General features: G+C 41.6%; 1 protein-coding gene across 12 annotated transcripts; it reads right to left on the minus strand.

The window, feature by feature from the left end:
* Positions 1–3,005: 3,005 nt before the first annotated feature.
* On the minus strand, positions 3,006–118,372 carry IKZF2 (IKAROS family zinc finger 2). 12 transcript variants are annotated; one of them, XM_064158897.1, is made up of 10 exons: positions 117,896–118,003; positions 117,085–117,227; positions 116,641–116,676; positions 115,317–115,365; positions 114,504–114,611; positions 55,196–55,462; positions 42,100–42,267; positions 17,025–17,162; positions 9,754–9,897; positions 3,006–4,407 (listed from the first exon to the last, which is right to left on the minus strand). In XM_064158897.1, the coding sequence occupies exons 4-10, from the start codon at positions 115,348–115,350 to the stop codon at positions 3,683–3,685; spliced, it is 1,584 nt and encodes a 527-aa protein (XP_064014967.1). In that variant the 5' UTR covers positions 115,351–115,365; positions 116,641–116,676; positions 117,085–117,227; positions 117,896–118,003; the 3' UTR covers positions 3,006–3,682. The 12 variants fall into 12 exon arrangements, with proteins under 12 accessions (XP_064014967.1, XP_064014976.1, XP_064015019.1 ...); XM_064158906.1 differs by having other exon boundaries at positions 117,085–117,155; positions 117,584–118,001; XM_064158949.1 differs by lacking the exon at positions 116,641–116,676.
* Positions 118,373–144,179: the final 25,807 nt, after the last annotated feature.

Genomic DNA, 144,179 nt, shown 5'->3' on the forward strand with positions numbered 1-144,179 from the left:
ATGAGGAATGCTCTCAGGAAGCCAATTGTAAATTTACAAATACAGGTTTTTAACTGGAAACTTGATTCCAAGAATTTCCAGAGAGTCCAGTAAAAACCGGCCAGGTTTGATGTCCAACATCAAATACTTAGAACAAATAGATCTGCAGGCCAAGGATTATCTGCTGAAATTCCTAGTATGCTGCGGATGACTAATGAACTTGACAAAACTCAAGAGGCTTTTCTTAGAAACCTGCAGAGACCAAGCAAGAAAAACACCCCTAAAACCTCAGAGGCCCCATTTTGCCCCAACATTTCCATGTTGGGGCAAACTGCTTTACATAAAATCCATTAATAATTTTCAGTAGAAAGTGGATGCTAAATTAAATGCTAGTCCAAATCTTGGATTAGTCTTTAGTCTTTCTGCCTATTCCTAGCTCTAGGGTGAAAAAATCTTTAGCAAGTGTGCAGAAAAGGACATTGCTACTAAAAACTAACGCACCTCCTCAGCTTCTTGCTCTTCAAAACATGCAGCTTTTGCAAGCTAAAGCAACATGTCTCACCGCTGCCTCCCCGGCTCTCTGTGTCTATGACATGGCAGTGCCCACATACAGATCTTGCATTGGAAAAAGTTGGGCTTAACTGAAGTCAGTTACAAATCCACTGAGCCTCCTTCTGTCTGATCCTTTAAACATCTACAGCATATGCACTACGGGAGGTATCAATGAATCATCAAGGACTGAAAGTGCACACTAACAAACTGCAGATAGAATTGCAGTTGGCTTACTCGTAGATACACCAGAGATTCTCTGCCTTTCCGGCATTCTGCTGCTTTCCCAAACAGAGGCAGAATTTTTAAACGCCTTTTCCCTAGTGCTAACTATTCCAATAAACCATAGCCCATAATTTTTCCACTGACCACAGAGGGAAGAACAGAGTGTTGTCCTTCAGAGACTGAAAGGGTTTGCTGGAAACCCTTTTCTCTGGCTAAGGCATTGTCTGTTTCTGGAGGCCCAAGCATGCCTAGTGAACCTCAGACTCAGTTCCTTTCCCTTTGCACACTGTTCTTAAAGACCTTTCCTGCCTCATCAGGAGAAATCACAATCACTTTTTTTTTTTTTTTTCTGGTGGTGGCATGCTGATAAAGGAATCTTTTTTTCCAAATTTCTAAGCACATCCTCATGCAGAACGTGGCACCTCCTAAGCTAACCTTCACAGCTGCAGAGAATCAACCATATGGAGTAAAAGTGATGCTCACCAGCATCTCCCTGCACACTTTTCTCCTGCACAAGCTCCTCTGACTGCATCAAGAACAAGAAAGGGAGAACGGTCTGGAGGACGGCACTGGTTCACTTGCCAGAGTTCCCTCTACATTAGGAGGAAGAAAGAAGGAGGGGGGAGCAGCCCAGTGACTTTAAGAACAATGTTGGGAATAGGTCTTTAAATCTGTCTCTCCAAAGCCTGTATATTTCCAGTCTTGATAGCTCTCACATTACATAAGATGACATTTCTTTCCATATTGTATTATAATTAATAGGCTACTGCAAGTCTTTACCAGCTCCTACTTAATAGCATTTCAGTGCTGGGAAGCAGTCATCAGGTATCCTTTCTAAACACAGGTTCTAGCTGCCAAGAATGTCACCATAAAAAGATTTCAATCAATACCACTCAGCTCCTACTTTCAAATGCTCCAGGTCTAGGAAGAGAAGCAGAATGAAAACCCAGTACCCTCAAAACGAACAGCAAACTGGCATATGCATCAAATATGCAGATTGAAGTGAGCAGATGGAAATTCATTATGGCCTGATCTTGCTCTCTCTCATTTATACTTTAGTAACTTTGTACTTTGGAAAAGGTCTCACCAAGCACATGGAGATCATGTGCAGGAGGGGGTTAAACCCATGCAGATCTTTCCATTCTCAAGCTGTGCTCTTGTTGCCAAACAACAACATTTCAATTGTGATTGGTACAAACAGTTGGGTTTCAATGGCAATCTGTCACAAAGGTTTAAGCTCAGTTTTCACTGATACAACCTGTGACTTGCTGGGTGGTTACTGGCTTTGTTATTTATTGGGAGAGAAAGAAAGGAAGCAAAACGCATTGGTGGGGTTTCTTTCTCATCTAGTCTGTAGTTCAAGGACTTGCCCTGGAGTTTGTTTCTCTCTCTGTTTTGCCTACAGTGAAATGAATAAATCAGGAATAAAAATGAAATCTGCAGATCCAAATCAAACCACAGCACCTATATCTCCGTGTATCACTATTTGAAGAAGTAAGGAAGGTGACACACAACCTGTTCATTTGTAGGACTTCTGTGCTCTCCAAGAGCAAAGGCTATCCAGCAAAACCTGCTAAATTAGAGCAGAATTGATGACTTGAAACCAAAAGGGAAGTCACTGGTTCAGCAAATTTGCAAGTAAGAGGTTAACTAGGGGAAGAATAGTCAAGGCCTGTATCTTGATGCAGCTGAAAGGTTTGGTGTAGTTCCATTAAATTCAGTGGAGCTAAGAGGATTGATGCTGGACAAAGATCTGGCTCCCAGTATTTTCCCAACTGCAAGCCTCAGTTCAGGCTGTTGCCAAGAGGTTAACACTGTGATAATAGAATGAAAAAGTATTTATATAATCATATCTAGATATAACTATATTTAAAGAACACTTTGCTACTAGTACTTTTGTCATTATAAAATCCATAATTTTAAAAACAAGATTATTTCAGAAGAGCAGCAGAACCTCTTGAGTAAACTACAGACTCTCTCATCCGCTCCTAGGTCACTTCCTGTCCTAGAAGCAAGTTTGGATGTTATTTCTAAATGTAATTTTCTTAGAACATAGGGTGCAACTAAATAAGTAAGGCTCCCGAGGGTCTCTAAGAAGCCAGTGAGTCAACATGTAGGCATGCAGTAACAGCAAATCAACAATTCTAAAAAAGGTGCTTCATAAGTTAAGGAAAATAAAAATAAAAAGCCTCAGACTTACCACAGAAGGCCCTCAGACTTATGAAACTAAACTGCTGTAATGTGGTACAGTGTTAAGACATACATTGATTTATTTAATTCAGTTTTTACATTCTAGTGGGGCGATACACACCAAACCCAGGAAAAAAAGCTCACCCAAGGAAAGTAATTCTGAAAGGAATATCAACTTTGATTCGTGACCCTAAATCCCTAGCTGTTTTGCTTTAAAAATAATTGTTCATTCTGCAGAATTAAGTTCCCCCCACTCACCACCAGACACTGAAATCCCTTACCATACCTACATGTCTGAAAAAGGATCTCCTCTGCAAAGTTTCTACCTATTTGTCTGAAACTGCAAATAAGTGGCATCTCATTGGGACTTTTAAGCACCTAGCAGGGTTGAGTGACATCCCAAAACAGGACATGATGTACAGCTGACTGAGACAGAAATGGACTGCCTTTCAACCCCCACAGAAAGTAAGACAGGTCACTCACCAAAAAGTGACAGCAACAACAAACCCCTCTTTTATCCCTTCCCTCCCTTCTTTCCATTCTTAAGCTGGGCAGAGCAAATGAGGTTAGGTCCACAAAAAATAAGGTTAATTATAATAATTAAACAACAGCAACGACAACAACAGCAACAACAACAAAATAGGTGTCTCAATGTCTGAGGAAAAGTGGGATTGTAAGTGCAGTATTTCTTCATGTGCAGTTCTTCTACTTCATACAAGTCCCCTTTGGATGAGAAGGCCTAGTGGAATGTGTGCTCTCCTCGGACTATGTGCGACGAGAACTCATAGCGGTCCTGGCTTCGGTAGCCACAGATGTTGCATTCTAGTGGGTCCCGGTAGCCATGGCAGCCCATATGGATGGTGTACATGACGTGGTCCAGGAAAAGGATGCGACAGTGCTCACATTTGAAAGCCCTAATCTGCTCCCCTTCTCCATTGATGACCTTGTAGATATCCTTTAAAGAGCCCTTAGAAGCTTTTGTGGCATCCAAAGCCTTGGCATCCTCCTTCATATAAGCCGGGCTTGGCTTTCTCTTGGGATTTAAGGCAGAGTTTCCTTGGTAGGACTGGTGGTCTTCGTGGCTGCTCTCTGAGTCAGTAGAATCCAGGCAGCTATTGCTGGGAGAGCCCTCTCTATCCTGGGTTCGACTCTTTGGTCTGATGAGGGAGATTGGGCCATCCATGTTGTTCTCATGACTGTCAGCTGTTTCCCTGCTAATGGGCCTTTCTATCCGGTTGGGATGATAGACCTGAGCATAAGCTGAGCTGATGACCGGGGCCACCTCTGCAATTGTGCTTGGTGTGTGCTGCATCAGGGGGTGAAGTGCCTCAGCTCCAAGGTAGGTGATTGCATTGTTGATGGCTTGGTCCATCATGTGAGACTGCATCAGCTCAGCCTCCTTCTCATAGGTTAGGTTCATATCAAAGGGAATATCTGGATAGCCAAATCTCATGAGCTTTTCACCTAAGGGACAAGAGCAAATTGTAAGACAAATCAATATAAATCAGCTCCAAGGATTCACTGTAAAAGGGCAGAGGAACAACAGAAAATTCCTGATTTGGGGTGAAATTCATTCTGAAGGCCAAAGTTGGCCTCTCTCTACGTGTTTGCTGATCTCCTACAAAGTCTCTGTCCTGAGATGTGTAAACTTGCAACCTCACCAACAGCTTTTTTTTTTCCCAGGAGAAGCACGTGGCTGCAGTGACCTCCAGACTAACTCCAAACCTTCTGCTGGGCCTGACTGTGCCCATGCTTCAAGTTAGGAAATACGTATTAACCGGTAGAAAATGTGATTCAATGAAGCTCTGCTGGTTTCACTTGATAAAAGGCAAAGGCACCTTTCGTTGACAGAGGATAAATAAATCATGATGATGAAGCTGGCTGATTCACTGTATGAATCCAAGTTCATATCCTTACAAATCTGTTCAAATCAATGGCATTGCAGAAAAGTGAAACCAGAACCACATGCTAGTGGATTATGCTAAATACAGGGCATGTTATATATAACAGCCCTCCCCTGAAGCTAACAAATTTACTACCTTGTACTGAGGCTCAGCTCAGTGGTGCTGCTTTTCCAGTCATGGCTTTAGAGTACAAGTATAAAGAAAGTTCATAGAATAACTCTTCTTATTAAATAGGAGAGGTGTATATATGTGTAAAACATGATTTACATGATTTTGTATGTGTTCACACACACAAACATTAGGTAGTTGTTGACAGTTAACTTTTAAAATTGTACAGTCTGACAGAAAGTGTTGGTTGGTTTTCATTGTCTTTCTTACTTCTCACCACCTCACTACATAAATTCAGACTTTTATTCAATAAGCTAATAAATTCATGGAGTCACAAGACACAATTGGTTTGGCTATTCAAGCATTAAAGAACTCAAAAATCTTCTATCACCTTTTGCCAAAATCTCTTGGAACAAAGTGTGTATAGACCACCACAAGAGAGAAACAGAATAGTAATTCCCAAACTCTTCCAAAAGGCGTTAGCACTTCTCAACATAGCTATCACTCAGCATTTTGGTTTTGACTGCAATAATTCATTCCACTTAGTGCAGCTTACCTTAAAGTGACACATAAAGAAAGAAACAATTTGACATTACCCATGGAATGATCAGGTTACCCTTGGAGATGATGCATCTCCTTTGGTTGGGAGCTCAGTCCTGATTTGTAAGGTAATGAAATACAAGTTGAAAATCAAGCATGGGAATGTTCCTGCTCTCTTCAGCAGTACTGCTCCCATGCTTCTGATCAGACACCTTGTTCTTGTACCTCACTACATTTCCCTATGGAACTCACCAAAAGAAAGCACAATAGAGAAAACTGTTCCTTTGTTACACATTAGGGCATTCAGAGAAAAACAGGGAAGGAAGAAGCAAATAGTGCTACAGCAATGGCCTTTCTAATCTCACAAGATTTAAGGGCGATTCTTGCTACTGGACATCCTCTTTTCAGTGTTTCTGGCTGGCAGTCTTTCTGTCTGTGACGGCTGTCCTGCTGCTTGACAGGATGGACAATTCTGTACCAAGACATGGCTCCAGCCTCCCTTGGAACTGAGCAGCTACTTCCCAGGTGGGGCCAAAGTGGGACTGGAGGACAGCTCTAGAAGGCATGTGGTGTCTTTGGCATGGTGGGAAGAAACACGCGACAGTGGAAGAGTCTATTGGTTTCTGTATCCTACTCTGGCCATCTGTAACATTCCTGTTTTTTGAATAAAGAACTGGATCTGGTGAAGAACCCAACTCCCACACACAGGCAGTTGTTTGCAGACTATATGAAGAAAGAAATAATATCTGTCCTTTATGGACTACTTGATTGAATGATGCAAACATTATTTTGATACCTTTTATCTTCAAATGTTTAGTTACTCCATGGACAGTGGAGTACACTAAATTGTCAGTGACTTGAATTATTCATTCCTTTAATTATGAACCAGTTCAAAAGATGCCACAGCCTTAGAAATAGAGCGTGACATAAAAAAGTAAAATAAATAACACAGGGAAGAGAAGGCATAAAACAGAGCTCAGAAGAAACACTAACAAACCAGTCCAACATGGGTTTCAGTTTTAATTCCTCTTTAGCCAACTCTGTACAGAAAAACAACTAGATTCATCATTTGGAATTTTCATACAAAATCATGTTCAAAATTTAATTATTCTTGCCCTGCATTAGGGGAGCAAAGGAAACATTCTCCATTGTGGCCATTTATTGTATGACACTCAAATAAAAACCTCAAAAGGTTTGAAGCTAGATCAAAGCACACAAACACAGTTGTCCTGTAGTCCATCCCATCAAGTATGTAAAGCAACTGCAATGTTGGACACTTGGGAGAAAGCTGCAAGAAATCTTGGAGAAAGCAGCTACAGAATTTACCATTGGGCAAATTTCTTCATGGCCTCCACTAACTAGAAGCTGGCTGTAATTTTAAAGCTGGTTGATCTTCATCTGTGATGAGATGTCTGTGTATTTTTAATTCTTACTGTGGTCTTATGAACCACATACATGATTCCTTTTGTATCCTGGCAGCTCTTAACCTCAGCGGCACTGTGAGAGTAAGCACTACATTCGATCAGAAAATGCGTGAATCTGCTTCATGCAATCAGCATGACCATGGCTACTTTCAACTCAGCTACTGTCTGCTTCTCTGTTTATTAAATGGGAAGCAGAAAGAAGTACTCAGATGCCAGTGCATCAGAGATTATGCTTTTCTGCCCCCACTATTTCAAGAGGTTTGGTAAGACTAGTACCTCAACAGCAGATATGTAACCAAGCTTCCCACTCCAAAATTAACTCTGTTGGCTGTATGCTGCTTCCTTTCCTCCTGAAATTTCAGCCAGAGTACAGACTGTGGTCCGTAACCAGTGTCCCTTGGAGACTGCTGATCAGAAAGAGCAGTAAAGCATCAATAGATGCAGCATGCAAAGATTTTATCTTATGCTTACATGACTTTCTCATAAACACCATTAAGCTGTTTTGGAACAGTGCCACACTTGCAGTACGCACAGGAAATTTTCCTGCAAGCAAGAGAATGATCACAAATTCTTCCTGATAGAGTTGAACAGTATTTCTTTGGGGAGAAAAGGGGAAGAAAAGTAAGGCCATGATGAAACAGAGAGAAATTGCAAAGCACATATCACGGTTCTTTAGTTCAAACACTGTGATGCCATGAAAGATCAGGAAAAGAAAAAATTAATTGGCAGATATTAAAGGAGATACTTGTTCCCTGCAGCTGGTTCTAGGTTAAAAACCTGCATGTCACATGAAACACTGAATTCCTAGCTCCAGAGAACTAGTATACCAAAGTCATCTGTTACACTTATTGACGAAACAGGTTTATCTAGCAACGAATTGGTACACCCTACTGAACAGCTTAACAGTCTGCTACAGCATATCTCAGGCAAGGATTTCCAATTAGTACATTTACCTTTGAAGACAACAACAAGATGGGGTCAATTCCACTTGTGTGGACAAGTAAAGTAACATTCCTGGTACGAAAAAGAGACCATAATCTACAGCTTCCAAAAACTGATTCAATTTATGACACCACAAAACTGGGCTTCCTCTGTTGTGAAGTATACTTATAGTCAGTAAAGCATCTTACTTTGAGAACAGGCATAGGACACCAGAATTTAAGAAAAGGGAGCAAGTTCTCCAGCTTTCTCAGATAAAGCTTCTCTACAAAGATAACTCCTGAAAGATACTGCAAATACAATTCTGTTCAAGTCTGTGATCAACCTGGGAGGTAAAAAAGAAGTGAGAGGTGTGAATTGCCCTTCTTTTTGAAGCTATAATGTTTCTGAGGTCTAGACACACCAGTTCAGGTGTCAGCATGGTTAACTATTTCACTGTTGATCACAACCTGCAAGAACATACAGCACATGCTGAGATGTCACTAGGGAAACCTGCTATGATTGGTCCATGTTTACAATATAATAAAGCTGTATTTGGCTTTTCAGTAGAGTCCTTTCCCATTTCCACTGTCTTCAACCCCAGCTGTTGTCAGAGCAGTAAATTAAATCAGAGCACAAATCCTCCAGTTCTTATCAGCTGTACAGTAATTAGTTTCAGACTAGTTTTAAAGACAGCAGTCTCAGAACGAAGTTTTCATTTCAGAACGGCCATTAACAATATAGGAAATATTGATGCTTTGCAGCGTTCCTCCTGTGGGTTGGGTTGTTCCTGACCTTACCTCGGCTTTGCATGGCTACTTAGGAACGGTCAGACGACAGAGCAGCCAGGTCACTGTGTCAGTGCCCTCCAGGTGAGCTGCTGCATGCTGCTAGCCCCCTACTATTCAAAACCCACATGGGTTAGTTTAACACCACCTTCAGTGGTGATTTAACAAATACATCTGAATCTGCATTTAACTGAGGGTCAATGACTTTTCTAAATGGCTGTGTTAATTGCTTACAGTCCTCTGATCCTCTCTCTGTAAGTGTCCTCAGTGTAAGCAGAATGAGTATGTGGCACTCTTAAATTCTATACAATTGTCCTTCCGTAGAGAGTGAGTGGAAAATGTGTATTATAAGACCTTAGGGTCTAGCAGCATTCCCCGTCCCAGCTCCCCTCCTAAGAAGTTTAGCATTACCTCAGTGGCAGTAAAAAGAGCTTTAAGATACAGCTCAAGCCTAGTAAAATGCCCTATACTGTCTGCTGTTACAAACTGAACAATTTTAAGATGTCAAGACACAAAGCAAAACATGAATTCTGGGCCTGAGATTCCAAATTTGGTAAACAAAAATTATTCACTGCAGTATTATATTGATGTGCTAAATAAGTTTCTTGTGTGCAGAACACTGCACTTGGAGAAAGCATTTCTTCCAACAGAAGTGTGATTTTACTTCCTCATGCTGGTATTATCAGACCAGTTGTTGCCAGCTCTCAAGAATTTAATGCAAGTTACAAGTTTCAAGATGGTGTTTGTTTTCTTAACATGCACACACAAAGACAGATAATTATATGACTGCCTTAGTTATTGTTAGCTGGATGTGGAGAGGAAAGATGACATGTCCCAATCTCAAAAGGGCCAGAGAAAAGCTAAGAAAATCAAACTAGCTTTAAGGCACAGTTAAAAGCTCAAGATTTTGCTAAGCAGTTTCATGATTCTGGGACCTTACTTTTGAATTCTCTGAATAGTCAGCAATTTTCAGGATTTATTGCTGTGATTTGATGATATCCATTGTTGTCCCTCCCATTACAACCAAATTCTGAGAGTGCTACTTCTCTTGTTCTTTTTGCTACTCCAGATAGCAAGTAACCTATACCTATACACTAAAAATAACAAAAAGGCGTATTTCAAGCTTACCCACAAACTTCTGTGGGGTGGAGCTTTTACGCTTTCCCATGTTGCTTGTCAGCTTCTCTATAACAGCAGGTCTCTCAAAAGGCACCAGAGAAATATTGTTGTCCATCACAGGCTCTTGTTCCTTACAATCTTCCATAGGAGGTACTACATAAAACCAAAAAATTGTATCAGACAAGTCTGGTCTACACTTCACAAACAACACAAATCATTTGAGCCCTGGTGACTGCACAAGTGCAACACAAAATAGAGCAAGATGCAAGAACACACTGGGCATCAAGACAGCAATCACCTTTAAGCAGGGCCACATTTATAAAATGCCTGTCTTTGGAACCTTCAAACTTAGCCAAAGCCCAACTTTAAGTATTTAATAAAGGATTTGCTTTGTTCTGAATAGTCAAGATCCCTAATGAGAAAGGGACAGTTGAAAATTCACTCTGTAGACAATATTTTCTGCTATTTTCCATCCAGTATGGTCACCTGTTGCCAAAGTAACTCTAAAGTTACCATTCTTTCTGTATTTCTTAACTTCACATTTACCATTTGTCATATTTATTGTTCTTACTTTATTGTTGTGCTAATTTCAATGACCAAAACACACAAGGCACCGATGACTTGTGTTTCCTGGGTCTGGCTCTTTGTTCCCCGAGACAAAGGCTTCCTGAATGAAGGACCTGTTTGTTAAAGCATATTTCCTCTCTCTATATGTGAGACTACAGAATCCACAAACACTGTCATGAACTTAGAGGAATAACATTGTATGAGCCACAGAAACTATCAATTCTTTTTTATTTTTTTTTATTAATCCCTTACCCTTTCAAACACAGGCCTAACAATCCAGGAATGCAAGTCTTTACATCTGTCTTCTCACTTTTTGGAATCAACAGTGAGCATTCTTGTACTAACTGTGTTAGAGGAATGCTCTATATGTTGTCTTTTGGACAATGACAAGCAATTAATGACCTCTTCTGTCTTTACTCATTTCCTCCTTCATTGCTTGTTGGGTTAAAGGAATAAAGAGATAGAAAAGCAGCAGCACAGGAATTGCCCAGGCTTCTGATCATAGTGACTGATCCAGAACAGGCTTTATGTCACTTGCTGACAGAGCTATTCACTACCCATGAGATACTTTGTTTTTGTTGAACACCTTACAAATACCATGAAGTGTCAGTGGTACGAATTTGCACCAAAGAGTTAGACTCATTTGTAACATACCAAGTGTGACTCCACGTGTAGCTCTCTCTGCTGCTGCAAATGTAATACAAGACCTAGTTGTTCCAGATTCATCTTCATAGGTTTGCAACACAAACTTGAGAAGGATCAGCCAGTACTCCAAGTGCTAATGGGATGCTTGAGATGTATGTAATTATTTGAGAAGAATGGATGGTAGTGAAAGAGAAAGTGGGATGATCCTACACAGAATTCCTACAGTTTATAAATGGTGAGTAACCCTTTGCATCCTCTCTATTGGGTGAGTCACAGTGAAGTCACAGATGGTATAGCAGAGGTATCTTCTGCTAGTCCTCTGGTCTCCCACCACAGCAGCCCTTCTCCCTGATACTGTGCCTTAAATGAACACCATCAGCCTACTTTCCACCCACGTAACTTTATTGCCTGCAGGATCCTAATATGGAATAATCACCTTTTCTGAAACATGCAGCTGTTTGCTAGCACTTATTATATGAAAAATTGGGTGATAAAAGCCTTGTCTTTGCCTTCTTTTAGTAAGGAAGAGCAAATACCAGGCAATTACAAAACAGTATCTGCTCAGGTGAACTTCTCAATTCAGATGTTCATAGTAAGAAAACACGGCAATTTATTAATTTTGTTCCATTTGTGCCTCTGCTGCTATGGAATGCTGAGTACTTAGAGGCTTAGAATCTACTATGTGCTATAAAATTATTTACTCTCTTGCTTTTTTATTTGTACAGGATGCTCCTCCTGAGAAACACAATGGTTTCTCATTTATGAGGCAGTCCTGTTGGCATCAGTGAAAGAGAGGAAGAAAAAAGCACAAATATGAAATGAATCTAATGTTGCAACAAAATGAGATGCAGTGTTTGAGTGGCCTAATTAATGGCTGGTGCATAATGGGAGGTCTGGATTATTTTAAGAGCTAAGGTTAAATTTTTATGGCTGCTTAAATATTGTACTTGGTCAGAAAGTTCTGCATTAGTTCTACTCAAGTATTTATCGAAGAACTTTTGGAAGAAAGGAGATTATGTCTGTTGATTTTCACTGGGAACTGGCACCTGACTGTTTGGTTGGCTTATCAAAATTCACAGACACTCTACAGGAAACTCTGGATCCCTGCTCAGTGGCAACACCCATCCTTATTGTGATGGGCCAGGTTTGCACAGGAGTGTCAGTTCAAGAATTTGCAGCCATCAACGTATAGGACACCCAAGGCTGATAGCAGAGATCTAGGGAAGTGTGGAGAGCTCTAAATCCCTCCTAGGAATATTTCATAAAGATATGCTGGATTTGTAGGACTGCACTTCTCCACAAAATCAGTTCAAAATCTCCCAGTTGCTTTCATAGCCATCTAATTAAGCCCCAAATGTAAGTGACATTTGTGTATCTTGTAACAATGAAGTAATAATTAAATAATTATACTGCTGGGCATATGTGTGTAAAATTTCATAGATGGAATCTGAAACCTTTCTTCCATGAAAAATGAATAGTGCTAAAAAAGACATCTGCTCTTCTCCAAGCCAGGCAAATCGTCTGCTTGGACTCCTTTTAAAAGTAAAATCATCACCTCAAAAGCATTTTCTTTCCTATCTTTCATGTTGCAAGCACTTTCTCCCACCTCAGAACCCAACTCTGTAATCCAGAGCACAGCTCTTTTGCAACATAATCACTGAATCATGCCAATACTTGTGTTATGGTGGGAATAAGTTACTGGAAGGGAGAGATGGAAATAGCCTAGTTTTTGAAACTCTTTACACCACAAAAAAGCTTGCTCTTATAGGTAAAGAAAATGTAAAAAATAATGTTTTAGAAACCTGAGGAGTTAATCTAAAGATTACATGGTCAATTCTAGAAACATTAATTTTCAATTCAAATATAGGTATATAAAGGATAAATAGCCTGGCCTGCATTTTTTTTCTTTTGAGGAAAAACAAAATGAAAAGGGGAAAAGCAAACTGACAACACACAACGAAGAGTTATCACAAGTCAGCTGCTCTGTAGTGGAGGCCCATGTGTACACATCTACTCGGTGGTGAATATAATTTCTTTTTTGTTGTTTTTCACTGCATTTCACTCCCTTGGTAGTGGGAGCTACCAAATAACAGCCAATGTGTTTTAACTAGCTTTGATGCAACAACTCGTTGTTGCTGTGAACCTTTGGTCTCAGCTCAGAAAGACTTTGTAGTTCTGAAAGCTCATGTTTTAGTATGCTTCCATTCAAGGGATGTTCTTAATCAGCTACCAGGATGTGCTCCTGGATTGCCCATGCAAACATTCACCATCTCTGACAGTGTCAATGTCCTCAGTCACAGTTAACACCAAACATTGTTTCCAAGCCCAAACTCTCAATACACAAATATGGATGGTCTTCAGAACAGACCTGAGGTTTTTTTTGGAGACATTGATCTTTCAATCACAATGCTTGAAGTGCTCATCTCTTAGTTTTTGCTTCTTAATTTGTGAGAAATGAGACAGACTATTAAAAACATTTATACCTTTTCAGTGAGGAAAGAACAGGGGGAGAAAAGAAGTGAAAAAAAAAATACCCACTGTGCATTTTGCTGATAAATACTTTTGTGTGCAAACAACAGACACTGGGCTAAGTCTCAGCTGGCATAAATTAGTATTACTCCATCAACCTCAATTTCCTTTCATAAACCCACAATATTGGTATTTAAAAGAAGTGTGTGCACAGAGAAATGACAGGAAATATTCCCATGGACCCTGTTGTGAAGTCTCCTGGGGGACTAGCATTTTAACAATGTTTTAAGCAACTATGTAAGAGGGAAGGACACAAAGCCATTGTGTGTTTTATGCAGAGCTGGCCTTTGAGCCTAGGGCTACATTTCTTTCTCCTCCTAAAAAGAGTATCCCTCTCTACTCAGCTTTAAGAATTTCCCTGAAGTTTTTGCTTTGTGGAGATGAAGCACATCATATAACAGGGTGTAAATCACAGCTAGCCTTCAACATTTGTCCCTGTTTGTTCCAGCAAAGGTCATGTTCTCGGCAGTTAGAGACTGTCACTTTTGCCACCCCCAACACACTGCTAGCTAGAAGACCACAGACTAATTTCTACCTCTGGGGCCAGCATTGCTGAGACAAACTTGCCAACAACAAAGTCATTGGAGCTCTTGCAGCAGCTGTGGGGCTGAGTAGGGCACAGGACCTAGCCACAAGGACTGGCAGCTCAGCAAGCAACTGACACCCTGCAAGGGGATGAAAGAGAGACGGAGACTTGTACATTCCTATCCACATCCCAAAGTAGCCCTCCTATCCCTAATCCCCTCCTCTTGCTTCCTCCTGTGTTTTCAGTCAGGTGATCTAGCCATCAGCAAGATCAAGATAATTGGAGTTAAATGGCACTTTGAAAACACCCAAGTATATGCCTGCACATCTCTATAGCTGATCAACTTGAGCACGATACTTGAAAAGATCCAAACGCTGTTGGTGATGCCTCCAGTTTCCTGGAACAATTCATCTCTGCAGAAATAATTTACACCAATGTTAAGCGCTGGCCACATGGGTTGAGAACCAGCACAGCTACTTGTGTCCTTAAAGCAGGATCTCATCAGGGATAAGAAAAATTACTGCCTCTACCGATTCCGTGCATAATGGTGAAGTGATGACCAAAACACATTCAGAGACTTCAAAACTCATCAAGAACAAAATAAAGTATTTGGAAAGATAGTCAGGAAAATTTAAACCCAGTATGACGCAAAATAAACCAATGACCAAACTGTTCAAAGAAAGCATGCACTCACTCCTGCCCAGGAATGTCCTTTCCATGTGTGACATGGCAAGAGAGAGAAGGATATTAATATATTTTTTCCAGGGTTAGACTAAGACTTAACTTTAAGCTGAGAAAATCACTTGTGCCTTTATAGTCCCAGGAGAAAGGACTTTCCTACAGGTAGAGGTGCTCACGACCCTTCATTCCCACTTCCTGAGTGGGAGTGATGTTGGGATGCAGGGTGAGACTTATGACTGGTCCCATCTGAATTTGGAGCTCTCTGTCACCATGCCTTTTTGCTGTACCCCCCCACCCGAGGTAGCTATATGAAGATAGTAGATCAAATACCTCCTTAAATGTTCGCCAGGGGAGATCTAGACACATTTGCCCAAAGGAGAAAGAGGCACCAGTTGAATTCAAAGTGCTGTTTAAGCTAATTTTGTTGAGAAAGGTGAAGTGGTTGTGTGAACATTTCTATTTTAAGCCCAAGCAAAGCCAGTCAGGCTGTAAATAAAAGAACTATCCGCATGGGGTTTGCACTGGTTTAACTTCAGTTGGTAGAAAAATCAATGCAAGGTCAACAGTTCCAACTTCTTTGGCTAGACAAGGTTAAGGACCTACTCTTCTTGTCATAGTATTAAGCAGCTTACAAAAAGCTATAGATTACCTTGGAAGTAATCTATGAACAAGAGTAAACACAATTTTAAGAATTAACTGAATAATAAAGCCAGAAACTGGGTGCAATTTGAGAGGGTCCTCCACAGCATGACCTCTGCAACATCCTGGATGCCATAACTGTACCAGCTTACTGATATTCCTCCTTAAGGAAAGGCTAACTGAAATCATCAGGTTAATAAGATATGGACACCCTTGCAGGGAAGAGCCTGCATTTTGCTGGGAGCACAGTCAATTGTTTAAGTCCTACCATCACCTAAGTGCTCCAACTAACAGACCAAGCGCACAACAGATACCTTTGAATATCAAACCTTGAAATCAGTCTTACCACTGATTTTCACAAGCACCAAGTCAGGCCTAAACAATAACTAACTTCAGTGCCTTTAAAGCCACTCATTACATTTCAAAGGTTGATTTTAGTCTCCAGGCTGTCTATCAGGATTGTAATTACTTAATAGAGCTGTATGAATACTTGGAAAATACATCTTAAATACATACAGAATGCCTTGTTAGGGTGAAATTGTTCACAGAAAAAACACTCTATCATTTTTTTTGTGATTTGTCTTCTTCAAAAAAATAGCCCAAATTAGAAACGCTGAAAACATTTTATTTCAGTTTGTGTTTTTAGAAATGAAGCCATATGACTCTACTCATCAATAACAAGCAAAATGGAAGGAAAAAAAGAGGAGGAAATGGTATTTCACCATTTCATTTATTCATTTACTTACAATCTAACTTTTGAGTATCTTTAGGTAAGTGATAATTTTTAATCAAAATGGAAAAAGTATAATTTTTATGCTTTCTGATCAGAAAGAAGTATTAAATACTTAAAGTACCAATCATTCGAAGACAATTTTTGAAGTTAAAACACGTTCAGTTTGAAAAGAGTTTCTGAAATACTAATTTTGAATGAAATTAAAGCAGTTTTTGAACAGCTACCATTTAGTATTTAGCGCTATAGATAAGTCTACCACCCTACAGACTGAGACATTATGCTCGTTATCCATACTAATAGCTGCAGAAAGTTTTGAAAACAAATTCAAAGACTTTGACATTTCCTGCTTTTGACAAGCTTTTTGGCAATCTTCAGTCTTTATGTACATTAACACATGCAGTGTTAGTGAACATATTAATACGAACACATGTAAATGCATATAAACATTTATTTTTTTGCTTATAATTACTTTCATTAACACTACTGCATTCCATTCTGCTCTGGAGATATTTTTATCTATTCCTCCCCTTTTTTTGGGGGGGGAATATAAGATAATATTATAGGGAGAAGTAATGATTTTTTAATACCTCCATCATCCTTATCTCTTATAATTATCAGTCACTATCAGAAAGGAAGAGGAAGGGAATTATACATATTTCACATGGCTTAATTTTTAGGGCAACATTGCACAGGTGACTGCTTTATTTTCACATCTGTCTAGTTATACATGCTAAAAAAGAAATACTAAGTGAAATAAAAAGACTAACCAGTGAAACCCATGCTATCAAATTGGACAGAGATAATTTCAGCTCATCTTTCCTCCCCCCACCTCTCTGCGTATAAGTAATCTCTAAGAAGGAAGTGCTGCAAAACTGTAAGAAAAGAAGAGAAATAGATGGAAAAAAACCCCATAAAAGATGCTCCAAGTCTAAGAGACCTCAAAAGGCAATTTCCACCCACCATGGTGACTCATGACCTGCCCGGCAGCCTCCATACTGACATTCTGCAGATAGTTGTGGCAGCGTTCCTTGTGCTCCTCCAGTGAACTGCGCTGCTTGTAGCTCCGGCCACAGTAGTTGCACTTGTGAGGCTTCCCCACTGCAGAAGCAATGAGAACATTAGGTCAAATTCATGGCAATACACTTTTAGGGTCAAAAATCACACCTTTCCAACAAACAACTCTTGTGACAGAAACCATAACCAATAAAGGTTATGTAAGTCCCTGACCTTTTTCCCAGCCCCATTTTTGCACCACACGCACCTCCTCCCACCCACCCAAGACTTTACCCCTTCCGTTTTTCACACAAATATGCGGTATCAGCAGAAGGAAAAAGAGGTGGACTTGTTGGTTGCAAAGCAAATAAACAGATGACAAGAGGGAAAACCAAACTGATCAGCTGAATCATACCCCAGCGCTGCCCGAGTGTCACCAAGTCTCATGGGAAAGAAACTTCTGAGACATTTTGTCCATGGCATGAACAGTTGCCTTCAAAGAGACAAGCTGCCCCAGTGGCCTAATTCTGCTCCCAACCGTGGGGAAACTCATTATGTGGCCCAGAAAAGTCATTCTTTCACTGAGAAAACTTTGCCAAAATTACTAAGGGAAGGTTGGAAAATATTCAACAGAAAGCAAGTTTGGTAGCAGCACTGTTACAGGCCAGAACTGAGCTGCCACCAGTAATTTGCAGAGTTGAAATAATATTAAAAAAAACCCACATACTAAAAGTATGAAAGGCCATGTACAATGAAAATCAAGCCAGAAGAATGCAAGACAACTTCAATTTCTAAATAATTTTTGTTTGTCTCAGTAGCATTACGAACAAATGGCAAATGCCACTTAAAATGTGCAAAACCTGGCACTGGGTTCTCATACAGTATATCCCTTTCAAAGCATGTCATTAAGAAACCACAAGAATGGCCTAACTCAAGGCCAGAAAGCTAGCCAGGAGAATATTTTGCCAAGCCATGTTAATAAAGGCTTTTAATATAATTTAAGCTTGTAGAACATGAACATTGATTCTTTAATAACTAAAGAGCTATTAAGTTGGTATTGCAAGTAAAACACCATCAGCAGTGATTTTCAGAGATGGCTGAGAGATGGTGAAGGTCAAACTTCTTCCAAAGTTTTGAAAGTCTTAGGTAAGAATTTTAATTTCTGACCAAAGAAATTGAGAATATCCTCTGTTGGATAATATACATGTTTCTATTGAGTTTGTTCCAGTATTTGAACTGTTTCACAGTCATTGACTTAATGAAACCCAAGCTGTACTAATTGCAGTCAAAATGCACAGTCACCACTGGGATGGGAAAACGCAGGGAAAACAGTGAGGAGGACACCTGTAGCCAACAAGAAGCTAGGCAGAGGGCTCCCTGCATTTGGGCTGAAGCTCCAGAGTCACAGAAGTTCTTTAGGGTCTCTGCAAGTGTCCCCCACATCACCCATATGATGCGAGATGACAAACTCTGAGCCTCCATTATTGGAGCTGGTCAAAGTTTCAAAAGGTTTTGTCTCAGGAAAAAAAAAATGTTTTGATGAAATGAGAAAGACTGCAGAAAGTTTATCCAAAAGTCTATTTGCATGTGCAGTTCATTGACACCAGCAGGTTGTTGACTACTTGCAGTGACTCCCTGCACTGCAACCATTTCAGAACGTAACAAGGCTGAGCTTTTCCAATGGTATCTAGGATAGTCAGATATCCAAATTCCATCAAATTTCAAGGTTCATAGAGAAGATAAAAGCTAATGACAAAGACACAATTTCTACAGGCAACATGGGACCTGAGGAACATGTCCATAGAAAGACTCCAGCACACACACTCTTTTCTCTGAGAAGAGAATAAGTAAGTGACAAATGTTAGTCATATTGCTTAACATGTAACTGGAAGCTGCTCAGATACAACCATAAAGAACAAACTTTATAGGCTCTAGTTGAGTAGGACTGAAGTCAACTCCCTTGTGTTCATTTCCAAACTCTGTCTGCTCTGCTCTATCAGGCAATCCCATCATAGCCACTCTGTGAAAAATCTGATTTATACTATCAAATCACACAGAATGAATGTGACTTGAGTTGCTGCACAATTGATCAGGTCAGACCACAACGGAGTCAGTTCTGACAGCAGCAGTTTGGTAAGAGATAGCAATTATGGTCTCAATTTTAGAAACTCTGTCATTGTGACAAATGTCACTGCAAATTCCCCCTTTTATTCTCAAATTAAGTAATGGCAAATATATGTATATCTATGAGGAGGTGAATATTTTTCCACTATGAAACATCTGTAGAAGTGTACTAGAGAACTCAGTTCTGGTGATCTCCTCTACAGCATACTTTGTTCCATATAACAAACCACTGTATGAAAACAAATGACTGACAGAGGCTGAAACCTGTGTTGACAAATATAGTACGTAACTATTAGCAGTCAAAATTTGTCACCAAAATATGTGGCTTGCACTACTGGGCATAAGCAGTCTTGGTCTATAGGCCATTGATTTGAAGGCAGAGTTCAACAATGTCTACCAAAACCCTCTCCAAGCCCCCATTAAAGGCAGCTCTGGTGAAGTCGGGGGGTGGGAATGTGTAACACTCAAACCACGACACCACCATGGAACTGTTTCCACTGTGAAGCCACTCACAGTTCAGTTCAGCTTGCTTTGTAGGAAGCTGCTTCTCCGAGGTCCTCGCTGTAGATCATGCTACACAGGTATTTGTGTGTAACAACTGCTGCCAGTGGTAGCAGTGCCTAAGTAAAGTTAGTTTGGAAATCCCTAGTTTGAGGTAATTATTATTTTATCACCTTTTCAGGGTAAGAAATCTGATTACAAAATTACCATCACTCATCCTCAAAGAAATGATGCAATACCGCGAATGCAAAGAAGCGCAAAATCCTGAGAAACCTTCAATCATTTGTTGAACTGGGGAAGACCAAAGCACTGGGCAAAACCCAGTGGCCACACCTATGAAATAGCTAATTTGATGAACGTCAAGAAACACATTATATTTCTTCCTGAAATGTCAGAATTTCCATGCATTTAAGCTCAGATTCGTGCATATGACAATGTGGCACAAAAACCCCACGGTGGAGTCTCAGCCTCAAATGGAAAATATTATGACAGTCACAGTGAAAAAAACACATTTAAATTTGAAGTACAATTTTTACCATGAAACAGGTAAACCACTCATTGAAATTCAGAGTTTGCTTTTGACATTGGAGGAAGGAGGGGGAAGAGGATGCCATAAAAGGCAAGGTGTTTCCGAGTTAGGAATACTTGGAGTCCTGTGGGTGAACTTTGATAGCCAAGAAGTCTGCGTGCAGAGACAATGAGATGGTGTAACTCTAAGGTCAAAATTCAAGACAGAAAGCAGACTTGGGCCTAGGGAAACTTCTTTCAAGTCATAAAAAAAAGGTCAGTGAAAGAGAAAGAGCCTGCAAGGCATTCATGCAGCATTTTGTTCTCAAAAGAGATGGGAGTGCATAGCAGAATATAAAGTAAGTCAAAGGGAAATAAGAAGGCATCCCAGATAATACCTCGCCATAAGCACATAACATAAGACTTGCAGAACAAGTTAAGAGCAATGATATGCTTCTCTGAGCTAAAATCCTCCCTCCATTAGGACCAGTGACAAAGCATACACCAATTTCAGCCAAGATTAATTACTCCCCTACATTTCCCTACTTCGGGTGCCATGTTCTCCCCTGCAGTATCACGGAGCAGACCTTCAACCTCTCCAGCAGCCCATGTCCTAGGTCACTGCGACAGCTCAACCACCAACATGACCAGCTCATACAGGTAAGGGTACTACTATGGCCGTGGGACATACATCAGCCCAAGTCAAGGACTAGAGGCTTGCACTGAGCTCTGTACCAGAACTCTACTACATTATAATTATTGCCCCACCAGGGCCTTGGAAGGGAAGCCAGCCAAAATTTCTGAACTATGCGACCATCTGATGTAGCTACTTTTGGTTCAAGGAAGTCTTCTCTGATAGCAGCATATTGAGAGTGACTTATTTCTGTAAAATCTAAACTCCCACTCAACCCCTTGCACCCCAGAGTTGAAGGAAACTCCACTAACTCTCCTGTTGAAGCTTTTCTGAAGCAGCATCAAAGAAATAATTTTTTGTCTTGCTGACACTTACACCTATCAGTGAGGCTGCAGAATCGTCTCTCATGCTTACAACTAGTATTAATTCGTTATTTCTTCCCCAAAATGGGAAGTTGCCTGGGAGAGGCAGTGACACAATACCCTCCACATAGGAGCCCTTTGCCTTGGACAGAACCTATGATAGTAAGATCAGTTTTAACAGAGAATTAAGAAATACAATTAAGGTGCAGGGTTAGGACTAAGGAGCATAGGGTTCAACTTTTAGTTACGCTACAGATTTTGTGACCACAGGCAACTTATTCTGACTTCATGTGCTTCAATTATTCATATGTATGATTAAGGTAATAATTCCCTTCTTCACAGCATATAAATGAATTTATGCACTTTGTGAGATGCAGAGAGGTTAATTTGGTGAGGCTCACACAAGGAGGTAGGCACAGAAAAATAGGGCCTGTATCTCTACTGAGAAATTAAGGTCTTAATAATACACTGTGATTTTATTAGATATGGGAGCGAACATTAAAGAGCAGGCAAAGATATTTAGGATGGCGCAGTGTAGAGGATCAAACACGAATAAGAAAATCAAACTAGAAAATAATAAAAAAATTAAGTTGCATATGAGGCAATTTGCAGGCATGGTGTCATTTCTGGCTATGAAATGGTCAGCCCAGGGAAATGCAAAATGCCCCTGAGCTTGGTGACATTTAACAGCACACATTTAACAGGACACAGGACAATAAAAGATAGTGGGCCAGAGTTGCTAAAAGGTGGCTAAAATAGCTGCAGTGCTCCTTCCCAGCTCCAACTTCCTTCAGCCAAGGAAGCAATTGTCAGAGCCAGGGAGAGACAAGGAAGCACTGAGGTTTCGGCAGGGGGGCTGACGCTGCAGAGAGGAGATGCACGGTCCCCCCAGGTTGCTGCAGTAATTAAAGAGCACACTTTGGCTTTTCTAGAGCTGCCTAGCTCAAACCTTCACACACAAAAATATTTACATGAATAATAGACCCCTGAATGAATTAATCACACGAAAAAATTAAAGTGAGACCTAAGCCCATGCTGGCTCTAAGCAGCACGTAGCTTTGCAAAAGAAGCTGCCTCCCACTCTGATGCTGTATCTTGCTGCTGTGCTTAATGACTGTAAATGTGTTCATTGAAATTCATGGGGGATCTTTGCTTTGTTGCCTTTTTTTTATTCCTGGGAGATTACACACACACATACACGTCAGTATATATTGGAATTCAGAAATAACAGCAAGTCCCACAGCCAAGCTGAGATTGTCCAAGACAACCTGCATGAAGAAGTCGCAACAAGTAAACATCTAAAATAAGGCTCCAGGCTGCTAGAGCACACAAACACAGGGGCTTGTGACATGCTGTGTGAAGTACCTCCACTGCTGAGTGCCCAACCCGTGACCTTGCAAAGCAGTCTGATTTTCAGAAGGAATAAAATCTCTAATCACATTATGAAAAAATTGTCTTAATCTCCATAGAATGGCTCAGGTTGGAAGGGACCTTAGAGACCATCTATGCCCACACCCCTGGGCAGGGATGCCTCTCGACTATATTCAGCTGCTCAAGGCCTTGTCCAACCTGGCCCTGAATGCCCCCAGGGAGGAGGCATCCCATACCAGAGTCTTACTACCCTCATACTGAAGAACTTCTTCCTAAGATCCAGTCTAAACCTACTCTCCCTCATCTTAAAGCCATTCCCCCTTATCCTATTGCTAGATACTGTTACGAAAAGTCCCCCTCCAGTCTTCCTTTAGGCTCCCTTTAGGTATGGGAAGGCAGCTCTAAGGTCCACCCCCCTAGAGTCTTCTCTAGGCTGAACAACCCCAGCTCCCTCAGTTTATTCTCATTGTGAAGGTGTTCTATCCCTTGGATCATCTTCATGGTCCTCCTCTGGACTCAGTTGAACAGCTCTGTGATGGGAACACCAGAATTGGACACAGTGGTCAAGGTGGGGGTCTCAGAAAAGCAGAATAAAGGACATGGCCACACACTTCTTGATGCAGCCTAGGGTACAATTTGCCTTCTGGCCTGCACAAATGCACTGCCAGCTCATGTTGAGCTTCTCATCAATCAATACACCAAAGTCTCTTCCTTTCAGAGCTCCACTCTGCACACAGCCTATACTGTGCTTGGGAGTGGCCCATTCAATGCAAAACCTTGCACTTTGACTTGTTGAACCTCACACAGTTTGCACTGGCCGACCTCTCAAGCCTCTGACCCATATTTCAAGCCCATAATGGGATGCAGATACATTTCTGGACCTTACAGAACTCCTCTGTCTCCATTCTGTAAGAATTTTTTAGATTATCATAATTTAGGCCCAGTATTACATCATGAGGTGACATGGTAGGGGACAGGTTCACTAGATCACACAGCAGAGACCATACAGCTAGATCTGTGCTTAAAAAGGCTCCTGGACACTCTGGACACAACAAAATGTTCAATATGCAGCATTACAACTGGAGAATGCTACATACATGTCATTGAGCAACCAGGACTGTCTTGATTTGGAGCTGAAACATTGCTTTTGACTTACTTTGTGACCTTCTGGCTCAATGCTTCTTAGTAAAGATTATTATCAGTTGCATATTGATATCTATATATGGCTGCACAACAACTGGTGAGCCTCTCATCAAACAAAAAATGGCTTGTCCTGACCTTTTGCACAACAACAGTCAAAGGTAAGGTATTTCTGCTGCCAATGACCATGTGCCATTAGAGTAGCCTAGCTAGCAGAGAAACACCACTAGGTATTTGAGGTACAACAGCAGCATGCAGTCAAATGACAGAAAGCATTGCACCTACACACCCTTTGTTTTCTAGGCATATCTGCCTTTCCTACAAATATCTCCAGGGCACAATCCAGCAGCTTGACACCTGCATCTGCCTGCCAATTGTTTACGATACTGTAAAATAAGCAGCTAGCAGTGAAATATTGCACTAATGTTTGGTCCTCCCTTGATCTTCTGCAGCAAGTGGTATTAAACAGATTACACCTAAACTCCAGAGTTCACCTCTGCTGCATTTGGGCTAGAACAGATCACAAAAACCATGCACTAGTCAGGACAAACTTTCAAGCATCTGCACCTTCTGTACATATGAAAACACGGGCCACAACCTGGTGTAAACCAGTTAACATAGGTGCTTCTGAGGGCTACAGGTTTGAGGTCTTTATTTGTACCTTCAAGGTGGTTCTGTCTGTAGCCTTTTATGACTGAAGTAGTTTACTACAATTTGTCTTGCAGATACTGGTGGCTCTGCTATTTAATCTGATTCATCAGATTGTGTTTATTTATTAACCAATCTGCTGGATTTTACAGATAAAACAATGTTCCAATCTGCCACAAGGGTTATAAATAAGTAGGTGGCAATTCTGTGCCAGAAGTTTTAACAAACAAACAAATAAACAAACCAACTCCTGTTTCATTGGCACAGTCACAGAATTACTGAAATCTCCCCAACTGTCCAGATACTTGCAGGACTCCTGCCACAGTCTCTCAGCATCCATTAAATAATTAGAAAAACAAGAATCTTGAACCTCATTTTCTTCTTTTGTAGCATAGAAGACAAACAGTTCCCTTTGCAAGTTTGTATGTTGTACCTATATACATGTGAAAAATGTACTGGCAATAAACCATGCAAATAAATCACACAATAAATCAAACAGATAAGGACATTAATGTTGTAATTAGTTCTGCAAATTATTAAATTCATAGTTATCTGTTTCTGTTCCATGTCCCCAGAAACACCCACTACAGAATACAGAAGCTTTCTTCGTATATTTCTCTTGCCTTACCTTTATTTCCTTCAATATAAAAGCTTCCAAGCTGGCAAAAGGCAGCTGACACCGAGTTTTTAGTTTAATAGCAATATTGCTTTCAGATTACCCCTTACACATATCTGAGAATTTCAAGTACAAATGTTCTGCTCCTGCAGTGTGAGGTAGCTGAGTCAGGTACACTGTCCTTGTCCCCTGCTAACATTGCCTAGTCCTCCAGACACTCCTGGAACTGATGGGACTCCCAGGAATTTTATACTGACTCTGAAATGATTAAATACTATTAAAAATAGGACTCTTTAAATAGCACTTTGGTGGTGAGATACATTAACAAAAACCAGGAAGTTCATGAAATAACTGGGTATTTTACCACCTGGCAAGCTTCAAAACTGCTTCAAGACAGCCAGTTTTATGGCAGCTTACCTTTAAAAGGGGAGAGGCCCTGGAATGAACATGAGAGGTGACATTGGAAAGGAGCCTCCTCCCCACAATGCTTCCAGTATATCTGGATGTGGGTGGGAACCGGCTTAAGACAGAGGTTGAACCTTAACTGTGCGTACCTGCTCTGTACTTTCCACTCCCCTTCAGACCTTCAACATTACATTAAAGCTGACTTAATAAGTACAGCATTAGTTGGTTCACATGACAAACTTTCCCAAATGTGCTTGCTGGTTTCACTTCATTTTAACACTGCTCCAGCAACAGAGCGAGTAGGAAAAATGAAAACAATTTAGGTTGGTCTATTATTCTTCTCTGCCCTGTCTTGTCTGCTCCCCATTAGTGCCACCGCTCAGCAGGAATTTAAGGAGGTGACTGGAGATCCACATGTCATTGCAAGCAGAGATCAGGAGCGACCAACTGCCAGCAGAGAGGCACACACACACACACACAGAGCAGTGCAGGGTGTGGGTACCTCGGTGCAGATCAGGAATGCTGCTGGACAAACACTCCCTTGAGAAGTGCTTTACTTTTTTTTGGGGGGAGGGGACAGACGGACGTGGGGGGTGTGTGTTTACTTCCCCTATTTTGTATATAAAAAAAAGAGCAGCAGTTGGGCTAGATTCATAGGTAGTATCAATGGAAGCAACATCCTGAAATCAATCTATATCAGATGCTTGCAGTTTATAACGACTGCAAGCACAGGCTCCTTGCACATCTTGCTGAAGACCTGTAGCATTATGAAGCCAACAGAATCTGTTATTTGTAGCAAGTATAGTCTTACCAGTCAGTTTATACTACATAAGCAAAGGGAGAGAGACAGAATACATGAGGTTTAACTTTCACTACAGTGCTACACAGTTTTATTCTGCATATAACCACTGAATAAACCCTTAAACTGTAGCTCATTTCTTCTCATCCCATGGCAGCAAATTCCACCGTTCCACCTACACACTCCTGCACAAGAAAAAGCATTCTTTTAGCACCTGACACTTATCAATTTTCTGCCTCATATTAGGAGATAAGAAGAACATGCTCCAATTTCCCTCTACGTAAGTTTTCCCTTTTCTTGTCAACCATCAGAAACAAAGTTTTGGAAACAGACTATTAACAGCAAGCTGTTATGAAGATAATAGCAACATGGGAGGAATAATATTGACAGGTCCTCTTCTTTTCCAAACCACTGAAGTTAGGAGTTTTCACTTATTATGATCAAGGCCAGCAGTGAAGGGAACCTTGTTTCCAAAACCAGGTCAGGCTATGAAACTAATGGGCTCCTTCGGGACGTGAGAATTTGTATTCATACTTGCTTTACTGCCCAAGAACCTGCATAGCCCATGCCTTTGTATTACACTCACAGAGACCTGACGTTCAAGCATGTGGTTTTGCCATATCTTGCACAGATGTCAAATGAGGTCAAACAGAAAAAGAGCTGACTGACTCCTTTTACCTACGCAGTTTTCCAATCTCCTGTTCTCTGCCTGACAACATATATATTTACTGCCAATGTTACAGAGGAGCCCAAAAAAAGGGTGGGATTTCTCTGAAGCAAGTAGTGCTAAGATGTGCAGCACACTTCAGAAAACCTCATATGTTAGAGGCTTCTCCAGGATGAGGCTTTTCGGATCAGCCCACTGCTGCTAATTGCTTTTCCCAACATTCAGAGCATATATCATCAAGGCAAATGAATCTTCCAGAGCTGGGCAGACACCTCCTTATCCCACCATGCTCATCACCAACACTTGTGGTCTTCACTGTTCCACATTGAAAGCTAGCCACACTATTTGGCAAGTAGAGTCAGGAATGCATTGAATGAAAACAATTCTTAGCACAATGAAAGTTAATAGTGAAGACATCATTTAAATAGTGACAGCATCCTTTAACTTCCTGAGAAGAATATGGGACATTGGACTGCCTCTGTTCTAGCACAAACCTCTGCACCAAGTGTCTGTGTCTGACACTGAGGCCACCTAAATCTTCTCTGGGTAATAAAATGCAGCAATTCCTGTTAGCTTTAGTGCCTTCCCTAAATGCAAATTTATTTATTTAACACACAAAAACCCAATCAACCAAAAATCACACCACCACCATCCTTCCAAACCAACTAAGAAAACAAATACCAAACAGTTCCAGATTACTTCCTGAAGTCCAGGATTTTTCAGGTTTGCTCAGTGGAGAAAATAAGAAGGGAGAAAAAAGAGATTTTCGGGTTTAAAATATTTCTTTTTTTGGTGCAATTAGTTTTGCACTAAAAGCCCTGAACAGATTCAGAAACTCCTATTGTGGCTGAAAAGGAGGCAGACAAAATGAAACAAAATTAAATATGGGTGTAAAATTAAACCAAAATGAATAAAAAGGAAAGAAGAAAAGAAAAAAGCAACTACTTAAGCTGAAAGTAAAGACAGAAAAGCTGGGGAATACAAAACAGAGCTCTCTAAATGCCCATAAATACTCTGAAAAGATTTCCTGTAAAACCAGGGAATTTAGGAAACTCTGCCTGTTCTTAAGTGCATTCCTTGGTGGATAAAACTCCAAACCAAAGTTCATACTGATTGTTCTGCTAGGCTACTGGAAAGAGGCCTTTTCTCTGAGAGGTCTGAATCAAGATTGAGAGCGTAAAACCTCTCATTTCTGAATACCTGGAGAAGAAAAGTATCTTTTTCTTTTTTTTTCCTTACATCTCAGCCTTGTAACTGAGTCAGCACAGATTTACGACATCTGGGTTCATTCCTACCTGTTACACTGATGGCTTGAATGCCTTTGTCAGGTCCCTTTTGTCTATAATCACGGTTCATCCTCTGCCGTAGGTGGTTGGGCACTAAACCCTGCTGTGTCCTTATCTTAAGCTTGAACAATTGGAGAAGTGACTGTCTCTCCCTATGAGGTATATATTTCATGACACAAAATGGTCCTTTCTTTCTCTCTCTCCACTGATAGCATGTTCCTATCCCAGGGACTGTACATCAACCAAGTCAAACTAGTCCAGGACTTCATGTTGACCAAGGCAGAAACCTCATGGAACCTCAACCAAAACTGTACTTGCAGTCTCCTGAATCTGGCTCATCACACCCCATGGGACAAATTAATTGCTTGTAGAAGACTAATGATATTAAATTAATAAATACGTGTTTCATGACATAGCTAATGTGGATATTTTATCATGGCATGCAAAAGTCAAACAAAGTACTTTTTCTGGTGGATGATCTATTCTTTGAAGCCAAGAAGCTTCATTCCAGCAAAACATGCCAAAAATCAATCCTTTGCTGCCACTCAATGGAAACATAGGTATGAATATATAGACCTGATCCTACAGCATATCCAATGCCTGCAGGTTCACCTTAAGTCAGATATGATACTATAGGCTCTTCTTTGACTCCAGCTCCTGGAGGCAGTTGACCAAAACATTTTCACTCCTTCCTTATTTATTGTATAGGGTTAACACTCCTGGGGGAGTGACCCTGAACCTGACCCTAGGGGTCTTGGCCCCTCCTCAGGGGTGGGCCACACTCCAGGTGATGGTTAGCCCACTCCCCCCACTTCCTGTGGTATAAAAGACAGGAGTTCTCCTGTCTCTTCCTCTTTTCGCCCTCTTTCTCCCTACCTGCGTTCACGAACACACACACACACTGATACTGCATACCAGCCACGAGGCAGAGACACCATCACACTACTCGGGTTGTATCCATCCCTGTTTTGTATTTTGCTGTTTTCCCTTCCATATCCTTTTTAAACTCCCCTACCTCCAATCCCTTTTTCTAAGTTATTGTTAAACTTTTCCTTTTTAACTTCCAAATCGAGTGAGATTGATTTATTGGGGTGTCCCTACCTTTTATCTCTCTCCCTGTCTTTTGGGGAAAGGAGGGGGAGGAGGGGAGGGCACTCTATAAACTCTATAAATTCTATAAATTGTCATTGGGTCTACCAAATTTATAAGAGTCTCTGGGAACTTGCATTTGAACCCAAGACATTTATGAAATAAATATTATAAAGCAAATAAAAAAAGTCAATCAATCATTCTTTACTCTCCCCATTTGGCAGTGTCTATGAACTAAGTAATCCAGATTTATGATTTTTTAATTTCTGGGTTTAGAAACACAGCATCAGCATAAACTCTGAAGGAATCATGTCAGTAGAGTTTCTTCAGATTAGTACAACTGCAATTGATATCAAAAGCTCAGTCATTTTGTTCAAAGCCAGTTTCATGAACTACCTATTTTTCTATCTTTTCACTCTCCTGTTGTTTTAAAATTCAGTGGAGTTAAGATGGCTTTTCTCCCTAAATGTGCTCTTACTTATGCCTTATATCATTTTGCTGTTCCATCCTGGTGTTTTATAAGAAGAAAACTAATATTATATATGAATCACAGAATAAAGTGCCTCCTACAAAAGACATCACTCTATTAGAGGCACAATCACTGTGCATTTAATTTTCATTTACAGTATGTGCTCTATATTCAGTAACGCTGCCTGTATCAGCCTTTGTTTTCATAACCCATTCCTGACACCTAACAAGAACTGGGAGTGCTGCTCCAGGATTTGGCAAGAAGGAACAGGTGTGGATGAGCAGGTTTCTCTGACTCACCTATACGGATCAACAAGGAAAAATAATAGGGAGAGGGTGGAGATTGCAAAGGAGAAAAAAGAGAGAGAGAGAGAGAGAGAGTGTGTGAGAGAGAGAGGAGTGACGTGTTCCTTTGGATGCGGTGTGTAATGCAGCTGGCAGACTGCCTGCTCGCGGTGCCACAGAGTTCCAGACATGCCAGTCCAGCTGACTCAGCTCTCTGGAAGAAGGAAAGGGAAGAGAGAAATTTCACAAGCGTTTCTGATATCTGAAGGATGAGGATCACTAGGCTCTCCCTGGGGATCTTCAAACATCTCTTTCACACCAGGGACTTGAAGGGTATCCCCAGAGAGGTATTAGTGAGAGATGCTCATTCAATAACCTTGTACAGAACTGCTTATGCTTGTATCAAATCATGCCCCTGTGGTTGCTGGAAAATTCAGCAGCACAGCTTCATCCCACAAACTAGAAATGTCAGGCCTTTCCTAGCCAAGGCTAGCTGCTCTCAGACAAGCCACTGTCTCCAAGGAGACGAGCAAAATGCATGCACATGAAGAGTATCCAAGTGAGAGTCTGTGGCCCATGTCGCTTTTCTATACAAAAATCTCACCGTCAGATTCTCAGCCATTTATCCTCTGCATGTGATTTATTTTCTAGGAAGAGCTGAAGCCCCTTGTCTGGGCTCTGCCTACCTCTGAGGCAGGTACTGTGCCACAGGCAGCTCAGAATATTCTCAGTCCTGTTCATCTCGGGGGAGGCTCTCTGCTGACCTAGACTTCCATTCCAAAGTGAAAAGGCTGGAAGAGGGAAGTAACTATTTCCCAGCAGAAGGAACAGAAACACAGGCTAACACTTGGACTGTCAAAGTCTCTCATTCTCACTAAAATCAAGCAGACCTCAGTGCTCCTGAAGATAAAAGTCATGGTGAACTGGCCCCCAAATCAGCATTTCGATTAATTTGTCTTAATTTTCTGTTCAAGATCCTCATCATGAACTCTTGAATACCTTTGAGCACGTGAGAGCATTCATGCCTGTCTCGCTGGAAGGGAGAGAAAGGACATGTGCTTGGGGAGCACACTTCCCCCATCCTGAGCACAGAGTAGCTGGCTCTCCGAGTAGGACGAGTCTCAGGGCAGCAGCAACAGCGTCCTGAGGAATTTACTCTGGAAATCTTTCTGAATTGCACTGCCCCACTGATCCTTCAGCAGCACTTCCCACAGAGGTAACAGCAGCACTTTCATATTTAAGACAAAAAGAAGGAACAACCTTTTAAGCCCAGAATTTTCTGAATGCAAGTGTTTTGCCCCATACAGGCAGCTGTGTGGTCGGGGAGGGTGCCAGCCAGGTGCTCTTTGTTGAAGTTTAAATAGGCAGGGCCTTAACAGCATTTCTCCAGCTTCAGGAATGAAGATAGAGATCTTGTCTCTCTGTTGCAAGGCACAGAGGGAACTTGGGGCACCCTGTCTGAAATCAACACAGCACAGTTATGCAAAACATGTATGCAACTGGCATCTCTTGTGTAATCCTGGCTGTAATCAACCTCTCTAACCACTCCAGAAAGGAAGGAGGGGCAGAGGGTGGAGAAAGTTCACACTTAGATCAAATAAAAAATGGGAAAATATCCAGAGAGCTTTAGTCAGGTAAAAACACAGTTCCCTCTCATGGGAAACCTCCAGGACAAGTTTCCTTGAACTTCACACAGGGTTATAAATAGGAGGAGAGTCACACAGAGTTCAGTACTTGTTCACAGTAAAAAAAGTTTAGACATTCTCATTTTCTTTCTTGAGCGATATCCATCAATATCTTAACTGTAAGCCAATTCATAATTACAGGTTGCTGAGAGCTCAGGAAAATATATCAGTAGCAGTTTTCTGCAGGTCTTCTATGGCACGGTGTTAACTGGATGATTTCCCACCCCTCTTCCACTTCAGTTTCTCTTACCTTCCTTTCCAGATGGCAAATAAACCCTTTCTTACACCTTAAAACACTCATATATTCTAAAAAAAATAAAAAATCAGTGGTGGTTCTCCATTTGTACTGCCCCATAAGCCGTCTCTGAGAAAGCAGTGAAAGATAGCCTCAAAACACCGACTCCAAACTCAAACTTGGTTAAGGTCAAAGGTTTCAAAAACTCCTTCAAGAGCTGACAAAGGCAAGCTCCAAATGTTGGATCTCAGAACTTTTGCAGAGACAATACAGGAAATCTTTTTTTCCCTGGAAAAACCACTTTCATAGGGGGAAAAAATCAACCCACAAACCAAACAACAACAAAAAAAAAAAAAAAAAACCCAAACCCGTACAACATTTTCAACTTTTTTCCTCCTTAGAGCTGCTGTCATATTTTGCTGCTCAGATCATGCACAAGAAGTGGTCTTGGTTTTGCTGAGGCACGGCTTTGTCAAATCAAAACCATGTCCTCATCTCAAGTGTACAAAAAAATTACCACTTGGACCTCTGGTTTTGCAAAAAACATTGCAGCTACCTCAGAAGGCTGATTCTGGAGCAGGAGGAATCCTGATCCACTTTACTATCTCCCTCAGGCTTGATCTAATGCAATGAGACACCGGGCTCCCAGATCCTGGGCATGCAATGCCTGTGTTTACAGCTGCACCTTAAATTCTAGTTTTATATTACCTTTACCAACTTCAGCAAAAAAATGTTGGTTTTGTGAAACAATCTCTGATAACAAAGAAAACAAGCTGAAAGAGGCCTCTACAGCTTGATCTTAAAGAAGCAAAAGACTACGGCTCTTTCAACACCTAAGGTACTGGACTCTCACCCATCAGCCTGTCCACAGCTGTTCTGGTGCAGAACAAGAAGCAAAACTACCTTAGCGCTCAGGTACCCGAATTTGCAAATTGGGTCTCACAGGGCTTTTTGCTATTTCATTTTCTCATCACTAAAAAATGGGTAACAATGAGGCAACAACACATACCCACTTCACACAGGCTTTGGGCTGATGAAACAGATAGGGCTCATAAAAGAAACAAAACATAAAAATTGCAGGCTAAGTAGGAAGTCCTTTAGCATTATTAATAATCACCTTACTATTGTGTCTAAGATAATCATGCTGCTATCAGGATAGAGTATCTCAGTGGTTATGGTAACAATACAAAGTTATTATTCCTTCCACTTTTTAATTATCTCATTTCACTATTACACAAAGGCAAAGTAAATCTAAGGAGATAATATGCAGTGCTATACAGCAGGGGCACCAGTAGCACGGGAATACTCTGCTATGTACTGACACGACCTTCACTGCAGCAGTATGTCTGCACCTTGCAACCATTTGTGCCTGCTGCCCTCTCACCATCTTGACAAAGTTGAGAAGTGTTCTTTATTTTGATTTCACTGACAGGTAACTGAGGCAGAGATAAGGTTAAGTGGTCCGCATCTGTACTGACCTGTGTTTCCAAAGCCTAAAATGACTTAGCAATTTAGGTCCCTCATAAATGAGTGAATTACAGTAGCAAAAAAATCAAAATTAGCAATGGGGGGAAAAAAAAAGAAGCAAGAGGACTGGAAGATAAAGACAGACTAGAACAGAATCAATGGCAGACATCTGACTAGAGACTATCACAGACTAAACTGGGCACAGGAATTACAGTTACAGAAGACAGTGTTAGGAAGAGCAATAATCTGCAGCAAAAGAATGGATAGTTCATGTTAAATATCAGGATGAGAGGCACAGCTATAAAAAGCAGATGTGAAGTGGAACTGTCTCCCTAGGGAGGAGACAGAAACAGTCTCTCTGGATGTTTAAAACACAGGTTAGGCCTGCTGCTCTATATGCAGAAGTCTTACATTAGTCTGCTTTCTTGATACCAGTGCCTCATATAGCACTGTGCCAGAACAAAAGCCCGGAGGAAAAAGGAAGCCACTGTCTCATGTGCTCCTCCAAAACAGAATGGCTGGTGTAAGAACTGGCATGGTCCAACAGTAGAGAGGTGCCTGCTTTCTCTCTAAATAGCAGCCCAGTAGGACCAGGCACTGGGTTCTAGGTGCATATGGCCTGAGGCAACACAGAGAGGGACAGAATCTGGCTGATGATGCCAGGATGTGAATTGCTAACGCAGAAGGGAGACAGAAAGCTGGACATCAGCATTCTCATCCTAAACACGCATTTCCATCTTGGCACAGGCATTTCATCAGGATGACAGGAATCGGTCAAAATTAATGAGGGATAATCTAAAGTGAATCTTACACTATGCAGATGCTATCTAAACAAGGATGTAAGCTGCCCCTAAGATCTGTGTTGCTATTTGACCTTCTGGATGAGGTGACAGCAGGTTCAGGAAGGCCGAAGAAAGGGGCAAAGGACATTTTGTCCCCTCCTTGTGAGGGCTTTGTTGCATTGCAGAACTGAAAACTGCCTTGGGAAAACTTTGCCTCACAGTGAAGCTACAGTGTTAGGTCAACAGTATTCTTGCCCATTTTGGGGTGCAAAGACCTTCTGCCTTAACACAAAACTCTTCCTTGCCAAGGGTCCAGAGACTTAGCGTTAACACCAAACACAATTCTGCTACCCTCTCTCACTAAAGAGAGGGAACTCCGATGATCAAGGAAAGGAATAGATGATGAAACTTCCCTCCAGACCTGCTCTCTGCCTTCTTTCTGCTGAAAGTTCACAGATGACACCAAGCTGTGTGGCACAATGGACTTGCTAGAGGGAAGGGATGCCATCCAGAGGGATCTGGACAAGCTGGAGAGGTGGGCCACGCAATTCAAGGTCTTGTACCTGAGTCAGTGCAGCCTTCCATTATCTGAAAGGGGCCTACAAGAAGGCTGGGATGAGACTATTTACAAGGTGACAGGATGAGGGATAACAGGTTTACACAAGAAGAGGGGAGATTTAAACTAGATGTTAGGAAAAAGTTCTTTATAGTGAGGGTTGCGAGACACTGGAACAGGTTGCCCAGGGAGGCTCTGGATGCTCCCTCTCTGGAGATGTTCAAGGCTAGGTTGGATGAGGCCTTGAGTGACCAGTTCTAGGGGGAGGTGTCTCTGCCTATGGCAAGGAGTAGGAAGTGGATGATTTTTGAGGTCTCTTCCAATCTAAACCATTCTATGATTCTATGAATTAAGGACTTGCTGGTAGACCTGCCAGTGGCAGAGACATAGCAAGGTCATGTTCCACTGAGAGATATAGCAGGAGGCACAAGACTTGTCTCACAGATACTATGATAAATCTTAGCACCTCCCAATCTTAGTGTGAACTGATATTTAGAACACGAATGCTCCCATGGTGTTCGCATCTCCCATCACTGACAGACTGGAGGAGGTTGTAGCCAGGTGGGGGTTGGTCTCTTCTCCCAGGCAAGCAGTGACAGAACAAGAGGATACAGCCTCAAACTGCACTAGGGCAGCTTTAGGCTGGATGTTAGGAAGAAGTTCTTCACAGAAAAAGTGATTGGCATTGGAAAGGGCTGCCCAGGGAGGTAGTGGAGTCACCATCCCTGGAGATGTTTAAGAGGAGTCTGGATGAGGCCCTTAGTGCCATGGTTTAGTTAATTAGAAGGTGATAGGTTGGACTCGATGATCTCAGAGGTCTTTTCCAACCTGGTTAATTCTGTGATTGGGTGAGTCTTTCCCTATTCAGCCATTTTACAGCCAGACCCCAAGCACTAAAAGAATAGGCCACCTTCTGCTTACACTGTGACAGTACAGGAAGCAGGGAGCTGCACAAGGCATGTTCCTCTGTCCTTTCAATTACAGACTCTGAGGGGCATTAAAATAAAACCACCAACCAAAACCCAACATCACCACCCCCCCATCAAAAAAAACCAAACAACCACAAAACAACACTACAAAACAAGCCTCCCAAAAAAATCCCAAACCACATCCAATTCCACAAATAAGCAAACAAACAAGAACAAACAAAAAGAAAGCAACAACAAAAAAGAGGATACCCAGTCCTGGGAGAGAGAGAGAGATTAGTGAGGCTGGCAGGCAGCACATTTACTTTTGCTCAACAGGACCACATCTCCTGCTTCCCTGTCTTATCTGTTAGATACAGAACTCCCAGGTTAAACAGTCAAAGACTGATCCATAACTACTGCAGGTAAGAGGGAATCTTCATGGAATTTCAAGACTTAAAACTCCCACTATCAAGAAGTGAATACCTCTTCCTTTGGGTATAACTACATCTTTTCACAAGGTCTCACCAAAACAAAAGCCCAAATGAACATCTGTAAAGATCACAACGCTACAGCATCTTCACACTAAAGGTGGATTCTCAGTGATAATTACGCACTGCAGAAAAGGCTTAGCATGGCCAGGCTTGTACACTGAGATAATTCTGATTCTGAGCACATATAAGATGAGGGGTTTTTTTTATACAGCTGATACTAACACTAGTCACAGTTGTGCTCTGGAGGGGAAGAGAACTCCTTCACTTCAGGTTCAGAGAGTAATCTAGCAAACCGTGAGATCTAAGATGGCTTTACCAGAGGATTAAACCTTAAATAAGGATGCCTAGGAGTTGAAAGTTCTGGCATACCAAACTCTGGTCCTAGTACACATTTTTATTTTACCTTCAAAAACACATATACAAACAATATGGAAAGTAGCATACCAGAGATTTGAGAGACTATACACCACAGAATGAAGGCCTCTAGGTACTGGAAGCATTAATAAAGTAGAGGTGCTGCAGTATTGTGTACATACGAATAACCATTTGGAACTGGGAGTCCGATAATAAAAATACAAAATTATTTTGTGATGATGTTAATTCCACTGAGTTTAACTGAAACAGCATTTGAAGACCTGAGAGGAAGAGAACCTCTGTCTGATTAAATAGAGCTCTAAGTATCAGATCAACAGAACAAATGCCCACTGGCTCATCACAACTGAGGGAAGATGCTGTTTACTGATCTATTTGCAAAACTGGGATTTGTATGCAAAAGATGACTTTGCCTCTTCATATACCCACGTAGTTTTTCACAGAGAGTGTCCTACTTGTTCACATTTAGCTTCCCCCCCCCCATTCACAATGTGTTTGTGTCAGTCCAGCTCAGACTGTAATGAGAATTTCAAGTCCCAAGATTATCCTAATTATGATGTTCCCATCCTCAAAAACATGGTTAGCAGAGTTGGTACTGAGCCTTTTGAGAGTAGAGATTTTAATAGTGGTAGAAGTCTCTTCAAGATGAAAAAGCAGCTTAAAGCTTTGACTCTTAATTATTCTTAATAACCATCCTGGCCACTGTTTCAGTATTTCTCACTGGCTATTGACAGGCAGGACTTCAGGTGCTGCATTGTTTTTTTCCAGCACTGTGCTTGTTCATCCATTTTTTTTGGCTGGACTGAGACACTCACAGGTGGAAGGAGTCTCCCAAACACATACCAAGTCAGACACTTTATGAGAATTAGGAATCAGGTTCCTTCTGTCTCTGAGCACAGGTGCACACAGGTATCACTCGTCAGTTTTGCAACAGCCATGCATTTGCAGGACATCTTAAATGGCACAACACTACACAGGAGGAGCTAAGAAGAAAGTCTTCATGGAGAAGAAGAGATGAGAAAGACAGACTTGCAAGCATAGAAGGAGCCACTAAACTGCCTTTCCATGAACAGGGCATTCACCTTTTTTAATTATACATGTCTTTTGTCTTGTGCACTGTACACAGTTTGTCAAGATTATGCATTTGGAAGATTTTGCCTAAGACTTTATTTTCAAAGCAAATGCTTCACTGCTTTTATTTTTCAAATAAAATGATACCATTGGTTCAGTGATACTGAAGAGCTGGGCAAACGGTATGCAGCAACAACACAGAGAAGGAGGAGGAAGAAGCAAATACTTATTAAAAGCAGAAAGGGGGAGAAAGAAGTGTTTTCTAGACAGGAAGGAAGCTGCTTGGAAACAATTTTTTAAATGTATTCTGAGACTTGAAAAATATTGATCTGACTACCCATTTTTTTAGGACAAAATAAAGTGTGAAACTGCTTTCATATATGAATAATACCTATATACTCCTGCAGTAAGGAAACATGATTGAAGCTGCCAAAACAAAGAGAAAAATCAGGAAATTCCAGAATTTAAGTTGCCTGAGAAGGCTTCACATGTCCAGTTCATGTCTTCATAAAGAGACAGTCTTTTAAATCACAAAAATCACAAAATAATTTGCCCACAGAACTGTTGTTGCTTAGTGCAAAGGATGGGTGGATGGTTCTCAATCAAAACCTGTTTTGTTTTCTCTTTAGCAAGTGACTCTATCTCTCATTTACAGCTTATGGCCCAAATCCTGCTCTGGAAACTAGTGCACTGTTTTCTACAGGCTCTTCACGATTGCTCATCATTGCAGCCTTGACATTTTTATGAACTCCTGAAGCATTTAAGTTTACAATAGCACTATGAGGGGAAGGTTGACCTGGCTCCATTTTAGATGTAAGAGAAATTCACGTCAAAGCCTAACTGCTAATTTTACATGTCCATTTGAAGACGCCTGGCTTTTCAGGCTAAAGCATCAGGTTGTGCATCATGATGCTTTAACGATCAGACTGATCTGCCAGATGAACTGCCTTCCTTAAAACTTCTGGGTTTTGTTCACTAATGGCCTACAGTAGAATTCCTCTCATCTGGTTTGCATCTGCCTTTGTCTAGTTACGCAATTCGAAAGATAATGAAGATGGGCATGTCTTGGGGTGAGATAGCAGAGGTAGTCTGTACTGACATCAGGAGATGGCTTCGCCTGGATGTTGTCCTCTTCAAAACCAGCCAAAGTTAGACAAGGTGAAGCCAATCCCTCCTGGTTTGTCAAGTGCATTCTGCAGGAGCATGGGCTTCCAAGTATTGCCTCAGCCCTCTCCAGCATGTCCTTACACTCGCACTCTGTAAGCCCCCTTAGGCACCTCTCCTCTATTATCTGTGTTGTGGACCGATGGAGTTAATTCTGAAGACAACATCTGAAAGCCCTGTTAAGGATCTTGTGCACTCTTAGTGTAATTCTGTGCAAGAATCTCTTCCCAGGCACTGTCTTAGTGATGTCCTGAAGGCATCATTATATTCCTGAAATCAAAGAAGCTATGTGTGGGAGGAAAATATGGACACAAAGTTCATCAGAATGCCACATGTCAGTAAAAGGTAAATAATCACAGAAGTAAATCACTGCAAGATAAGGCCTTAATTATTTAGGGTTAAACAGCAGCAGTATCACAGATGCAAAGTAATATTTTGTTAACCACTAATCCTGGCAACACTTACATATTAAGATGTTATTCTGCACAAGAAAGAGAGGCAAAACGTGGATTGTAATGCTTAGAAACATTTTCAAACAAATAACAAGTAATATTTACAAGCATGAATAAAAAAATTCATCCAAAGCAAAAAAGCTGTAATTTTCTTTACATTTTAAAGTAATTTTAACTAATTCAATTACTTCTGAGGTATTTCTGATAATTTCTGTTTGCAGTTATATTTCCATACTTTTTCACCTTTCCTGTCTTACTGCATGAAACCCCTGCACTGAGCACAGGAAAAACTCACTAACTGGCAGCAGTGAGAAGCTGTAACTAAGTGGTGACAAACAAAATGCATTCAAATTCACAGATCAAACTAACTGGGTGAAAAGAAAAAAAAATATACAAATTCTTTAATTCTTTTCTTGCACACTTTGCCTTATATTAAAAAACTGAGTAGTTCCTTCTTGTGAAAGAAAAAGGAGTGGGGTGCCTTCTGATTAACAGCACTCTATTATTTAAGGAAGAAAAGGACATATAAAAATGAAAGGCGGTCTTACATTTATGAAATCATAGCCATATTCTCAGCTGATACAGAACTTTCATTCCTTAGGGGATGTAATTCCAATCTGTATCATCTGAGGATCTGATCTAAACCACTTTCCTCTTACTAACAGAAAAACATATTTAGACTCACCTCAATTTAGATATCAGGTATGCCAGATTGAATCTGGTTTCAAGTTTCACAACAGTTTTCAACCTCTTTGTTTTATATTTTACCTGATATCCTCTATTCTGACCAGAAATAACAGAAGACATAAATATTAATAGGAATATTTAGGTTGGAAAAGACCTTTGATGAACTTTACTAGATTTGCTATACTTTCAAGGTCTACATGGAGACTTTGATGTGTGCTTTATTAAAGAAGAAAGTGCTTGTATAGTACACTGATATGAAACTAAGATCTCTAGAGAACATCTACCCTTCTTCTCTGTGAATCATGTCCACGTCTGCGTGCATAAACCAGCCATGCTTGCCTATATGACACAGAGAAAAAGACACCTTAACTGCCATGCTCACTTTCAGATTGGCATTTCACCTTCTTGTAGGCGGGCGCCAGGTTTCAGGGCAATATTCCAGGTTTTAGTTCTTCCTCTGTGAGTGCTACTCTAAGAACTGCCTTGAGGAGTACTGTGGGAGCACCTATCCGTGCCTGCTGGCCCTCTGCTGAAAACCGTTTTGGCTGACTACTTAGAGAGGTGACACTTTCTCCACTGAAAACAAAACGAGAAATTACAAACTGAGCACAGCTGAACACAGCTCAAGTCAGTTTGGGACAGAGCTCCAAGGGAACTTAACTGTCTAAGCATCTCAGGGGCCTTCTGAAAATCCCACATCTTTACATTCCATCTTTATTAAAAAAAGCAGAAACATCAGCCATGTACTTTTCATACAGGAAGAGAAAATCTCTGTCAATGGCTGTATCTAGGTAACAAAATCTATATTCATATTACGAAAACAATCTTCAACCGCAATGTTCACGTTTTGTAATGTGGGCTGTTTTATCTCATAACTCCCTTTTTATTTTAATTGTGAATATTTTTATCATGTTTTCTTTTTTACTAAATTTCAAGCTGAAACTACAGTTATGGTCAGATGTGTGAAAATCACACCTCACAGTTCCACAGACATTTTCTCTTCTGACTTTCAGATCAGATCCTCTCAGATGACAACTCTCAAGCAATTCTCTCTCAGTCTAGCCCCGCATTTGTACTCTCTTGGAAGCTCCTGCTTTTTGTCAGCAGTATGCCTGCATCCACACAGCCTCCTGTATACTCCAAAGTCTACCTGGAGAAGCTTACAAGCTTATCTTTTCTGATTCCTGGAAATGTCAAGGCAACTGTATCCTAAGACCAAGCAAAACAGAAACCTGTATAGAAGCGAGGCTGACTCTGTAGAAGAAATATGTGTAAGGGAAGGTCCATGATTATATTTTCACATGCAGAGTTTTCCTATCTGCAGCTGCATTTCAACTACTGTGTTTCAGTAGTCACACATTCGCTAACACTTCAGAAAAGTTCATCTGTAATGCTGTCACTTGTAACCAGTCCAATTATCTCTGCTCATTCAACAATGAAAAACACAGTCTCCTATTAAACGGTATGGACACAAAAGTAGAACATCATCAGAGATAAAACACACAGAAAGTTAAAATCTTACTCAAGAGTCCCACGCAGATGAGTAAGTGGACAGAATGCGGCCACTTACTGTGGCATACAGAGAGTAGAAACTTAACTGATGCTCATCATCAGGGCTCCCAAAGTGACTACTAGCATGCAGTTTCGTGATGGGTATTTCAGAAAACATCAAGAAACTGTATCGAGTAGACTCGACATAGATACTATTAAGTATCAAGGGAAGACAAATTCAATCTCCTTTCACAGCCTTCTGCTCTAGGGTGAATGCTGTGGCTGCCATCAGTTAGGACTTTACACCAAGATGTAACTGAATCAGAAATGCAATTAGGAGGTTTTTGAAAGATGAACATGTATAAAATTCCACCAGCATACGGCATTTACTAGATGAAGAAATGAGAATGAAGTGCAAAGCAAGCTTCCAGGAGCACAGAGTTATTCTTTGCCATCTTCGGAATTTCACAGCCACTTTGGGGCTGAGAGTGTCAAAACAATCTGCCAGCAAAGCTTGGATACACCCATGGAGACACTCAAAGGCAAACGCGATAGTATCAGCAGAGGTGCTCAGTTACACAAAAGGAGAGGTGTGGTGGAACCACAGCTTTTCTGATTCACATCAAGACTTTCCCAAAGCTGAGAGCTATGCTATCTGAAGAGGATGATAAAGACCCAGAGCCATCAGGAACACACAGTTATTTTCACTGCCTGCTTCACCTAAGCAGTAATGACACAGTGAAAAACCCAAGAGGGAAGAGAAGCCAGGGCAGGCTCACCAGAGTGCGTCCTGAGGTGTCCTGTGAGGGCGTCCCTCCGTCGGCAGGCATAGCTACAGAAGGGACATTTAAACGGTTTCTCTCCAGAGTGCAGCTTGATATGCCTCAGCAGGTTGCCCTTCTGGGTAAAAGAAGCTCCACACTGGTTACAGTGGAAGGGCCGTTCACCTGAAAGGGAAAAAGAAGGGAAAGAGCTGTCGAGAGATGCATGGAGCCCATTATCCCACGCTTTGTAGTATCTTACATAGCTCTCCACCACCATTATCAGAAGACACTTAAACATCAAAGGCTGCATTTCTTTTGCACAGTGGCGAAAGCCTCCAATAGTGATGTGATACTTTAACTTCGAGGTGATTAACGCAGCCTAATTTTCTTAAAAGATCTCCACCTCAGAGGTTTTACCCTTTAAAAAACCACGTCTGCTCTGCTTAAAGTCTAGATCCATAACTCTGGCTTCTGTAGTATTTATGTCTGGTTTTTAGTATAGGTCCAATGCACATTAGCATTTAGAACTGACCATAACAATTGGACTTGGACAGATGTTAAGGTCTTTTCTTCAAATCTTTTGCTTACATTATGCTTTAACTAAAATTCTTTTTTAAAGGCTGCTTTGCATTACTAGAGTGATACGAAGAGAATTGATGCAAGCGAAGTTCAGCAAACACTGCAAAAAATATTACAGTATGGAACTCTGAAAAAAGCAAATTTATGTTCTAAAACTAATCAAAAGGATCCGTTTGATGAAAAAAAATATTGTGAAATAATAGAAACGCTAAACCTTGCCATCTCCATTCACCCCATGCATTCACACACATCCAGAGCTTTTCTTGATGTTAATCCTTCATATTTGCCTTGGACAGCAGTGACTGGATCCATAAAAACAATCAGCCTTTTAGAAAAGTATTATTTAGAGGAAAATCCCTGACAAACTCACACAACTTTTATGAAATATTATCAAAAGCAGAGTCTATGTCAACATCTGTTGGTGACACTCCAGCCTTCTCGGGCAGCCAGTCAGTTCTAATCATCTGCTTTTGTCCTGCTGTGCAAATCAATAGGGCACAAGCATATACTTGCATTGGCCACTTGCCTAAGCACTTTGCTGTGGCTGGGCTTTAGACACTGAAATGTTTTCACCAAATAGGGCCCCAGTTCAACAAGGTCTTGAACATCAGGTTTCAGATGTAAGCAAACTCATTCATTTTTTCCATGCATCACCTATTATAGAGCCTTGGTAAAATCCTAGTGGGACTTTCTGAGGTTGAATTCACTGGCCTGAAGGACAGATCTTGTGAAAAACAAACATGTTCTGTGATCTGTCACATCTCTCCAAAAGCCTTTCTCATTTGCTTTAAAAAGATTACCCTCTTGCTGAACAAAATGACTGCTATGTTATTATCAGATGTGCTTAGTGTAAAGTCCAAAATACATCAGTAAATTCAAACGCAGAGAGAGAGGATGCAAGCTGTCAAAGATGTCCACAAGCAATTCTTGCTCCAGTGGTTTAAATCACTGCCAGGAAGGCAGCAGAAGGCAGATGTGTCATATATATGCCAAATACCTGCAACTTCACTTCATGTGTATGAGCTGGAAATTACACCTGTAACCACTGCAGATGCACTGGAGAAGATAGTAAGGTTCCCACAGTCTTGCCAAAAAACATTATAATGATTTAAAAAAATCAGAGCATAAAGGCCATCTTCAAATACACTGAAAACAAGTTCACTGAATTGATAAAGACTTCGTGGTTTCCCTTTCAAACTCCCACACTATACTTAAAGTATCTGATTAACCATTATCTTAATTTATATAATTTCAAAAGGTCCATAACAGAGGTATGTAAAGAGCCTACAGTTGAAAAATATACAGTGAAGTCTCTTTTCTGTTTTGCTTTCAATGTCTGAGAAAACAGGCAAAACCCCTTCCTCTGACATGTTTCTCAGCATTTGGGAATCATCACTTCAGTTTCAGGATGACAACATTAAAGAAGAGAGAGAGTTTCTTAAGACGTCTGAAATCTTTCCTTTTACTCGTGCTACATGTAAAACAGTATGTCTTAACTGGTACATCACCTATTTATCTTCACTATTTTGGAGGCCATAATGAAGAAGCATGATTCCTTGATAAACTGGCAAGTTAAGAGATGCTGGAAGCCTTTGGTCAGGACTTCAGATAGTCATTATGTTCAGTGGCAACAACAGCATGAAAATACTCACTACAAACCCACCCATAGTCTGCTCCTCTCTTACAACAGACAGGATCTGCTACAATAGCACATTTTGCCTTAAATGACCTTGGTACCTATTTAATGCCAGCACGAATTCATTTTCCCTGCTGGCTTAATTCTGGGTAAATCGTTGCTTTGATCTGTTAAACTTTCATCCAATCATTGGATTCTTACTCCTTGTTTAAGCTGCAGTCTTATGGGATGACTTAATTTTAGCCACACCTTTGTGCTGTTGATTGCTTTTACATCTAGCAGAGCTAATCTGAGAGACCATTATCCAACAGAAGAGTGCACAAAAACTAAAGACTGAACAGTAAGAAGATTTTGCTAGTTTTCTAACAGCTGTGCTGTCTGATGCCCACTCCAGATACTAACAAAATGGCCTCTTTATCACTTCAGTATCTCAAGAAGACTGTTTCACAGTTATTTCTCCTGCTGTCTTTTCCTTATAGGTTTGCAGGCAGTTCTCCAGTATTATTATTTCCTAATAACAACCTTGACACCCTTTTTCTTCCCTTACTCTTCCGTGAAAACTAGAAGTTTTTACCCAGAGGCTGAAATTATTCACACTTCAAACTAAGCATCCACTCATGAAGAGTCTTAAAACACATTTCTTCTCCACATGTCTCTCTTTTCCTGTCCTTCAGGGTGATGGAAGCACAGATGTACCAGAAACTACTGACCTATTAAACAGGTGGCATATATGACTACCAGGGAGCAAGGAGGATTATAAGCATGGTGTATTTTTCACCACTTACAGCTACGCATTTACCATTTGAGTCCCCCTATTTACACTGATCTACTAAAATGAGAACTCCTTATAAGAACATGTATTGAAAGGTAACTTAGCAAACTTTTAGCTTTTCATCACTGGAAGCTATGTGACTGCAACATAACTGCAAAACATTTTTAGTTTATTTTAAGTATTAAACTTTTTTTTCTATTTCAGAACTTAAACCAGGGCAGAAAAACCTCAAGACTTGGTGATTAAGAAAAAAGACTTTCCAAGTAGGTAGAGGGGGTGGAAGAGCTAACCAAACAAAAAAGATGTTTCTTTTCAACTCCAGATTTATGGTCTAAAGCCAGACAAAACCAAGAATGCCCAAGAAGCCCTTTTCTACTGCACAGAGAATTTAATTATCTAAATTTACTTCAGGAATGGACAAGACAAGGTAAACCAGAGCTGCAGAGTATTACCTTTCCCAAAGGCTTGGAAACAGAGGCCTATGCCAGGGAACTGCCCTGATAATTAAGTGAACAAGCACATAAATCCATGGGGTTTAATCACTTTATAGGTAGATAAAGTAATAATTCAAAGGCACGATTTCAAATATTTACCTCTAAATTACAGTAAAATACTGCTGAAATTTCACAGTTCATTGTTTAACATGCCTTCATTAAGCTATGTCTCCTCCACGAAAAATAATAATGAAACATTACCGCTCTTCAGCTACACCAGTATCTAAAGTACACAAGTTAACTTGCTGTTGTGTCAACAAATTCCGAGACAAAAGGTGAAGCGGACTAACAGAATCAGGGCCATTAGCAAGACATGGTCCTTTCACAAGTATCTTTAATACATGTCAGCTGGCTGGAAACTTCATAGCATAACCTACAAATGCTGTCTAGCTGACACAACCTGAAATCAGCTAAATGAACGGATTTAACTTCTGGATGATAGTCTGTGTATTTTACCATGTATATGTCAAGTATTATATTAAAAAGGAAACCAGCTCCTCTTTCTGCTTAATTGGAAGCTTCCCTGCACAATAACTCTCCTTTCCCACCTTAGCACGGAAGTGCTGCACAGAAGTTTCACTATGAGTTACCCTTCTTCAAACTTCATACCGGTGCAAAACAGAAATTTGTCTGGGGACAAGGAGACCTTGCAACCAAGGAGACTCATTTCCATAGCCCTTGGCTGGTAACTTTTGTCCCTTTGAAATCAGATAGACTCATAAGATAATTCATGAGTTCTCATTAACAGCAAGGCCTGATTATTTCTACAGCAGTGCTCAAGTCTCTTCCTGATGATGTTTTAATTAGCTTTTTAAAAATAATGTTGGTTTTGAAGTCTCTTTGCAATAAAAAGGAAAGCCAACATAAGGTCTTTTTACATATAAGAACCAAGTACAGTAGGACTGCAGTTAACATCTGTCCCGGTTAAGTATGCCTAGGATCTCAGCCTTTCTTGTTTGACATATCGTATTTGATAACTGAAGAATTTTTTTGGTACTTCTCAAGTAGGATTTTTTTTGTTTTTACCTCTAAATGTAAAGTAACTATGCCCATACTGCCATAAGGGTATTTGCTCATACTAATAATATTGTTTTTCACTCCTCTATGCTAAGCCTTTTATTACCATTCAGTTAAAATGAAACAGTTCTTCTGAGCGATCAGATGCTGCAACTACTCTGTTCCAGGAGCTATGCTACCGACACACTAACAGGTAATGAGTTCCACCTGCCTCTACTCAAGTGAGACAGAGCAGCAGGCTTTGCTCCATTTTTTTCTTTATTACTGTGGGATTTCTCTAGTCTGCACACCTAACTTACTCTTCTATCAGATAAGGGGGCTGCACATCACTTGAAATCAACAATTTTACTAGCAGGTTTTTGAGGTGAAAACCTGCTTCCAGATTGGGCAATTTATTACAGAATTGTAGCGACAAATCTCTCATGAAAAAAAAATGGCAAATCCTGGGAGATTTCCAAATGTCCTCTGTACACAAATTTAGGATCAAATTCTTTATACAGAAAGATTTTTTCAGTGAAATGGCAAAAATATCAGAAGAGCACTGAGTAAAATACCTCCTCATGGAGTGAGCGATCTACAAAAAAAAAAATCCTTTTCCTTTTACTGAAGTAGAAAATGAGACTTCAGGAAAATCTAGATTTAGGAAACTAAGCAGAAAACATATCTAGAAGTTAGGCCCTACGGTTTTGATTCAATGCCAAATTGAGTCACATGGCAAGAGGAAGGACCCTGAGGTAGGCTGAAAATTAGAAATTAACCAAAAAAACAATCTTTCTATTAGAAGAAAAAGACAGGCAGTCCAATGGAGTTGATTGTACTATGTTAATATGACCATTAAAAAAACCAAACTTGCTCTTGGTTAGTTGCTTTAAGCACAGAAATCTTTTATAGTGAAGGGCATGTTTTTTTTTTTTAAACACATTTATTAACTGCATCCCAAAAATTTAACTCTGCATGAAAAAAGAGTTAAGAGTTCCAGTATTGCGTGTTCGGTTAAAATGCTATGGATCCTAAAGCAGAACTTTGAGTATCTTCCTCATGGGCTTATTTCACTGACTGTACGGCATTGAAGCCTGAAAATAACCTACGAACATCCCAAATTGAGAGTGAGACAAGACTATCCTCACTGCTGTCATGACCCATACCTGGGCACTAGGCTTTGTTCTGCCACTGTCTCACTGCGTCAGCACGGAGAAAGCATTTAACTTCTGGCTACTCTTAAAGTAATGAGGATGATCGATGATCTTGAGTGGCCCCTTCCAACTCATAGCATTCTATGATTCTATGATCCCAACTCTGCCTTAGAAAGAAAAACTGTTTCAGAACCCAGCAGTAAACTAAAGGACTGAGTGTTACAGTAGAGATAAAACGTGCAACTCGCAGTGCAAGGGAGACCAGCATGTCGACCTCACAGATCACAGATGTAGCAGCAAATAGTTTCTGCTTCACCAAAACTGAGAAGCAAGAACATTTTAATTCAGGCCCACTAGCAGAAAGCCTAAAGATGTAAGAAATCACTGGAGTGCCTTTTGGTCACCTCAGATAAATTGGATTATTGACCTTATCTTCTTCCTCTCCCCTTTCCTCAACATCCCCAGGCACAAGCCCCTGGAGAATCCAGTGGCAACATTATGTGACCAGTCATCTCCTGCAGTAGTAAAAAACTCTAATACAGATGCTGCAATTTGGGGCATATACCATGGAATATGAAATTTGGGCCAAAAGAAGCTAGCACAGGAAAGCAAGAAAATGAATCAAACTTGACATGCTATTTTCTTGACACGAAAACATGGCATGTGAGGGAGGGTGAGTGGGTTACCCTGCTCACTAAAGCAGGGATTGCATCATGCTGAATTCCCACATTGAGCATGTTATTTATTTTCTGTCAACAACAACAAATAAATAGAAAGGCTTTCTCTTGATACCCATGCAGATTACCTAAATGCTTCAACTGAATTTTCAGTGATTGAGAGAAATGCTGTGTTGGACGTGTCTGAGGAGCAGTGCTGTGGACCAGAGCATTACTTGCACCACGTACATGGGGCAGCACTTGTGTGGATCCACACGATGAATGGGAAATCCCCAGCTTGGTCTATCATGGGAAGGGGCAATTGCAAGCCTCAAAGGAAATGATGCTCCAGTACAGGAGGATGAAATATGGGATACTAATCTCATCTATGGCACAGATTATTTTCCCCATCCCTGTATCTGTTTGACTGAATTACCATAATGTCAGGGAAGACAACTGATCCTCAGGGACATATAAATAACATCTGGAGAAAACTGTGCCACTCTATGTGAATAACACAGCCAATGCCATAGGGCATAGTTTCTTGCAAAGCCGGGGCCTCTGCTGTAAGGGAAGCCACAGTCTCATCCCAGCATACATGCTAATTACAGCCTCTACTATGGACCACAACATTTTGTGTGATTTACACAGAATGCTGACAGTTTTTTGGGGAAGGAGAAAGAACTTCAGTTTCTGCCAATCAAAACAACCACGTTTTGGTTGCATATGGTTAAAGAGGAGAGCAAGATGGGATTCAGCTCCCAAAACACACTTAAATGGATTTCAAGAGGTAAGGACTACATACCAGGTACATGAGTAGATAAAGAATATCATCCATTTCCATTCATTAGGGACAACCTCCCTTCCCTCCACCATTCTCCCTTGGGCTGCAAAACCAGACTACCTACAGGTCAGGGCTCATTCCACAGCTGGGGCCAGCCCATCACACCCAGTTGCCAAGGAAGTTGCCAAGGAGATTTCTGGAGTGCATGGAGGACAGCTTCATGACCCAACTGTTAAACGAGCCTACTAGGGGTCAAGCTCAGCTTGACCTGCTGCTCTCCAACAGAGAAGGGCTGGTAGGAGATGTGATAGTGGGAGGCTGCCTAGGGTGTAGCGACCACGAGTTAGTGGAGTTTTCAATATACAGGGAGGTAGGGAGGCACCTCAACAAAACCTACACCTTGGACTTTAGGAGGGCAAACTTCAATTTGCTCAAGGAACTTATTTCCAATGTCCCCTGGGCAGCAGTTCTTGAGAACAAAGGGGTCCAGGATAGTTGGACTTACTTTAAACAGGAGCTCTTGAAGGCACAGGAACTGGCAGTTCCCACATGCCGAAAGATGAGCCGCAGGGGGAGGCGACCAGCCTGGATGAGCAAAGAGCTCCTGAAGGAAGTGGGGGAGAAAAAGAGGGTGTATCGCCTCTGGAAGGAGGGGAAGGCTTCTCCTGATGTGTTTAAGGAGGTAGCCAGACTATGTAGGAGAAAAATTAGAGAGGCTAAGGCTCAGCTAGAACTTAGGCTGGCCACTTCCGTGAAATTTAACAAAAAACACTTTTATAAATTTATCAATGCTAAAAGGAAGGGCAAGAAGACCCTCCACTCCTTACTGGACCAGGAGGGGAACACTATAACTGATGATGAAGCAAAGGCAGAGGTCCTGAATGCCTTCTTTGCCTCAGTTTTCAACAGTAAGGAGAGAGGAGGAGGAGGCAAATGGCCTCTTAAACTGGGGGATGGGGTCGGGGAGCAGTGTGTTCCCCTGGAAATTCATGAGGAATTAGTTCAGGACCTGCTGAGCCATCTGGACACCCACAAGTCCATGGGACCAGATGGGATCCATCCCAGGGTGCTGAGAGAGCTGGCAGCTGAGCTGGCCAAGCCACTCTCCATCATTTTCCAGCAGTCCTGGCTCACCGGAGAGGTCCCAGGAGACTGGAAAATGGCCAACGTGGTCCCCATCCACAAAAAGGGTCGGATGGAGGAACCTGGGAACTACAGACCCGTCAGCCTGACCTCAGTGCCAGGGAAACTGATGGAGCAGGTTCTCTTGGGGCCAATAACTGCGCACCTGAGGGATGGCAAAGATCTCAGGTCCAGCCAGCATGGGTTTAGGAAGGGCAGATCCTGCCTTTCTAACCTGATCTCCTTCTATGATCAGGTGACCCGCTTGGTGGATGTGGGGAGGCCTGTGGATGTGGTCTATCTGGACTTCAGCAAGGCCTTTGACACTGTCCCCCACAGCAAACTGCTGGCTAAGCTGTCAACCCGCGGCTTGGATGGTAACACTCTGTGCTGGGTTAGGAACTGGCTGGAGGGCCGGACCCAGAGAGTGGTGGTGAATGGTGCCACATCCAGCTGGCGGCCAGTCACTAGTGGTGTCCCTCAGGGATCAGTGCTGGGCCCCATCCTCTTTAACATCTTCATAGATGATCTGGATGAGGGCATCGAGTCAGTCATCAGCAAGTTTGCAGATGACACTAAGCTGGGGGCAGATGTGACTGAGCTGGAGGGCAGAAGGGCTCTGCAGCGGGACCTTGACCGCCTGCACAGATGGGCAGAGGCCAATGGGATGGGGTTCAATAGCTCAAAGTGCAGGGTGCTGCACTTCGGCCACAACAACCCCATGCAGAGATACAGGCTGGGGTCGGAGTGGCTGGAGAGCAGCCAGACAGAGAGGGATCTGGGGGTACTGATTGATACCCGCCTGAACATGAGCCAGCAGTGTGCCCAGGTGGCCAAGAGAGCCAGTGGCATCCTGGCTTGTATCAGGAGTGGTGTGGTCAGCAGGAGCAGGGAGGTCATTCTGCCCCTGTACTCTGCACTGGTCAGACCACACCTCGAGTACTGTGTTCAGTTCTGGGCCCCCCAGTTTAGGAAGGACACTGAGATGCTTGAGCGTGTCCAGAGAAGGGCGACGAGGCTGGTGAGAGGCCTTGAGCACAAGCCCTACGAGGAGAGGCTTAGGGAGCTGGGGTTGTTTAGCCTGGAGAAGAGGAGGCTCAGGGGTGACCTTATTGCTGTCTACAACTACCTGAGGGGTGGTTGTGGCCAGGAGGAGGTTGCTCTCTTCTCTCAGGTGGCCAGCTCCAGAACAAGAGGACACAGCCTCAGGCTGCGCCAGGGGAAATTTCGGCTCGAGGTGAGGAGAAAGTTCTTCACTGAGAGAGTCATTAGGCACTGGAATGGGCTGCCTGGGGAGGTGGTGGAGTCGTCGTCCCTGGGGCAGTTCAAGGCAGGGTTGGATGTGGCACTTGGTGCCATGGTCTAGCCTTGGGCACTGTGGTAAAGGGTTGGACTTGATGATCTGTGAGGTCTCTTCCAACCTTGGTGATACTGTGATACTGTGATACTGTGATATATTTTAAAATACTACACTTTAAAAGACAGATAGAAACATATTAAAAAATACTCCTTAAAATCAAGGATGTGGAAAACTTCTCCTTCTGTTGTGGACAGTGAAGTAGCAGCATGCATTAAAAAACAAACAAACAAAGTAGGGGGAAAAATAAATCCCCCGCAAAATTTGCCAACTGGTTTACTGAGAGGAGAGCATCAAGCTGCACATAAAAAGGAATGCCATTTCTGTATGCTTGAAATCATCTGTATGGAGCAATACATCACAGATTCTCTGCTCAGATGGGGAGAGAGTCAGAGTTCTACAAGGAACCAGCAGTAGCCTGAAGGAAAAATGCTACCAGTTATGCAATTCCTACACTGGCACCTGCATACAGCATCTTGCCTGCACGCAGCTGAGATTTTGTTCTGTTCACTTTGGATTTACATGCCTTCTGTAACATGAAAAAGGGCAGCCTGTCCATATTCAAAAGATGGCCTAGCTGTTCACTATCTCAAAAAATGCCGACCATTTAATTAGGTACCTAAATCTAAATTTAACAGGTCTAAATTAGCTGCTCAAGTTCAAATACGTGGACTGCGATGCACCTACAACACCCATATGCTCAGATACGTGCAAGTGCCAATGAAAATTTTAGGGAGGTTGAAAGCTGGGGGCTCAGTCTGTTACATTATCTTTTCTCTTCCCTAGTAAGAGCACGTCAAACTGTTAATCAACATTTTGGTTCTCCAGCTAATGCTTTTCCCTTGTCACAACTGCTCTCTAAAATCAGGACTGCATCACAAACGATACTGCAATGCTTTGCATTATACGTTTATGTTAAGTTATTATCAATAATACTTATATACAGGACATTAACAATGTAATATATATTTATTATTCCTCTCTACAAAAATTATATAGATTTCTCTCTCATCACAAGCACACCATGCAACTGCAAACTATCAGGTTTACAAAGGGATTACATAAAGTCTTTCTTACTTTACCTTGAACCCCCACTCTTTTTATCTTAACAGATATCTCAACCAGTGTTAATCTCTCATCCCTTAAGTAATAGAGCAAAATAAAAACCAAAATATCTTTTTCTTCAAAAAATATAGCCAAACACCCACTGAGGAGCCAGCACAAAACCTAGAAAGCCTTAAGCACATATCTTAAGTTAAGCATATATTGTAGTACTTTAGGTGACTTAAAGGATCAGGCCCAGGCAGCACAGGTTTAAGAAGGGCAGGTACTGCCTGACCAACCTGATCTCCTTTTATGATCAGGTTACCTGCCTGGTGAATGTGAGGAAGGCTGTGAATGTAGTCTACCTGGACTTCAGCAAAGCCTTTGACACTGTCTGCCACAGCAAGCTCCTGGCAAAGCTGGCAGCTCATGGCTTAGATTCACTCTGATATGGGGCAAGAACTGGCTGGATGGCAGAGCCCAGAGAGTGGCGGTGAATGGTGCCACATCCAGTTGGCAGACAGGCACTAGTGGTGTGCCCCAAGGATCAGTGCTGAGCCCAGTCCTGTTCAACATCTTTGTGGATGGTCTGGATGAGAGGATTGAGTCCACCATCAGTAAGTTTGCAGATGACACCAAGCTAGGAGCAGGTGTGGATATGTTGGAGGGTAGGAGAGCCCTGCAGAGGGTCCTTGACAGGCTGGCTGGATGGGCAGAGGCCAACGGGATGACATTGAACAGGGCCAAGTGCAGAGTCCTACACTTTGGCCACAACAACCCCAAACAGTGCTACAGGCTGGGGACAGAGTGGCTGGAGAGAAGGCAGGCAGAAAGGGACCTGGGGGCACTGGTAGGTACTAGGCTGAAGATGAGCCAGCAGTGTGCCCAGGTGGCCAAGAGAGCCAATGGTATCCTGGCCTGGATCAAGAACAGTGTGGCCAGTAGGACAAGGGAGGTTATTCTTCCCTTGTACTCAACACTGGTCAGGCCACACCTTGAGTGCTGCATCCGGTTCTGAGCTCCTCAATTCAAGAGAGATGTTGAGGTGCTGGAACGTGTCCAGAGAAGGGTGACAAAGCTGGTGAGAGGCTTGGAACACAAACCCTGTGAGGAGAGGCTGAGGGAGCTGGGGTTGGTTAGCCTCGAGAAGAGGAGGCTCAGGAGTGACCTCATTGCTGTCTACAACTACCTGGAAGGAGGCTGTAGCCAACTGGGGGTTGGTCTCTTCTCTCAGGCAACCAGCAACCGAACAAGGGGACACAGTGCCAAGTGTACCAGGGGAGGTGCAGGGTGGATGTTAGGAGGAAGTTCTTCACAGAGAGAGTTTTGCTATTGGAATGGGCTGCTCAGGGAGGTGGAGTCGCTGTCCCTGGAGATGTTCAAAAAATGACTGGATGAGGCACTTAGTGCCATGGTCTAGTTGATCAGACAGGGCTGGGTGATAGGGCTGGACTGGATGATCTTGGAGGTCTCTTCCAACCTGGTTGATTCTATGATTCTAAAGTGGATTACATCTCATAAAAGTTAAGCACAAGCTTAAGTGCTTTTTTGAATCAAAGGCTGTGCCAGACAGACACTGCAAGACCAGAGAGCAATTTGTCCTGGCACCATCAGTATGTTCACAGAGTTGAAGGCAACTATCACTCCCCCCTGAGAAGTAGTTAGAGATGAGTAACAGCCTCTTGGGTACCCCAGGTTGTCAGATTCTCTTGAAATTCCCTGCTTTGAACTCAAGGCCTCCTCTTTCAGGCCCCAAAACCCCACTCAGTCAGCATATTGTAAAGAGCTAGTCTTCTTGAACTCTCAAATATATAAGCCTAGTAAGCTGATTTGCTCTCTAAAGAGTAGAAGTAGTAATAAAAAAAATAAAAAGATAGGAGAATCCAAGCATTGAAAGGTGCTGCAAAAATAATTGAATGGTGAGCAGAAGCCAAGCGCTGGTCCACAAAGGCAGTTCAGGTGAGGTTTCCCTGATACAGCTGTCATTCATTGAGCTGCTAGACCACCCTGGCATCAGGATCACTGGTGAATGAGCATCTCCTGTGGGGTTTGCTAATCCTAGGTTTGCCCAGCCACTTGCAAAAGAATTGTGAGATCCTCAGGAAGTTAGTGGTGTTGTCAACCTGTGAGCACCTCCAAGGGCAGACCATCTAAGCCTCACCTTAAAGACTTAAAAGCCTTGCACATGCACACACTCATGAACACACACAGGCACACATGCCAAAGAGCGACTCTCAACACCTTTCCCCCGGTCAAGATCAGTAAAAAAAGAGAGTTTCCAGACTTTTGAGACATTTCTAAGAATCCAAGGCTGGAAACCAAAGGAAGCATCATGCTTGCAAGAAACAGCATCATAAGAATTTGGAGAGCAGGAAAAGAACCAAAACAATGAAGCTCATCTTTCCCCTCCTCAGCCTCCTGCTATCTCCATGAATGAAAAGGAAAGAGAAAAGAGTTGTCAGGTAATATCAACATCAGACACCACAGGCAGGCATCGGATTTCTTTCAGCTGCTTACCAGTGTGGCTCCTCTTATGTACCATTAGCACATTGGGCCCAATGCAAACCATGCCACAGACGTCACATTTCAGTTTACCATTCGGAAGCCGGATTCCTCCCTCGCTTGATAGTTCCTGGATCTTTCTGTTATCCACCATCTCGTTACTCTCAGCGAGGGGTTCTTCCAGGCTGCTTCCTTCATCATGAGCCCTGATCTCATCTTCCTGACTCAGGAGCTTCCTGTCACATTCCTCATCACTTTGCATTTCTAGCTTTACTGAATTTGCTGAAATAAAAATAAAATAAAATAAAAATTAAAAAATATATATTTCTAAGTTCCCAATAGCTAATTAGAATTTTCTATTATTATCAATGTTAAAGCATAGGCTTGAAGCTGAAACCAATGTGAAAGCCTCACGGTGGTGACGGCACCACAATTTACAAGCATATACTTTTTCAAGGCTTTGTTTTTTTCTTACATTCCTAATATCTATCCCTATTTTACATTTAGAAACTAAGACATGGTGTGACCCAGAGACCTACCAAAAGCTACAGGCTTAAGAACTGACCTCCCGCTCCTCAGCTTGAAACACAGGAGCTCCCTGCCTTTCACGGAGCCTGAGTCACAAGAGCAAAGTCACGACTGCTTCTTCCAGGTATCTGGTGCACCAAGACACAGAGTTTCCAAAGACAGAGCACTGAACTGCCCCAGCTCATAGAAGGAAGCACTCTGCAGACAGGATTGTTCAAAACACAAGGACTCAGTGAAGGCTGACTTGTGGGCTGTGTTAGTAACCTCAAAATCATCCTGCCTGCATGGGCAGGTTTCCTGACAGAGGAGAGACCAGTGTCTTTGGGTGAGCCTCCACTGTGTTTTCACTATCTTCTGATTCAGGTAAATAGGACACTGCCAAGACAAACAGGTCTGAAGCAAGACCTATGCTGCTGGCTCACTTTATCTGCAAGTGAAGTTAAGTGCAACTGAAAATCTTTAATATCTGCCTGGTTAGATGTATGGGCTCACCACCGATTTCTGCCATTCTCACATCACAGGACAAACCACTTCTAATTATCAAGAGCTTTTGGGATCAGCAAATCTTTCAAGAAAATTAATGCATTGGGCTTTTTCACATCGAAGTGCCAGTCCAGGGGTGATTAATCACCAGATACCCCCGTTTCAATGCTTCAATGATTGGTAAGAACTGCTGAAAGGCCTGTCCCAGAGTCACACTCTCCATCCACACTGTCAGCCAGAAGGCAGGCCCACGTGTCTGCTTCCCTAAGCCTTGATCCTGCTGAGGGGTTTAAAAAAGAGGTGATTCAGCCTTCATATCTAAGCAGTCTTTGACCCCTGTACTAAGGCCATTAGCATGAATGCCAGTGACAGCAGTGGACCTGAAGAGCAAATGCACGCCTTGGGCCTGGTTGGCATCTCCAAATCCTGGCCTGGCATGTCTCAGAGCAGCTGCCCATGGGGCCCCGTCCAAACCCCACTAAATAGGAGGAAATGTGTTTGATCACCATGAAGCACCTCAATTTCAAACAGCCAGCTTGGAAACAAACAAATTCTACTACTTCAACTTCCTTCTCCATCCTCCTTTCTTCACATTCCCTACAATTTACAGTTAAAGAAAACACAAGATTCAGAGACTGATATTGATGTCGCAACTCTAAGTCACTGCTGTTACTCCTTGGCAAAGCATAATGAACGGGGTAGACACCTGAGACCAAGCAGTGGTAAGATGTTGCTTTTTAATCATAAAATTGTTGAAATACATCTTCTGCTACTCATCAAGGCACTAAAAGAAGCTAAGGAATGAAAGTACTATTACAGCAAAGCACATTCAGAGCGAGGACACAGCCAGATCAGATCACAGCAGGCTAATGTCAGCACTGGCATTGTCACTGAAACAGTCTGTAACTACAAAATATTTGAGAGCTTCATTTATAGGAGAGAATTGATATTTTTATTGCCACGGAGATGCATTTAATGTTTTAAAAAAGAAAGAACAGTACAGACTGAGCTTGACTGTGACCTGGCCCAAGCCTGGGCATAGGATGGCTATCCTCATCTAGTTCTACACCCTGTATGGTGGAAGAACACAGCCCCCCATGGACAGCTCTCTGCTCCACAGTGCTAATCCTAGTACCAACAGCACGCACAGGAAAATATATGGAGGAAAGAAACCTCTTGCTGGCCATGACAAAGCCACTCTAAACTTTATGTAATTGCAAATCATCCCCAGGGACAAGGTGCAGTTTTCTTAATAACTTCTTCCATGAGGTCACCATCCCCTCAATGAAGGAAGAACAGCAGAAAAAAAGTAACAGGAGGCTGTTGGCATGATGAGCATGTTTAGGCTTGCCCCACCACAGCAGCAGGACAGGCAAAGGGAAGCCATCTGATGCTTGTGCAGAGCCCAAAGGTACAGTGGGTGGTACACCAATCTCCAGCCTCATGACCAGGAAAGATACATTCTTGGTGCAACACTGGCAGAGTGGGAGCTCTGCCCAGTCCATGGGCTGGCAGGGTCTAGTCCCACCTCCCCGTGGAAAGCACACATTGGTGATTTATTGACAGCCCGCTTTCAGAGCTAAGGAACGCCAGTTCCCTCTAATAATAGCAGCCTTTTGGAATATTCAGCAAGCCTGAGAATGAAGCTTGAATAACTTCAGGAACAGGATTTAATACACTTGGCCACACGAGTAGCTAGGGTTAAGCCAGAAACAGTGTCCTGTGCTCCTCACCTAAAATCCTAGGTGGCTGCCACAAGCCTGCACACTCTCCACACACAGTAAAGTGCAGAATAACCCAAAAACCTCATACCAATTGTATATATTTATACATACTCACAAGAAAGTTTTGTATCTTATGTGCTGTCTTGCCCATATAAATTTTTGTCTCTGCTTCTCGGACATGGAAAAATAAACACTTGACTGTAATAAGTGCTGAGCACCATGAGTTCCCATTCAAGTCTGTGGACCTCTGCCTGCTCAGCACATACAAAAGCTTGCCTGCAAGAGCTTATGAACTGGAAGATCACTTATTTCATCTTGCTCTATCATTTATTTATGCTGAATGACGGCTTTCACCCAAAATGGTAAACAGCACAACAAAATGGAGCCAGCCCTCTACTGCAATACAACTGTCCCAAACTCATAGTGCCTCACAACTCCTGCAAACAGCTCACAAAAGCGCAAGCAGTTCACATTGTATCTTTCATAACAAAACAGCTGTTCTGCAAACCTCTGCATGCTTTTTACTCTCCTTACTTCCCTCACCTTCATACACACACAGAGCACCATTGTTGCCACGTTCAGAAACCCTTGGCAAGTTCTTGGTGCTGCAGGAAGGGTTTCTTTAACTGGGACTAGTTGCAGGTCTCCAAGGAGTGGAGCAGGGATCTCCCCAGCTCATTGTGATGTCTTTACTAATCAGGTCATCTCTGCTACCTTACATCACACTAGTGTATATATTAGGCATGTGTGGCAGCCTGCATACAAACAGGTGCTTAAACTGCACAGTTTGTTTTTAATGTTCTCAGCCACCCTTTGAAACTACAGGACTTCTGTGGCACTGCCTTTGTTTTCACCTACAGCCACAATGAGCTCTGATGAAGAGAAAAAGCCAAAAATATTCAAGGGATGTTTATGGCTATCCTGAATTGTACACAAGTCTAGAGGTCAAATTTCACCCTGGGTTCCCTCGCCTTTCTCACTCACACGTTTGTTAAGTGTCAGGCTTTCTCATTCCTTGCCAGGGCAAAGCATAAATAAGTTAATGGGAAACATTTTAAAAGTTTTTGGCACTTTTCCTAAAAATCACAGCAAAAGAAATAGCAGGGATAAACTAATCCAGCTTGACGCAAAAGCATGAAGTTGAAGTCAAACTATTTCCCTTCAGTTAATAAAAGTTCCTTCCACTTTTTCCTAGCCAGGACAACACCTCAAGGGAAAAGAGACTCAAGTAGCCATGAAAGTTATCTGTGAACACAAAGCTAAAGGCACATATTCATCAGACTACACAGTAATGCCTCTTTCTTTTTAATTATTATTCCTTTTTTTTTTTTTTCTTCAGAGCACCAACCAGCTGATCCTGAATCACACTTTATCCTGAGTGGCCAAATTGAATATAATTATTGTTAATGTCTCATAAGTGCTAATTAAACTGCAATTCCCTGTTAAACAGCATTTTGGCAAGTTTCAGTACCAAAATATTTCCTTCACCCAGAAATTAGCGTGGCTATTCACCAGAATTTGAAACATCCACCTAAGAAAAGTATTTCTAGTATTTCATTGTCTGTCACTGATTTTTTTTTCCCCTCTCAAGAGCAATCTGGGCGAAAAAATATCCACCTGTTTTGCTGAGGTAGGGTGCACATTAAAGCATTGGCCATCTTTTTTCTCATGCAAGCAAGCTAGAGCGCAATTCCCACTGCCAAACAACAACAAAATCATCTGTCCAACACAACAAGGAATGACTCTGTGGCCCCTGTTTCCTCTACTGTCTGCTGTCCTAGGTCATTTCTTATTTTATCTGTGGTGCTAGAAAACCAGATTGGCCACTGTCACCAAGGGTTTGTGGTCTCAAGCTCGAGGTTAGCCTTTCCTGGCAGTGGCCACAGATTACCAGCTTCTTCCTGCTGCTCCTGGAGGAGCAGAAAAAGCAAGTCTGACCCCTTGAGCCCTCCCACGCCTCTTCCCCAATCCGTCTTCTCTTGCCAGCATGAAATGAAGCTTTGGCCCAGCTTCAGATCCTCATCCTTGAGGAGGCAAAATTCAAACCTCCACCCCCAAAGAGCCTTGGAGTGGCTCTGTGGGTGAACACAGAGAAGGACGCTTACAGTTAATGTGGACACAATGTGTTCTCTAACCAAACTCATCTAATAATAGGAGGCAGGTGGTGCATTAGCTCTCTCAGGGTCTGCTGTAGATTCTCTGTTCAGAACACAACATAATACAACATTCAAAGCCTAGATAATGTGTACATCTTTACCATAGAATACAAAGAAATTGTTACTTCCCTCTGGAAAATGAGACCAAGCTCTAAACATTGCAGCACAGTGACAGCTACAACACAACTTTCTGCATAGTATCTTGTCAGTGGTAAGTGATACCATCTATTTTAATCATGAGCTTGAGCTGTTTAGTCTGAAGAAAAGGAGGCTGAGGGGAGACCCCATTAATCTCTACAACAACCTGAAGGGAGGCTGTCATGAGGTGGGTGCTAGTCTTTTCTGCCAAGTAACTAGTGACAGAAAAAGAAACGGCCTCAAGCTGCACCTGGGGAGGTTTAGGCTGGACACTAGGGGGAAAAAAAGTTTAAGAAAAAAAAAAATCACTGAAAAGGTTGTCAGGTATTGGAACAGACTGTCCAGGGACATGGCTGAGTTACCATCCCTGCACGTGTTTAAAAGCCATGTAGATATGGTGCCCGAGGATATGGCTTAGTGGTGGTCTTGGCAGAGTAGGGTAAATGGTTGGACTCAATCTGGAAGGTCTTTTTCAAGCTAAATGTTTCTATACTCTGAAATGCCCTATTTTTATACTATTAAAAGCACTCAATGATGGTGAGTGGAATACAGTTAATTTTAAGAGTTGGAAAGACAAATCAGTAAATATTTTGTAAAACAAAAGAGAACTTTTCCATTTTGGTGGATTTTGAAAATTCAAGGTAAGGAATGCCAAAAGCTGGAAACAACGAGCCCTAAATCTTGTTCAGCCTAAGAGCACTCTGGTAGCAAAAAAGGGTCCTTAAGGAGGGTGTTTACACCACTCCAGAAGTGTAGTGAGACTTTGAGGCATGTATAAACATACTTCCCATCTGGAATAACATAAAGAGGTCTTAGTGAAAAAAAAAAACAAACCAACAATCCAATAAAACTTAGTATTAGAGTTTCTTATTGCTAGTAGAATTTAGCTCTTAATTAATGAGGTTTTTCAAGTCCATTTTGACTTAATTGTGAGCTATTAAATATGTAGGCAAGGGAGCACCAACAAATCTTTCCTTTATAAAAAGGCAGGCATACAAAGGGTGAGAATGCCAGCTGAGAAGCGACAGGAGGCAAAGAATCTGCTCTGTTGTCACCTCACAGCCACAAAGCGCTTGGCAAACAAGCTGCCATTAAAAATACAATTTCCAGCTAATCTGCTTTAGTTCCCGAGAAACAAACAGGCTTCCCCTTCTCCTTGTGCTGGGCTGGTGTGAAGCAAGTATTGCTCCAAAGCTGAGGAATAAAGGGGAGTCAGGTCTGTTCAAGGTACTGGCAATGCATCTGCTGCTTTAGGGCTGATAACCATGATCTTCAGGAGAAAGGAAGAGGTCTCTTAAATGACACCTGCGGGCAATGCTGCTCTAATGAGACTGTGATGGAAAATGTTTCAGTTGGGGGTTAGAAAGGTGTATTTCAAGGGAGCCAGTTCTGCTTTCAGAGTAGACTGAGGCTTTCAGGAGGCTTAGAGAGAAGTGAAGCTGCATCTGGATGGAACAAATGAGGGTGAATGTCACCTGCAAAGTACGGGGAATTACCCAACTCCTTCTCGAGTCAAGCAACAAAAGCCTAAGCAGGGCTTCTCAGATTACACATGGACATCCCCAATGCTGGGTGTCAAATTTGTTTAGTACAAGTTGCCAAAGATTTAGCTCTTGGCCACTGAGCAAGAGCAAATTTTAGATGGTGACACAATGTTGCCATGGTGACCTCAGCAGGGTTACGTCCATTCGCAACAGTTAAATCAAACCAAGTATTTCATAACTAATAAAAAGAAGGAGGGAAAGGAAAGATTTAGAAGCTCTGTGCCAAGTCCTTTTCTGCATGCTACAAACGGGATTCTTCAAGCCCACATGGAGGTGGTTAATACGCCAGAAATTCAGTGAGAAGTGATCAGCTTATTTAGGCATCCTCAGAAATTTTGTGTTTTCACATTGAAGAATCTCAGTTTAAGCCTGATACCTTTAATGTCAATTTAAACTCTCTCTAAATGCAACAGAATACTTACTTCATCTCTTCTGGAGGTGGTGTGTGCAGTAAGTGTAGACTAACAGGTCTGTTACACCCAAGTTTAGTTTAAATTAGGATGCGGTTGCATATCTAAGCCAAGCTTCAGTCAGGTTTTAGCTGACAAACTGTGCTTGCCATCCTCTTGTTCCCTATCCATCTTTCATACTGGTGGAACTGGGTGGCAAATCAGTCTAGCTGAAAACTAGCCTGCCTGAGAAAAATCAACAAATTCTCATCTGGATGAGACCTCTGACTAGGTGTACTGTGCTGCTATGCAAACTAGCTTTGGCTGATGTGGAGCAGCACTGTGGATGCCACTACATGCCTTTAGTAGCAACGGGTTTAAAATAGCAGCTGACTTCCCCTCTCCCAGACACAAGAAACGGTCTTGTCCATGGCCAGACTCAAGAAATAAAGACTGAAGCAAATGAAACCTGTGAGACAACTTTTGTGCTCAAATGGCTATACAAGCTTATACAAATATTAAGCTGAACAGGCCAGTTAAAAGTTGAAGGGCTCTAATTGTGCTTAAGTCCCTGCAAGTGCAGCATGGAGACTCAAAACTTGTTTTCCATTGCAGGATCAAATGCTGACTGTTCCAATGATTTTTGAGTTGCATTCACTAAGATGCTGAGTAAGGAGCACCCCAGTAAAAGTAAGGAGTAGCTGGGTAAAAGTAAGGATGGCAGCATCCATTTGCATTCACTAAGATGCTCAGTAAGAAGTACCTTGGTGTAAGTAAGGATAGCAGTATCCAAACCAGAATTTGCCCCAGATTCCCAGCCTTTAGGCATGACTTTTTGCTCACCACAAGTCACCCATGCTGCATACCATCATCTGGTGAGAGTGAGAACTCCTAATTAAATATATATGATTGCTCTGTGTTGCAAGATTCATCTCCAAAAGGACCTCGGGCCAAATTTCACCCACAAGTGCATCCATGCAACTTGTACTCACACGACTGAGAGTCATGTATTCATAACCCAGGGTAGGAAATGTACTCCTGATGACCCATGCTCCCTCTCCTTTTTCCCTTATACTTACAAATTATGGTGCAACAAGTGTTATGTTTAACATAGTACAAGGTTTCTGCTAACTCCTTACAGATGAGGAACAGGTTCCTCATCTCCATGCCTCCCTATCCTTTTACAGTGTGAGAACCTAGTCCCTGCAAAAGACAAGTGGAATACAATGATACTCATCGCCAGTTCCTGTCCTCTCTACTGATGCTCAAACTCCAAGACAGTTATTAGGCTTGGATTCATGAAATTCTATTTAAGGTCAAATTAGGGGCAATTGTTGTATACCTGTTTGTTCATTCTGCTTTTTGGGATGGTTTGATGGGGTGAGAGGAAGTAGGATTTTCATTTTTCCTCCCATTTGTCTGTTGCATGAAACATGCTTTTCTGGGCAAAGGTCATCAAGCCAACTTTCTGCCTTATGTGCCACCTGATAAGCCCCTGTGCTCTCCTGCCATGTATCGTAGTCACCAAGACTTTCTGCTCTTGTCTTAATGACTTTATGCTTGTTACAGACTAGCAGGTGATGTCGGAGGATGGAGGGCTGTGGTGCGTATCAGGTGTTCTCTAGGGCCCCTTTTCATTGTAAATTTTTATTTCACAGTTACTATGAACTGCAGGAGGTTGGGTTTGGTGATGTGGGTGGTCTTTCACAACTCCTTTGTCTTGCTGATCTAAAGCAAGTCTCTTCCTATTTGCAACATGCACATTAAATACTTTGTCTCCTTTCCTACCACTGCTTTACTTCAGCAGATTTATTTCTGACGCACATTGGAAAGCAGAAAAGAGGGAAAATAAAACCAGGCTCAGGCCTGTGTGAAAAAACACTGCCTCTCTAAACATTAAGCCATGAACACTTTTGTGTTTTTAAGAGTGGTTCAAATTACAATAAGAGAGCAGAAGAAAGATACTCATTAAGCAATGACACATTCACCTCTACGTAGTTTTTCTAAGAAGCTGCCGAGAGCTGCATACAGTACCCAAAACAAAAAGTTTATAATGGAAAATGCTGACAAACAACAGCTATATAAGGATCATCTCCTATAAACAAAAAAAAAAAAAAAAACAACCAACCAAAAGTGATTTATATCAGCCATTTTAAGTGACCAAAACCTCACTGCTCACTCATTGTCATCTCTGCTTCTTAATAAGCGCAGGACTTCCTAAAATGCTTTCCAACATACGCAAAGAGTAGTAATTATAACAGTAATGATTATTTCATTTATAAGGAACTTTCCATTAGGGTTCTGTGCTATATTTGAAAATACACCCTAAAAAGTTGTTTGAAGCCAATAGAAAGAATTCTTTGGGTCTGGACCAGGTACTCGGCTTCATTTTCTGGGATTTTTACTACTAGAGACACTACTTTAAATAAGTGAAAGGATTTCACTACAAAATGACACCTTTGTTCACAGCTTTCAGAAAAAGATGTATTTACCTTTAATTACATAAATTCTAAACCATCTTAATGCAACGTGACCTAGCCATGTCCTCCTCCTCTAAAGCAAGCACCTCCCTTGACTCATCAACCCACAGAAAATCACAGGATAAACACCTGCCACAAAAATATTTTCTGTCTTTGTCACTATATTGTAAAAAGGAAATTAACAACAAAACTGGCTTCATTTACTTGAGTCAAAGCCTCATATGTACCCTTGGAAGCAGGTGGCTGATGCAAAGCAATGGGTAGCTGCCCACATACAGAACCATTTGTAGCCCTGACATCTGAGTGTGGGGACTTCTCACCGTACACCTCACAGTCACTGCTGTGCTGGACTCCACTGTGATTAAAAGGAAAAAAAGCAGTTTTGCCTAATCACAGTATGACTACATAAAGTTGAAAAGAAACTCTTAAAAGCCAGTGTCTTTGTAAATGCTGAGTTCTGTCAGCACCGTGCTGCTCCGAGACATGTATTCTCACTTGAGACAGCTTTACTTATTTCAGATGGCCAGTGGGGACCAGAATTTGGAGATCTGAGATCTAGAAAGATCTGTTCACAGTTCTGAGGTTCCAGCAGTAGTGAAGCCAGCATGTTAAAGGCAGAACACAGAGCACAAAATTAATCTGCATCTAGCAATGCACATGAAAAGGCTACTCCAAGAAACAGACACTGACGGTATGTTACAAGGATGGTAGAGTCTGATTTGGTCCCTTCACTTTCCCAAATTTAAAGGACAGAAGAGCTTATAGCAATTTTCTACTTCCAGAAGTCACTTAAAGAGTCTGAATCTGTTTAAACTCAAAATTTAATACACTAAAAATGGGGGGGGAGAGTATCTTTATTGCCTCCTTCCCACAACTTAAAACATACCAGCTATTAAAGCAGCAAGATATTTAAATGACTATTCATTCTGTTTTTTTTAAAAGCAGTGCTAGGCTTTCACCTGTATCATTATTATGTAGGCAGTGACAGATGGCAACGGAAAAATATAAAAAAAAACCCTCTTAGAGTATTAACTTTTTTTTTCAGTACCGTATGTGTCAGATTCTTTAGCATAAATAAATGGCATTACACAGACTCATTAAATCTATACATCTGTGTAGTAACTTGCAATTTATGGATATTTTCTGACACAATGTTCAAACCAACAGGTTTAGCTCACATGTTTCGTTTCTCACCATGCCATCTCCAAGTCACTGAAAAAGCAAACAAAAGCAAAACCCTACAGTAAATATTCCTGAAGAATTCTGTGAGAAGATTTGCTATTCATCAGCTACACATATTTAAGGGAGTGAGAAGGAAAGACACTGGTGAGATTACGGAGGAAAGGTTGGAGGGAGTCGGCAAGTAAAACAGTTAAGTAGGTACCTAAAAATCTACATATCTAGCAAGCCAGAATATTTCCTCAAGTTGTGTTAAAACATTAAGAATGGACACACTTAAATTTGAAAAGCAACATTTTCACCACAACACCCAAAAGCATTGAGCAGCCATCCCTATCAACTGCTCAAACAAGAACGAACTAGGGACTGCAGGACTGGACCCCAAGCTGAGACATTTCAGATTGCTGAGGTGGTCATGCGATACACCATCACTAAACGAGCTGAAAGATGCTGCAAGTAGTTTTAAGCACCACTTAGTATTATTCCAGAAGAGTCAAGAAGATAAAGACACGACAGAGTCAAAGACTGAAGCATCTAATACTTCCTCAGAAGATGCACTGCAGCCCTCCCTTGAACACATCCCATAAAGTCAGGTAGTCCCTGGAAACTGCATATTCATGATTGAATAGAGTCAATCTAGAGTCCTGCACACAGCCTCTGTGATGGACTGCAGAACTATTTCGTTTGTTTGTCCTTGGTTAGCTGTGAAGCAGTGTGTGCTCTGTGTTTTAATAAAGGGCTGAGGCTGGGCAGCATCAAGGAAGGTCCTTGTTTGTTTTGTTCCAGCTTCTGCAGCCCAAGTTACACAAGGAGAGCAGGAACACTACTGATCCAGGGGCACAGGGTCCTGAGGAAGGCAGAATGGGAGAAGAGGGCTTGCTTGTACAGTTGTACACACAGACTTACCCCTGGAAGCACTCCCAGGCCCACCTTCATGGGAACAAGGAAGCTGCAGGCATCTCAGAGCTGCTACAGTCTGTCTCAATTAGAGAACCCCTTTTTGGACAACAAATGGTCTTTGGGAGCCCTGTCTTTAACACAACAGCTCATTAGTCCAGCCTAGTGGACTAATGTGGGATGCAGCACCTCTCACCGTTACTAAACGTTCATTAAACACACCAGCAAAAGATAAAAATCCATGAACACAGCTGCAAAGAACAAGTGCCTGCCATGGAGTTGCACAGCAGCCCTGCAACGTTCCTGACAACTGTGTCTCAAAAGGTACCTCCTTTTTCAACTTCCATGATAGTACCTTTGGAGGTGCACTCTCCAGTGAATCTGGAGAGCAGACAATGCCTGTAAAATATCAGAGAATATCAAGAAACACTTCTGACATCAAGTCACATCTTAAAGACAAATTCAAACCTCATGTATGTGACACATTCCCATTGGAAAGCTTAAATTTGGCATTAGCAGCAACTCCTGCACGTCACCCTTTTGTCTCCTTTGGTAAAGGATCTGTTGGGAGCTATTTACGTACTGGCTCTTTTCCTCTAGGAGGAGCTGGTATCTCTGCCTAAAATTAAGATTGCTTGACACTTCCTACGACAAGGCCCAGTTTTTTTACTTACTTGCTTATCACTTTGCAAAAAAGAAAAAACAATTTAGGCTGAAATTTATAGGCAACATTTTTCTGTGTGTGTGAAACTGCAAATCAAAACAGCTGAACCAGCTCTGACAAAGAGGTCGGAGAAACCACCACCATGTTCTTAGTGTCCAAGGATGACCAGCCACACCAATGAAACCCGGCTTTCTATGGATTTGTATCCACAGCCTCTTTCAAGACATCTTCCCTTGCAGTAATCCCAACTGAGTAGCTACTGCCAAACAAGATGAGTTTTTCATACCTTTCACCTCACTAATGAAGGCCAACAACCCCAAGAGATCCTCTGACCATGCTCCAGATCTCATGAGTACATTTCTGTAGTGTCAGTTCAAGAAAAATGAGACTCAGAGCCACGAAACATCACTGACATGCCTTACTTTCTTTTGAGGATGGGTCATGTATATTTGAAAATCATTACTCACTGCAATGAAAAGAAGAAAAAAAAAAAAGAAAGAATTTGGCATCCTAAGAGCCTCACTCACTAAAGCTCTTTAAAGTGCATAATTCCATCACCGTATTGTACATAGCAGACAATCTCTGAGGGGTAATTATCCATGGATTGGAAGCCAGTGTGAATATACACACAGTCAGTCAATATGATGTTGTGCTTGCTGCTGCTGCTTCTCTGTATTTCCCCCTCCCCCCTTTAAAAAAAAAATCAATTTTAATTGTTGTGGATCTATTTCTGCTAATAAAAGAGAGTGAACCAATTCTGGTTGGATAGATTTCTGGATATGGAAAATGAGCGAGCAAAACATGTGAGAGTACTTACTGTATTACCAGAAATATTTACAAATGGCTCTTCCCTCCCTCAGCTGGCAGAATGTCAAAGCACTGAGGAAGAAGCACGGATGGCTTCTGAAGGGATGGAGAAAGCAGAAGTCCATTCCTCCATCATTAACTCAGGAAAGAAGTGTCAATGAGCTTCATCAGAAACCCAGACTGAAACTGCTCTAGCATTAACTTCTCCTCTCGTCAAAGGCCTAACACTATTCTGAGTGCAAATGGTCCTAGAAAGGATTACAAATGAACCTCTCCAGGGAATAAGTAATACGTCATATGTCTACTGGGTTATAGAATCACAGAATCATTTTGGTTGAAAGAGACTTTTAAGATTATAAAGTTCAAAAGTAATCTAACTCTATCGTATACCTTAGTGCTGCATTTATGAGGCTTACAAACATCTCCAGAGATGGTGATTCAGTCATTAAAACAACACATGAATGGCAGACCCAAGGTTTTGTTTTGCAATTCTGATATGATTGCTGGGGCTGTCAGTCATTCCAGCTGAAGGCATTCATATTCTTTAAAAGCTTGATGCCTAGGCACACTAAGATCAACCCAGACTCTACAGGCTCGGGATTAGTGTGGCCCCCTCTATAAAACACAGGACTATCCCCAAAATAAAAATGTGGAGACAAGGACATTTTAAAGAAGCACACAGTCATCTGTATCCTTGCATGAGAACTGGGCTGAGAAAGGACAGACTGCACCACGAGCTCCTGCAACCAGTTTCTGCAGTGGTGCACATACAGAGCTGTACTGGGATGCAGATTCCTGGCACAGACACACCCTTTGGCATAACTCATACCTGCATACAGACTAACGAGGCTTTCTAGAATTGGATTAACCAAATACACACACTCTGAACTTTGTCTATCATCAAGATTTGTTTTTACCTATTCCATTCATTTTCACACAAAGGAATACAGACCAACAGGCACCTTATTGGGCTGCTGTGCTCCTAGCTCTCCCTGTGCATGGACAGGCACTTGCAGCAATGACTGGGCTGTGAGAGCGTCCTGAGCCTGTTGTTCCTTCCCATCAGTGAAGAACTACAAGAAGGTGCACCAATTCCCAAGTTAGCCTGTGCATGTGAAAATGCCTGAGGGTCCCAATCCAGTGCAATACTTAAGCAATCACTGATCTTTAACGCTAAAGTCAACAGGACTTCAGTACATACATAGGTAATTACACGAATTCATCACTGGGCTGAGCAAGCATGTTCCAGCTCACAAAAGCAATGAAAGGACAATGTGCAGGAAGACTGAAAAGCCTTCAGGAAAGGATTAGTAATGTCACAAATTAAACATCTCCTCCCTGACAACATACAGGATCAGGTCAACTGGGCAGACAAGTGAGAATGCCAGAGCATGAAGTTAGAAATGGTAATAGCCTGATCAAACTACTACCTGTAGTAGAATTTTGGATAATAAACACAGAATACTATTGTACAACAAGCAATAGTTTAATAGGTATCCTGTATAGAAGAGGTAGATATTGTTCAATGATTAACTATGCATCATTTCTATTCCTGAGCTACTTGGCTGCTTTAACTTACCTAGCAGATTTAAGCATATGAAATAACAATAAACTTCTCTCTGTAATCAACCCCAGAAACCCTGCAACTCTTGCTTTATGGTTCTAAAAACCATAACCTAGGAGGGCTATAACCCCAAAGCAACATGCTGTCATTAACAGCCTACTGAACTATAACAAATAACGCAGACACGAGTCCACCCCATTACTTTAAAAGTAGCTAACACGAGTTTGGTGACAATATGAACACATTTTATATGTATAGTACTAGGCAAGCTACCATTAGTTATGACCAGTCCTGGTCTGTAAAAAAAATAGAGAAAAGAAAAAAATATTTTTTTTTAAAAAGGCATTATTAAAAAGTTGTCTTAATCCTCACTCGATATACAAGTTCCTGAGATGATTATGTCTTCTCATAAACACAGGAAATATCAAGAATTTACAGCAGGTCATTTGAGTAGCCTTGCTCACAGCAAGCAGAAAATAGTTCAACATCTGCTGAAATAATTGGCCAGGCAAGAAAAAGATAAAGATATAAAACAGAATTATTGGTTGTCTAGCAGACTTTAGATTCTATTTTCTCTTGTCATATTCTCATCAAGTCTATGTGCTTTCACAATCCTAGTTGCAAAACTTATGATCAGAACCCTGTCAGATTCAACTAGTCTGGTACCAAGTTTGATCTGAGGGGTACATGAAGGCAGAATGCAGAGTCCCAGGTAGGACATATAATTTTATGTATCACATGTGATGCTTCATTTATCTGTTTTCCTGTGCAGAGTAGATCCATTGATTTCCTTTAATGTTTCTGAACATTCATCACCACCATTATTCATGCACATACGCTAAACGGTCTCTGGAGAAAGTGACTTGTTCATACAAGCAACACCTTGTTACTACTTGCTTGTTAAGTTTCTGACCTGGGACTTTGGGATCATTGTCTTCCTTAAAGACATCATCAACAGGGGATTCTCACTCTAGGGTAAGAATATAGCATCTACCATGAAGCAGAGTCTGTGGGGCCTAAAGCTTGGAGACATATTTCAAGCAACTGCACCCTGCACACATGGAGGTGGAATATTCCAGTCTCCAAATTTCAGTTCTGGTGGAAGATGTAAGGAAAAGAGAGGTCTTTTTGCAGTGAATACTTAAGACAAAAAGAAAGCAATAACTACATAGGTCAAACAAACTGAAACATTCCATTTACTAAGAAAATAATTTAAGATGACTCTAGACATTTATTTGAGCAAAACCAAAACATTTCTGAAGTTGAATAGCCTCTCCCTTTCAACTGCTGGCCCTTTTGAGCTGAAATACATACTTTGAAACAAACATGGAAATGTTTTCTACTTTTAAACATCAAAAGCCATTTCAGTGTTCCTAAAGTGTTTTCTCCCTCAGTGTTTTCATCTAACCTGACTGAAATTTCATTCCGGTCCTGCTTACAAGCTGCCTTTTTTCTACAAATCTATTACTTGTCATTTCCACATAGCAGTTTCTACAGCAAGCTCATTCCCAACAGGCCAAACCAGTCTCAAGCTAGTCTTCTGCATCAGGAACTTAGGAAGCATTGAATTAATTTAAATAAAATAATTTCTGAAACAGGCATTGTACAAAACTGAGTACATTTGGGCTTTAAAATGTTAAAACTAAAAAAGGCAAACCTTTGAAACATCTATAGAGCCTTCATTGTTTGATGGCATGGCTATGTAATATTTTGGGAGAGGAAAACAGTGGCAAAACAGCTGTGTCTCCTATCCCTTTGTTCTGTTGATTAATTCAGAAGCCTTTACCAGGCTCCTAGCTGCCCAGTCATGACAGGGATATAGGAACTTAGCAGTCTTGGAACCATACCTTCTGCTATGTCTGGAACTCATTCAGACGGAAAATAACCTGAGGTTGGGTTGCTAGTAGAAGTACGAGGTCAGGAATAAACAGAAAGGGGGAATAGTGGCTGTGGATGCCTGTATGAGGAGTGCTGTCCCCAAACACAAGCTCCAAGCTCCTCAAGAACCCACCTGTCCTCTCCTGTGCATGCACTTTCAACCTACCATGAGGTACAAACTCGGTTTTTGCTCTTGCTCTGCTCCCAAACACAGTGACCACGGATGTCAGCACGAGGATGCTATAGATGCACCCACTAGTGTCTAGATGAATTTATTAAAGCCCCTGACTTCTCTGGGCCCTAAACATCCACTCACGATCAGTTAAAGCACTTTCATAAATCTTACTTAGCATCTAGCTGCATCTTTAGGTGGCTAAACACACATTTAAACAGGAATCTAAATCTCTCTGCAACTCAGTTCATCTACAAAATAGAGGTTGCAATTCTTTATCTTATGGGGGTTCAACAACAACAAACTGATTAATATTGTAGATTAATGTTCATGTGCTGAAGTCAATAGAAGCAGAAACAAATCCTAATTCAGCCCAAGTGACATATAGTGCTTACAGGAATTCCAGCATTCATAAAGCCAGTGCCTTCTCTAGCAGGGACAAGATGAATCTGCTTGCAATGAAACGTGCACAATTTTCACTCCATATATTTTAGCTCAGGGAGGTAGTAGCAGTCTGCCTCTTTTGCAAGCCCTTCAGAGAAAAAAAAGTATCACATATATCCTTTAAGTTTTCTATTGTTTGGCTCAATGAAATCAAAGCAGAACAAGTTGGATTGCAAATTCAATTGGCAACTGAAGTTTAACACAGGCTGCAAGAAAGATGGGCAGGACTTTGCATATGTTTGCACAAAAGAGAAATTGTTTGAGAGAGTGGGAAGAAATTTTCTACTACTATGTCTTATAACATGACCCCGTGCCAGTTGAGATGCCTTTCACAAAGACCACATAATGTGCTCTTGATTGCATGACTCATTATTTCCAACGTTAAAAGTGTGGAGGGATACTATCCTAAAGAGAAGGAAAAATTAATTTGTATCACTATGGTAAGTTTTTCTTATACTGCAAATAGAATACATAGCTTTTTTTTAAAAAGTCCAGAATTCTGAATGTTACAGGCAAAATATGTCATTAATAGTAATTTGGGAAGGAAAAGTTACTGTATCTGATAAAATAACATATTTGAAGAGGCACAGAACAAAATCCTACCCAATATATTTTATTCTCACCCTCTATAAACATGTGTTGCCTTTATGGAGGGATTGCATCATACAGAAAATGTCAAGGTGGTCACGGAGAAAATTGTGAAGATGAAGCAGACCCCAATTCAAGCAGAACGACAAACCGCTACCTCCCGCTGGGGTCTACAGTGACACTTCGAGCACTTGCTCAGGCTGACTGAGCCCAAGCTCCCAATGGCATCACTACAGCCTCAACCTTCTAAGCTGCCAAGGGTGCTGATCAGGCATCTGCTTCCATGAGAAATTCCACCTGGATTTCAGAAATCTTCTCAATTTAGATCTCATGAAAACTTGCAGACATTTGCAGAGGGCTTTCATTTCTAGGCACCAAAGGCTTCCAGCAGGAAAAAAAGCTGCTCTGAACAGTTTCCCACCCACTCTCACAGCAAAACTGATAACAGTGCATTTGTGCCTGTGCTTTTGGAAAGCAAAGGTAGACACATGTATACATATGCATACATGTACACACGTGCTGCAAAGCTATCTCAGCATCCTGAACTCACCAGAACACTGTCTGTTCTAAAGCCCATCACCAGAGGCTTTAGTGAGGAAATGCCTATGCTGATATGATTTCTACTGCATCTTTATCTGTTGACTGGAGAATTTAGGTGCAGGGAAGAGTGCAGATGTCAGTTGGATATCAAACATTGTTGCCTACTAGTGATTCAAGCAAACATCAGGACTGAATGGAGTGGATCTGACCCAGAGGTTACCAACTTTTCAAAATATTACACATGACCATTCCTTAAATAGCCAAACATAAAGCAGAAAATGGGATTGTTATCCTCCTATTTACCCTCTGCTTGGGAAAAAAAAAAAAGAAAAGAGGGAGGGCAAACTTTCAACCTTCTTAAAAAGGCAGTGAGCTTTCTGCATTCCTGACCTTTTGCTTGCAAGAGGGAATGCTGATTTCTTGCTGAGCTATGGCTCTGATCATCCATGCCAAAGCTAAGATGTACATGAGCTGGCTTACCCTTGTTTCCACTGGCTGCTGGAGCACACAAAATAGACTGTGTGCCCTACTGCCTTAAGCACTGAGCCAAGCAACATGATACTTTCCAGAACCTTATATAGCACTTTAAGAGCTGTATAAAGGAGCTCGAAACAGGATGACATAGAAGGCAGCAGTGCAGGGAAGCTGAGAAATGTCTTTTACTTTGGCTGTGAAGCATATTAAATGGTCAGTTCCAAAGTGGGGCATGATAAACTCCCTAAATTTTTGGAGCCAAAAGTTAGATGAAAGACAAGAATAACACGGAGTAGGAGGGCAGAATGGATGTGATCACCCACAGACAAAAAAGGAAAGTTTATTCAAGCATTGCAGTATGACAAGCATGCATTGCAAATGCCCCAGTGAAGTGAAAATTTGCAGTCAGTACTGGAGGCCTGAGGTTTCAGCATTCACAAGGTAGGTCAGCTAGCTGAAGCACTCTGGGAGCTGAGTTTGGCTGTGCCATTTCTCCCACTAGGTCCAACAGGAAACACTTGTGCTGAACTACTATTTATAAATACTCACTGTTTGAACAGACTTACTACTACCCTTTCTATCAGAGCTGGGTCTAGAGCTCCTAAATGATGCTAGGCTCCTTTCTTGCCTAGTGTTCTGTTTTTATCCAGTGTAAGGAAAAGGTTCAAGAGCAGAAAGCCAGGATATTCTGTACTTGCAGTGACCACTTGTCTTGTTATTTAGGGCAGTGCCTAATACATGTTGCAGTCTTATGACATTAATTCTGAATAAAAGAGATCAGAATTTCATTTCACAATCATTGCAGCATATATCTGGGGTTCTCTCTACCAATATAAGCATGGACAGACCCCATCTTCAGGCCTCAAAAGAAGAGAATTTAGCCTAAGATGTTAAAGGGTTATTTTAAGAAATGCTGCCTTTTTTTTTTTTTTTTCTTCCCCTCTCTCTCTCTCTCCCTCCATTTGTTTGTTTTGGAATTGATACCAGGAAAAAAAAATGTAACTAGGAAACAGAATACATAACTGCCTGAGGTGATGTACAAGAAGTTTCTTCGCATTCTCTGACTTTTTCCTGGTTAAAACCAGTTTGCCTGGGGATGGGCCAGCTCGGTTTCAGCTTCCCCTGCTTTCCCAGCATTCCACAGACTAACATGACCTTCATTAACTCAACACAGCAACTGGATCCAGCTAACAAAATCCAACACATGTAGGCACTTGTCCCCCTCGTCCTCAAGGGTAGGGAAACAAGGATATAGTTGTTCAAGAACTGGCCTTGCCATTTCTAATCCCTATCCTCACAAAACAGATGCTAACAAGATTGCTCATTGCTGGTCAAAGGCTACAGCAACTTCGCTATATCAGCTCACTGGATTAACACCTGGTTGCTCTCTTAAGGAACTGTGGATCTATTGAGGGAGCTTCATGCAAATGAGTTTACAACAAATGATAAATAACTTGTAGCCAGTTCTCTACTTGTGTCATCTGGGTGTCAGGGTATTTCCTACTGAGAATATGGACTTGTCCCAATTAAAAAAAAAACCCAACAACAAACCAAAACAAATAAACCACAACCAAACCAAGCAACAACAGAAAACCTCAGAATCGTAGCAGTTCAGACACAGTTTGATGGATTAGAGGGTGTGGAGGAGGGAAAGATCTAGTCAGACTGCAGAGGTACCTATCTGGAGATGCAACAGAGATACCAAGGAGTGCACTGAAGATAATGAACTGGTCTCACATTCCACTATTTATTCAAAATGTTCACATTTTCAGCAGAAAGTCCACTATAAAATGTCCAGGTATCAGCAGAAGAAACCAGGATGCTGTTATAAGCTTAAAAAAAAAAAAAAATATCTCCTTTTCTTCTGGTCTCTTCTCACAGGTAATTGGAAACAAAACAAGAGGGAATAGCCTCAAGCTGAGACTGCGTAGGTTTAGACTGCACACTGGGGAAAAGTTTTTCATGAAGACAGTGATCAGGCACTGGAATGAGTTGCCCAGGGAGGTGTTGGAGTCACCAACCCTCGATGTGTTTAAGGGTCATTTGGATGCAGTGCTCTACGGATATGATTTAAAGTGAATCTTGCAGAGCAGGGTTATAGGTTGGACTCAGTGATCCTGAGGGTCTTTTCCAACCTGGATACTTCTGTGATTCTCTATACCATTCACACTCAAGACCAACACTCAAAAGCCCAGACTCAGCAGCAGCAGGTCTTATATGCTGCCTGCCTTCCAGAAAACTATTTTCCTGAATTTTCAGATTAGTGAACCAGTGAAGCTTCAGACCCAGTAACTCCAAAATTGGACTCTGCACCTCATCTACAGTAGAGAACCACAATACATAGAGAGACTGCACTATTTTATTGACAATGCTGTTTGTTGGGCTGTGCTCTTTTACTTGTGGCAACCTTAAAAATGCTAATTTGGATCTTAATCCACAAAGACTGCTTCAGTCAAATGAGCTCTTCGCATGGTGGTGACACTGTCTAGCTACAGATCCAGAGGCAGATGCTGAAGCCTTGCTCTAAATGAAGCCTAAAGTCATTTGGAAACAATTCAGCTGCAAATTGGTATCTGCTTTAACTGAGACAAGGAACCAAAGGCACTTTGGATGTGATGCTAGACCAGTTACTTCAAGGAGATGAAAACTGGGGGCACATCATAATAAGGAAGACTCCTGATGTATTTCTGACCATGATGCAAGTGTAAGCCCTTGCCAGACTGAGAGTCTTGCCCCAGTTCCTTCTTAAAAAATCCATGAAGTCCAGAGTCAAAACAGCAATAAAGATCAGCAATGGAAGGTGATGGAGGAGTAAGCCTAAGTGAAATGTTGCACAAGAAGCACCGGAATTTTACTGGGGTCGGTTGGGTTTAGTTTGCCACATCAACAAAATAAGCAGAGAAAAGTGAAAGTGTTTCATATTTATAAAGTGAAATAAATAATTCTAAGGACTTTGTTCCTCAGTAAAGATTCCAGGTACTGCAGTAACACCAGAAGGGATAAAATGCATCAGGCTTGGCCAGCAGTTGTTATATCTGTGTTATTTGAACATATAAGAATTCTGCCATTTTTACCCCCAGTCTAATCTCAGATGTAATCATCTAGTGGTGAGTGTATTTAACCAAGCTCCTCATTACAGTGCATAGGAGTTCCACCAACATCCAGCACCCTGGATGATGCTACAAAGACTATATGCTCATAACAGCCATGATATATCAAAACAACCACTGTATTTAAAGTAATCAACATGAGAGATGTCCTTACCATGCTCAAATTCCAGAATGGTTTTGTGCATGCATTCCCATCTCTCTTTGTCCTTCCCCATGGCAAGTTTAACTATCACTTCACCATTTACCGCTGTGAGGGCAAATTTATGCCACCTAGTTTTACACATCTAACAGCTAGTTAGCCAAGTCCCAGCTAGCACTGTCTAGGTTCCCTGTGAAGTCAGTCCAAATAAATACACACCTCCAGAGGGCAAATAATTTCATCCCACCTGTTCTGTGAGATGATAATTTCTGGAGAAGCCTACAGAATAAGATTAAATGACTAGTTTGGACTAGACATCTAGCCTCCATAAGGTTTCACAAAATGAACTTCACAAAGATGGTACTATTCAGTGTAGAACTTCACTGACCCTTCCATAGATGCTGGAAAATGTTTTACCAGCTATTTCAGCTGAAACCATTTATTAAGACAACAGTCCTAACTAATCTTCAGAGCAAGCCATCCTTACTATATACAAGCAAAGCTGGATCATACTGGCATGTCTTTCCAAATTCAGGGAGACAGATTGCCCACCACTGCCTCCATTCTACTGTTTTGCCTGTTCCATTCTTTCAAAAATGCTTAAGGTCATGGCTCATCCATGTCTTCATTTCCATTTTTTCCACGTGATATTGAAGTAATTTTTTTACAATATTATAAAGGCCATCCTGGTCTCAAAAAAATTTTAGTTACTGTATTTTACGTCACTGGAATTTCTTATACCAAATTTCCTTGTATAGGTCACATACTAATTCATACCAGAAGAAAAATCTTATACTTATTTTGACTATTGCATTGAAATACTGGAATCTGAAGTTTTAAGAGGAAAAGATAACATACACTTGTCTTCCATGTACAGCCAAAGTCCTTCCAATGATGCTGCTTTTAATAATGCCCAAGATCTACTCTTCCGCTCAACAGCAGTGAAAACTAGGTCCTTTTCTCTACCCTATTCTCAAGGGAGAAAGGATTACAGAGAAACATCAGAAGTGAAATGTGGAGAAACACGTTCCTCTGTGAAAGTTTCCATATCCTATGGCTTTGCAGTGAGATTACAAGCATCCACACAAAGCATCGCATGGTTAGACAGAACCTACCGTTAAGTCACTGTGAAACAAGGAAAGGAAAACTACCAATAACAAAGGAGAACAGAAGGTTTGAGAAACCCAGGTGGGTAAGATTTAGACACTTTAAGAGGCTACAGTCATCTTCTAGTCCGACCTCTCTGCCCACGGAGCTTCTCCTATCAATGCCTGTGCAGAAGTCACAGCTTGCTAGCTGTTATCTTGCCCTGAACTGCTGATGTTCTTTCTCTGTGGGTGCCAGATGAAGTAACTCAAAGGTTTCTACCTACTTGTTTCACTCCCTTGTAAACGACAAGCTCTTCTGAGGACAGTACACAGCTTTTCTGAGCACTGAACTCTAATAGTGTGACCAATGTAATTAGCTCAGGATTCATTACAGGCATGCTGTGATCCGCCCTGAAAATACTGGGACACGTGGCTGTCCACCATGCTAAGTCCCTCTTCCCATCAGGCTTCCAGCCAGGACACTGAGCAAGGCCAGGTCTAATCCCAGGTTATGAAAGTGTATGAGAGCACACCTCTGGAAAAGTGCAGATTAAGAGAAGCTGGAGTTCCTCATAACTCATGTATTGCTAAGGCAGAAGTCCTGCTAGCTGACTCAGAGTTCCCCACCCTCCCTGAAAGAAGCAATCTTGCCAGGAAGACCTATAAAATTAAACCGAAAAGAAACCCTAAGGACTTCCTCAAAGGAAAAAAAAAACAACAATAAAGGACAGATAAAGAGGTGCTAAAGAAACATACAGGGAATTCAGCTATGTTTAATTATCTTCTAGAAATCTTAAAAGTAAGAAAAATAACTACTTTTAAACATTTAAACACTCTTGTTTTTTAAAGTCATTAGTATGAAAAAGCTAGTTGGGGCTCAAGAGAGTTGTATCAGCTATGTTCTAAACCAGATTTGAAACGTTAAAAATGAAAAATTGAAAAATACACTCCCAGAAAACACACTGTTTGGTTTTAAACTTTGGCTTTTCACAGCTTCAGGTTTTCTCCTGACTATTGAAGCACAGTCTAGTCACACATAACTCAGAAGAACATGCAGCACACAGCCTGTGGTAGTGAACATGAGGGTCCTCTCCTCTCTGTTGCCAGTCGTATTGCTGCTGGCACAACTGTACAGCAACACCATGTTATTCTGGGTCCTGATCTGAAAGACAGAAAAAATAATCACCTCTTCCTACAGTGGAACTGCAAAGGATCATCAGGTTCTCTGTACTATTTAAGGAAAAAAAAAAGTTTGGCTTTTATTAAGAATGGCTGCTCTCATGTTAGAAACTATTCTAACTGATATTACGACCAATTGGTTTGAGCTCTCTGGTTGTTGTCTGAGCAGGGCTGGAAAACATTTGTACTCCCTACAATAAATTGACTGCTATGACTCTCAGGAAGCTCAAGGTGTGGTCCTGGCTGGCAGGTATGATGATCTGCATTTAACAGCCTTTTTCCCAGCTGGAGAAAAGGTGCTTGTAAAGTGAAACTACAGAAGACAATTAAAAAGCAAGAGCTAGGATTCTCCTAAGTGACTTTTTCGTCTTCAACATTTTGACCACGCTGAATAGCCAAAGTGGACCTAAGAGCAGAAAGGCACCTAAACCCAGAAAATTGGCATTTACACTAGTTTCTATTAAAATGTCTGAGGATAGCTGACCTTTGCTATATCTCCTTCAGAACCACAGGTAAATATGACCAGGAACTCAGAAAGCACATATCACTCATGCACCACACAGACCAATGGCAGAACAAGCAAGGACCACCCACTGCTATTAGCCACTAAAGGATATTCCTGTGCTTGTATGGTGATGTTTCTAAAGATTCAGACAAGATTTAATGAACAATTCTGCTCAACACACATCCTGGGAAGCAGGCAAGGAAACATTCTTACCCCTTTCCTTGCAAAGGAGAGAGAAACGAAACAGAAAGGTGATGCAGCTTGCTCAAGTCTGCCCTGTGAGGCAGAACTACATTTCACCACCTCTTGCCTCCCAACCAGATTTTCATTCCTGCAGACCATACCACCTCTCAGATCTGCTCCAGTAAGCAGATAATGCACAAGTACTTGATACCAGAAAGAAGGAAAAGTCATAGCAAAAATCAACTCAAGAATTCAAATTTTGGTGTGATTTATAACTGAGCACCCTGGGAATAATGGAGCCTAACAGTAAAAAATGAGTAGGTAAAAGCATAAAATTAGGACTAGAGCTACAGTGCCATGCTAACTAAGTGTGGCAACCCAACTGCAAACAGCAACTCCTTTTGCACTTCTCCAATGCTCTCAGAAGACTTCAGATATAAAGCAATTTAGATTTCATTCATTAATCCCTTGTACTACGCCCAGTTAACATATCTCAACACCCTTTCCCCACATTTTTCCTCTTTGAGCAGCAGAAGATTAGTTATAAGACTCAGGAAAAAAAACCTTTATCAGTGGTATCATCCCTTAGAGCACAGCCAGAGGGATGTAAAATTAAATTCCTTGTGTCCTTAACTCTTGTAAAGTGTATTTCCTAGGGGTTTGGTTGCTGAAATATTCAAACAACACCAGGCTATTTGGAGTTATCCTTCACGGGTGTTTCCATCCTTCTGACCTCTTATTCTACAACACAACTGCTAATTCCTCCTAGTTATAAATGGTTTAATAAACCAGTCAGCTCCACCTCATGTCATTATAAAGTAATGTCCCTTGCTATCTCCCAGTTGTAAGAAGTTTGACTTTGAAATAAATCTTAGGCACTGGAACCAGAAAGATATCATGCCTAGACTTATAGCAGCTGGAATAGTACAAATATTCCAGGGTGAAACCATCTATGGCCAGAAGCTCTGAAAAAGAGTATGCTTCAAAGCCCTGAAGTTACAGGCTAATCTCAGTACTTGGTGAATCTTAAAATAAAGCCTCCTTATAAGCCTTTTTAGGATTGTGGCCCTCATCTGTTTCTAACTAAAGAAATAAAAACTATCATTATATACCCCTGGAAAAGGCTTATTCCCAAATAGGTCCCATTTGGGAGGATAGGCCAAGCTCTATCCTCCCATGTTTTCATGTCACTCCCATTAAAAAAAAAAAACCACAAACCCAAAAAAACCCAAAAAAACCCAAAACCCCACACAATCCCCTGAAGAACATGAGCTCATGTAAAGACACATATGCTCCCAAGCATGCCCATCTTGGCCAAAGTCAACTTTATCAAGGTTCTTCTAAGGCAGCATCTATTGCTGTGGCAAGTACCAGTACCATAGATGCAGTGCCTGCAGGTTGCCGTGGGCTCCAATCAGGGTCAGTTCCCAAAGCTGCTGGGGTACACTGCTGGTCCTCCCTACACATACACACGAGCTAATTTAGAGCCAGCCCAGGAACACCAGCAGAAGTTGCACTCATCTCTGACCACACCATAGATGCACTTTGAGGGGTGCAGAGCAACTTTGAATTCTTCTGAACAATTATCTCTTAGTAATCTAATTTCAAAGACATGTTTTCACCTATCACAGACCTGACACATTTATGGTTACAGAAAAATGAGCTTCCACAGGTGTTAAGAAAGATGCTGCATTTTAGCTTATTTCAGAGTTAAGCCTTAAAAAAACAATAACCATTTTCCCCTTCCACCTTGAAAGCACCACCTTAGCCATACCTTGGTGGGCCAACATAGGTGAAACCAAAAGGGCACGTCAAACTTGTAAATAAAAATCAGTACCTTTCAGTGAGACAGACTGCAGCATTTCGTAACAAAAGTAATTTTCAGGTTCTTCTGATTTTTTTAATGCTTTTTGTGAGCAAGCGAATCTGCCTGGCAGCTCCCTCTCCACGGTGCTGCTGAAGTTTGATTGTGTGGGGATACTGAGGTGGCTGTTAACTTCTGTAACATCAGGTCAGCATCACAGCAACATGCTTCTCCAACAGTCCTACACCTCCTGTCAGAGCATTCCTCTACCTCCGCTTGTTTTTCCAAGTTTAATTAAAATCCACTACAATTTTTCCCCCATCTGCTCTGAGGAGCTGAGTGCCTTCACCTCCTTTCGCTTCTGGAAAGGAGCAGGAACAGAGGGGTTAACACTCTGTGTTCAGAACAAAAACCACAACACTGAGGCAGATTTGCACTCATCCAATCCATTCCCTGACAAAACTTGTTGCTAGTCCTGTCTGCACCATCCTAGATCTCCCAGGTTTCACTGGCCTCTAGCCAAAAGTGTCGGTTTACTCTCATAATGAAGGGGGCCAGAAGGATTTATCTTTCCCAACCTCTCCCTATATTATGTCCATCCCTGCAGAGTAATCTTCTTGTTTTTCCACATTTTCTTGCAGTCTGAAAGCCTCCCAAGGGCATATCCCCAAGGATCTGCTGAGATGGAGGGCTTCTCAGCTTACAGCTTCTGCCCACAATGCTGTATTTAGCGCATTACAAATCCCAATAAGGTTACACATAAAAGCTCCTTCAAAGTTTTGGCCCTGACACTTCACTCCTTACCTTCTAAACCAAGTTATGCCGTATTTGAAAATCTTCAGAAATTGTTTGGAGGAATGAACGATCTATTCTGAGGCTTTAAAATTAGATCAAAGGTATAAAGTTGCTTCCTCTCAAGCCACTGCATTACTAAACAAGGAAGCGGTCACACACACAAAAAAATTCCACAAGAAAAATGGAGTCTGTAAACTGAAATTGTCACAGGTAAAAGTAGTAAAATAGTTTTTTAAAAAGGCAAAGTAGAGAAAGGGAAAGTTGTTTGAACAACATACATAACAGTTGCCATCTTCCAGCTTGCATCAAGAACTGCCTGCCTCAAAACAACGCTCCATAAAACCAAACCCCTGGGGTTAAACATTTTCCCTAGACACTAAGTGCAGGCTGAGAGACTTGGGTTAAACAGGGGAGATGTCAATTGCACCTTTCTCTGCTTCAGCAGTCTGCTACTCTGCTAGAGTCAGAATTAGACAAGCACAAATAACTAAGTCTGCCCACTGGATCTCGCCTTTCCCATTTCAGACTCTTTTCTCCCTACAATGTATCATGACTGAGTTAGTCACAATACTCCCACTGACTCATGAAAGCCCTCACAGAGCACTGAAAACACACCTGAAAAGCAACCAAAAAAAAAAAAAAAAATTCAAGCTCTGTATAACAATATATGTTAACTTTCTGCAAAAGGATTTATTTCCCTGGATCTGAAAGACAATCCAAGATCCTCCTCCTGGCCTGTGAAGAAAGTTGAACAGTAAAAGTTCTGCAACTGGAACTTAACAAATAATTCCACTGATGAGGTACCAACACCTGTTCTTGGTGGCAGTTACAACCCAGACAATACCACTGCTGTGGCAGAAACCTCCCTTATTCTTAGGCAAAGTGACCAAACACAATCCTGAAAGTAGAAGGAAGGATTTCAAAGCCAGTAAGTGCTATTTTTTTTACACACTAATTGCTGATAAAACTACACTGCAGGGAAAGAACCAACTTCAGCAGCACATCCATTGTTCCCCATTGCCATGGTCTACTGAAGGGGCTGTCAACTAGATCAAGCCTGCCTTGAGTTTTACTTCATGTTTTGATTCCACTTTTGATAAGGTCACACCTTAGAAGAGCCATGCACAGTGTAACAGATTGGAATAAAGCTTTGAGCTACTCCCAGACTCAGCCAATAGCATTTTTAAGAGATTTTTTTTCCCATCTATGTAAGTGGGTATGAGTATCCTACCAACCCACACGGGGATGATTTCTGCTGCAGTGGAGGCTGTAACAGCTGAGAGCGCACAGAGGCAAATACCCACTCATGTAGGCAGAGAACCTTCAACTGCCTCACTAAAAGCACCATGGTCATACCTGGCCTTCTCTTTGCAGAACCACAGTCTTAAGGGAAGGAACACCTACCATAAGCTCTGCAAACCACCTGAACCCTCAAATCCAGCCTATTCCTATGCTGTCAAAGACCGTTTTATGTTCAGACCTTCCTTCCTAAACAAGCCAGGTATACTCCAATGGCTGCACTACTCCTGGCACTGATCTCACACTCTGAACTAATATCTCTGAAGTCTCAGTTCCTTTTCTTCAGTTTTCCCTCATATTGTCAGATTGGGATCCAAACAATCTTGGGTGTCACTGGTAAGACAGCAAAAGCATCTACTACAGGATACACTACAGAATTTCAAATATATAAAATCCATTTTTTTTTAAGCTAGGTAATGGTGACCTAATTTCCTGGACTGGCTATCTTCTAACTTTTTGGTTCAGTGTCAGCTTGCTCTTAAAAATGCCTTTTCTGCAAAGCAGAAATAAGCATATTATGTTGCTTTCAGATAATGCTATAAAAAAGTAGGAAGGCCACAAACTTGCATCCTCATGAATAAACACTTTTCTTATGAATTCACACCAAAATTCTAAAAGATATATGAGCTTCTATATAGAAAGGAGCTTAACTCCAGTCCATCACAAGAATGATACTGTCACACGAATGACCCTGAACCAAGATTTCTACAGCACAGGCTTAATCTTCAGTGAATTACGTTGGAAAGGCCTTCAGCTGAGTATCACTTTATATCAGGTTAAGAGATAAGCAGCAACATTATTAGCAATAATGCTGAAAATTAACTGTGGGGAGAAAGTCTGCCATGACAACCAAATCTAGGAAAATGTGGAAAGCAATATGTTTAAGACTGTGGCAACTGTCCTAAGGCAGAAGAGGTTATGCTTAGTGAAGTTTCTGGAATTCCTAGGGATGTAACTTCTGTGACATGAAGGAATTTTGGAGGGGGTGTTGCATACTCAGAGTACTTAAAAAACATATCACAAGATTCTGCACCAGACAGCAAGATCTAAGGTGAAGAGTTCTGGAAGAAGATCTAAAGTTGGAGTGTACACAGTAAATAGAGTCAAGAACAGTTGCCAAAGGGTACCAAAAGTGAAAACATTTCAAGCTGGTATGAAATCAAAAGATCACACTCTGGAGGCCAGTTTTTACCTCTTGGAAAAAAAAAAATCATTAAGGGCACTCATTTATTTATACAGGCTTTTCTTGTCTATTTATGTGATTGACAAGAGTATGCTAAGTCCCTAACATGGTTTTGCTTTGCGCTCCCTTTCCATATTTCCGTGTGTAACATTTGCACATCTTTTTATATTTAACTAATATAACTGAAACAGAACTAGATCAGTGGATAAATAAAGTCATTGTATGACAACTGACTTTTGACAGATGTAACCCTGAAGTAGTTTCATCAGAATACAGCCATGTCTGCCTAAATAGTTCATACTTGGAAGTTAGCATACATAAGAACTAAAAACCACAACAACACTGGTCAAGAGAAAAAGGAAAAACAAAAAAACCCACAAAACCAAAACTTCCAAACAAAACAAAAACCACCCAGAAAACACAAGGCTGCATTCATAAAGATGTTTATTCTGGAATTGAGGAAAGGTCTAGAAAAGCTGTAGGGCATGAGGGGACAAAAAGCCTAGCCAAATTCAAGACAGAGCTTAATGGAACTGACACACAACTTGCTACCGCCGCAACTGAAGACAGAAGGCTAGAAATCACAGTAGAAATATGGCTGAGAAATTCCAGTACCATACACAGGAACCATTAAAACCAGTAGAGTATGTAGTTACTCTTCTAGAAGGCTATATTGAAAAAGGCTCTTAGTTGTATGCCCAAATCTTGTAAAAGCCAAAAGTGTTTGCTGGTGTCTTCAGACCTCTGGTGAATGACTCAAAGATAAACAAGGGCACAACTGTTAAACTAAATACTGTGCTACCAAAGTCAGATCTAAGACATTTGCTAAATACCCACATTGATTAACTTGTATAAATCCCAGTTCAGTTCCTCAAGGACATATCACAATTGTCCTAGAAACAGTTCAATGAAAAGCAATCAGGAAAATGCCAAATATTAAACCTCATACGTTATGAAGAACAACTGAAGGAGGCAGGTTGATTCCCAGTGGAACAGATAATTTCTAGGAGACTTTTTTGAATGTTTTCATCAGTATGGGAGGAATAGACATTGTTCACATGCCAACTGTTTCACATGGTAAAAGGTCCAGAAAAGAAGGAGCAGTGTAAAAAGAACAGAAGTAAACATTTACTTCAATGCCTGGTTATCTTGGGCAACTGTGAGCTGAAAAAGAAAACTGAAGCTTCTAACAGTGGAGAACAAAACCAAAGTTTTTAACTGGGCTTAGAGAAGACTTACTTATGGGCAGTTCTGGATGAATCCAACTAAGCTCCCAGATCAACTGGTTTGTGTTGAACCAGTCTCTGCTGAAAAGCCAGTCAAAAGCAAAATCCAGCTCAAGGATCTTGGAAGGAATAGAAGACAGAGAGCAACAGGCCACATAACACTGTTTTTCAGGAAAGAAGAAAAGTGAAAAATGAAGCTGTTCTGAAGACTGTCTCCTTTCCCTAAAGTGTCCTCAATTTTCCTAGTTCCACCACTATCAAGCAGACAAAAATGTCATCTTTGATCATTTACACAGAGCTAAGTACTTCAAACACTGCAGATCACTGATGTGGTTTAAAGAAAGAGAGGACACTTAACCAATTTCATCACACAGCATTCCCTATATCCAGCTAAAGGTCAGCAAAGCCTTTGACCTCTCAAAATATCCTACACCTAAACTGCAACTGTGAGCCTCTCTGATGTATTATGGCTGTTTGCCAAGTGACTGTCCAGCTGAGCTACCACTAAAGCAGAGGAAGACACTTCTCTCCTCCCTCGCTTTTTTAACACAGATATTTCTCAAGTCAACTGGTTTGTTTTCCTCCAGCATTACTGCAGGCTGTGGGGATAGAAGAATCCTATACCTGTCAGGTCTTACTTATATTGCTAATGCAATATTTAAAGGATGCTGTATTACACTGAGATCTATTTGCACCCATTAACCTCAGGTGCCGTTTTCCTGCTTGCCTCCAGCAAACAAATTTCTTGATAAAAATAGAGATGCATTATCTTCATACTTCCATTTAAAGGAAACAAGTAAAAATTCAATGATAGTTTTCAACCCAAAGTGTGTTCTTCCTTCCTTCTATCAAGCAGACCTTATAGAGAAAGCAATACATCAGTGGAAACACGTGTAGACAAATTTGCAGGAACTGATCCCAATTTGTTGCACTGTCCACAGGATAAAGAATTATTATATTTCATGAACCAACCTCAGGGTGAGCAGGTACGGCTCTGTGGTGAATCTTACCCCACCAAAACCTCCACCAGAACACCAGATTTTATTTGATGCATATACATGCAGAGTTTCTTATTGTGCCAGTTTGACAGATGAGTTATGTTGAGCTAAGAGTGGCTAGAATAGCTCTTCTTTTTAATAGCAGTACAGACAAATAGCTTAATTGTAATTATGTAAGAGAATGTATCTCCCAGAAAAGCCCAGCCTTTCACTGTTTCACCAGGCTGTCCAGACACATATAAATATGAAAAATCAGCATTAAAAGATAATTTTGAGGTAGCTTGCTTGTTGGGTTATTTTGTTTGTGTGTGTGGGGGTTTATTTATTTTGTTGCTCTTCTCAATAATCACTTGTACTAAGTTATTTCAGTATATACTTTAGACATAAGTATTGAGAGCATTGGGAAACTGCAATTCTTAGTCTTTAAAGAATACAGTAAGTCTTAAATGTGAGTTCAGAAAACTTCTGACACTTAAGGGTATGTTTTCCAAGCAGCTCATGGGAGGTACATGCACAAATCTCATTATTTGCTAACAGGATTACAAACACTGCTTTGAAAATATATCCCAGACTGTTTTGGCATTAACATGCACATTTACAAACCTTGAAGACATTATAATTTATTGTTTGTAAGGAAAAAAAAGTCCTCCTAACTAATGCCCAAAAATTCCAGTTAGCCAACCCTAAACAATCCCTTGTCTCAGTGTCTGAGTATCACAACTAGTTTGCCTGACAGAAGGAACACTACACCATGCTATTCTGCAGAAGAGGGAGCTAAATTGTAAAACTGACTTTTGATTGTTGGAATGCATTTATTATTTCAATCGTACTGCAGAAGAACAACATTCCTCCTCATAATATCTGGGAAAGGAAACCAAACAATGTTTAATTATGGAGCTTTATGTTAAATAAAAATGATGGCATATTTTTAAAAGCTAACTAAATGATAGTAAACTAGAACATCAGATGCTCTAAATCAGAAGTCCCATATTAGACCTGTACTTATGGCACGTTTACATCAAATGAAAATTTGGCACAAATGTCTTCCACAAAAATCAAAGCAAATTTGCCAGAATATTTATACACAACTTACAGTATGTCTCATAAGAAATTAAATACAGTTGAGCCAAAAATTTCTTAGCCATTAGAACTTCAGTTAGCCAACACAGAGCTAACTCTCCAGTGCTCCAGACACAAGTCTGACCCTTGATTTTTGCAGCTACTCACTCATTTAACTTGGGCCTAACCTTGCCCCGAACAAAGCAACAGACTCCACATACCACACACCATCAGTGAAAATCACTGAATCCTCAAACTTATTCTCTTGACCTAATTATTCTCTTGTACTTAAGTTCCGAGCATAGGGGTATAGAAAGTTACATGAAAGTTACTTAAAATGTGCATAAGGTGTATGAAACACAATTTTCAAGGGGAAAATATCAGACTAACAATTGTCTTTTAATTATATTTATTTAGGAATAGGGACATACTGTTTACAATTTTCTTTTTCTCTGCTCATTCTTCCCCTCCACAAAATATTTAGCCTGCTGCACAGTTAGCCTTGTGTTCGGATAGTAGTGATTATTATAGAGAAGTGAAGTCACCATGCTCCCACAGCTAATTAAAGAAAAACACTGAACAGTGCCAAAATGTCACATAGTTTAGACTCCTTCCAGAGCTTCTCAGTGAGATTACTTTACTTCTTTCACCCTGCAGAGGAGGAAACACAAATGTCTAAAGGCTTTCATTTTTGCATTACTTTGTGGCACAGTAAACTGAAGACAGCCTCTTAGTCCTCACTAACTCCAAGCTTCCCCAGATCTACAGTAAATTATGGAACAACTTTTCCAACGAACAGGTGTTCATAACCACACCTCCACGTATCTTAAGGCTTCTTGTAGGCAATGGATTCCTTGCTATAGACCTACCACAGACCTACCTTTTAGAACACTTTGGGACATGGTTTAGAGTTAACGGTACTGTTGGGTTGACAGTTGGACTTCATGATCTTAGAGATCTTTTCCAGCCTTAAAGCTTCTATGGTCCTAAAACTTTGCTTTTCCTGATGAAGCTCAAGTTAATTAACAGGGTAGAAAACCCATGCTACAGTTTCACAAAATTATGAAAAGTACATGCAAATGATGCTTCAACTGAACTATGGCCCATGAAAAGCAACATCTTGCCTATAGACACAGACATTGCAGGCCTTGGCTTGCTCTTCACAGAACGATTGTCATCAATCTTTTGAGTGAGAATTTGAGGAGATGAGGAAGGTGCTGCTTATGGCTGCAGGAAAGCCACATCTGTACGAAGTGAGAAGGTGCTTCACTACCCTATGTGACTTGCAGCCCTCTGCTGCTAGGCCATCACGCCATATGATCCTTGTCAGAAAACGTCAAGACTCCAGTCTACATTCTGGAGAAGCAAAACTGTAACTTTGTTTTATTCGTTAGCTGCTGCTTGTCATGACGATTTTGTAAGTTTAAATAGCTTACCTCCTATCTGATATTCAGCTATTTCTGTACTTTTCAACGGGCCCAACCTCATGCTCTTTCAAAAGGTTTAATTTACCAGGCTGACTAGACGTGGCGGAATACATCTTCATTTCTTGTCAGAGAGGAGAGATTCCTGAACTAGTTTGAAAAAGGAGACGGTGAAATAGAAGACGTCTAGTCGTTGAAGTACAGACCGCTGCGTGGGCTAAGCTACCCTGGTTCTCAGGCTCATAAAAGAACGTCAGTATTTCCCTTCTCCACTGGAAATGCTTTACCTGCAATAATACATCATGCCATGGACCTTTTTTAAAACTGCCATGTTGGTGCGTGACAGTCTTTGGTGTCACATACAAACGTTCAGATCTTTTCCTCCTCTGTCATTTTCAGGCATGCAGGGTTACAACAGAAAGTCATTAGCTCCTGTGTGTCCATGCCTTTTGCTGTGTACTACAACATTTCACCTCATTTTCACTGGTCCAGCCCAAGTGTGTCAGCTCTTGCAGTACAATTTCCTGATTCTTTTTCACTTTGATATTGCCTTTGAATTTAACTTGGAAGATATATCATTACCTCACTACCTTCTCATTTGAAATCACAATTCATTAGCAAATATTTGAAACACTTTCATTATAAGACTGAACTAGACTGAGCTTTCAACCTTCTTGCAGGCTGATAATTCCCATCTATTATAACCTATTTCCACTTCAGACTTTTTCTCATGTGCTTTATAGTAGCCATATTAATTTATATCTTCTTAAGTTTCTCAGTAATAGCGGATCAACTGCTCTACCAAAATATAGATAAATTTGGTATATTGTGTACCTTGTTTCAAAGATAAGTATATTTTATTAAAGGGAAAGGCATGGTGACTCGATTCATAATCAAGTGATTTAATCACTTACTAAAGCTGAGGTTTACAAAAAGCAAGCAGGCAACCTCAGTTCACATACTGCAGGTTAACCTTGTCTCACATTTGGAGTTCTCAGTTGTTTTCTAAATAAAAACTATTAGCCACAGAGACCAATGATTTTGTAAATAAGTGCATCATCTACCATAAAGCTAACATTTCTTTTTATTACCTCAGGGGATATACTATGCACTTATTTAAAGAGCTTAACATTCATTTATTCACACATTTGGTTTACATGTTAATGTATTAAAGATAATTAACGGCTTCATTTCCTAGATGATTTTAAAATTCATTATTAATGTCAACCTTATCCAGAACACAAATTGGAATTGGCCTCAACCTCTGAAACCAATTTTTATTCACCAGCTTGTAGAGTACTAGAATTTTTTCTGCTTTCTCATCTCGTAGCCATTGTACCCACTTAGACTGAACGCTGAATAAACTGAAGAAAATATCCTTGTGCCAACAGAAAAAGCAACAAATACAGTAATAAAGCAGTCTCAGCAACAAGCTCTGCTTTTAGGTGCTGATTTTGTGACATCTCCAATTTTAGCAGCTAGACATTCTTTACCATTTCAGCAGCAAATATTTAACTAGCACTTTTGCTGTTATTTAAGTGATTTTTCTGTTACAGTTGATTCATATTTTAAAATAGGGTCTCCCAATTTAAGCAGTGTTTTTAAAAAAGTTACTGAATTGAACCTAAAAATCCAATTGACATTTTAAACCTTCATTTTTAAACTACTGGATATTCATGTACTCCACTGTCTAGCTTGCTCAGCCTGCTTTTGGACAATTTTGGTTGTACATGTTCCTGAAGGCATCTTAGAGCATTTCCCCCCTCATCCTCTCTCTCTCTTTTCTTTCCTCAGTTCTTTGTACTATTGAGGTCACACTAATCCAGCTATAATTGCTCACATGACTTTTGTCCTGAGATATGCCAGTGGCTAGAGTGCCATCCCTGTGAGTGGTATTTATTAAATTATGCCTTAGTGGACATTTATTTATTTAAAACCCTCCAGGCCTGTGCAAAATGGTGTTAGCTAAGAGGAAGTACACGGAGTTTAATAGACAGGGATGGGCATGTTTTGCTAACTATCTAATCAGACTCAGAAAAGCATAAACCCATTTAAAACTTCCTGGTAAAACCTAGTGCTGTCACAACCATCCAGTCATTGGAGTACAGAGGAGTTGCTCTCCATATTGTCCTCCTCCCTTCATTTTCTGCTCCATTCACTCTCTGGATTCCTCCTTTGAGCAAACCATTATTTAAGGCAACGTGGGCTGCAATCATCTACACTGGCTGGCCAGGTCAAACAGCTTCACAGGGACACTTAACATCTACAAGTGCTACAGGATAATCCTGGAGTCCTGCCCAGCATTCCTGCTCTTGCTTTCATAATCATAAATTAACTGGCATTAATGAAACGTTCATAACTGAATGTGGAATATTGTTGCGTGCCTAATGCCTATCTTCAGGTGCATCATTAATTGCTCTGTGAGGCATTTTGAAGCAGGGGGAATAAAAGCTCAGCGTAAATGCTGGTGTAACAGTCTGTAAAGCCAGTGGACTAGAATAGAAAGATCTCTGAGATCAGTAGCTTTCAGCTAAGTTTCTCACTATCGTTATGCACAGGACTAATTAGTATATTATTTGTTACCATTTGGAGGAGCAGCTTCTCAGTTTGGTTAGAGGTGAGCACTAATCAGCTGTTGAAATCTAAACTGATTATGTCTGAAGTGTCGACAGATGCACAACTCCCCAAGTGAAGAACGAACATGTGTCAGCTTTTTGTGACAAGCTAAGAGAATACTTGTTTAAAAGGAGAAAACCTGCACATTATTTAATACTGTGCAACAGTCATGTACAAATAGAATGAATCATACGGAGAGCAGTGGGATTGAATGTAGCAGTCTGACACATAAAAATAATTATATAAAATGTCCTTTTCCATCTCAATATAATCAAACTCTTCCCCCACCAATGCTTTTCTCTTAATAGCGTTGTCAGGGGTAAGGGAGGACAGTAAAAACAAAGGCAAAATCTCTCAGACTTGTCAGCAAAGCATCCTGGTTTCCTGCTCTGCAAAAAGTGTATTAACACTATTGTTTGAACTAGCATTATAAGTAAGTTTTCCACTCCTCAAACATTAAGCTCAAACCCTTCCCTCAATCCCCAAATCATCTTTGCACTTACAGTTTAACATAGTAACCTATTGACAGCTGATACAACTACACACTACAAAACAGAAATCTTTGCCCTTAGGAATTTACAAGGGAATCCAATCTCTGCTTCATGGCAGTTCAGGAGTAGCAGAAAGGTCCTTGCTATAACCAGGAAAGCTATGCAGGCAGACAAGGAAGGCTGCCTAAAACCTGACAGCCCCTAAAATACTTTTTTTTTTTTACATTTTGCCAGAGGGATACTCCATCCTGTTTTCAAAATGCCATAGGACTGAAAGAGTGTGATTTGCTCCCATACAGAAACAGGGTCTCATTCAAAGTACTTTGTAGAATCAGGACTGAACAGCTTAACATGTAGCAGGAACAAACATCAACACTCCACTTGATACTTAGTTATGCAAATACATTACTATTGCCAGGGTTGGGACATCAAAGGCAAGATTTGAACAGTGAAAAGAACAGAGGAATACAGCATCAGTAATGGCGTGTTTCTGCATAATCACCTGCTCTCACAATTACCAGACACAAGACAAAGCAGCTGTAGTCATCATGCTGCACTGAGGCAACAACCTGCACTCTTATCCTGCCTGTGCTTTGCTGGACCAGCTCTACAGCTAAACAAGTGCACCAGTTCAAACTGCTCTTTCATTGCTCGTATCACGGTTTATAAATACACGGCTAAAACACCTAAACTACATAAGGTGCTGAACATATATACACAGAAAGAGCCAGTCTGTATCCCAAAAAGCTTTAATCCTCTTGAAAATTAAAATCCAAACGAACGTGTGGGTTTGAAATGTCATTGTTCAGCACCAGCCAATGAGATACTCCAGTCTAAGTTTCTGAACCATCTGGTAATGCATCACAACAGCTTTAGGCATCCAAGGATCTGTCAGGGGCTTTAGTTTAGAAATACTAATAATCCCATCATGTGCAGCTCCTCCTGAATGGAAGATAGACCTACTCAATGATTTACTTCCCCCTCCTTTTCCCACTCAAGCTAGAGAGAATTAGCCTGAACAAGACTTGTAACATATCTCCATTTGAATACAGCACTGCCAAAATTATTTGAGAACTGTTACTCTCCTTCAGATCACAGGTCTTGGTGAAGACCTTTAGCAGGCCAAAAGGCAATTTCCAGGAAAAGCACTTAAGGAAGAGAAAGCATTTTGCTTTGAACTGTTTCATTTCACTGATTTTATGGTAGGGATTTCCTTTTTTCTTACAGTTTACCTTGACTTTTAGAAGTGACATTTGGGGGAAGAAACAACAAAAAAACTGAAAATAACCAACAACAAACCAAAACCCAACACTCCCTCCCCCCCCCAAAAACAACCCAACAATCAAACCCAAACAAAAACCCCAAAACACCCACCAAAAAAACACACAAATCCCTCTCTAACCAACCAATATCCAAAACCCCACTGACTTACAAACCAAAACCAATTAAAAATCACCCAAGAAGGAAAAAAAAACTAACAACCAACAAAACAACAAACAACTCCCACAAAACAAACCAAAGAGGGAAGCACTTCATTAAACAATTTTAATACTTCTACACAATCCACATAGTAAGAAACACTGGTCTGGTGAAGTGAAATCCTAGTGCGAAGACATGCATTTCACCTGGTTTGTGACTCACTCGCTGACTCATTGCATGTCACTGACCAAGTCTCTTAGGACCAACTCTTCAACAGTCGAACTTCACATATACTTAACCCATTTTCAAATGGCCTAACAATCCATGCTATCTGTAAAAGTCAGGCTTAAAATATCTCAAGTGAGGCATCCCAAAGACAGGTGGCTCTTGCTGAAAGAAAGAGAATGCTCCCACCACCATTCTCTGAAAGTACAGAGGACACTGCTTGTCCATCATTAAAGAGAGCTTTGAGACTTTTGAATGAAATACACTTTCGGAACCTTATCCATAGCCTGCCAGCACCAATAAGGGGGTTGGGAGTTCTTCATCCTTTAAATTCCAATTGTGTTTAAGCCATGTCTACAAGCATAAAGTTGAACTAGCTGTTTGAGATCACTGGCCTTTACACATGGCTTGTGGTCACTGTGTCACACTTGGGAGACTGACAATGCTTATGGCAGTACAGAAAAATGAAGGGACAAAGAGACCTGAACAAAATATATTTGCAACTGCTGTCACCCACATGCTGAGAGTGGCTGGCGACTGTTTTCTAGAGCAGAAGTTTGCAGTCACTAGTACATGGGATATTCCCAGGGGGCCCACACACAAGAAAGAACTACAAAGCTGTTATTAAACCATCATCAATTAACTCAGTGAGACTCATAGCTACAATGGGCAATGGTCTGGGCTCTGGAGGAAAACAACAAAACTGAAAAAATGCACTTTTCAGAAGTAACCTGGTCTTTGAAAGTAGCCTCACAGTCTAGCCTCAGAAGAAAGGCACTCTAAGTCTAAAATGCAGAGTCTTAGGGGATGTTGTGTAAAAGTGCTTTGTACACAGACAATTAACTTATTGATGTTGATGGAATTTCTAATCACTCAGTTTGTTAAATATTTCTTTTTGAAGAATTTTCTTTTCAAAGAGCCACTCACACCTATATCTGTAACTTGTCACTCAACCTACTTGTGGACACACACACATTCCAAAGAGTTATATACACAGTGATGACCTTTTAGTAGTTAAAAAAAAAAACCCAACACAAAACAACAAACCAACCAACAACAAAAAAAAACCTACACCCAAAAAAAGCTGCAACAACAAAACCAAAAAAGAACAGTCTGTCTTAGAAAACCGCACTGGAAAATAATAACTCACAGGTAATTCTAAATAGAGACCTGTGAAGTAAAGACAAATGCAACTGAGAGCTAATAAAGCCCTATCTGTTAAACTCAGCATCCTGTGCGCTGATACTGGCCTTTTAGCACACACTGTTCAGCAAACCACTGGAAAAAAATGGTAATGGGTAAAACCCCAGAAGATGTGATAAAGTCTCCCTGTTTTGCTCAAAAGCTAGGTGCCATCTGCATCAACACTTGAGCAAATCATTACCAAAAATCAGCTGTCAATCAGCTGCTGCTTCTATATCTCAAGTTGACCACAACAGGGAGAATCTCTGATTTTGGAAAGTAAGAATTTTATTTATGTGCAAAAGCCATCGATTGGTCCATTGGTCAAGAGAGAAGTGGTCCAAGTTACAAGGGATTGAATTAAGAAGAGTAAAAAAAACACAAAGTCCCAGTCTTCACTAAATTCATATGCTACCAGCAGCTGAGCAATTGGGACAGTTTTAGGTAAATGAAGAAGTATTCATTATTGATGGGAAAGCAACTCAGTATGGGGTTTGTAGCCTTAAAGAACCAAAAAAGCAAAGCAATTCACCAAAAAGTCAATGCTGAATGGAAACCTACTGAACACAATTGACAAGACCAACTTTTTTTCTGGGATCTGGGCCTTTTCCTATTAGCATCGCAGCTTAACATTTTCCAATGCAAACCAGCCGAAGTCAAGGTGCTCCACAACCAAGCCATGCAGTAAATCTCTCCCCATGCAGGATTACAGTGAAGCAATTTACAACAACAGTAATCTTTATATTGTTTTAGAGTAAACACTCAGATGAAAAACAATGTTTGACTTCTAAGGGTACAGTTTTGCTCACCACCAGCTCTTCTGCACCCCATGCCAAAGATGCAAGCCTGTGAATCCTGAAGTATACGAACAATTCTACCCATGTGGGCACTCCCATAGACTGTTCGGATAAAACAAGGTATACAGGCGTCAAATCACAAGCAAAACTCACACTTTACACTTGCTAGAAATCTAGCTGCAGCCTGAGATTCTCAAATTTCTACAGGAAATATGTGATAAACTCTGGTCTTTTTCTCCCTCTCAAAGCTGGAAAAGCTGGTGAGCATGCACACACTAGATGACAATGTTCTCAGAACAGTAAAAGACAGGTACTGAGTTATCACACCCACTCTAACTCAAGCATGTTTTTTTACTGGAGCAGATAAGAAAAAGTAAAATTGGGCCTGAATAACAAACATCATGAATCAAAGAGACAACAGTATCATTAAGGAATGTCCCATTTTTCAATCAATAGCAGAGCTGGCTAAAAATAACAGTAATTTAAACAGAAAATAGAGGTATTTTTCATTTTAAATGATTTTTCAACCTTCTCCAACAAAACAGAAGTAGAGAAAGAATAAAAATAGAAGACATGGAAATGATAATATTATAAGTACTCCGTGTTTTGTGGCGTTTGTACAGCAATAGCATCTCCCTGCCCCATCCACAATTTTCTTTGCAAGACCTAAGCCAGACCAGCATAGCATTCACTCAATATAATTTAGCCTCCCACTATGAAACATAAATAATATTCTCACTTTCCCACATACAGTCTACTATTTATGAGCTACAAACACCTTTACTCTGAAATGAAGTAGGTTTCCAGCTCTCTAGATCAGGGGATAACTTCCAGTAGCATTTTGAAAACATGTTTGCCCAACAGGGGAGAGTATAGAGCAAAAAGGGAAGTCCTGCAGGATGTGCTGGCCTCTGATAGTCAGACTTCTGCACAGTTACATGAAGAACCAAAATTGAGTGAGGAACCGTACACATACATCAACTTTGCACTTAAACAATGCTTCCTATCCACAGCTCTCTAGACAAATAAGGCATGAATTTTCATAGTCCTCATCTACAGGAGACAGAGGAGAGGGGGACTTTCCCCAGGATCAAAAGGGTACTTGGGGGGAAGTAAAGTTCACATTAAAAAGTTTTACTCACTCTCAGAATTATGCTAACACTACCACTCTTGTTCTTTCTAAACAGAAGAGCCCTATCACATAATTGCTTATCCACCACAGCAAAGGACATTGAACTTGGAGTTCAAGGAAGCAGGAAGAGAGTGGAGAAGGGGAGACAAGCAGAGTTTCAAATCTTTGGTGTGTATTTATAATGTTGCAGAGAAACTGCATTTTGTGATGGAATGATTATTGATTACTTAATGGATTACTGCTGCACAAATTTACACTCCCCTCAAAAAACATCAATCTTAGGATAATAATTATAAATCTATCACAGCATATAGAGCATTCTGACTGTGTAGAAACATATCACTATCTGCCGGGAAATGTCCAGTTTTCTATTTCTCGCGTTCCAACCACATTACAGCATGGCAAGGAGTGTCTGAAAAATACATGCTATTATAAAACAACGTTTTCAGTAGTTAAAGGACACACCCCCAATCAACTCTGATTAAATGGACTCTTTTAAACTGTTGCCCTTAAGACAGACAATGTTTGATCCATTAGTGAACATGTTAGAGTCCCTTTATGTTATTTTTATTATAATAATGAAGCAGCCCCAGCAATGAGTGAGACTCCTTAATGGGCAACATATATTCACAAACCTACACACCCTCACTTTTTCTTCTTACCAGCCTACAGTCAAATGTTTCTGCAGCTAAGTAATTTTTTAGCAAAGGCATCCACAAAACTGCTTTGCTACAAGCAGTATCACGTTGCAAAAATGACTGAATTACCACAAGAACTCCACTTGACTTCAAGAAGTGTCAGACCAAATCACTGGAGATAGGGCACTATAGAAATTTAAAATCATCCCAGAACAAAACCCCTCATTACTCCAACGTTTGTGCAAGGTACAGGAATGTGAAGATTTAAGTCTGGTTCTGTTTAGTGGTTCCCACCCATCACATCACCTGTTTCGAGGTTTAACAAGAGACTTTATATGAGGTTATAGTCCAACTGTGAGCCACGAGCTAAAAGCGACCTGTGAAAGGGCTGGTTAGGAAGCCTGTGCCTCCGAGCTGCTGGCCACATACCTCTGCAGGAGGTGATCGCCTTTTGCACTGGGGCAGAGGCAGCAGAAAAGCCAATCTACTGCCTTCTTGACCAACAGAGTTTATAGATCAGTTAGCTTCAGGCATTAGCACAGCTCAGCATACTTTTGCCTCTGCAGAAACACCAGCACCAGGAGCTCCCATCCCTGCTCAGACACCATCCTCTCACCATGTGAGACCATGCAGTAAAATGGATCGGTTAATCAATTCAAGCTAAAAATACCCCATTTTGTTGTTTGTTTTTTGGTTGGTTGTGAATTTTGTGTGTTTTGGTTTTTTTTCTTCCTTTCTTTAAAAAAAAAACAAACAACCAACCAAAAACTCCTGGCATTGCTGCAGAGAACATGACACATTGAACTCTACTTTGAACACTTGTCTTAGGAATAGTCATCTCTTCCAAGGGCATGTGGGACACTTAGCAGTCAGAACATCTTTAAACTGATAATAGCCAACTAATTATAGCCAACATGCCAGGTTAAAACTTGGCATACAACAGATTTTCAATCTCCTACACCACTGTTTGACTGCAGTTTGCTCCACAGCAGAGCTCAATACTCCCTGCTCAACACTAGTCTACTGTACTGAACACCCAGAGCTATGCCTTGCTGCAAGCAGTGTGGAATAGAACAGCTGGTAAAAGCCAGGTGCTAGAATTTAAATGGAGGGATGAAGTACGTCTTGATTGGAAGCTGGCTCTTCCCCTCCCATGCCTAAAATGTTTTCATATATACACACAGCCAGTTGATGTTCCCTCAGACTAAGCTTCTCACTACCTACAATTTGCCCTCACGGTAGCAGTCTCCATGTGGAACTAGATTGAGACTCTCACATAAAGTGCAGTGGGTTTTTTTGATAGGTTCTAAATTATTCCTGTGGAAGCTCTCCAGTTACAAAGAACAAGATCAGCACCTTATCGCTCATTTCTCTAACAAGCTATAATTCAAATAGTGCAGCAACTTCTCCCTTTTCTCAGATCATTGCTTCCCTAGCTCAGGAACTGGTCACAGCTACCGAAGGACAAGAAGAGCATCTCCAAAAAAACCTCATCTACTAAAAATTAGTTAAAAAAAAAAAAACAGGCAATGAAAGCAGTGTTCTCCAAGGAACAAGGGCCACATAAAATAAAAGGCAAGGGCCCAAAGTGCAATCCTTGCCATCAGCTTCAATTATCAGCAAAGTGGGGTTTGGGAAAACATGCACCTCTTCAGAGCTGTTATAGGGCAAAGATGAAATCCCAGAATTAAAAACAAAATCCCCACATGCACATTAATATTCAGAGGCAATTACCTTTCAGCTTAAAGTCAGTGAACATGCATCTTACTACAGCAGCTCTTAAAGCAATCTTGTTTACAATTGGAAATGGATTACATTATCTCAGCTCCACCTATCCACATAATGCAGAGCAAACTGTCAAACATAAAATACAAAATGGTTATTGTAAGGTATCCCCTTCAGCATAAGAATTAATTTGACCTATTTTATTACTAAACTATTACTCCCACACAAATTTTCTATCACAGATATCTATCAGCGCTGACATTTATATTCCAGCAAGGCACTCTCAGATGCATATTTTCCTCTTCTTCTCAAAGGTGTATTAAGCAGATTTGATTGTAAACAGCCTCCTGCCAAGCTGGTTAAAAATCTTTAAACTTTATACATACAATTAGGTTGTGACAATAAGTATTTGTTTAAAAAAAGAAAAAAAAAAAGAAAAAGAGAAAGAAATCTCCCACAGAGTTTCAGATTACAAAATGTTTCAATTTTTTCACAAGTAAAAGAAATTATTCATCTAAATTTAAGGAGGACATACAGATATTTTTACTACAGTTCTGGCAGGTTGTTCTGATTGTCACCAAGAGACACGATTTGGCCCTGATTAAGAATGTGCTTAAGTCCTATTAAAGTCAATGGGAGTTAATCATCTGTTTAAGAGCTTTGCTAAATCAGGACCAGAACAGGACACATTTCCAAAAAATCTAGGCCTAAATTGAACACACTCTAATTAACTGCACACACCAATTACATGATTATGGATGAAACACAGTTGTTTAGCATTTACAACAGCACACTTTGTGTGGAATCGTTCAGAAATAAGGTCTAATTATCATTCTGTAACAGGTCCCACAATGCATTATAGCCCACATACACCATGCTAATTTTACTTGAAGGAATAGCTCAGACAGAAGTGGCAAAAAAACCCCAACAAAACCAAAACCAAACCAAACAACAACAACAAAAAAACCCAACAAAACCAAAACACCTCAGAAAAAAAAAATCCTTCTAGTACTATTTATCCAAACTCTCAAGTAGATGAAGATCTGACCCTTTTGGAACTTCTCGGTGTTCACAGTGAGAACATCTGAGCACTCCAACTCAGCTCTGTTTTTTTATTGCAACATTTTGCTTACAGAAAATACTCACTCTTGCATTTTGAAATGTAACATTTGTATTCTGTGCTACCTAACGACTTAAGCCCTGCACTCAGGAAACGAACTAATTGGCATGGATTTACATATTCAGGATTACAGAATTCAGTAAATTATTTCTAGCAAATTATTGTATGTACAAACCAGGAATTGCTGAAGGTATAATAGTGAATCATCTCAACCACTTAAACTATTTTACATTAGCCAGGATTACCAAGTCTCACTTATGTCCCTTAGGCTGGTATTTACTGATTTCTTGGCAGTAAGATTTTCAGGTGAGTGACTATGAGAATCTCTTCTTCCATTAAATTAAAGAAAAGAAGGCATTCCCAACCCCAGAGAGAGCTGAAAAGTCATGCCTCATTGCAGAACATCGCTCAGAAATGAGAAGGTGCATCGAGAATTATGTTTATTAAACAAACACATACACAAGAACCTCTTGTGATTTAAAACTTGACTCATGATTGTGAAAGTTTGGAGTTGGCATGCCAACTTGGTGAGCCATCTGCTCACCAACAATTTATAAACGAGACCACTGCCAAAGCCACCCGATTACTCAGTTCTAATATTAGTGATGTAACTAAAACATGCTTGTAGCTTTTTTGTCCCTGTGAACTAGGAAGCACAAGCAAAAAATCCTTACAAAGGAAAAGTTAAAAATAAAACAGGTAAAATGCATTTATGCTCAATATTCCCTCGCAGTCAGATTAGTAGGACCATTCAAGTTTAATTCAATACTTCAGTTTCATAATTTCATTAAAACCAAGTCAGAAGGAAAAGAACTGTCAGAGCGCTTAAAAATCCTGAGACAAGGTGAATTACATATTGTGTGCCCAATGTCCCTTTCTTTGTTAATGGCTCAAATGGTAGTTTGTTAAAATAAAGCACAGTATGCTAAAAAAATCCCAACAACCAACTAAAAAAAAAAAAACCCACAAAAAACCAAAAGACCACCATCAACAAAACACAACACCTCATAACAGTATTTAAGATAATTTGACAACAGATTCAAAATAATTCTAATTAAGAACAAACAAACAAACAAAGCCATCTTGAAAATGGGCACAGGATAGCAGGTACAACTAATGATACTTATTTTACTGTCAGAATTGGGCAATTTTGGATAAAACCTACTATCATATTTAAACAACTCCTTTCTTATTAATATCCAGATTACATATAGCAGTGAAAATCTGCTGGAAGTTAATCTACAGTAAATATTGCAATGAAACTGCATGGAAAATTACTCACTCAATCATTTTTAAAACGTTGAGTCACAATTCAGTATTGTTAGCCTGAACCTGCAGATCTCCATGGCAAGTCAGTAGCAAATCCCAGAGCACAAGACAGTATTCCCAGAGCTCAGACACACGGATGCGCAGCTACAGTACTAAATCCTGGAGCGTGCAACGTCTCACACTAGCAGTTCCACATAGCACCTACTTCCCACTGAAGTACAAAACCAGTTTATCTCTAGCTTCAATGAGAGCAGAATTAGGACATTTCTGAGGGCTCTATAGGGGACACTAATAAGGCTGAAAACACAGGCAATCCTGGTGGTATTAATTAAAAGGACAACAGCAGTGATAAGCATCCAGGTTCATTTCAGAACACCTTGCTCTATCCCTGCCAAAAGGAGTAGCTTTTAAATCTATATTTTGAAATCAAATGCAGCATCGTTACACAATTACTGTTCTAATTAGCTTCCTGAACAACAGATCAGCTTTATTTATGATTAATTTTGGTTAATGAGGCAGTTGTAGTTTTATCTGACAGATAATGGGAGAGAATTAATAACTGCTTAATCCATACAAAATTTAGTTGTTCACATAGCACACAAAATTTTGACAAACGTTTCTGAATCTTAGCCAACAACCACCAGCACATTTTCGCAATCTGAAAGCAGACAAAGCACAGCAAATGTTACCATATTACATTACAGTAGATCAAATTGCTTATATCTGTAATTAGAATTATTATTATAAACTACACTCATAATTATAAACTGGAATTTCATTGCCAGCTCCTAAGAAAGTTTTCCTCCTTCCAAAACACCTGGCCAGAACAATTAATTCAGGTCAACTCCCTGATAGTCTACCCAGACCTATTTCATTTACAGTTATATAAGACAACCATACAGAGACCCAAATTGGAAAAGAAATAGTCTTCTTCGTGTATGAGGCATCACATATATCTCATACCTTAGCCCATATCCCTCCAGTGAACCCTAGCCTGCCTTTAAGGCCAGTTTTAAGGTCACAGTCCTACTACTTCAACTAGACACAGGTTTTAAAGCATCATCTTCAGTCGTCACATTGCCACCTTCTCTAAAAACATTTTCCCCTTCCAAAACGCAGAACTGGTTTTGCCTCCACCCAGACCCAAGTACTGACCTCACAATAGGAGACACGTCAGAAAGTCGTCAAAGGGACCCTCAGATGCCACTAGTTTCATAAGGGCATTCAGATGCCACAGCAAAGGTGAGGAAAACATGACAAGCTGGGGCACCAAATGACATTCATGTGTGTCAGAAACCAGAACAGACAAAAACGATCAGCATAAGGAAAGCAGAAGAGATACCCTAGCACAACTCTCTCCCAGCACAGTAGTCTGTTGCTGTGGTGCTGTCTATCAGATGCAACATAAAACTTAAGGATCTCCCTGTATAGGCTCACTAAGGAACCTTGGATAATTATACTGCAATTATCATTATGATTCTACAATGAAAACACTATTTTTACTCTTTTCCTAAGACACTGTACTCTGTTTTTCTAGGCTGTTTAAACAGGGTTCCAATGCAGATAAGGCTGTAGATGAGACACAGACAAAGCATCTTGACATGAAGATGAGCAAGTACTTTACAGAGCATGATTATAGATTATTTCCTGGAATGCACTGCAGTTTTCTTTGGTTTTGAATACATATGTGATATATATTCGCTAGAGAAAAAATTCCACTACTATCGATTTTTCTATAAATATTTAATGGTTACCAGTCAGAAGCTAAATTTAAGTAACAATAGCACTAATGACATTAAATAAATGAAGCACTTTAAAAGTGTGAGAAAAAAGCAAATATTTCTTTACAGTGTTCTAGCACAAGAGCAGTAAGCCAGCAACCTGACACCATGTTACCTCCTGATAGCCTGAGTCATGTCTAGTCGCACAGGCCGACCAGTACAAACATCCAACAAAAAAGTAGGTTGTGAATAGCAAGCTTAGTACAGACTTGTTTCCAACAACTTTTTCCCATGCATCTGACATTTGAAAAGGGTGGCACTTAACAGCTTTTCCTTCAGCAAAGGCACGTTTTCCATATCTCTCTTCTTTCTGGCTTCCTAATTTCATGAGACTTGCACAACTCTAATAGTTTTCAAGGCTGCACATTTCACTTGTGACCAAAACTCTCTATGAGTGCCTTCAATTTGTATTTGCACACATTACCCATGTACCAGCTCATCATAAACCTGGGCTGGACACATCTGCATATTTTTGTCCAGCTGCCAACCTTGTCTACTTGGCATTAACTAATTTGGAGGCAGCTGACTAGCAATAGCATTTACACTCTGAGAACACTCTGGTTTGGGATCCATATAGAAGGGATTTTTGAGAAATAAAGAAATTGTGCAAGTGAAAAGAATAGAAGGACAAGCTCACGGGGCTCTCAGTCAGCTAACACCATATACTACTTGACCCTTAAATACACAACTAGTACATAATTTTTCAGAACTCTTGAGAGCTAGCTATAATCTGATGTTATGATAAGTCACATACATAAATCATGAAGCTGACTGCCTCCCACTTACAGGAGGAACTCACACTAACACTAATTTCTCTAATTTTTCTCCACCTCTTCAGTCTATAATTTTATTCACCCATTTGTATCTCTTCAACTGCCATCCTTTGTGAAGCTCTTAAGATTTATTGTTAAAAGAGTATGATATAACGAGGAGATGTTACTACATTACACTCAAGAAGAAGGATAACTCCTAGCAGTGTGAGGGCAGAGGCCTGTGCATTTAAACTACAGGAAATTTTCAAACAGGGAGTTTCAGGTAAAGCTTATGTCTACAATTGTTCCATACAGCTGCCCACAGATGTAATACACTCACCCAGAGACCACCTGTCTGGTAACAAGGCCAAAACAACTGCTAAAGTTGACACAATTTTGGCAGCTTAAGCCATAAAACTATCATACACATCTATGTCTAGGACATGACTACCTCTGAAAGTGGCGGAGGATTAGGGCAGGATGTGAATGTAAGGACCAACGGTGTATTCTAAAATATTTTTGTACCTGGGCAAAATCTACCCAGGTGGCAGATCACTGCAGACTCTTCAGATGCAGAGGGAGAGGCCCTTCACCATGATACTACACATGCAATGAAATGCAGTACCTAGGAACAGACAATTAAAAGCAGTATGCAAAACTGCTAATTAATAAGATTTGTTCCACTTCAGGGGCCATTACCTGGACAAGGCAAGACACACACTGCAGGATATCAATTTCTCAAGAAACAAGATTAAAAACCACCAAAACCAACCCCCATTTCCTCCTTTTGCCTGAGCCTTCTATCCCTATTACAGACATGGCTGCTAAACAGAACAAGGTCTACTTTTTCCTGGAAACTTTTGAATCTCCAAATGAAGAGACCTTGTATTTCTTCTGTGCAATAATAATTAAAAATATGCTGGTTTTAATATAGAAAGAGCAACTTCTTTCATCTTCAAAAGGGAATTCACACTATACTGTTTGCTGCTCTTTAGACAGAAGCAGGTGTTTAATCCACACTGCTGGAGTTAAAGGGATGCACAGCTACAGTTAGAAAAAAGTTGTTTCAGTTTCTGTTCTATGGCTACACCACTGCCACTTAATGGAGCACGTTCTCTTGCAGAAGGAATCATAAAATGTCCAAAGGCTGAGATAAGGACTAAGAAAGAGTAGGTGTGATTTTTCATATGACTGCACACACACACATTTCCAAATCAGAGTAATTATGAGAAAAATTAACAAGGACCTAGGAATATCACAGGCTTCTCCAGTCAGCTTTCTAGGTCATTCAGCAACATAACCTTCATGAACTGAAGAAACACATATTCCCTGAGAAAAAAAGGACATCACTTTCTTCTCATGGAATTAAGGTTCCATGAGGAATCAGGATGAGGGGAACACAAGAGAAACATGACTAATAAGGAGTAGAGAAGACTCCATCTTACTGTTGGAAGTCACAGCATTAGCATCTTTAGTATAACATTTGTTTAGTTCAAATGGAGGCACAAAGGGGATAAACAGGAAAATACCCTTCATCAGAAACAAACTTTGTCACATACGTGGTTTAACAGCAAATTAAGCATTACACCTGTCAGCCCTGCCCAGATCTTCCATTAGCTGGAGATGAAACAGGCTGCCTTACCTGCTCGTATAAGAACAAGCTTTAGGGAAAAAAAGGAGGTAAATGGGCCAGGCAGATGAAGTTAATAGATCTTCTGTGCCTCAGTATTTCCTACCTTCTTTGGAAACTGCTTCAGAGCTCCACTCCCCATGACGGAAGACCCAACAACCGCAAAATACAGATGGGTCTTCTACCCTCACTGAATGAAGCTCCAGGGGGAACAGCAAAGCTGAATCCTCAAAAGGTTTTCTCCAGCCCAGTGATATGGAAAGGACTTAAATATTCCAACTAGTCTTCCTTTTGTCTCCTCTACTGGAGTGACTACACCTGTGCCCAGAAGAGTCTCACAGGTGGTACCAATACCTCAGCAGGAAAAGAAGGTGAAAGTAAACAGCCTTTGCAGCTTCTCCAGGTAACATGAAACCAATATGGGGAGAGCTGGAGTGAATCAGATTCCTTGGCTCACACCTTGCATAAAACCCACTGCCTGCTAAGATGACAGACTCCTACCTATTTAAGAGGGATGATGCACTTAAACATTGCTGTCTTTTTCATCACCACGGGCTGCTAGATGAAGATATTCACACCCCTGCACTGGGAATGTAGTTTGACCCTATGACTGACCTCCAACCACCTACAGGTGTTCTGCAACTTCTGAGGGGGCACAGAGATCCAACCAACAAACTCAGCTTTACCAGAGGGGAAACTGAGGGCCCTGTGACCTCTCCAGATAGGCCAAATGCAGCAACCATGAGCTAAAAGGGCAGGTATGAAACACACAGAGTTCACTGCCTCTGTGGTGCTGTGCCTTGGCTACACAGATTTAGAGGAGCAAGCCTCAGAAATAAAGGGTGTGAGGAAAGTAAAAGTCAGTTCAAATAAAGAGATTCTAATCCATAGAAGTTTACATGACCTAACATCACAGAAATAAGGGGGATCAATCAGCTCCCATGCTTTTCCAGGAACAGCGACTGCTGCTTTACAGTACGTTCCCACGTGCCACCTGTAACACCACTTGCAGGTGACCCTGCCAGCCATGGCTATGCTCACAGCCAGAGCTTCTGTCAGCATCACTCTGCCTGTGAGGGATTACAGCTCTTCAGAGCCACAGGCTGACACAACGGTGCCAGCAGAAGCCGATAACATAGACCTGGCTCTGGATCAAGGGCACTTTTTGCTGGGTAGTTTAAGTAGGGGTTTGTCTACACAGACCTGGTAATTCTCAGTTGTATGGAAAGAGTTAAAATGCTGTGGTTGCTCTAATGTAATCACACCAGAAAAGGGAAGATTTATGACTACCACAATTATTCCTGTGTGGGACAGGAAATAAGCTGCAGAGATATTAAGGTACTCCTGAATGTGTGTCATCATGGGGTTGTGAAAATTAGATATAAACCAAACGCTAAGCAAAGTAGGTATTTTAATGAAATTCCTACTTTTGACAAGTACCATCCAAATCTCCATCTTTTGACAAGTACCATGCAAGTCTCCATCCCATGTGATCTACAGCCCCTAAGATTCTGGAAAAAAGAAAGGCAAGATGGGGAAAAAAAATAAGTAGCACAGAAAGATAAAAGGACACCCCCATAATGACACAAGTCAGAAAAAAAAATGAGCCTCTGGTCAGCCAGTCCAGACCCATACCTGTGAAGCCTCATTTGCTTCTCAGTGATAGTCACAAATAAGCTTCCTTCCATTGGGATGCAGTAGTCAGCCGCCTGAACTCCAAACAAGGATTCACTGCTCTAGGCAAGGGATAGCACATCATGGCACAAGCTCCATGCCTGGACTGACAACGGGTCGTGTCACGACAGAAAGCAGTGGCTCAAATTTTCAATGAATCTGCTTCAAAGTGGATCCATTAAGAAGTTTCATTCACCAGGATTACTGATAGGCTATGCCTTTTCCTCACAGCTTCAACACAGCACTCCCTCACAGTGCCTTCTTGGCACTGGAAAGAGGATGACCACTGCTCACCTTCAGTAGTCCACAGAAGACATGGACTTCCACCTACAAAACCTCAAAATGTAAAATGGCATTTACCTGGAGGACTAGACAGAGGCTGTGGCCCACAAGAATGGGAAACAAGCCCTCAATCAAATTTCCTAGGAAAAAAACACACAGTGATTTCAAGAGGAGTGGCAACTTTCCCCAGAGTTGGGGATGGGAAGGACAGAGTGCTCTCTAACAGGTATCTCATTGTCCAGCTGCTATCAAAGCACATTTCAAGGAAGATGAGGAGTGTTCTTTTTGTTGGCATGTCTGAAAAGGAACTGAAATTCCAGAAGCAAACACTGAAAACTCGCTGACTACCAAGCTAGCAAGAGCACCGAGTGTTGTAACAGGGTGTGTACCAAGGAAAGTTAACTGAACCTGACAGTCCAGGAGAATAACAGAAGCTCCCTAAGAAAGGTGTGTGCTGCAACAAAGCCCTGGCAGATGACCTCTCAAAAGACTTCCATCAGAATGAATAAAAACCTATTTAATGAGATTAACTGATCATTTTGCTCCACCCTCATTATAACACTCACCGAGAAGGAGGAATGTTTTTGCAGCCGAGTGTCTGACTCCATAGGGAATGCCAAAAAGACTTGGACAGAAGGTATAAAAAATAAATAGGGAAACCCTCCACAACTGAAGTGTGAGCTAGAGAGCAGTGAATTAAACACCTCCTAGTTTCAGTGGCTACTCTGTATTTGTTTACATATACAGTTTGTATCAGAGGAACTATTTAACTATTGTAACCATAGTGAAAAATCTAAACTGAAATGGATGAAGTTAAAACGATCTAAAGCACATCCATAAGTAACTTATTTCCAAGAAATAACAGTGTAGCACTAGTCCACAGAGCTTTCATTTCTTATGTGTGGACAAACTCATAGATTTCTGTCTAAAACCTGATCACCTTTTATTCATTATTTTTTCTCCTTAAATTTCAAGGAAGATAAACTAAACTCACTGGCTAAAGCTTTGATGAGCACTCACCCAGCAACCCAGCAAGTTTGAGGTTAAAACAATGAAGTAAAGTCAGTGCACCTTTGAGCTCACTTCCAGTTTTCTGCCACATTTTATTGAGCTCACCCCTTATGTCTAAGCTCCACTTGGTATAGTGCATCCTCACCGCCCTTCCACCTGTGAGACCACAGGTACATCTGTTTCAGGCATCATTGTGAAATTCCACAACTAAGCTCTCTAAATATCAAACTGAAAAGGTTGAAAAGTCAGACAAAAAGGACTAGAGGACATTTCAAGTGACTGTCAGAAGTCCATCTCTCTACACTATGGGAGGATCGAAGACATCCAGATCAACAGACATTGCTTACCCTATACATTAAAGGCTGCTGTGGAAAGAGATTCCTCAGCATTCCTCTTGAGGTTATCCAGTCCAGGTTTTTAGCACCATATACAGCGTTTCACACTTTCCAAGATACTTGGAAGAATTGGAGACCTGAATCACCACTTCGGAGCAAAGCAGTTTGGCTGCCAGAATTCTTCATGCCCCAATGCACATGTCAAGGGAGTGACTGCTGCAAAGCACTAATTCAGTCCTGTCCCCCCCTGCAAGCCAGCTCAGACAGCTTCAACCATGCTCCCTAAAGAAAAGCCTCCTGCAGAGGTTCAGTTTCCATCACCCCATCCCACCAAAAAAAAACCAAAAAAACCGCACACACTGAGCCAAAAAGAATCACAGTGCTTGCACTGTGCCAGGGCATGGTATCACTGTGGTGATGGCAAGGCTTGTTGGCTGTGTGACTGAGACATTCAACAACCTCCAATTTTACATCAGTTAATCTCAAAAGGCAGAGTCCACAGCTACTTCTCTTTATCCACATAGCTGTGGTGCTGATAAAGCTGTGGTACATGAAACCTTCTGCTTAGGTCAACACAACTGTGACAGAATGGCCAGAAAATGAAAGTAAATCATGAAAGACTCAGAGCTTTTAAGATACAAAAAGCCCAAGGCAACTGATAGGTCACTCCAGTCTGACCTGATGACTGAAAATACAGCAGTCTACACTGTCAGACCTTGCCCAAATTCTCTTTAAATACTGCTACTGAGATCACTCACAGTTAATACTGTTGTCCCAACAGCTATCTTGTCAAATAGTGCGATCATTCCGCATCACAGAGAAAATGCAATTGCCTCATTATTTTCAGCAGTCAGTTGACAATGCATATTTTCTTAATCAATTATTTCCCATAAATTAGTAACACTTTAAGCTAATATAAACACATCTTGAAAGCTTACCACAATTTTTATCAGTTTCAAACATCAGATGTTGGGTTTGATATTTATGACTACTCTGACTTTGTTTCATTTAAGTGCTCCTTTTTTCTATGAAAGCAAAGATAAGAAAGTTATCTGGGACACACACTGTAAGAGGAAATTTCCTCTGACACTGACTGTCAGAAGCTAATGGCTGCTGTTACTACCTTTCCTATGAGACCAGGCAAGTGGTCTTGGCAAAGTATCCTTCACTCCATACAATGCAGCTATCATTAACTAACCAAACAACTGTGCTCCTGCAGTTCCCAAAGCAAATGCTCCTCTCAATACAATTTTAAGACACAGGGAAAAGAAAAACTCAAATAACTACAGTAAGAACACAGTGTGTTATAATAAGGAGGTGAGTGGGAATTACTTCTTTGTAAAGCCTCCTTTATAAGGATTCCCTATCAGCCTTTAATTAGTTAGCCAGTTCCTGAGCACTTACAACCCAGTTCAGCCTTCCCTGAAGGCATCAAGACAGACTCATTTGAACTCGCCAGGGTCTACAGCATGGCATAAGACCAGGCAGGGAACTCTCTAGTACCAACACAAAATAAACTGAGCAGGCCTTTGACACCAAGCTCTGAGTGTTACCCTTCGGTAGAGTTTTCCTACAGAAGATCAGAAGAAAATCTGGACTTCCAGATTGGGGTGTATGTAAATGATCATCTGGGCTCAGCAGGTATAGCACTAATTTGTCTTCTGTAGTAGAGGAAAGTGAGATAATCTATCAACATATTCAGACTGACTGTTTACACATATTTTAAATCTTTGCTTACATAAAATGACAATAAAGTATTTTAGAACAGAGCATCTGCCAACATACATCCAGCATTCTGCTAAAGGCAGATACATACCGTAAGGGATATGTAAGATCATTAGTTAGCTATGACAGACGATTTACTGTGATTTATCTTTCAGGATCATCTCATTCACAAGGAAAATTGAGTGTCAGTCCCATCCATAACCTATGCATACCGTCTAGATACTTGAAAATTATAATAGGCTGAAGGATGTAGCAGACAACTCCAACACAAGCCAAAATATTTAACCCGAAACCTTTTGGAATAGAACCTGAAAACACAAGTAGCCCAGCCAGAACTCCTACTAACAGGGATTGCCAGGGGCTAATGAACATAGAAAACTCTTTACCTAGCACATAATTTTACTGTTGCTGGATGAGCACTGCTCATTAATTTTGGTATGGATCCAAGAAATGTGCTTCTTATGGTTTTGTCTCCGTTTGAGCCAGACACAAATTAAGGCTAAATTAAGAGCTGTGGCTCAAAACAGTTCAATGCAACACAAGAACAAAGGTTAAAGCTTAGATCTCTGCCCTGCAGGTGCACATCCTGGCCACACAGCTAAATAGGACCATTCTCCTGCTGGGGTTGACTGACAACAAAACCAGGAGTTTGGGGTCCAATCCATATACCACCATATGTACCAGCTCACATACCACCTTCTCTATTAACAAACCCTGCCCAGACAGAATGACATGTTCTGGGATTCACTGTAAGAGCAGGCCAACAGCAGATCAGTCCCCAGTGAACAGAAATTAAACCATACTGAAATATAATACAGCCACTTTCTCCACTTACAATGAAGGATGACGGATTGATCCAACAGGATCTATGCAATTCATACAAAATATTCTGAATAGCCATTCCTCCTTACTTTCCCACCTCCTCCTCACCTAAAAAAAAAAAGTCACAGGCCTCTGAGTTACTGAACCTTTTAAAGCATTTCCTGTATCCCACAAAACAGGTGGAAAGCTCTAAAGGACAGCCTGGCAATTTTGTCTACACATGTCAGAGTCAAGATCTGGCCAGTGAAACAGCTGCCACAAAAGCTGACAACCTCTAATCAATACTTCCACATTTAAGGCAGAACAAACCACATCTCTACAATACATTCTTATGTCTGCAAAGAATAAACTAATTTAAACAAATTTAAGAAGCTTAAGTTTTGTTTGGCTGGAGAACCCCAGGCAGAACCCTTAATTTTTCAACAGCAGCATGTCTAATGCAGAGCAACAGCAATAAAAACAGTTGAGACACCTGTGAGATACCACAAAACACATTAAAAAAAATAAGAAGTTCATCAAGGCTGCAAATACATGTGTGTTACAAGTACTAATGAAGCTTAAAAACCACTGAAAATGTTAACACAATGAACTGGAAAATATTGAATGTGTACAAGTATTTTTGTGTTACTTCATCTTAAATCTTTTTATTCCCTAATTCAGCTGGTTTTTAGTCTAGGTTTTAAAGAAGATTTAAAACAGTGAGGTTTTCTTTCCTTTCCTGAAGGCTTCCCATTAATAAAAAGGAAACAAAGAAAATTAAGAAAGTGAGTAGTAAAACTTTTACAACATAACAAAATATACCAGAATCGCAGTGCAGCAGGATTGGAATTGTCTAAAGATGCTGAATTATGATCGGTTGTCATATAAAGTTCAGCTCAGAGTATTAGCAATCATATTCTCTAGCAACATGTATATAATTGGGAGATCTTCATAACAACCCTCAGTTTTAAAGGCTCATAAAAACTGTGTTTTACTCATAATGTGAAGGAGGAAAGAAGAATTCTTCAAGGAAAGTAACATCTTTCTCTCAGTAATAAAGACTTTGAAGGCAATATGCAGTGCATTTTAGAGCAAGCAACCTCAAAAGCTCTCTTTTTTTTTCACAGTCTTGGGTCGGTTATTATACACTCAGTTTAAAAGATAAATATCTATGGTACACACGCTTAGAAAGAAAATCAGTATTGGACAGAAAAGAACTCTCTGAAAGTATATGTGAAGCAGAAGATATTATATTATTCTTGAATACAAGCACAGAGTTACTATAAGGTAACTGTTGATGTAATATTGTAACCAACAGTAGGACAAGCTATGGCACTCACACACAGATAAAAGAATGGATGTTTGGTCTATGAAATGTGTGTAAACTACATTTATCCACTGCCAAAATACAGCATGAAAATAATAATAAAAGGATTATAAGCACTTGAAACTTTGGGTAGACTCCCAAATGTCTCTAAAGATTATCAATTCCTCCTCTGACATTCTAAAACAAAATCCTTTCAGTCTGCTAGCGAGTCATCTACTGAGTGCCATAAACTTCCAATTATCCTAGCTTCTTCGGGACTTGCCAAGGTAAAGCTGAGGCAATGAATAAGGTGCTGAACTTTCTATATAGAATAGTAAAATACATCTGCCACCAAATACAGATATTTTAACTTTATACTTTTGCCAGAGTAAAGTCTTTTGGTAAATAAAATGTGTTTGTTTTCAAATAAAGCTACTTCAGGCTGTTTAGGGAAGCACAGTAAGTAATAATAACAATAACAATTTCCATTTGGATTTCAAAACCTGATAAAACAAAACCAGCATGTCAAGCCTAGTGTTTTCCTACCTGGAACAGGTAAGGACCAGCTCTCAAATGCGACCTTGGCATAGTTCAGACTAGCAATCCCGTTCATGTTTAAATGAGATACCAGCGTGAACACAAAAAGAATAAATCTACACTGTCCTCTTATTAGCGATGCATACACCAGTGGTTAAGACCTGGTAAAGAAGCTGAGGACCCAGAGGATCAGAACCCACTGCTGCAGAGAAACAGGTTTAAGCAGAGACTTACTGCTTGCCATGTGACTGGGGGAGGTATGCTGCCCATTGGGTGTGCTGGAGGTGAGGTCAATGGCCATGCTGGAGTGCTCCCTTTCGGGCGAAAGCTCATTGTCACCTGCTTTCACAAAACAAGCCCCCCATAAGTTTCCATCCCTTCCTTTAGAAGAGCAACACAACGAATAAAAAGTATGACTGACTCTCACCCTTTCCCCCTTTTACCAGTGATGTCTCACACAGTCTCTAAAAACTAAACTCTCAGTGGCCAGAAGTATTTAACTGATTGATTTTAACAGTCCCCCATAAACCTACTGTCACCAGTCTTCTATACACACACACACGCACCTGTGACAAACCTTGCCCCAGCTGTTTTATCTCAAGTTAGGATTACTTTTTGCAGACACTGAGAATCCAGGAAGGGTAGGAAAAAGACTGAAACAGTACTTTCAGCATACAGACCTACCTCCTCAAAGCTCTGAATTAACTGACAGTTAAACAAGGCACTTATACAATCCCCAGCACAGAAAACAGAAGAAATGCATAAAGGCATAAAAAGTTTTTGGCTGCAATTCGAATTTCTGAAAACGAGCTCTCATTGGCAAAGCTCGCTCATCCTCAGCAAATATTTAAACCTGGAGGTACTCATCCACACCCTCATCCCCATGCACTTTTCAGCCATACACAAAGTTTATGTTTAAATGCTATTAATTCAGTGCCCTCTCAATGCAACGACCATACACAAGGAAGCTAAAGTTTCTGGTGTCTACATTATAGCAAGGACAGTAGGAAAAGTAATTCAGAATAATCAAATGAAATGACTACTTACATGTTATATATCCATCAGCAGCCTCTGCTTCCATAGTCAAAGTGCAGTGCTGCAAGGCAGAAAAGTACACCCTCAAAGACGCCTGTCAGAATGAACCACTAAATGATTAAACTTACTTAAAGCCCTAAGTAGTTGCCCATTTTACTGCTGTTGCAACCATTGCCTAGAGAAATGCTCAAATGTACTGCACATTCTTATTTGCAAATCACTGAACTCTTCCTGCAAATTATGTGAGAAATTCAGCTGCCTCCTGGGCAGGAAGCACTGGGATCATCTTGGTCTAACTATACCCCTCTCTGACCCCGACTCACATTTTCACCTGATCTGAGAGACTTTTCCCAGACTTTCCACTTGTTTTGTTCAGTCTGGGATGGTAATGCTTTATCAATTATTAGCTCTCACAGGCAGAACTATTAACTGAGATGGATACTATTAACAATTGCTCTTTTCACATGCACTCCAAGAGACTCCATCCTGATCTAAATAAAATAAAGCTCTCCGGTGCCCATTCCCCTTCGAAAGAGATATTACAACTCTTGGTCTCACATCATCATACACACACACACCTGTACACGCACCTGTTCACTCTGACCCTATTTATTTGCCATAGCATGGGGCCAGACGTCATACTTAATACTCCCTGATCATGCATTTTGTGCCATGAAGCAATCTTAAAGTTTCTGGAAGCACTTTGCTGACACAGAACAAGCTATTACTTTCCAGAAACCCAAGTAACTGTATAGAATGACACCCCCTAGCTATCACTTGATATATATTGAGGGGGGAAAAGAAAGAGAGAGAGATCAATAATCATAACTATGTTCTTTTAAGTGGAAAAGTTAAGAATCTGACATGACCAGAGAAGAATTTTATTTCCTCTCTCCCTCCACGGCCTCCTTTTTGCCTTTAGTTTCAAAACTCTCACTGCACCAGGCAGCTAAATTATTCACAATGAGCCATTTCTGTATTGATCGCCAAGTATATTTAGCCCTGGCTCCTGGAATTTCTCCATTACTTACTGGAAAACAGGCAGCTTCACTTCTTGTCTCCAAAACCACTTCCCTCCCCCTCCCTTAACCTGCTTTCCTCTCCTCCCCCCCTCCCTTCCCTGCCTTTCGCCCAATAAATACTTTTCTCTGTGCTCTTCTTTGGTATAAAGCAGATCAAATTCCCAAGGCATTCAACACATAACACTTAAATTTCAACCTGCCCAGCTGCTATCAAACTCTCTTCAATTACTAATTTTCACAGGACTCTTAAAAGGAAATCTCAAAAAAAAGTTTCCAAGACGGGTAAGCCACTTCCTCAAGCCCTTCAAAATTACCTTATCTTCCCCCTAGTCCAGGTAGGCAGGCACACACTGAGAAAAAGAAAGAAACATCAGAAGCAACGGGGAAAGATCACCTCAGCCAATGAAGTGGAAGGAAAGAAAGGGGAGGAAGGGAGGAGGAAGAGAAAGGAAGACAAAAAGAAACACAGAAACATCCATAACCGAAATTAACACACGGTTTGATTTTTATTTTGTATTTCTTCAAGGCAAAGAGGAGGTGAAGGAGGGTAGTTTGGTCACCATTTTTAGGCTGGTGATATCAAATCCCAGATGCAAAGCTTTCCTCTCCGCAACGAGTGGAGACAGAGAGTTTTGCTCGGGTTGAAGACAGACCAAGATGAGGAAAGTTTAGAAAATTATTTTTAAAAGAAGGAGAAAGAGAGAGGAGGGGGGAGGGGGGGGGAGGAGAGGGGAGAGAAACCCGCCCCCAACACTTACAGGTGGGGCATTCGGAGCCGGGCAGCCCCGGGGATGAGCCGGCGGGGAAACTCGCTCAGGAATGGCACATACTTTGAAGGAAGATGAACAGAGAGGAGGAAAAAAAAAAAGGAAGGAGGGAGAGGGAGGGAGGTCAGCCGGTGCTACAGCAATGCGATTAACCAGCGGGAAGAGAGAGAGAGAGGGGAGAGAGAGAGAAAAACTTGATCCACCGGTTCGTTACGAATCGTCACGAAAAACGGGGGAGAGGAGGGGCTGTGGTGCGGGATGGGGCGAGGGGATTTGGAGAGCAATGAGGTGAGGGGGAAGCCCGGCACACGGACTCACACCCCGCGCAGGAAACCTAGGCCAACTTCCCCAGAGTGCTGCCGGCCCTGGGCGACACCGGGCTCCATGCCTCATCCCTGCCTCTCCCCGCCCATACCACAACCTGTCAAAGTCATGGAAGTCTTGCTTCGTTTGTAATTTTATTTCATTTTCCTCCCTCTCCCTCTCGCACCCGGCTCCCGCGGCCGCGCCAGGCCGCAGCCCCCCGGGGGCCCGCAGGTGGTGGCGGGCGCTAAGGGAAATGGCAGTTGGGGCCGGCGCTGGCTAACGGACCGGGCGAGCCCCGCCGCCCCCGGCACGCACACTCCCACTGCCCAGCTCCGGCGCGCTTTTAGCTCTATTCGTTTGGGTTTTTTTTTGAGGGAGGTTTATGGGGGCTAACAGCAACAAGTCATTGCAGCCCCACCGCCGTGCGGGAGATGCAGCAGAACCGCACTTTACTCGGGGACCCCTCCGCACACACCACAGGCACAGAGACACATACGGAGCCCCGCCGTCCCCGCAGCCGCCTCGCACACCGGACGGAGCTTGTCCTCCCCACCAGAGAAAGAAAGGGGTGAGGAAGGAGGAAGAGGAGAAGGGAGTGTGGGGAGAGGGGGTTGGGGAGGGGGGGAAGAAAGAAGGGGGAGGGAAGAGAAAAAAAAAAAAAAAAGAGAGAAAAAAGAAATAAAAAGAAGCCAGGCGCAGATTTACCTCAGCCGCGCAGGCAGTGAATCACTTCCATCCCCCTTTTGTTTGTGTTTTTATTAGTGTCGGCTCTCTCTGCCTAGTGGAGGTGTGTTTGTGCACGGCAGTTGGCTATGGAAACTAAGGCAGTGGAGCTGTAGCTAAGGGTAATCCTGTTTTTACTTCCTCCATCTTCAGAGAGCAGGGTTAGCCTGGGACAGCTGGTCAAACCCCGAGAAACCGATCCGGCGGCGGCGGCAGCCGCCCGCCCGCACTCGCCCGCACACACACACGCCACACACGCCACACACACACACCACACACACACACACACGCGGACAGACGCGCTCGCGGGCGCGCGATCTCGCATAGCGCCGCGGGCGCGCAGCCCGGTGTGCGCGCGCTCCGATGGGCGTGCGCGCGCCGCCCCAGCCGCCCCGCGGCGCCTCACCCAGAGGGCCGGTGCGGGCGCGTGTGCTGGAGCTGGGGGGGGGGCGGCGGCGGCAGGGCTCGGCTCAGCACGCTCGGCAATCGATTACAGGACAAGTGCCGCCGCCGCCGCCGCCGTTTGCGCTCCTCGGCTCACGCGGACGGACACGCGCGCGCGCGCCGCCCCCTCAGGGCACCGCCGCGCCCGTGGTGTGTCGCGCGCGCATATATGTGCGTTTCCCCGCTGCTGCGGGCACCGGGCTGCTCCGTGTCGTCGTCCCCCTACCACCACCCCGTCCCAGCTCTTCCTCCTCTCGCGAACGGCAGTCGCTGGGCTACTGCTGCCACTGCCGCCGGGCGGGTGAAGTTGCCGGCAGAGTCATGATTCAGCAGTTCTATTTTTAACCGGCGAGCAGCCGTGGGTGCGCGGCGTCCACCGCTCCTGGCCGCGGCCCGTCCCGCCGGTGCTGGCTGGGTGCTGTTGCTTGCCGCCGCGTTGGGAACACGGAGGGCAGCCGGGGGAAGGGTTCGGGGTTGCCGCGCTCGTTGTCTGATTGAGCATTCGAAGTACAGATGAGGTAATTTCTTCTTGGTGAGCGTTACGGTCACGAGAAAGCCTAGCTAAAAGAAAGGCATTTCTACGTTGTTTCCCCCTCACCTGAAAACTGAGAAAGGGGGAAATCATTATTCTCCTGAGGAAGATTCTTGCTCTGCCTCCCGGCCAAGCCTGAAGTAACACCTCCGAGTGCCACAGTCCCCACCTCAGGGGCCTGACCCAAACACGCCGCAGCAGGTGGTGCATCTTCAGCACCCTGTGACGACTTCTGTGCCGTGGGTAAACGATTGGTGTGCTTTCCCACAGGAGCTTTCCCTCTCCTTGGGCAGGTCTTGGATCAGGTGGCACAGCATCACCCTATTTTCAAACATCACTTTATCAAAGCTAAACCACTGGTGACCAAGGCACCAGAGTTAACAGCCCCTTTAAGAAGCTGTGGTTGTGTATGTCATTCATTACATACCAGTATTACTACATTTAAATTTGCAAAGTTAAGCACAGAAACACTAGGAAGCATTGGAATTCAGGTTGCCCATACATCCCCGAGACTGTTCACCCAACAGAAATAATGGAGAATTATCCTTTACTTCCACTGGTACCAAAGAGAAATAACACACGTTCTGTCAGTTGCATTTCAAGCAGTGACAAAAGTATCACTATACCCATGGTCTTTGTATATCAAGACCCTACAAAGGCTTTAGTTACCTCTTAAGTTTTGCTTTCAGGGAAAACCTTAACTACAACTTTAACTCACTATTGAGCTACATATAAGCACAATACTGTTAGAAGCATTAAAGTAAGCTCTGTTTTTTACTAGCTCAGGTACTTTGCATTAAATGACATTCTGCTTTGTAGTGGCAGAGCCACCCTGCCCTGAGAGAGGGAAACAAACTCCACTTTTAAAAAACACATTAAATTATTCAGCAAGATGAAGGCAATGAAGTTAAGACAACTCTCTCCCCAGCACTACAAATTTTAGCCAATTAGTCATTGCACTACATCTGTGAAGTGGGTTAATTTAACTCTTGATTTTGCATAGAAAAGAGGCAGAAAGGTTAGGGGACTGGCCCAAGGCCACAAAAAGTACTCAGAGCTGAGCCTAGAAAGCAGACTTCTTGTTTCCCACGCCTACGTTTCAACAACTAGACTTGGCTTGCCTGCATCAGAAAATAGACTGGCATAGCTATAGCTGTGTAATTAGACCATAACAGTTTACACCGGAATAACTCTCCTTGTGGACATTTTCCTCCAGATGGAAAGTCTTCCCAAAATTTGTCCAAATGAATTTACTCAACAGTAATACTTTTGGTTTTGCATCTCCCCTCCTTTTCATTTTTAGGGGGTCAAAATTACCAAGATGCGGGGCTCGGCAGCATTTTGGAGCCTTTGATCACTTTTACAGACTATAGAAAAGCAAGGGCAAATGCAAAACATGTCATTGAAATGCTACAAGTCTTGTCAAGATTTTTATGGTGCTTTTCATCAAAATGTTGAAAACTGAAGGCTTCCAGCTGGCTTTCCTTACAGGTAATAATTTAACAGCTAACAGCTTTTTTTCCCAAAGCTGCTAGAACCTGCTTGAGCCATGGTAGCTGATGGGAAAAGTCAGACCTATCTTCCACAGTAATTATTTCTGATTTTTTAATCCTGCTGCTCTGTAAGCTATCAAAACCAAATGAAGCTGTGGAAACAAGGAGAAGTAACCAAAGGAAAAGGGACAGGGCTTAAAGTAAAAGGGTTTGCCTTTGAAAATCCATCCTGTTAACTGCAAGGACTGCAGACCTGAGCACATCTTCACTACAACAACACGAGGGTGAATCACTGGGTTCAATACAAACTCACCTCATGGGCTGCAGCAGGAGCTCCATGGGGATTTGCATCCATCACACACCTGCTCCCTGACAGAGCAGCTGTGATGATCAGGAGGATCAAGTGATGGTTTGGAGATCAGAAGACCAGGGTTCACATCCAACCATGGTTAGAGGTCCTCAACATAACTTCAGTGAAGTCTTTATTTCTGTGTTTCAGTTCTCCATTTCTAAACCAGAGAGTAACACAATGAGAGTTTTTCTTCTGCTGAGCAATGCCTTGGGAGCAATTCTTGGCTTTTTCATGGACTTCTGCCATATTATAGAGGACACTTTAGGAAACTTCAGAGAAAAGCATTTCTGGAGCTCCTTCAAGCCTGGTGGGCAGCTCCTTTCTCTTCCATTTCTAGTGACAAGACAGTCTCCAAACAGCCCTGTCTGCCCTGGGACAGTGTCCTGCCACACAAGCCCAGCTGTCTGGATCACAGTCTGTGCCAACAGCCACTTACTTTTGAGACCCATGATGTCCCTCCAGGCATTAACTCAGTCTCTATGGGTCTCAGCTCTTCTTCTGTGCACTGGAGATAGTTGATCTTCCCATCTCACTGGGACCCTGGGAGGAGAACTTAATTCCTCATTGCTTGTCAGTAATGTGCTTTGATAGGTCACCGATGGGTTCAGCCTGCTTTCAGCAAAATAGTTTAACATTTAAACCCTTCTATGTTCATATGCACATACATGTCTGTGTGTATTATTATTAAAATCAACCATCATGGCTTTTATGTAAATGCTAGTAAAAAATTATCTAATTATTTTTTTACATGTCTGTATCAGGTCAAGATATTCTATGAGTTCACTTCTAAAAGCTTGTATCAGGTACTCATAAACAGTGGTTCATCACTTTATTCTTTATTTCAATTTGGCAAATTCAAAAAAGATTTATTTAGCACACTGATGCCTTGGACAACTATGAACACCACAGAGCAGAAGACCCCTGCATTAGCTTTCTTGCCTATAGGCTGAACCCTCTCTTCTCTACGCACAGAAAGGGTACTTTGAAAACAAACTGGAACAAATCCCAAAATACTTTGATGAGGACAAACGTAGACCTTTCTTAACTTAACTGTCTGTTAAGCAATCTAAAAATCATGTAAGCACTAATCTATTTATTATTCCATCTCCTCCTCTTTACTACAATAAAGCACTGTTTTATGCTTACATGCATCAATAAAGAGACTTATAAAGAATATAATGAACATCCTTGAATATCTTCAGAGCATATCCTATTAATTTTAAAATGGACACAACATACTGTAGCCCTTGTATTTCACCAAGATAAAAGCCTATAGATTAATTCCTATTCAAACAGTTGGTATTTTCACAACATGCAGATGTAATTTATGGAGAGGCACAATACTGGTAATAGCTCAAAGGCCACAGAAACTGTAGATCTGTGTCTGTTACTGTAGTTGTACAGGCATTCATTGTACAGAGAGAGCTGAAAAGGCAGAGTATGTAATCTGAATACTAAATTTGTGAATAGTTTCTCACTTGGGCTGGTTAGGCTTTTCAAGAGCAGCGGATGCTTTGTGGGGGACTTTGTAAAACATTCTGCTAATATATCATATGGTTGTGGTATTCTCTTATCTTTACTGTTGGCACTGTATTCATGAATATACAATATTTAGTTCTTAAGAGGGCACCAGCTCCTGCTCTGTGCGCTCCACCTGAATTCAATGTGCTCAGCAAGAGACAGTTTTCACAACAAATGCTTCTTCCTTCTTCTAGAAAGTGGACAACTTCAGGTGTGTATAACCCAGATGTACACAAGGAACACAGATCCTTTCATTTCCACCTAAGTATTCCAATTTCTATACCCAAGTTACTTGGAAAATACGGTTATATATTCTGTTTTATTATCAATAGTAAAAGTGTGCAGGTTTTATTATGGAGATGTAAATGTATATGAACATATCACTTATGAGGATGTGAAGTTATAAAGTGTCCTAACAAAATCTAATTATGACACAAGACACTAACAGAGAAACCTTGATCCTGGGATCGTTTTTATTCTTTGCTTGTACAGCACCTAGCACAATGAGGATTTATGCATGACCCAACTTCCAACTCAGTACTTCCACAAAAACAAGAATTAACACTTACTTTGCTTATGGCTGGAAATCACATCACTGACAGAATTACATACATCTGAAACTGAAAAGAGATCAATGTAGAATTCTGAAGCTGATGAATCAGCTGATACAAAAACATACTGAGACTGTTTAAATTACTGGAGCTGCTGGAGGCATTTAGGCAGAGAGTTGCTACTCAAGCCAGAATCTGGCAAAATTCTATGTGCCAACTATGCTGACTATTGCAAACTATCAGGGAACATTCAATGGCAAACAACTACGCTTTGCAACATCTGAACATTTGGTAGTAATGGAGTTCTTCCATTTCTCTGTGACAGGATTAACATGAAGGTAAAATCTGTAAAAGTCAGAAGTTGCCATTTGGGTTTGAATACAGAAGGCTTCTACCAAATTAGTCTGCAAAGATCATGGGAGCAGGCCTTGTAAAGTTTCTGGCACCTCCCTTCCAGGTTCAACCTGATATACTACATCTATATTCATAGTTCTCCTGGGTGAAATAGAAAACAGAGATGAGGCCACCATATGCATACCTTTCTGAACTTGAAAAGAGCTTCCACTACTCCTCTTCAAAGCTTGGCAAAGATTTGAGGAATAAGGACTTTTTCTCTTTGAATTCAACTTACCTGCAAGTGCACAGCAGGAGCCACTGTCTTCCAAGGGGCCAAGAATGAAAGGGGTGCCCTAGGTCAACATAGCAGGAACCCCACCAGCTAGGGTCCATCCCACAGCCCCCAGCAAGGAATCAGAGCAAGCCAGAGATGATGAGCGATTCTAACAAAGAATTCTGAAGTTAAGGGAAGTCTGCAGTGATGAGGCAGGTGTGAGGTCAAGCTAAGTAGTCAAACTGCAGGTCAGGATCAGAAAGGCCCATGACTAGGCAGGAACATAGTTGTAATGAAGCAGAAGACCAGCACCATCCAAACAGAGCAAAGCTTGGGGTTGATCTTAAATGGGCCCCTGGCCCACTGTTAGGAGTGTGTTTGGAGGCCTCAGATGAGGCTCTCTGGGGTCATTAAGGTTTATTAGTGCTTTCAGGGTCCTGCCACTGCCAACCTAGTTTCAACTGAACAATTATGGGTAGGAGTTTTCAAATGAGGACACAAAATAGCTATAATTATCAGAAAGGTAGATAGTCTCATCGACTGCACACACTGTCCCTTAGCAGGAGCTGTTAGGCATCCCACTGCTCCTTTGCTGAAGAGTGATGCTGTGCATGAAAGAAGTGACTGGCACGGTTTAAATGCACCTTACCTGTCTGGAAGTTGCAGATCTCCCTGGAAGTTCAACAGACTGTTTTCCCTGATTGTACTTGAGTCTTTGCATGGTTTCTCACAGGATTCCAGGGCCTTTCTTCAAAACATCTGAAGAATGTCCTCTTTAGTCATATCAGTCCTTACTTGCCACACTTCCAAAAACACCCCTATTCAGCATGCATCACTATAGAAAAGCCAGTCCAGGTTTACTGACATGTACTTCATGCTTGTTATTCCTTGTCACTATTTACCACTATTCAGCATCATTGTAGTGCTTGTATGGTGCTGGAGAGAGGCAGTGGTGCTGGTCAGTAGTTGCTGTGGCAGTCAGGGACAGAACAGCTGACTAGTCAGGCTCCTACAGGTGTGGGGCTCTGTAACATGACCTGAATCAGGGGACAGGCAGTGCCAGGCCAGGGGAACAGAACAGGAAGTTAGCCCCCCTCCATTCAATGTGCTCAGTGCAATCTGTGGACTCAGAGTAGGCAGCTTAGTGTGAAATGCCACATCTGCAGTGCGCACTGGGGGTGAAAAGCTGCCATCCAAACCAGTCCTTTGATCACTGCAGAAATAGGAGGTCATCAGGGTCTGTGGAGTAATGAAATCAGAATATGAAATTGTCTGAGAAAACAAAACACCCAGTTCTCCACCTCCAGAAGTGGCACAGCTGAGCCAAAGGCTGACACTGGCATCTCAGAGGTAAAGGACAGCCCAGGGACTAAGATTAAGTCTGGATTGTGGATGACTCACTTTCAATGCCTTGCTTTGGAGGAGGATATTTATTTTCTCCTCCATTTACAGTCTACTGTAGGCACCTTGTTTATCCTCCTATTCCTCAGCTGCTTCTGAAGTCCATAGAAAAGACTGATGCATCCAGATTGCAACTCGAAGTACCAAAATTAGATTCTTGCTTGTACTTACTCCCCAGAGGAGCATTTCTTCCTCCTGTGACTACACAGGGAGGCTGGAGACATCAGCTGGCTAAATTACTGGCTGACAATGGGTGAATAGTCTCGTTCAGCCTTCTGTTCCTCACCTATGTGCTGGGTGGAGGCTAACTGAGATTTTAATGAGAAAAATTAGATCCTTGGTTGTAAAAAGAAAATAATGATGAAGTCTATATTATTCACTGGTTTGCTGAAAGGGATAAAAAGCCAAAATGTAAACAATTTGTCCTGCTTTGTTCTGGGACACTGCTTCCTTTGACTTCTTCACTCTGGTCTAATATCTTCCACTAACAGATAACAAGTGAGCTTTCCTGGTCATTTGGTTTCTGCCCCTTCTGGGCAGTTTCTGTGTCCAGGAGAAAGTTTAGATTTCTGTATTATTTCTAATTTGTATATAACTGAAAATACTTGTAAATAATTTATATATATATGCTTGTAAATTTAGCTTTGCTGTAAATGTAACTTCATCTTACTTCCGTGCCATCTGACGTGGTCTGGTAAATTTCAGTAGTGTCTGTGTGCGTGTGAGTTTCTCAACCTACCACAACCTAGAATGTAAAACTGGTAGTATTTCCTCTTCTCTGTCAACTATGTTGAAAATCAGGAATGGATCAGTGAGAGGGGCAGGGATTTGGATACAGCTATGATGGAAGCTTTGCTAATGTGGAAGAGAGAGCCATTTTTTGTGCCTGTAAGTAGTGTCATCATAGAAGTGTCCTGGGATTTCATCGTGAAAATACATTCACCTTAAATTAACTGGCCACATAATGAGTTTTAAACTGGAGCCAGGTTAACTTTGATTAACCACAAGCAACAATTTAGATCATAAAAATAAACAGTAACATCTTCTTACATTCCTCTCGGTGTTACATGAAACATTTGACCACAGCCTTTTAAAGCTGCGTGTTAATTTTTATTGCAATACATTCCTCTGTCTCACTATAGCAGCAGAGCTGATGCAGTGCTCTGCAGCTTTTCCATAGCAGACTGATTTGTTTCATGGTGGAGGATTTCTTCATTTTTAGAAGATTTATTTATTATTCTTATTTTACTCTAGGAAAGCAATAATATTTCTCTACTTTCAGACATTACCCACACATAACTGTGTAAGCAAAGAAAGCATAACTTCATTCTTGTGGTTTAAAAATGCCTTCTTTTTTCCTGTTAGTTAGTTCATTTTTTAAGAGGGAAGTGTTTCTGTTTTCTAGTTCTCCTTTAGAGATTGAAATCAATAAAGACATAATTTGGTTCCTATGTTAAAGAGACAAACTTCTGCTGCACTGTCACTTTTTTTCCTCTGAGATCTGGAAGAACAATTTTTACTTTTTGTTTATTAGCAACATGAGAGATTCTTCTAATTAAGATTTTGGGTGGTGGAATGATGGCCAAAGATGCCTTTTTACCAGGTAACTTTTTTTCATTGCATAGGTCTGAGCTTATACCACTAATATCACCAGAAATTTTCCTACTGCCTTCATCTGAAAAGACCCCATCTAAAATTTCCCAAAGTGAAAAATCCAAACAAACCAGATTCTAATTCTACAGCATTACAAATGAGGACATGAACAGAAAAACTGTAGAAGATATTGCCACTATTTAAGTCTTAAAAATTCTTCTCTGAATTGCTTTTCCTGGTGTCTTGTGTGCTGCTAAAGAGCATTCATCTTGTAACAAAACTTTTCCTCATGCAAGATACGGAGTTTACTATGAAGCCCTGCAGAAGTACTAGATCTTGGCTTACTCATCGCATTAGAAAGGCAAATGCTCTTTATAGAGGCTTGCTGCTGGTTTGGCTTTGTTGGGATGGTTTTTAATTCAGCAAGGGTATAATTTTACACTCAACAGTGAGGTCTAGTTAAAAATAGCTATCGAAAATGATCCTTAAAATCTGAAGATGTTTCCCATGGAAATTGTATCCAAAGTAGCTATATGTCTTTAGTGCTGACTTGATCTGTAAGTCATTTCTACACTGCATTGAGTTGTCTTAATTGGCTGACAACCAGATCATGATTCTCCAGTGGTTGTCTTGGATGGCTTATGCCATGCACACATGACTCTTTCAAATAATGTTTATCTGACTGGTAGTGGTGGCTGCTTCTTTTGTAAGACAGAGCTCTGTTGAAACCCCTCACTTAGTTGTTACACTAAAAGCAGAGATACTGCAAGAGGAAAAACTAAGACAGCTTCTCTAAGAATTACTCTGTGTGGCTATTTGTAAAGTAGACAGAGCTATGAAAAAAACAAAATGCCAAACTGTGGGGGTGACCTCATATTTCTCCATGGGAATGTTTTTATTCCACTGCCTCCTTTAAGAGGTAGTTTCTTACTTTAGATAAGGGAAGCTCCATCAGCTGCTTCGTAGAGCAAAACTGACACCCACTGGCAACGCCCAGTACTTGAAACATTTTGAGCTATTGAGCAGTCCTTGCTTCAAGGCAGAGCAGGAGAAACAATTAAGAGGAACAACCTTCTAGCTCTTCTCAGCCCTTCTTCCTTACAGCGCATGACCTCAGCTTCATCAGTGGTAGCCCCAAACCCCCACTGTCATGAGGTGGGGCAATGCATGATGTAACAATCAGTCTCCTTTTCACTCTTTAGGGAATCAGTTGTAATAAACTTATTTTACATGACAAATGACAAGGCTCCTATCCCTTTCTGTAGGAAGATGAGCCAGATTTACTGACCAGTTTTTCCCTGAAATTCAGGAATACTCTTCATTTGATCACCCAGTCTTGCTGTGCCCACGGTCCACCACACTTCCATGCATCAGCTATTTGCAAGCAGCCATCCACGCGCTGGTTACCACTCAGCCAGGCATTTTCAGCTCTCCTCATGGAGAACTTCAATCTTCCCCCAAAGTCAATCTGATTCTCTTATTTCCTTCACATGTCATGTACTATCATGTTCTACTCTCTGGTATTATACCTTGCTTCCATCTGGTCTTTGAAATTCTCCTCTACTCTCTTACACATTACTGATTTCATACAGTACATTGTATTCCACATGGAGCATGTCATTCTGAAGTGATTGTATTTTATGTAACCGGTGTGTCCTTCTATGCCTGCATGATCAGTTTGCACTTTAGCTGGTTTAGACATCCTGGTAGTACATTATTCACAATGTAAAGCATGGCATCTCTGAAGCACTCTCCTGTTTCTTATCACAGTTTCCAGGCAGTGTAGAGCAACTTACTTCGTTAAAGAGAGAAGAATGTTTTTTAGCACTGAGCGGCTTCCTCCCTGCACGCTCTCTTTGCCTGTGCTGCTGCCAGAATTGGCTCAGCCTCAAGGGAAAAAGGAACTAGGGTAAGCTGTGCCCTCTTTCCGAACACTCACACATCCAGATCGTCTCACAAGGGGGTTTGAGAATAGTCAAGCTACTCAATATTGAAAATTATGATTTTTTCAGACCCCCAGCAGAAATTAATACTCTGATTTCCTTTTACAGTTCTTCAGGTGAGCAAAGCAGCAGCTCACACTGCTTTAGAGCAACTTGATGAAGTTGCAAGATAATAGGAAGGTGTTTAATAGCTGGTTAATTAATAAGTTGAAGACAACGTGACAGCAGCCTCTCTAAGAGGAACAGAGGTCTCAGTGTTGCTCTGCATTTCCCTAATGCTATTTATGTAATGCTATTTATGTCTCAACAAATTCCTCTTGCCTGCGGTCTGACTTACGACAATCTGGGAGGTCCTTAGGGGACGTGAGTGCAAACACCTCTGATAGTGCCAGTGTTCTGCAAGGGACATGTCCTGGGCCTTGGTTAAAAAGACAAAACTACTTGATCCATGGCTATATAATGTTTTGGGTTTTGGGTTTTTTTGTGAGCATGCAAAGATGCCCTGTCTGCACAGGCATTTGGCAGCAGCAGGGAAGGAGCTGGAGGTAAAGACCCATCTAAGCACAGACATATGAGGAAGGGTCGCTCCTTTCTGCAGAGTTATTATAGGAAGTGCCAGCCAGGGACCAGTCCCTCCCAGTACATATATTCTTTATCGCCTCTTACTCTGGTTTCTAGTCTTAACTGAATTCGTTTTCCCAAACTACAATGCGCAGCTTTAGGGCTGGAGGATGAGGTGGTTACTTGGAGACTCTGGAGCCCATTCATCTCCAGATGGACACCATGTCCCAGAGGTTGTGGCTGCTGGTAGGATAAAGGGAATGTCCTGTGGCCTCACTGTAGGGGACTGAGCTCCTTGAGCTCCCCCTGCAGAGGAGGGGGTCACATACAGCACTAAACTAAATCAGCAGCCACATCTCCCCTGCCGTTCTTCTGCACTGATAACACTGTTAAAATTATACTGAGCAGCCATACACATGGCTGATGGCTACATATCATTTATTGATTTTTCTTGCTTAAAGCTTAGCCATGATTTCAGGCATGCAAAAATCCACTACATTCGAACAGTTTATCTGCAAATTCCTTTTTATGATAAAAAGGGAGGGAAAGAAAGATTTTCAGGCTGTTTCTTAAGTAATCATGGGTTCGTAATCATACAGGTAACTCCAAACCTCAATTCATGCCTACACAAATGATATGCTTTCTCTGCTGGCTTCTGTTTGAATGTTCTCTTCCTTATTCAGACTGTATTTGTCTCTATATAGTGAGATTCCTGGGAGAAAGAATTGTTTACAGACATAGACAAACCTCATTTTGTTTAGCTTTCAAATGTCATTTTTCAAAGCATTTTCTGGAAAAGGACCCAACCCATCACCTTCCTGAGTATTTGCTTATTCAGGCTTTCCAAAGAGGGATAATTTGCTCTAGCTCTAAACGTGGAGGCACAAGAAAAGGCTATATGCTTGAAGAGGCATAGGACCCATTTTGGTGGACATATTTGAACAGAGTCCCTGCTCTCTTGCATGCTATCAGGTCGTGGTTTTGAAAGCCCAGGCCTGCTTGAATGTGAGTTATATTTAATGGACAATAAGTCATCCATGGAACGGCAATGTACCTTTGTGGCCAAGAAGGCACAGTATCATGGGGTGCATCAAGAGGAGTGTGCCCAGCAGGTCAAGGGTGTGTCTACTTTGTAATTTTCCAACTCTATATTAAGCCTATGGTGTTGATGTACAACCCTGACCTCATTAATGTCAGACTTTTTGTAAACTAGACATCACATCTAATCTACTGCATCTTATTGAGACCTCACTATGCCACAAACTGTGAGGTTAGTATCTTAATACCTGTGGCAATATATCTGCAGCAACAAAAAGAAGTAATTCCCACGTAGCAAAAAATTGTTTGAGGACACTTCCAAAATGTACAGAGGAGCCCTTTGCAAACTGACACAGATACATTGTAAGATTTGGATGCTAAGAAATCCCTCTAAGAGAGACAACGTGAAGACTCTTCAAACTCATTATATATTTCACTAAGGTCACACATAGAAACAATACCCAGCAAGTGTATGTGACTGGGTAAAGACTAGTCACATGCCCCACATGTTACTCTATGCCTATATATGCTCATTTGTTGGCTGAAAGTTCAGGAGAACTTGAAGATGTTGAAACCCTAAAGCCCTTCTGACTTCCCATACCTTCACTAAGATATCTCAAAATCTATACAGAAAAACAGACATTCAGTCTAGACATGCAATCCAGACAGTTCTGTAAGTGACATTTTTGTAAGTGAATTTGCAGAGAAAATCCCAAGAGGCACTTCTAACTGTGTTTTCAATGCAGATTTGTTTATACACTCATAACCAGTATTTCCATGATTTTAGCAGCAATGTTTCTGTTGTGACACAAATGCTTATTTTTTCCTTTGGTAACAAAAAACTGCAGATGTGAGGTTTTTGGTTTTGTTTGGTTTTGGTTTTTGTTTTTTTTTGGGCTCCTGGTCTTCCAGCCTTCCTTTCAGCTGTGTGAAACATGTAGACTTTTTCTTTTCAATTTCTAAGTTTAGGTCTCAGTCCAACACAGCACTTCAACCAATACCTTCATTTGTAATTAGATGCTTTTTTTCCAACCAGAAGGTTGAACTAGATGAGCTCCAGAGGTATCCCTTCCAGTGTAAGTCACCTCTCTCACACACACAGCTTGAGCGTGTCCAGAGAAGGGCGATGAGGCTGGTGAGAGGCCTTGAGCACAAGCCCTATGAGGAGAGGCTGAGGGAGCTGGGATTGTTTAGCCTGGAGAAGAGGAGGCTCAGGGGTGACCTTATTGCTGTCTACAACTACCTGAGGGGTGGCCGTGGCCAGGGGGAAGTTGCTCTCTTCTCTCAGGTGGCCAGCACCAGAACGAGAGGACACAGCCTCAGGCTGCGCCAGGGGAGATTTAGGATGGAGGTGAGGAGAAAGTTCTTCACTGAGAGAGTCATTGGACACTGGAATGGGCTGCCCGGGGAGGTGGTGGAGTCGCTGTCCCTGGAGCTGTTCAAGGCAGGATTGGACATGGCACTTGGTGCCATGGTCTAGCCTTGAGCTCTGTGGTAAAGGGTTGGACTTGATGATCTGTGAGGTCTCTTCCGACCCTGATGATACTGTGATACTGTGATAACAGTAACAATGCTTAATATTTTCTGCAAGAGTCTCCTGTAGCTATAACAGAACAAAAAGGCTCAAAGATGTTATCACCAACATATACAATAAACAAGGAGAGAAGGAAGAAAAGGCAGCGTATGAAAAGGAATTTACTTTCAGTGGTCTAATATTTCATGGATGCCAGGAAGAGGTTTCAAGGCAAACTGTGGACTCATCCCAATTTGTTGCCATTTGTGCACATTTCAAATCCATAGCCACTTTCCAGTCTTTCAATGACTCTTCTGGTTTGGGGGTTTTAATTTTGTTTTTATAAGCATTTGAAAAATAAATGCACTGATCAAAGGATTTTCTGGAATTGTAGTTTGCTTTCTACCTTTTCATAAATAATGGAAAGACACAGCCCAGGCATTGTAAGCATGTGGCTGTAGTATTTATTGCTTTCCTCTGGGGAGCCATTTATCTTACAACTACTACAGTTTACTTTCGGAAACGCGTCTGATTGTAACACTTGCAAATGCATGCTTGAAAAGTTGGCTCTGATAAGTTATGCACTCACGCTTCCAGATCACATGTTATTTCTAAAGCTTCCCTTTTCACACTGAGGTTCTCCATTTTCACTAAAACAAAGAAGAAAAACAAACAAACAAACAAACAAACAAATATCAAACAATCAAACCCAAAACATCTGTGGCATACCTGAAGGGAAACCTGTGTAGATGAAGAACACAATTTCCATCACGTTGCTCTCTATATCACATTAGCCATTTTGGGCCACAACCTACCCCATGAATAGTAAGACTAAAAAAAAAAAAAAAAAAGAAAAGAAGGGAAGATAGAATTTAGTGCAAATTACTACAAATTTGTCAAGGTCACCAGTTCAGAGTAGAAGAAATTAAAAAAATCCATCAAACCAAACAAAACCCTCAAAAAAAAAACAAACAAAATAAAACCCCACCCCCCAAACAAACAAAAAAACAACCAACCAAAAAAAAACACCCACAAAACAAAAACAACCCCACAATCTCCTCCCCACACACACACACAAAAAGAAAGGCACTATGCAAGTTTATTGTACCTGAAGACCACTCCTTTGCAATTTACTTCAACAGAGAAAAATGTGCAATCATGTGGAATGTTTTCTATTCGGCCCCCAAACCCTTGGGGTTTTCCTTCCATTTTAATTTCTGACAGTTAAACTTGAAAAATGTCCACCCCAAACTTAAGATTTGTACTTTTGGAAAAGTATTTTTGGATTTGAGGTATTTGGTTTTCTCAAGGGACCAAAAAAAAACCAGCACAGTGAGTGATTTTTTTTTCTTTTTCTTAAACACATTTTCATCTAGCTTTAACCTTTTCTCTTGATTTTAGTTGTTAACTGCAGGCATGGCAACAAACTGAAGAGAGGACAGAAACAAAGAGGAGTCCCCAGAAAAATCTCTGTGAAAGGAAAACACACAGAAAATAACTAAGAAATAATATTATTTGCCATATACTGATCAGGTTCCTTATTCAGAGTTAACAAGCCCCACTATTCAATGATTTCTTGCCATCCTAATTAACAAATTAATCTAAGGTCACACTCACAAATATCAGGGTGTTCCAGGTAATTTTTCATCTGTGTATTTTATCCCCCACGTAAACTGAGGTCCACATTGCTAAGGGCGAGTGGTTGCCATCAACCAGCTGTTACACAAAAAGATCTATAGTATTTCTGGCCATTTTTATCTTTGCTACTAGAAAACCAAAGTGCTATGTAACCTTCTACCCCTATGTATGGCTTTTTTTTTTTCCTATGGCACTACAAGTCAATTTTGGCACCGCAAAGACCACGCTATGATATTTTGTCTAATTAGCTACTTCTCCACGAGGGAATATTCTTTATCATTTACAGTTGGCTGGGTACTCAAAATTAACAATGAATGTTTTCAGGTGGGCATTTTTGAAGGACCAAGAGCAGATGATAAAACATTACATCAGAGAGACTGCCTTTGCAGTTCATAGAATCATAGAATCAGTCAGGGTTGAAAGGGACCACAAGGATCATCTAGTTCCAACCCCCTACCCTAGATCAGGCTGGCCAGAGACTCATCCAGCCTGGCCTTAAACATCTCCAGGGCCTCAACCGCCTCCCTGGGCAACCCATTCCAGGGTCTCACCACTCTCATAGTGAAGAACTTCCTCAGTTGCAGGTGTTTGCAGGGAATATCTTTGAGTACCCTTTCCAGAGCAAAATGTGCTCCATGTCTTTCTATTCACTTAGCTCCTAGTGCTCTCCAGATCCATCTGTGCAGGGCATTATAAATCCCTCATCCCCAACTTTTCCATAGTCATCACCATCCTCATGAGTATATCCTGGTAAAACCCTCACACAAGAACGAGGCAGGGTCACAAGTGCCTCTCACAGATGTAGAATTAGGGAGTGTGTGGGCTGCTTGTTGTCTTTTCCAGCTTTAAAACTTTCCCCCATGAAAGATTTTAGAGCAAGAAAGCGAGGGGTAATTTACAAAACAACCCCTGAAACTTTCCACTGCACTTGAATTTTCTTTTCTTTTCTTTTTTGTTTTTTTTTTCCTGTGGTAAAAGACAGGTAAGCTCAATGTTATCAGTTTTTCCTATTGTCAGTGTGCAGAGTTCATGTTAACTGCCATGCTGTAGTGATGTACAGCTGCTCTTTGATATGCACCGGTGAATGTCGGTTAGGCGGCATTTATGTTTTTCATGGTGTCAGAGTAATTAAGATCCCCTTAGTTTTAAGTGGGCAATGAAACAATCCGTTAAAAGTTCCTGCAGAACACGCCAGAAAGGGCTTAAAAGGTACTAACAAAAATAAATCATAAAGATCAGGGCCGTGTTTCAACACGCCACCTTTGGTATAAAGTTTAAATCCCACTGATAGGAATTAAGCATGGAGGAGTGTCGTATGCTGAGGCTCTGGGCTACAGACACCTGAGTTGTTTGGATTCCCTTTTGTTCTCCATTTGTCCACCCTAAAGCCTCTCTCTCTTTTTTTTTCTATTCATAGAGCATCCAGTTTCATTAAATGTTTATGACTCTATTATAGAATACAGTTTTAGATTACTATAATAAAAGAGAGTTGATAAAATTTCATTATCTGTGGTGACAGAGGCAGAATAAAATCTTACACCTTCAAGTTTGTCCATAACATTGGTTGTAATAACTTTTTTAAAAGCCAAAGCACACACAAAAATATCCTCTGAAAACCTAAATTCACTGTTCCTGGATTATCAGGGGTTAATATAATCTTGACCTCCCCTCCTCCCTCCCTCTCCCACTGACTGGGAATAAGAGAAGTGAGGTAGAGAGTTTTAGCTGAGCGATTCTATGGTTAACTACTCTATTGCAGGATTAATAGATTCATAGAATACAAGGCTGGAAGGGACACCAAGGATCCAACCTTTCAGGGTAAGAATGCAGTTTAAATAAGATGGCTGAACACCCTGCCAAGCTGGGCCTTGAAGCTGTAAAATGCAGGGGAATCCACCACCTCCCTTGAGAGTTTATTCATATTTAATAGTTTGAATGGTGATTTTTTTGTCCTGGCAGATTACACCAAAAGAGACAGGGAAAAAACCAAAGCAACAAACAAAAACACCTGAGCAAACTCATACAGATACTTGTGCCAAGTCTCTGCATGAAAATTGAAGCTGGAAAGGAGAATACCCAGCTCCAAGCCTGGAACAAGGAACTTTACAAACTACATAACATCCCCTGAGCCTCACAAATTGAGCAAGCATTGCTCAGAATGGTGTAGGATATGCACATGATCTGGCTCAAACCATTGCATGGGTTCCATGTCACAATGTCAGCGCTGGAATTGATGTATCAAGCATGTCAGGAAAACTTTACTACAGCCTCTGTTTCTTTGTCATTGCATTTGTTATTTTGGGACAGCATGTTTCTGTTCCCCATGTTACTAGTGTGGGAAGTATTGGATGGTTAAAACACGGCAGTATCACCTCAGCAAGGAGAAATTTATTCCTGAGTCAGAGTATGGAAATTCCTGTGATCCTTTCCTTTAAAAAAGAAATTGCTGGTACTTTAATCATTTATCAGCAAGAAGAAAGTGTTTATTTCAAAGGCTCAGAATGAGGGCTTTAAAATTAAACTCTGCTCATCTTTGGCTTCTGAGTGAATGAAAGAGTAAAAAGGATTTTAATATCTGCAGAGAGGTTTTAATTCCTTTACATTTCAGAGGTTAAAAAAAAAAAAGCTCTTTTCCTCCCTCTTACCAGGTGTGAAAGAAAGGCCATTTTGGATGAAATCCAGTTCTGAGTTTTACAAAATAAGAAAAAAAATAATAACACAAAAGTCCTAGACTAACAACTAACAGCCCTTGCAAAATATTCCTCTTCCTTTTTATAGCATTTTAGGAGTCTAATTTTGTTCAGCAGATGAATTAAGCTGGGCTCTTCAGTAGGGACACTGAATTGCCTGCTGTTGGACCAAAATATAAGCTACACCTGAGTAGTATTGCATGTCTCTCTGCAGCCTAAGGGAGGCCACAGGCTGGGACAAGATGCACTGTGGGGTTCGGGCTGGGACACCCCCCAAGGAGGGAGGTTGAGTGTTGCAGCACCAAAGGGGCACAACCGAAGGCATGCAGGAAGAAGGAGGGAATTGTGCAGTCAGGGTTTGGGAAAGGGATTTGCAGGAGAATCTGTTGCTCCTGCAGAAGGTCTGACCAAGATGTGTCCCAGGAGCATACTAGACATGGTGTGAAAAACTAATCTCATGGAGTCTTCTGAAATCAGAGGGCCAGATGAGTTACCAGTTTCCTCTAAAGGGTCTCACAGGAGATAGTGGCTTCTCCAGCCATCCAGCTACAACTATACCACTCCACCATGGCCCCTTCAAAGCCCTTTTCTTATGCTTTCTTCACCTTTGCCCCCAAAAAATTGTCCTCTCCATGAAAGAGCCACAGACAAGCTGTGGGCCCTGCTTGCCAGCTGTGGGTTCCAGATGTGTCAGTGGAGACCAAGCACTCACCTGGGTGCCTCCCCTCTCGCATGTGGTTGCCCCTCCATCAAACCTAGCTTCAGAGTGCCAGGGGCACACAGAGGATTGGGGGCTGGTGGAGAGAGGAAATAGGAGAGATGCTTTGCAGTTGGGGTGTCCCCTGGCCTCTAGCACTGTGCTGCAGGCATCTTTCTGCAGACAGAGGAAGGAAACCAGCCAACAAAAGAAAGAAGCAGGTGTGCAGGGGGAAGGGTGAGATGAGAGATATGAGTCAGGATGAGGTCCTGGAGAGGAAAAGCTTCATTTAAGGAGCCATTTTCATATCTGAGACTGCAGAAGGAGCATTCAGTCATGGCACCGTGGCCTGTGTGCTGGTATTGCCTCTGTTTGGAAACTCTTGGTCGCACATGCTCTACAGCATGCCAGCAGGACCCCTTCTCAATATAATTGTCCTAGATTTAATTCCAGCATGATTGCTTTTGGACTAGGAGCACTCTGCATCACCAGGGCTAGGAAGACCTAGATCTCCCCTCAATCATTTGAAAATGCATCTGCAGTTTGTGGTCCTGGTCCTTGTTATTACTCTGGTTTGGGCTTTCAGCATGCATGCGAGGTCCCACACTTGGCCTTTCATCTGGAAGTACGAGGGCTAGAAACAGCTGTTATGTAAAACCCTCTTCATATATAATATGTAGAAATGCTGTGAGACTTGGCAGAAGAAGGAGTAATCCCATTTTTAACAGAAGTTAAAAAGGAATCCTGGTGCATTCCTGATCCAGAGAGGCACAATAACCAACTTCTCATACAAGAAAAACCCTGTTACACACACAGGATCATAAATGTGTGAAGTCTAGTCACAGGATCACGAGTATGTGCTTGAATCAACAGCTCCTCATTGTAAAACTAAAGCAGGCCCAAAGCTTTGGCTTTCCAAACTGATATGAGTACAGATGTGCCACTGGGGCATCTGGTGCTAGAAAGACAGCAAGTCAGCAAACAAACTATTGTTACTACCTGTGACAAAGATCAAGGGGTGTAAAGAGGGGGTTGAGGAAGAAAGGAGATGCTTAAATTGTGTTTTCTGAAGTGAAAGCAACCATGAGATGTTTGCTTGATGGTGGGGTGAAACCATCTCCAGTCTTATGAAAAACTAACCTCAGGTATGCTTCATATGTCAAAATAAAATTTCAGTTCAGTGTTTGGATGGAAGCTGCTCAACATGAAAGAGGCAGTTTCTTAGAGATGTCATTAGGGTTCAGGGTTTCTGCCCACATGCAAGAGAGTGGAAAGCTGCTTTTAAGATGTTGTTGGAGGAGCCTCATTTGATACACGGGTTTGTGAGTTTAGCTGGAGTTTTAACTTAGTGTGGCTTGAGCCTCAGGGGAGAAGAGGGGGTTCAGTGACTTATCTGCCAAAGCTCCTCAAAGGTAAAAATGAACTTGGTGTCTATTAGTCAGAAACCACCACAAAGCTGCAGAGCTGGAGGATGCTGAAGCCCTGGGTGTGCTATTTAACACCTGCCAGCTTTCAACGCAACTGTATCCTATGAGGCTGTTTCCACTTGCATTTGTGGTTAGCAAAACCAAGCCCCAGACCAATTAACACTTTTTCCTTTAAAGTTTCTGCTGAAAAGGACTGTCGCTTGCTTAGCTGAATCTCAGTGAGGAAAACCCAGGTTGAATGCTTGAACTGTCTTTTTTTAATGGAGGCTTTGGTTTCAGGAAAGACAGATGCGGCTCGGTGATGGGCAGAAAGGAATCAGGGAGATGAATAGGTGGCATAAGAAAAGGGGACTACTGAGAACACATGGCCTCTGCAGCATAAAAATCTTTCTGGATACTCAAATTCCTTTGAAAATCCACAGCCACAGGGATAACACAATGGAGTGCCTGCCTTTTAGCTTCTTTTAAAATACCCCCTGGCCTGTGACCATTCACACAGAGGTTAAGGAGGGGGATTAATTCACACTCCCCTCAAGTAGCCTCCTGCCCGAAGCCCTGCCTGCTCCAACCTATTTTGGCTCCTGCAGCCCAGTTCCCGTGCACACAAAGAGCTGTAGCCTGAGCTCCATCCTTCGGCTTGGAAACAGGCTCGCAGCTCTAGAGATGCTATTTCACTGTGCTCCTCTCTCAGTTTCACTGTCCTGACGACAGAGTGGGTCTGCTCCCAAAGCCCGCGGGAAGCTTTCAGACCTCCACTTGCTGCCAAGTAAAGGTGCAGGGAGGAGAAGGAAATAAGTAACAACTTTTTGGAGGAAAGAGGGGTCTGCTTCTCACCCTTACACAGAGAGCAGAGGAGATGTCGAAGAGCTGCTTCTGCATAAGGAGGCTCCTTCTGGTCCTGCTTCCTGGCCCAGAACAATACAGACTGCATGGATATAACAGTCCTTAAAAAGCTTTGGAAACAGAAATGCTTTTAAACTAGAGTGTCCCATGGGTATTCCTCTTTAATGAAGTGAGCAAGAAGAAGCAGCCATTTGGGAACAAAAGCAAATATTTATGTATGAGCTGCATTTATTAAAGTCCCTTTCATGGCTGACCTAATTTTTTCTTATTTTAAGGGGTTAAATAGCTTTTAAAACAAACTCTCTTTAGATCAGTGTTTCAGAGCCAGCTTTCTCCAGTAATCCTGCTGTTTCAACTACAGACACAGATTGTCACAGACCTGTTCCCCACTGAACATCTCAAACTTCCTAAATGGGAAGCTGTGGCTCCGCCTTGCTCTTAAAACGATAACAAAATGAGACATTGCGTAGAGCAGTGTAAGATCCACAGCTGCTGGACTGTTCAGGAGTGGTGTAGCCCTCCTTGGCCATTAGTAAGTGGCAGAGCTAGGAAGAAAGAGGATGAGGAACACACACTGGGAGTTGGGGGTGAGGGAGGGGGAGGGAAACATCAAAACATATAGGTATATGCTCCCCTTCTCCTCTCTGAAAACAGCAGGGCTAAGACGAGTTGTCCACAAGCTTGGAAAGAGGTGAAAGTAAATAAAATGTGTTAGTTAAGCAGAAAAAAACCCAAATGCAAGCTCACACAAATGTAAGATTTCCAAGCACTGGTGTGTTGCAAGTGATACGAGGGTTGAAATTGCATCTCTGGTATGATTTTGTGCTGCCCGAATTAAACCAACACTTCTCCATGGTTGCTGTGGGACATGCTGATGCCATAGATCAGTGTGAAAAGCAATATACATTTACACAAGGCCTTCCTGCTGGAATGAACCATTGGTGACAAAGAAACCAAAACACTGAAAAAAGTGGCAATAAACAGATTCAGGCCCACTCTAGCTTCTGACAGCATTTGGTGGCCCCTAAGGTATTTTGATGGTGGGTTCAGTGCTGCTCAATGTATTCATCAGTGACCTGAATGAAGGGATAGAGAGTACCCTCAGGAAGTTTGATAATGACATAAACTGTGAGGAGTGGCTGATACACCAGAAGGCTGTGCTGCCATTGAGCATGACCTGGACAGGCTGGAGAGTAAGTCATGAAGTTCAACAAGGGCAAATGCAGGGTACTGCACCTAGGGAGGAATAACCCCATGCACCAGTACAAGTTGGGAGCTGACCTGTTGGAAAGCAGCTCTATGGGAAGAGACCTGGGATATCTGGTGGGTAACAGGATGACCACAAGCCAGCAACATGCCTTTGTGGCCAAGGTGGCCAATGGTATCCTGGGCTGAATCAAGAAGAGTTGGTAAACAGGCCAAGGGAGTTTCTCTTCCCCCTCTGCTCTGCGCTGGTGAGGCCTCATCCAGAGTATTATGTCCAGTTCTGGGCTCTCCAAGGAATTGCTTGAGAGGGTACAGCAAAGGTCTATGATGATGATGATTAGGGGACTAGAACATCTCTCTTATGAAGTAAAGCTGAGGGACTTGAGGATTTTAGCCTCAAGAAGAAAAGACTGAGGAGGGATTTTACCAATGCTTAAAATAGGGTGAGTGTCAGGAGGATGGGGCCAGTCTTTCTTAGTGGTGCCCAGTGACAGGACAAGAGGCAGTGGACACAAAATTCAATATAGGAAGTTCCATGTAAATGGGAGGGGGAACTTCTTTACATTGAGCATGGTAGAGCACTGGAACAGGCTGCCCAGAGAGGTGATGTAGTCTCCATTTCTGCTGTTATTCAAAGCTCTCCTGTATTTGTCCTCTGCAATTTGCTCTAGGTGAACCTGCTCTGGTGGGGGTGGGTAGACTAAGCTGGTCTCCAGAGGTCACTTCTATCCCCTACCATTCTGTGATTCTGTGAACTGACCTTCATCAGCTGCACCTTGCTGACTGAGCAGGCTAGGGTGTGTATACACATCCACTTGGCACCTATAGAATAATGTTTTGACATGATCCTGGTTTTCCCATGAGGTTTCACACTGCCCTGTGACCATGGTGAGGGTGACTCCAGTGCTGTACTGGGAATGCTTTTTCAGAAAGCCTCCCTGCTCTGCTTTTGTGATCTGGGCAGCAAGCAGGTGCTTCACAGATGCAGGCATACAAGAAATAAATCCTGTAATATTCCTGCAGAACCAACATTGTAAGTTAGACTGCATTCCTGTCTTTCAGCTGTCAGGGGAATGTAGAAAGAAGATATTTATCGCATTAGCCCTGCCTGATCAAGGAGAAGGCTGGCTGTTTAAGGATGCTTTATTAATGAATGCTAGAGGACATCTACCCCTCCTAACCTACAAGTGGCTTGTTACTGAAAAATGCAGGGAGATAAACAGCCAAGTCCTCTGTCTTCTGTGGCTGTTCAGTAGGTGTGTTACACTTGACATGGGTTATTTATGAGTCTCAGATAGTGCCAAAGGCTAAACCTACCATTGCCATTAAAAAATAAAGGCAGATGTAACCAACAGTGCTCTGCTGCTGCTGTTCTAATAACACAAATGTCTTTCACATGACTTAAAAGGCCCAATCCAAAGTGTACTAAAATCAAAGATAATTTTTCTATTGACTTCAAAGGGTTTGGGATCAGGCTTAATAACACAGCTGGTACCTCACCCCCCTCCTTGCTGCTGTCCTCCCCCCACACCCTCCTGGCTGGAGGTGTATCAATACCTTAGAGAAACCCATCGCTGTGTGACTATGGCTGCTCACCACTCTGTGCAGGCCATGCTTAACCGTTGCTGGGGTGCTTCTCAGAGTGTCCCATCCATCCAGCAAGGCCCCAGTGCCCCACGAGGGATGCAGCCTGGAAGAGTGGGTAGCCACAGGCGTCTTCTTCCCTAGCTGACTCTTAGCAAGGCATCAACAGCTCATGTGAAACTTAAGAATCATAGAATCATTTAGGTTGGAAAAGACTTTCAAGATCATCAAGTGCAACCATTAACCCTTCTCTACCAAGTCCACCACCAAGCCCCCTCAAGTATCACATCTTTATGACTTTTAAACACATCCAGGGAAGGAGACCAAATCACCTCCCTCTGCAGCCTGTTTCAATTCCTGACAACTCTTTCAGTATTTGTGTTCAGCCTAAACCTCCCCTGGCACAGCCTGAGGCTGAGGTTCTATCACTAGTTACTTGGGAGAAGAGACCAACACCCACCTCAAGACAACCTCCCTTCAGATACTTATAGAGAGCAATGGAGCCTCCCCTCAGCCTGCTTTTCTTCAGATTAAAGAGCCCCAGTTACCTTAGCAGCTAAGGGAGTGGGTCAGCTCTCCCACCTTCCAGAGTCCAAGGTGTTGGAAATGTGTTCCTGTCCAAAATGCAAACATGAAGGTGTTTTGTTACAAGAGAAGCCCTTCTCTAGGGCTTTGCCTTCCTGCTTTTCCCCCTCTCCTGAGAATCCTCACACACCTGCTAAATTCAACCCAGAAGGGCAGACTCTTTAGTAAGTCACACTTCCTGTTAAATGGGGAGACAGCTTTACATCCACAGCATTCACTGTGACCCATTCAGTCCTGCTACTACTGAACCAAGGGCAGTCTGGCCTTCAGAAGGCAGGTAACAACCCTATGGCCATCGTATACCATCCTAGCAATCTTCTCCACCCCAGCAAAGGGGAGCAGAGCAGGCAGGGATGCATAGGTGATAGTATGGTTTCTGTGCCTTGCTCAGTCACTCTTGCAGCGAGCAGCTGGGTTTTCACCAGCCAACCTTAACTCAATACAGACTGTGATACGGAGCCCCTTGTAACCTCACAGCTCTCTAAGCCAGACAGTGGAGGCTTTTAATTAAAACCAAACAAGCTGACAGCTCTGAGTGTCTCAATGCCTGCGGGCAGCCCAGCTGGGTAAAGGGGCTTTACTGTCCTCTCCACCCCCAACCTGCACAGCTCTGAAATGGCTCAGGAAGGCACCCATAACCAACATAGTAGATGGGGATGCCAGAAGTGAGAAACCAAGTACATTATTAGCCTCACCACAGACTGCAAACCAGCAACACCAGGCATGCACATGGCTAGAGTAGAGCCTCTTAAAACATAAAGTTAACGAAACCCCAGCTCCAGACAAACTGTTAGCCCTTTAACACTCCTAACATGAGGGGAGGCATAGGGGCACCAACATGTGCAGAGCTGTCCGCAAACTGGGGAGGGTGAGGCATCAGTGGCAAAATGCCCTGGTTGCAGTGAGCTTTCTGGGGCTGGGAGAAGAGTGCATCAAAGAGCAGAGCGTACTCGATGGTGATAGCTCTCCCCTCCCTCCCAACATGTGCTCGCTGCTTGCTGCCAACACATTGCAAACACTCTGGAAAATGCTGCTCACTTGCTCTGCATTTGCTCGTGACAGCTTGGTTTGGATGAGAAGACCGAATTAAAACAGTCTTCAGAAGATGCACGACCTGCACCCAGTGTTACTTTTTCTTTCTGGTTGGTTTTTATTCTTCCTGTTGTTATTTTTTTTCCTTCCCCAAAGCACTGCTATCACCTTTCCAATGGCCAAGTCCTCAAGGCACCATAATCACCAGTACACTTTTGGGGGGCTTCAGACCCTCCAGACACATGTCCATGCAGGGTAAATTTGCTCTCACGTAAACAGTTCTGGCAGCTCCAAAGTCAGGTGAACTGTGTTGGATTTATCCCACCATGTCAGGCACCAAGCCCTCCCTCCCTAAACCAAAAGAGAGCCCTGCTTCCAAGAATTAAATTCTTCCAGCACATGCAGCCACTCATTTTAATGACTGCACTTTGTTGTAATGTTACCAGATATTTTAAAGAGTGTATCACTCTAGCAGAAGCCACTGCCATCTGTGCTTCCCCAATTAGGAATGCAAGCAAATATGTATTTTACAGTAACATCAATAAAATGTAATGCACAAATGATGTATCTTTGTTTTGGTTTTGGGTTAGTTTTTTTCTTTTTCTCCTCCCCTCCCCCCCCAAGCTTTTTGTTTTTTTTTTTTAAGACACAAATTAAGGAACCAGTCAGTCTTGAAACTGTGGAATTCCCTCACAGGAAGAATGGGGTTTTGTAACCAAAAGAAAAATCCAGCCCAGGCCTTCACCACATGGATGTTAGTTTTCAAAAGCAGAGTAAATTAGCTTTTATATATATATATAAAT

The sequence above is a fragment of the Pogoniulus pusillus genome, chromosome 2, assembly GCF_015220805.1.
Source record: "Pogoniulus pusillus isolate bPogPus1 chromosome 2, bPogPus1.pri, whole genome shotgun sequence".
Classification (NCBI taxonomy): Eukaryota; Metazoa; Chordata; class Aves; order Piciformes; family Lybiidae; genus Pogoniulus; species Pogoniulus pusillus.

What these genes read in the sequence shown, in the direction of transcription:
- IKZF2 (XM_064158914.1), bottom strand. Translation starts at nt 115,350, where the DNA reads ATGGAAGCAGAGGCTGCTGATGGATATATAACAT. An exon ending in TGCTGATGGATATATAACAT is followed by an intron (nt 114,612 to 115,316) that starts GTAAGTAGTCAT and finishes GTTTTGTGAAAG; the next exon opens with CAGGTGACAATGAGCTTTCG. An exon ending in CCCCAGTCACATGGCAAGCA is followed by an intron (nt 55,463 to 114,503) that starts GTAAGTCTCTGC and finishes TTTTTATTTCAG; the next exon opens with CAAATTCAGTAAAGCTAGAA.